Source organism: Thermobia domestica, chromosome 8 (genome assembly GCF_964235325.1).
Source record: "Thermobia domestica chromosome 8, izTheDome1.hap1.1, whole genome shotgun sequence".
NCBI classification, from domain to species: domain Eukaryota; kingdom Metazoa; phylum Arthropoda; class Insecta; order Zygentoma; family Lepismatidae; genus Thermobia; species Thermobia domestica.
In genome coordinates this window covers 201,007,433-201,151,611 of record NC_137461.1, presented here as the reverse complement: position 1 = coordinate 201,151,611, position 144,179 = coordinate 201,007,433, and positions in this window count along the sequence as shown.

Below are 144,179 nucleotides of genomic sequence, written 5' to 3'. Positions count from 1 at the left end.
AGCTTTATTTCATTAAAATATGTTCAGAAGTTTCGGAGATACAGCTTGAAATATATAGCAGTTAGGAAGAGTGCTCAACAATATAATATATATAAAAATGACATATGTTATATTGTTGAGATGTTGCCTAACAACATATTTATACCAACTAGTATAGTTTTGAAGAAAATTGAAGAAATTTGTGGTTAAAGACGTACGTTTTCTACTTAGGATGAGTGATACGTGGGCTCATCAATACTGCAAGGGTTCCATTGCTCCATATATAACAACAGGTACTAACTTCATTTTTTAAACCTTTTTCTTGTAATGTATAGGTTTTCTTTCTCCTTTATGATGTTTGCAACACTTAGTTAGTATATTTGGTTGTTGTATGAAAAAAAAATATACAGGGTGAAGCAAAATTCAAAACCGTAGTATAACAATTATTATTTTTTTCAAAAAATGAAGAAATTGCACCAATTAGCGAGTGCCCTGTATGCAAATCTGAACGGTACATGTTCTTTTTCCTCGGTTGTCATTCGGCAGCCATATTGTTCTGAGGCAATGAGACATATCATGGAATGAAATGTGTTATGTTCTGTAAAAAGAATAAAACAGAGCAAGATATGATATACACAAGATAACTTTCCATTTACGGTAGGGGGCTCTGCTTGCATTCATATCAGAAAGAGTGTACTACTCTTCAATTTGAGCTTTATTTCATTAAAATATGTTAAGAAGTTTCGGAGATATAGCCTGAAATATATAGCAGTTAGGAAGAGTGCTCAACAATATAATATATATAAAAATGACATATGTTATATTGTTGAGATGTTGCCTAACAACATATTTATACCAACTAGTATAGTTACGAAGAAAATTGAAGAAATTTGTGGTTAAAGACGTACGTTTTCTACTTAGGATGAGTGATACGTGGTCTCATCAATACTGCAAGGGTTCCATTACTCCATATATAACAACAGGTACAAACTTCATTTTTTAAACCTTTATCTTGTAATGTATAGGTTTTCTTTCTCCTTTATAATGTTTGCAACACTTAGTTAGTATATTTGGTTGTTGTATGAAAAAAAAATATACATGGTGAAGCAAAATTCAAAACCATAGTATAACAATTATTATTTTTTTTCAAAAAATGAAGAAATTGTACCAATTAGCGAGTGCCCTGTATGCAAATCTGAACGGTACATGTTCTTTTTCCTCGGTTGTCATTCGTCAGCCATATTGTTATGAGGCAAAGAGACATATCATGGAATGAAATGTGTTATGTTCTGTAAAAAAAATAAAACAGTGCAAGATTTCCATTTACGGTAGGGGGCTCTGCTTGCATTCATATCAGAAAGAATGTACTGTTCTTCAATTTGAGCTTTATTGCATTAAAATATGTTCAGAAGTTTCGGAGATATAGCCTGAAATATATAGCAGTTAGGAAGAGTGCTCAACAATATAATATATATAAAAATGACATATGTTATATTGTTGAGATGTTGCCTAACAACATATTTATACCAACTAGTATAGTTTTGAAGAAAATTGAAGAAATTTGTGGTTAAAGACGTACGTTTTCTACTTAGGATGAGTGATACGTGGGCTCATCAATACTGCAAGGGTTCCATTGCTCCATATATAACAACAGGTACTAACTTCATTTTTTAAACCTTTTTCTTGTAATGTATAGGTTTTCTTTCTCCTTTATGATGTTTGCAACACTTAGTTAGTATATTTGGTTGTTGTATGAAAAAAATATACAGGGTGAAGCAAAATTCAAAACCGTAGTATAACAATTATTATTTTTTCAAAAAATGAAGAAATTGCACCAATTAGCGAGTGCCCTGTATGTAAATCTGAACGGTACATGTTCTTTTTCCTCGGTTGTCATTCGTCAGCCATATTGTTATGAGGCAATGAGACATATCATGGAATGAAATGTGTTATGTTCTGTAAAAAGAATAAAACAGTGCAAGATATGATATACACAACATAACTTTCCATTTACGGTAGGGGGCTCTGCTTGCATTCATGTCAGAAAGAGTGTACTGTTCTTCAATTTGAGCTTTATTTCATTAAAATATGTTCAGAAGTTTCGGAGATACAGCTTGAAATATATAGCAGTTAGGAAGAGTGCTCAACAATATAATATATATAAAAATGACATATGTTATATTGTTGAGATGTTGCCTAACAACATATTTATACCAACTAGTATAGTTTTGAAGAAAATTGAAGAAATTTGTGGTTAAAGACGTACGTTTTCTACTTAGGATGAGTGATACGTGGGCTCATCAATACTGCAAGGGTTCCATTGCTCCATATATAACAACAGGTACTAACTTCATTTTTTAAACCTTTTTCTTGTAATGTATAGGTTTTCTTTCTCCTTTATGATGTTTGCAACACTTAGTTAGTATATTTGGTTGTTGTATGAAAAAAAAATATACAGGGTGAAGCAAAATTCAAAACCGTAGTATAACAATTATTATTTTTTTCAAAAAATGAAGAAATTGCACCAATTAGCGAGTGCCCTGTATGCAAATCTGAACGGTACATGTTCTTTTTCCTCGGTTGTCATTCGGCAGCCATATTGTTCTGAGGCAATGAGACATATCATGGAATGAAATGTGTTATGTTCTGTAAAAAGAATAAAACAGAGCAAGATATGATATACACAAGATAACTTTCCATTTACGGTAGGGGGCTCTGCTTGCATTCATATCAGAAAGAGTGTACTACTCTTCAATTTGAGCTTTATTTCATTAAAATATGTTCAGAAGTTTCGGAGATATAGCCTGAAATATATAGCAGTTAGGAAGAGTGCTCAACAATATAATATATATAAAAATGACATATGTTATATTGTTGAGATGTTGCCTAACAACATATTTATACCAACTAGTATAGTTACGAAGAAAATTGAAGAAATTTGTGGTTAAAGACGTACGTTTTCTACTTAGGATGAGTGATACGTGGTCTCATCAATACTGCAAGGGTTCCATTACTCCATATATAACAACAGGTACAAACTTCATTTTTTAAACCTTTATCTTGTAATGTATAGGTTTTCTTTCTCCTTTATAATGTTTGCAACACTTAGTTAGTATATTTGGTTGTTGTATGAAAAAAAAATATACATGGTGAAGCAAAATTCAAAACCATAGTATAACAATTATTATTTTTTTTCAAAAAATGAAGAAATTGTACCAATTAGCGAGTGCCCTGTATGCAAATCTGAACGGTACATGTTCTTTTTCCTCGGTTGTCATTCGTCAGCCATATTGTTATGAGGCAAAGAGACATATCATGGAATGAAATGTGTTATGTTCTGTAAAAAAAATAAAACAGTGCAAGATTTCCATTTACGGTAGGGGGCTCTGCTTGCATTCATATCAGAAAGAATGTACTGTTCTTCAATTTGAGCTTTATTGCATTAAAATATGTTCAGAAGTTTCGGAGATATAGCCTGAAATATATAGCAGTTAGGAAGAGTGCTCAACAATATAATATATATAAAAATGACATATGTTATATTGTTGAGATGTTGCCTAACAACATATTTATACCAACTAGTATAGTTTTGAAGAAAATTGAAGAAATTTGTGGTTAAAGACGTACGTTTTCTACTTAGGATGAGTGATACGTGGGCTCATCAATACTGCAAGGGTTCCATTGCTCCATATATAACAACAGGTACTAACTTCATTTTTTAAACCTTTTTCTTGTAATGTATAGGTTTTCTTTCTCCTTTATGATGTTTGCAACACTTAGTTAGTATATTTGGTTGTTGTATGAAAAAAATATACAGGGTGAAGCAAAATTCAAAACCGTAGTATAACAATTATTATTTTTTCAAAAAATGAAGAAATTGCACCAATTAGCGAGTGCCCTGTATGCAAATCTGAACGGTACATGTTCTTTTTCCTCGGTTGTCATTCGTCAGCCATATTGTTATGAGGCAATGAGACATATCATGGAATGAAATGTGTTATGTTCTGTAAAAAGAATAAAACAGTGCAAGATATGATATACACAACATAACTTTCCATTTACGGTAGGGGGCTCTGCTTGCATTCATGTCAGAAAGAGTGTACTGTTCTTCAATTTGAGCTTTATTTCATTAAAATATGTTCAGAAGTTTCGGAGATACAGCTTGAAATATATAGCAGTTAGGAAGAGTGCTCAACAATATAATATATATAAAAATGACATATGTTATATTGTTGAGATGTTGCCTAACAACATATTTATACCAACTAGTATAGTTTTGAAGAAAATTGAAGAAATTTGTGGTTAAAGACGTACGTTTTCTACTTAGGATGAGTGATACGTGGGCTCATCAATACTGCAAGGGTTCCATTGCTCCATATATAACAACAGGTACTAACTTCATTTTTTAAACCTTTTTCTTGTAATGTATAGGTTTTCTTTCTCCTTTATGATGTTTGCAACACTTAGTTAGTATATTTGGTTGTTGTATGAAAAAAAAATATACAGGGTGAAGCAAAATTCAAAACCGTAGTATAACAATTATTATTTTTTTCAAAAAATGAAGAAATTGCACCAATTAGCGAGTGCCCTGTATGCAAATCTGAACGGTACATGTTCTTTTTCCTCGGTTGTCATTCGGCAGCCATATTGTTCTGAGGCAATGAGACATATCATGGAATGAAATGTGTTATGTTCTGTAAAAAGAATAAAACAGAGCAAGATATGATATACACAAGATAACTTTCCATTTACGGTAGGGGGCTCTGCTTGCATTCATATCAGAAAGAGTGTACTACTCTTCAATTTGAGCTTTATTTCATTAAAATATGTTCAGAAGTTTCGGAGATATAGCCTGAAATATATAGCAGTTAGGAAGAGTGCTCAACAATATAATATATATAAAAATGACATATGTTATATTGTTGAGATGTTGCCTAACAACATATTTATACCAACTAGTATAGTTACGAAGAAAATTGAAGAAATTTGTGGTTAAAGACGTACGTTTTCTACTTAGGATGAGTGATACGTGGTCTCATCAATACTGCAAGGGTTCCATTACTCCATATATAACAACAGGTACAAACTTCATTTTTTAAACCTTTATCTTGTAATGTATAGGTTTTCTTTCTCCTTTATAATGTTTGCAACACGTAGTTAGTATATTTGGTTGTTGTATGAAAAAAAAATATACATGGTGAAGCAAAATTCAAAACCATAGTATAACAATTATTATTTTTTTTCAAAAAATGAAGAAATTGTACCAATTAGCGAGTGCCCTGTATGCAAATCTGAACGGTACATGTTCTTTTTCCTCGGTTGTCATTCGTCAGCCATATTGTTATGAGGCAAAGAGACATATCATGGAATGAAATGTGTTATGTTCTGTAAAAAAAATAAAACAGTGCAAGATTTCCATTTACGGTAGGGGGCTCTGCTTGCATTCATATCAGAAAGAATGTACTGTTCTTCAATTTGAGCTTTATTGCATTAAAATATGTTCAGAAGTTTCGGAGATATAGCCTGAAATATATAGCAGTTAGGAAGAGTGCTCAACAATATAATATATATAAAAATGACATATGTTATATTGTTGAGATGTTGCCTAACAACATATTTATACCAACTAGTATAGTTTTGAAGAAAATTGAAGAAATTTGTGGTTAAAGACGTACGTTTTCTACTTAGGATGAGTGATACGTGCTCTCATCAATACTGCAAGGGTTCCATTCCTCCATATATAACTACAGGTACTAACTTCATTTTTTAAACATTTTTCTTGTAATGTATATTTTTTCTTTCTCCTTTATGATGTTTGCAACACTTAGTTAGTATATTTGGTTGTTGTATGAAAAAAATATACAGGGTGAAGCAAAATTCAAAACCGTAGTATAACAATTATTATTTTTTCAAAAAATGAAGAAATTGCACCAATTAGCGAGTGCCCTGTATGCAAATCTGAACGGTACATGTTCTTTTTCCTCGGTTGTCATTCGTCAGCCATATTGTTATGAGGCAATGAGACATATCATGGAATGAAATGTGTTATGTTCTGTAAAAAGAATAAAACAGTGCAAGATATGATATACACAACATAACTTTCCATTTACGGTAGGGGGCTCTGCTTGCATTCATGTCAGAAAGAGTGTACTGTTCTTCAATTTGAGCTTTATTTCATTAAAATATGTTCAGAAGTTTCGGAGATACAGCTTGAAATATATAGCAGTTAGGAAGAGTGCTCAACAATATAATATATATAAAAATGACATATGTTATATTGTTGAGATGTTGCCTAACAACATATTTATACCAACTAGTATAGTTTTGAAGAAAATTGAAGAAATTTGTGGTTAAAGACGTACGTTTTCTACTTAGGATGAGTGATACGTGGTCTCATCAATACTGCAAGGGTTCCATTCCTCCATATATAACTACAGGTACTAACTTCATTTTTTAAACATTTTTCTTGTAATGTATAGGTTTTCTTTCTCCTTTATGATGTTTGCAACACTTAGTTAGTATATTTGGTTGTTGTATGAAAAAAATATACAGGGTGAAGCAAAATTCAAAACCGTAGTATAACAATTATTATTTTTTTTTCAAAAAATGAAGAAATTGCACCAATTAGCGAGTGCCCTGTATGCAAATCTGAACGGTACATGTTCTTTTTCCTCGGTTGTCATTCGGCAGCCATATTGTTCTGAGGCAATGAGACATATCATGGAATGAAATGTGTTATGTTCTGTAAAAAGAATAAAACAGAGCAAGATATGATATACACAAGATAACTTTCCATTTACGGTAGGGGGCTCTGCTTGCATTCATATCAGAAAGAGTGTACTACTCTTCAATTTGAGCTTTATTTCATTAAAATATGTTCAGAAGTTTCGGAGATATAGCCTGAAATATATAGCAGTTAGGAAGAGTGCTCAACAATATAATATATATAAAAATGACATATGTTATATTGTTGAGATGTTGCCTAACAACATATTTATACCAACTAGTATAGTTACGAAGAAAATTGAAGAAATTTGTGGTTAAAGACGTACGTTTTCTACTTAGGATGAGTGATACGTGGTCTCATCAATACTGCAAGGGTTCCATTACTCCATATATAACAACAGGTACAAACTTCATTTTTTAAACCTTTATCTTGTAATGTATAGGTTTTCTTTCTCCTTTATAATGTTTGCAACACTTAGTTAGTATATTTGGTTGTTGTATGAAAAAAAAAATATACATGGTGAAGCAAAATTCAAAACCATAGTATAACAATTATTATTTTTTTTTCAAAAAATGAAGAAATTGTACCAATTAGCGAGTGCCCTGTATGCAAATCTGAACGGTACATGTTCTTTTTCCTCGGTTGTCATTCGTCAGCCATATTGTTATGAGGCAAAGAGACATATCATGGAATGAAATGTGTTATGTTCTGTAAAAAAAATAAAACAGTGCAAGATTTCCATTTACGGTAGGGGGCTCTGCTTGCATTCATATCAGAAAGAATGTACTGTTCTTCAATTTGAGCTTTATTGCATTAAAATATGTTCAGAAGTTTCGGAGATATAGCCTGAAATATATAGCAGTTAGGAAGAGTGCTCAACAATATAATATATATAAAAATGACATATGTTATATTGTTGAGATGTTGCCTAACAACATATTTATACCAACTAGTATAGTTTTGAAGAAAATTGAAGAAATTTGTGGTTAAAGACGTACGTTTTCTACTTAGGATGAGTGATACGTGCTCTCATCAATACTGCAAGGGTTCCATTCCTCCATATATAACTACAGGTACTAACTTCATTTTTTAAACATTTTTCTTGTAATGTATATTTTTTCTTTCTCCTTTATGATGTTTGCAACACTTAGTTAGTATATTTGGTTGTTGTATGAAAAAAATATACAGGGTGAAGCAAAATTCAAAACCGTAGTATAACAATTATTATTTTTTCAAAAAATGAAGAAATTGCACCAATTAGCGAGTGCCCTGTATGCAAATCTGAACGGTACATGTTCTTTTTCCTCGGTTGTCATTCGTCAGCCATATTGTTATGAGGCAATGAGACATATCATGGAATGAAATGTGTTATGTTCTGTAAAAAGAATAAAACAGTGCAAGATATGATATACACAACATAACTTTCCATTTACGGTAGGGGGCTCTGCTTGCATTCATGTCAGAAAGAGTGTACTGTTCTTCAATTTGAGCTTTATTTCATTAAAATATGTTCAGAAGTTTCGGAGATACAGCTTGAAATATATAGCAGTTAGGAAGAGTGCTCAACAATATAATATATATAAAAATGACATATGTTATATTGTTGAGATGTTGCCTAACAACATATTTATACCAACTAGTATAGTTTTGAAGAAAATTGAAGAAATTTGTGGTTAAAGACGTACGTTTTCTACTTAGGATGAGTGATACGTGGTCTCATCAATACTGCAAGGGTTCCATTCCTCCATATATAACTACAGGTACTAACTTCATTTTTTAAACATTTTTCTTGTAATGTATAGGTTTTCTTTCTCCTTTATGATGTTTGCAACACTTAGTTAGTATATTTGGTTGTTGTATGAAAAAAATATACAGGGTGAAGCAAAATTCAAAACCGTAGTATAACAATTATTATTTTTTTTTTTCAAAAAATGAAGAAATTGCACCAATTAGCGAGTGCCCTGTATGCAAATCTGAACGGTACATGTTCTTTTTCCTCGGTTGTCATTCGGCAGCCATATTGTTCTGAGGCAATGAGACATATCATGGAATGAAATGTGTTATGTTCTGTAAAAAGAATAAAACAGAGCAAGATATGATATACACAAGATAACTTTCCATTTACGGTAGGGAGCTCTGCTTGCATTCATATCAGAAAGAGTGTACTACTCTTCAATTTGAGCTTTATTTCATTAAAATATGTTCAGAAGTTTCGGAGATATAGCCTGAAATATATAGCAGTTAGGAAGAGTGCTCAACAATATAATATATATAAAAATGACATATGTTATATTGTTGAGATGTTGCCTAACAACATATTTATACCAACTAGTATAGTTACGAAGAAAATTGAAGAAATTTGTGGTTAAAGACGTACGTTTTCTACTTAGGATGAGTGATACGTGGTCTCATCAATACTGCAAGGGTTCCATTACTCCATATATAACAACAGGTACAAACTTCATTTTTTAAACCTTTATCTTGTAATGTATAGGTTTTCTTTCTCCTTTATAATGTTTGCAACACTTAGTTAGTATATTTGGTTGTTGTATGAAAAAAAAATATACATGGTGAAGCAAAATTCAAAACCATAGTATAACAATTATTATTTTTTTTTCAAAAAATGAAGAAATTGTACCAATTAGCGAGTGCCCTGTATGCAAATCTGAACGGTACATGTTCTTTTTCCTCGGTTGTCATTCGTCAGCCATATTGTTATGAGGCAAAGAGACATATCATGGAATGAAATGTGTTATGTTCTGTAAAAAAAATAAAACAGTGCAAGATTTCCATTTACGGTAGGGGGCTCTGCTTGCATTCATGTCAGAAAGAGTGTAGTGTTCTTCAATTTGAGCTTTATTTCATTAAAATATGTTCAGAAGTTTCGGAGATATAGCCTGAAATATATAGCAGTTAGGAAGAGTGCTCAACAATATAATATATATAAAAATGACATATGTTATATTGTTGAGATGTTGCCTAACAACATATTTATACCAACTAGTATAGTTACGAAGAAAATTGAAGAAATTTGTGGTTAAAGACGTACGTTTTCTACTTAGGATGAGTGATACGTGGTCTCATCAATACTGCAAGGGTTCCATTACTCCATATATAACAACAGGTACAAACTTCATTTTTTAAACCTTTATCTTGTAATGTATAGGTTTTCTTTCTCCTTTATAATGTTTGCAACACTTAGTTAGTATATTTGGTTGTTGTATGAAAAAAAAATATACAGGGTGAAGCAAAATTCAAAACCGTAGTATAACAATTATTATTTTTTTTCAAAAAATGAAGAAATTGTACCAATTACCGAGTGCCCTGTATGCAAATCTGAACGGTACATGTTCTTTTCACTCGGTTGTCATTCGTCTGCCATATTGTTATGAGGCAATGAGACATATCATGGAATGAAATGTGTTATGTTCTGTAAAAAAAATAAAACAGTGCAAGATATGATATACACAAGATAACTTTCCATTTACGGTAGGGGGCTCTGCTTGCATTCATATCAGAAGGAATGTACTGTTCTTCAATTTGAGCTTTATTTCATTAAAATATGTTCAGAAGTTTCGGAGATATAGCCTGAAATATATAGCAGTTAGGAAGAGTGCTCAACAATATAATATATATAAAAATGACATATGTTATATTGTTGAGATGTTGCCTAACAACATATTTATACCAACTAGTATAGTTTTGAAGAAAATTGAAGAAATTTGTGGTTAAAGACGTACGTTTTCTACTTAGGATGAGTGATACGTGGTCTCATCAATACTGCAAGGGTTCCATTCCTCCATATATAACTACAGGTACTAACTTCATTTTTTAAACATTTTTCTTGTAATGTATATTTTTTCTTTCTCCTTTATGATGTTTGCAACACTTAGTTAGTATATTTGGTTGTTGTATGAAAAAAATATACAGGGTGAAGCAAAATTCAAAACCGTAGTATAACAATTATTATTTTTTTCAAAAAATGAAGAAATTGCACCAATTAGCGAGTGCCCTGTATGCAAATCTGAACGGTACATGTTCTTTTTCCTCGGTTGTCATTCGTCAGCCATATTGTTATGAGGCAATGAGACATATCATGGAATGAAATGTGTTATGTTCTGTAAAAAGAATAAAACAGTGCAAGATATGATATACACAACATAACTTTCCATTTACGGTAGGGGGCTCTGCTTGCATTCATATCAGAAAGAGTGTATTGTTCTTCAATTTGAGCTTTATTTCATTAAAATATGTTCAGAAGTTTCGGAGATACAGCTTGAAATATATAGCAGTTAGGAAGAGTGCTCAACAATATAATATATATAAAAATGACATATGTTATATTGTTGAGATGTTGCCTAACAACATATTTATACGAACTAGTATAGTTTTGAAGAAAATTGAAGAAATTTGTGGTTAAAGACGTACGTTTTCTACTTAGGATGAGTGATACGTGGTCTCATCAATACTGCAAGGGTTCCATTCCTCCATATATAACTACAAATACTAACTTCATTTTTTAAACATTTTTCTTGTAATGTATATTTTTTCTTTCTCCTTTATGATGTTTGCAACACTTAGTTAGTATATTTGGTTGTTGTATGAAAAAAATATACAGGGTGAAGCAAAATTCAAAACCGTAGTATAACAATTATTTTTTTTTTCAAAAAATGAAGAAATTGCACCAATTAGCGAGTGCCCTGTATGCAAATCTGAACGGTACATGTTCTTTTTCCTCGGTTGTCATTCGTCAGCCATATTGTTATGAGGCAATGAGACATATCATGGAATGAAATGTGTTATGTTCTGTAAAAAGAATAAAACAGTGCAAGATATGATATACACAACATAACTTTCCATTTACGGTAGGGGGCTCTGCTTCCATTCATGTCAGAAAGAGTGTACTGTTCTTCAATTTGAGCTTTATTTCATTAAAATATGTTCAGAAGTTTCGGAGATACAGCTTGAAATATATAGCAGTTAGGAAGAGTGCTCAACAATATAATATATATAAAAATGACATATGTTATATTGTTGAGATGTTGCCTAACAACATATTTATACCAACTAGTATAGTTACGAAGAAAATTGAAGAAATTTGTGGTTAAAGACGTACGTTTTCTACTTAGGATGAGTGATACGTGGTCTTATCAATACTGCAAGGGTTCCATTGCTCCATATATAACAACAGGTACAAACTTCATTTTTTAAACCTTTTTCTTGTAATGTATAGGTTTTCTTTCTCCTTTATGATGTTTGCAACACTTAGTTAGTATATTTGGTTGTTGTATGAAAAACAAATATACAGGGTGAAGCAAAATTCAAAACCGTAGTATAACAATTATTCTTTTTTCAAAAAATGAAGAAATTGCACCAATTAGCGAGTGCCCTGTATGCAAATCTGAACGGTACATGTTCTTTTTCCTCGGTTGTCATTCGTCAGCCATATTGTTCTGAGGCAATGAGACATATCATGGAATGAAATGTGTTATGTTCTGTAAAAAGAATAAAACAGAGCAAGATATGATATACACAAGATAACTTTCCATTTACGGTAGGGGGCTCTGCTTGCATTCATATCAGAAAGAGTGTACTACTCTTCAATTTGAGCTTTATTTCATTAAAATATGTTCAGAAGTTTCGGAGATATAGCCTGAAATATATAGCAGTTAGGAAGAGTGCTCAACAATATAATATATATAAAAATGACATATGTTATATTGTTGAGATGTTGCCTAACAACATATTTATACCAACTAGTATAGTTACGAAGAAATTTGAAGAAATTTGTTTTTAAAGACGTACGTTTTCTACTTAGGATGAGTGATACGTGGTCTCATCAATACTGCAAGGGTTCCATTCCTCCATATATAAGTACAGGTACTAACTTCATTTTTTAAACATTTTTCTTGTAATGTATAGGTTTTCTTTCTCCTTTATGATGTTTGCAACACTTAGTTAGTATATTTGGTTGTTGTATGAAAAAAATATACAGGGTGAAGCAAAATTCAAAACCGTAGTATAACAATTATTATTTTTTTTTCAAAAAATGAAGAAATTGCACCAATTAGCGAGTGCCCTGTATGCAAATCTGAACGGTACATGTTCTTTTTCCTCGGTTGTCATTCGTCAGCCATATTGTTATGAGGCAATGAGAGATATCATGGAATGAAATGTGTTATGTTCTGTAAAAAGAATAAAACAGTGCAAGACATGATATACACGACATATCTTTCCATTTACGGTAGGGGGCTCTGCTTGCATTCATGTCAGAAAGAGTGTACTGTTCTTCAATTTGAGCTTTATTTCATTAAAATATGTTCAGAAGTTTCGGAGATATAGCCTGAAATATATAGCAGTTAGGAAGGGTGCTCAACAATATAATATATATAAAAATGACATATGTTATATTGTTGAGATGTTGCCTAACAACATATTTATACCAACTAGTATAGTTTTGAAGAAAATTGAAGAAATTTGTGGTTAAAGACGTACGTTTTCTACTTAGGATGAGTGATACGTGGTCTTATCAATACTGCAAGGGTTCCATTGCTCCATATATAACAACAGGTACAAACTTCATTTTTTAAACCTTTTTCTTGTAATGTATAGGTTTTCTTTCTCCTTTATGATGTTTGCAACACTTAGTTAGTATATTTGGTTGTTGTATGAAAAAAAATATACAGGGTGAAGCAAAATTCAAAACCGTAGTATAACAATTATTTTTTTTTAAAAAAAATGAAGAAATTGCACCAATTAGCGAGTGCCCTGTATGCAAATCTGAACGGTACATGTTCTTTTTCCTCGGTTGTCATTCGTCAGCCATATTGTTATGAGGCAATGAGACATATCATGGAATGAAATGTGTTATGTTCTGTAAAAAGAATAAAACAGTGCAAGACATGATATACACGACATATCTTTCCATTTACGGTAGGGGGCTCTGCTTGCATTCATGTCAGAAAGAGTGTAGTGTTCTTCAATTTGAGCTTTATTTCATTAAAATATGTTCAGAAGTTTCGGAGATATAGCCTGAAATATATAGCAGTTAGGAAGAGTGCTCAACAATATAATATATATAAAAATGACATATGTTATATTGTTGAGATGTTGCCTAACAACATATTTATACCAACTAGTATAGTTACGAAGAAAATTGAAGAAATTTGTGGTTAAAGACGTACGTTTTCTACTTAGGATGAGTGATACGTGGTCTCATCAATACTGCAAGGGTTCCATTACTCCATATATAACAACAGGTACAAACTTCATTTTTTAAACCTTTATCTTGTAATGTATAGGTTTTCTTTCTCCTTTATAATGTTTGCAACACTTAGTTAGTATATTTGGTTGTTGTATGAAAAAAAAATATACAGGGTGAACAAAATTCAAAACCGTAGTATAACAATTATTATTTTTTTTCAAAAAATGAAGAAATTGTACCAATTACCGAGTGCCCTGTATGCAAATCTGAACGGTACATGTTCTTTTCACTCGGTTGTCATTCGTCTGCCATATTGTTATGAGGCAATGAGACATATCATGGAATGAAATGTGTTATGTTCTGTAAAAAAAAATAAAACAGTGCAAGATATGATATACACAAGATAACTTTCCATTTACGGTAGGGGGCTCTGCTTGCATTCATATCAGAAGGAATGTACTGTTCTTCAATTTGAGCTTTATTTCATTAAAATATGTTCAGAAGTTTCGGAGATATAGCCTGAAATATATAGCAGTTAGGAAGAGTGCTCAACAATATAATATATATAAAAATGACATATGTTATATTGTTGAGATGTTGCCTAACAACATATTTATACCAACTAGTATAGTTTTGAAGAAAATTGAAGAAATTTGTGGTTAAAGACGTACGTTTTCTACTTAGGATGAGTGATACGTGGTCTCATCAATACTGCAAGGGTTCCATTCCTCCATATATAACTACAGGTACTAACTTCATTTTTTAAACATTTTTCTTGTAATGTATATTTTTTCTTTCTCCTTTATGATGTTTGCAACACTTAGTTAGTATATTTGGTTGTTGTATGAAAAAAATATACAGGGTGAAGCAAAATTCAAAACCGTAGTATAACAATTATTTTTTTTTTCAAAAAATGAAGAAATTGCACCAATTAGCGAGTGCCCTGTATGCAAATCTGAACGGTACATGTTCTTTTTCCTCGGTTGTCATTCGTCAGCCATATTGTTATGAGGCAATGAGACATATCATGGAATGAAATGTGTTATGTTCTGTAAAAAGAATAAAACAGTGCAAGATATGATATACACAACATAACTTTCCATTTACGGTAGGGGGCTCTGCTTCCATTCATGTCAGAAAGAGTGTACTGTTCTTCAATTTGAGCTTTATTTCATTAAAATATGTTCAGAAGTTTCGGAGATACAGCTTGAAATATATAGCAGTTAGGAAGAGTGCTCAACAATATAATATATATAAAAATGACATATGTTATATTGTTGAGATGTTGCCTAACAACATATTTATACCAACTAGTATAGTTACGAAGAAAATTGAAGAAATTTGTGGTTAAAGACGTACGTTTTCTACTTAGGATGAGTGATACGTGGTCTTATCAATACTGCAAGGGTTCCATTGCTCCATATATAACAACAGGTACAAACTTCATTTTTTAAACCTTTTTCTTGTAATGTATAGGTTTTCTTTCTCCTTTATGATGTTTGCAACACTTAGTTAGTATATTTGGTTGTTGTATGAAAAACAAATATACAGGGTGAAGCAAAATTCAAAACCGTAGTATAACAATTATTCTTTTTTCAAAAAATGAAGAAATTGCACCAATTAGCGAGTGCCCTGTATGCAAATCTGAACGGTACATGTTCTTTTTCCTCGGTTGTCATTCGTCAGCCATATTGTTCTGAGGCAATGAGACATATCATGGAATGAAATGTGTTATGTTCTGTAAAAAGAATAAAACAGAGCAAGATATGATATACACAAGATAACTTTCCATTTACGGTAGGGGGCTCTGCTTGCATTCATATCAGAAAGAGTGTACTACTCTTCAATTTGAGCTTTATTTCATTAAAATATGTTCAGAAGTTTCGGAGATATAGCCTGAAATATATAGCAGTTAGGAAGAGTGCTCAACAATATAATATATATAAAAATGACATATGTTATATTGTTGAGATGTTGCCTAACAACATATTTATACCAACTAGTATAGTTTTGAAGAAAATTGAAGAAATTTGTGGTTAAAGACGTACGTTTTCTACTTAGGATGAGTGATACGTGGTCTCATCAATACTGCAAGGGTTCCATTCCTCCATATATAACTACAGGTACTAACTTCATTTTTTAAACATTTTTCTTGTAATGTATATTTTTTCTTTCTCCTTTATGATGTTTGCAACACTTAGTTAGTATATTTGGTTGTTGTATGAAAAAAATATACAGGGTGAAGCAAAATTCAAAACCGTAGTATAACAATTATTATTTTTTTCAAAAAATGAAGAAATTGCACCAATTAGCGAGTGCCCTGTATGCAAATCTGAACGGTACATGTTCTTTTTCCTCGGTTGTCATTCGTCAGCCATATTGTTATGAGGCAATGAGACATATCATGGAATGAAATGTGTTATGTTCTGTAAAAAGAATAAAACAGTGCAAGATATGATATACACAACATAACTTTCCATTTACGGTAGGGGGCTCTGCTTGCATTCATATCAGAAAGAGTGTACTGTTCTTCAATTTGAGCTTTATTTCATTAAAATATGTTCAGAAGTTTCGGAGATACAGCTTGAAATATATAGCAGTTAGGAAGAGTGCTCAACAATATAATATATATAAAAATGACATATGTTATATTGTTGAGATGTTGCCTAACAACATATTTATACGAACTAGTATAGTTTTGAAGAAAATTGAAGAAATTTGTGGTTAAAGACGTACGTTTTCTACTTAGGATGAGTGATACGTGGTCTCATCAATACTGCAAGGGTTCCATTCCTCCATATATAACTACAAATACTAACTTCATTTTTTAAACATTTTTCTTGTAATGTATATTTTTTCTTTCTCCTTTATGATGTTTGCAACACTTAGTTAGTATATTTGGTTGTTGTATGAAAAAAATATACAGGGTGAAGCAAAATTCAAAACCGTAGTATAACAATTATTTTTTTTTTCAAAAAATGAAGAAATTGCACCAATTAGCGAGTGCCCTGTATGCAAATCTGAACGGTACATGTTCTTTTTCCTCGGTTGTCATTCGTCAGCCATATTGTTATGAGGCAATGAGACATATCATGGAATGAAATGTGTTATGTTCTGTAAAAAGAATAAAACAGTGCAAGATATGATATACACAACATAACTTTCCATTTACGGTAGGGGGCTCTGCTTCCATTCATGTCAGAAAGAGTGTACTGTTCTTCAATTTGAGCTTTATTTCATTAAAATATGTTCAGAAGTTTCGGAGATACAGCTTGAAATATATAGCAGTTAGGAAGAGTGCTCAACAATATAATATATATAAAAATGACATATGTTATATTGTTGAGATGTTGCCTAACAACATATTTATACCAACTAGTATAGTTACGAAGAAAATTGAAGAAATTTGTGGTTAAAGACGTACGTTTTCTACTTAGGATGAGTGATACGTGGTCTTATCAATACTGCAAGGGTTCCATTGCTCCATATATAACAACAGGTACAAACTTCATTTTTTAAACCTTTTTCTTGTAATGTATAGGTTTTCTTTCTCCTTTATGATGTTTGCAACACTTAGTTAGTATATTTGGTTGTTGTATGAAAAAAAAATATACAGGGTGAAGCAAAATTCAAAACCGTAGTATAACAATTATAATTTTTTTTTCAAAAAATGAAGAAATTGTACCAATTAGCGAGTGCCATGTATGCAAATCTGAACGGTACATGTTCTTTTTCCTCGGTTGTCATTCGTCAGCCATATTGTTATGAGGCAATGAGACATATCATGGAATGAAATGTGTTATGTTCTGTAAAAAGAATAAAACAGTGCAAGATATGATATACACAAGATAACTTTCCATTTACGGTAGGGGGCTCTGCTTGCATTCATGTCAGAAAGAGTGTACTGTTCTTCAATTTGAGCTTTATTTCATTAAAATATGTTCAGAAGTTTCGGAGATACAGCTTGAAATATATAGCAGTTAGGAAGAGTGCTCAACAATATAATATATATAAAACTGACATGTGTTATATTGTTGAGATGTTGCCTAGCAACATATTTATACCAACTAGTATAGTTTTGAAGAAAATTGAAGAAATTTGTTGTTAAAGACGTACGTTTTCTACTTAGGATGAGTGATACGTGGTCTCATCAATACTACAAGGGTTCCATTCCTCCATATATAACTACAGGTACTAACTTCATTTTTTAAACATTTTTCTTGTAATGTATAGGTTTTCTTTCTCCTTTATGATGTTTGCAACACTTAGTTAGTATATTTGGTTGTTGTATGAAAAAAATATACAGGGTGAAGCAAAATTCAAAACCGTAGTATAACAATTATTACTTTTTTTACAAAAAATGAAGAAATTGCACCAATTAGCGAGTGCCCTGTATGCAAATCTGAACGGTACATGTTCTTTTTCCTCGGTTGTCATTCGTCAGCCATATTGTTATGAGGCAATGAGACATATCATGGAATGAAATGTGTTATGTTCTGTAAAAAGAATAAAACAGTGCAAGATATGGTATACACAACATAACTTTCCAGTTACGGTAGGGGGCTCTGCTTGCATTCATATCAGAAAGAGTGTACTGCCATTCAATTTGAGCATTATTGCATTAAAATATGTTCAGAAGTTTCGGAGATATAGCCTGAAATATATAGCGGTTAGGAAGAGTGCTCAACAATATAATATATATAAAAATGACATATGTTATATTGTTGAGATGTTGCCTAACAACATATTTATACCAACTAGTATAGTTTTGAAGAAAATTGAAGAAATTTGTGGTTAAAGACGTACGTTTTCTTTTTAGGATGAGTGATACGTGGTCTCATCAATACTGCAAGGGTTCCATTGCTCCATATATAACTACAGGTACTAACTTCATTTTTTAAACCTTTTTCTTGTAATGTATAGGTTTTCTTTCTCCTTTATGATGTTTCCAACACTTAGTTAGTATATTTGGTTGCTGTATGAAAAAAAATATACAGGGTGAAGCAAAATTCAAAACCGTAGTATAACAATTATTATTTTTTTTTCAAAAAATGAAGAAATTGCACCAATTAGCAAGTGCCCTGTATGCAAATCTGAACGGTACATGTTCTTTTTCCTCGGTTGTCATTCGTCAGCCATATTGTTATGAGGCAATGAGACATATCATGGAATGAAATGTGTTATGTTCTGTAAAAAGAATAAAACAGTGCAAGACATGATATACACGACATATCTTTCCGTTTACGGTAGGGGGCTCTGCTTGCATTCATGTCAGAAAGAGTGTACTGTTCTTCAATTTGAGCTTTATTTCATTAAAATATGTTCAGAAGTTTCGGAGATATAGCCTGAAATATATAGCAGTTAGGAAGAGTGCTCAACAATATAATATATATAAAAATGACATATGTTATATTGTTGAGATGTTGCCTAACAACATATTTATACCAACTAGTATAGTTTTGAAGAAAATTGAAGAAATTTGTGGTTAAAGACGTACGTTTTCTACTTAGGATGAGTGATACGTGGTCTCATCAATACTGCAAGGGTTCCATTGCTCCATATATAACTACAGGTACTAACTTCATTTTTTAAACCTTTTTCTTGTAATGTATAGGTTTTCTTTCTCCTTTATGATGTTTGCAACACTTAGTTAGTATATTTGGTTGTTGTATGAAAAAAAAATATACAGGGTGAAGCAAAATTCAAAACCGTAGTATAACAATTATTTTTTTTTTCAAAAAATGAAGAAATTGCACCAATTAGCGAGTGCCCTGTATGCAAATGTGAACGGTACATGTTCTTTTTCCTCGGTTGTCATTCGTCAGCCATATTGTTATGAGGCAATGAGACATATCATGGAATGAAATGTGTTATGTTCTGTAAAAAGAATAAAACAGTGCAAGATATGATATACACAAGATAACTTTCCATTTACGGTAGGGGGCTCTGCTTGCATTCATATCAGAAAGAATGTACTGTTCTTGAATTTGAGCTTTATTGCATTAAAATATGTTCAGAAGTTTCGGAGATATAGCCTGAAATATATAGCAGTTAGGAAGAGTGCTCAACAATATAATATATATAAAAATGACATATGTTATATTGTTGAGATGTTGCCTAACAACATATTTATACCAACTAGTATAGTTACGAAGAAAATTGAAGAAATTTGTGGTTAAAGACGTACGTTTTCTACTTAGGATGAGTGATACGTCTTCTCATCAATACTGCAAGGGTTCCATTACTCCATATATAACAACAGGTAAAAACTTCATTTTTTAAACCTTTATCTTGTAATGTATAGGTTTTCTTTCTCCTTTATAATGTCTGCAACACTTAGTTAGTATATTTGGTTGTTGTATGAAAAAAAAATATACAGGGTGAAACAAAATTCAAAACCGTAGTATAACAATTATTAATTTTTTTTCAAAAAATTAAGAAATTGTACCAATTAGCGAGTGCCCTGTATGCAAATCTGAACGGTACATGTTCTTTTTCCTCGGTTGTCATTCGTCAGCCATATTGTTATGAGGCAATGAGACATATCATGGAATGAAATGTGTTATGTTCTGTAAAAAGAATAAAACAGTGCAAGATATGATATACACAAGATAACTTTCCATTTACGGTAGGGGGCTCTGCTTGCATTCATATCAGAAAGAATGTACTGTTCTTCAATTTGAGCTTTATTGCATTAAAATATGTTCAGAAGTTTCGGAGATATAGCCTGAAATATATAGCAGTTAGGAAGAGTGCTCAACAATATAATATATATAAAAATGACATATGTTATATTGTTGAGATGTTGCCTAACAACATATTTATACCAACTAGTATAGTTTTGAAGAAAATTGAAGAAATTTGTGGTTAAAGACGTACGTTTTCTACTTAGGATGAGTGATACGTGGTCTCATCAATACTGCAAGGGTTCCATTCCTCCATATATAACTACAGGTACTAACTTCATTTTTTAAACATTTTTCTTGTAATGTATATTTTTTCTTTCTCCTTTATGATGTTTGCAACACTTAGTTAGTATATTTGGTTGTTGTATGAAAAAAATATACAGGGTGAAGCAAAATTCAAAACCGTAGTATAACAATTATTATTTTTTTCAAAAAATGAAGAAATTGCACCAATTAGCGAGTGCCCTGTATGCAAATCTGAACGGTACATGTTCTTTTTCCTCGGTTGTCATTCGTCAGCCATATTGTTATGAGGCAATGAGACATATCATGGAATGAAATGTGTTATGTTCTGTAAAAAGAATAAAACAGTGCAAGATATGATATACACAACATAACTTTCCATTTACGGTAGGGGGCTCTGCTTGCATTCATGTCAGAAAGAGTGTACTGTTCTTCAATTTGAGCTTTATTTCATTAAAATATGTTCAGAAGTTTCGGAGATACAGCTTGAAATATATAGCAGTTAGGAAGAGTGCTCAACAATATAATATATATAAAAATGACATATGTTATATTGTTGAGATGTTGCCTAACAACATATTTATACCAACTAGTATAGTTTTGAAGAAAATTGAAGAAATTTGTGGTTAAAGACGTACGTTTTCTACTTAGGATGAGTGATACGTGGTCTCATCAATACTGCAAGGATTCCATTGCTCCATATATAACTACAGGTACTAACTTCATTTTTTAAACCTTTTTCTTGTAATGTATAGGTTTTCTTTCTCCTTTATGATGTTTGCAACACTTAGTTAGTATATTTGGTTGTTGTATGAAAAAAAAATATACAGGGTGAAGCAAAATTCAAAACCGTAGTATAACAATTATTTTTTTTTTCAAAAAATGAAGAAATTGCACCAATTAGCGAGTGCCCTGTATGCAAATGTGAACGGTACATGTTCTTTTTCCTCGGTTGTCATTCGTCAGCCATATTGTTCTGAGGCAATGAGACATATCATGGAATGAAATGTGTTATGTTCTGTAAAAAGAATAAAACAGAGCAAAATATGATATACACAAGATAACTTTCCATTTACGGTAGGGGGCTCTGCTTGCATTCATATCAGAAAGAGTGTACTACTCTTCAATTTGAGCTTTATTTCATTAAAATATGTTCAGAAGTTTCGGAGATATAGCCTGAAATATATAGCAGTTAGGAAGAGTGCTCAACAATATAATATATATAAAAATGACATATGTTATATTGTTGAGATGTTGCCTAACAACATATTTATACCAACTAGTATAGTTACGAAGAAAATTGATGAAATTTGTGGTTAAAGACGTACGTTTTCTACTTAGGATGAGTGATACGTGGTCTCATCAATACTGCAAGGGTCCATTACTCCATATATAACAACAGGTACAAACTTCATTTTTTAAACCTTTATCTTGTAATGTATAGGTTTTCTTTCTCTTTTATAATGTTTGCAACACTTAGTTAGTATATTTGGTTGTTGTATGAAAAAAAAATATACAGGGTGAAGCAAAATTCAAAACCGTAGTATAACAATTATTATTTTTTTTTCAAAAAATGAAGAAATTGTACCAATTAGCGAGTGCCCTGTATGCAAATCTGAACGGTACATGTTCTTTTTCCTCGGTTGTCATTCGTCAGCCATATTGTTATGAGGCAATGAGACATATCATGGAATGAAATGTGTTATGTTCTGTAAAAAAAATTAAAACAGTGCAAGATATGATATACACAAGATAACTTTCCATTTACGGTAGGGGGCTCTGCTTGCATTCATATCAGAAAGAATGTACTGTTCTTCAATTTGAGCTTTATTGCATTAAAATATGTTCAGAAGTTTCGGAGATATAGCCTGAAATATATAGCAGTTAGGAAGAGTGCTCAACAATATAATATATATAAAAATGACATATGTTATATTGTTGAGATGTTGCCTAACAACATATTTATACCAACTAGTATAGTTTTGAAGAAAATTGAAGAAATTTGTGGTTAAAGACGTACGTTTTTTACTTAGGATGAGTGATACGTGGTCTCATCAATACTGCAAGGGTTCCATTCCTCCATATATAACTACAGGTACTAACTTCATTTTTTAAACATTTTTCTTGTAATGTATATTTTTTCTTTCTCCTTTATGATGTTTGCAACACTTAGTTAGTATATTTGGTTGTTGTATGAAAAAAATATACAGGGTGAAGCAAAATTCCAAACCGTAGTATAACAATTATTATTTTTTTCAAAAAATGAAGAAATTGCACCAATTAGCGAGTGCCCTGTATGCAAATCTGAACGGTACATGTTCTTTTTCCTCGGTTGTCATTCGTCAGCCATATTGTTATGAGGCAATGAGACATATCATGGAATGAAATGTGTTATGTTCTGTAAAAAGAATAAAACAGTGCAAGATATGATATACACAACATAACTTTCCATTTACGGTAGGGGGCTCTGCTTGCATTCATGTCAGAAAGAGTGTACTGTTCTTCAATTTGAGCTTTATTTCATTAAAATATGTTCAGAAGTTTCGGAGATACAGCTTGAAATATATAGCAGTTAGGAAGAGTGCTCAACAATATAATATATATAAAAATGACATATGTTATATTGTTGAGATGTTGCCTAACAACATATTTATACCAACTAGTATAGTTTTGAAGAAAATTGAAGAAATTTGTGGTTAAAGACGTACGTTTTCTACTTAGGATGAGTGATACGTGGTCTCATCAATACTGCAAGGGTTCCATTCCTCCATATATAACTACAGGTACTAACTTCATTTTTTAAACATTTTTCTTGTAATGTATAGGTTTTCTTTCTCCTTTATGATGTTTGCAACACTTAGTTAGTATATTTGGTTGCTGTATGAAAAAAAATATACAGGGTGAAGCAAAATTCAAAACCGTAGTATAACAATTATTATTTTTTTTTCAAAAAATGAAGAAATTGCACCAATTAGCAAGTGCCCTGTATGCAAATCTGAACGGTACATGTTCTTTTTCCTCGGTTGTCATTCGTCAGCCATATTGTTATGAGGCAATGAGACATATCATGGAATGAAATGTGTTATGTTCTGTAAAAAGAATAAAACAGTGCAAGACATGATATACACGACTTATCTTTCCATTTACGGTAGGGGGCTCTGCTTGCATTCATGTCAGAAAGAGTGTACTGTTCTTCAATTTGAGCTTTATTTCATTAAAATATGTTCAGAAGTTTCGGAGATACAGCTTGAAGTATATAGCAGTTAGGAAGAGTGCTCAACAATATAATATATATAAAAATGACATATGTTATATTGTTGAGATGTTGCCTAACAACATATTTATACCAACTAGTATAGTTTTGAAGAAAATTGAAGAAATTTGTGGTTAAAGACGTACGTTTTCTACTTAGGATGAGTGATAGGTGGTCTCATCAATACTGCAAGGGTTCCATTGCTCCATATATAACTACAGGTACTAACTTCATTTTTTAAACCTTTTTCTTGTAATGTATAGGTTTTCTTTCTCCTTTATGATGTTTGCAACACTTTGTTAGTATATTTGGTTGTTGTATGAAAAAAAAATATACAGGGTGAAGCAAAATTCAAAACCGTAGTATAACAATTATTTTTTTTTCAAAAAATGAAGAAATTGCACCAATTAGCGAGTGCCCTGTATGCAAATCTGAACGGTACATGTTCTTTTTCCTCGGTTGTCATTCGTCAGCCATATTGTTCTGAGGCAATGAGACATATCATGGAATGAAATGTGTTATGTTCTGTAAAAAGAATAAAACAGAGCAAAATATGATATACACAAGATAACTTTCCATTTACGGTAGGGGGCTCTGCTTGCATTCATATCAGAAAGAGTGTACTACTCTTCAATTTGAGCTTTATTTCTTTAAAATATGTTCAGAAGTTTCGGAGATATAGCCTGAAATATATAGCAGTTAGGAAGAGTGCTCAACAATATAATATATATAAAAATGACATATGTTATATTGTTGAGATGTTGCCTAACAACATATTTGTACCAACTAGTATAGTTACGAAGAAAATTGAAGAAATTTGTGGTTAAAGACGTACGTTTTCTACTTAGGATGAGTGATACGTGGTCTCATCAATACTGCAAGGGTCCATTACTCCATATATAACAACAGGTACAAACTTCATTTTTTAAACCTTTATCTTGTAATGTATAGGTTTTCTTTCTCTTTTATAATGTTTGCAACACTTAGTTAGTATATTTGGTTGTTGTATGAAAAAAAAATATACAGGGTGAAGCAAAATTCAAAACCGTAGTATAACAATTATTATTTTTTTTTTCAAAAAATGAAGAAATTGTACCAATTAGCGAGTGCCCTGTATGCAAATCTGAACGGTACATGTTCTTTTTCCTCGGTTGTCATTCGTCAGCCATATTGTTATGAGGCAATGAGACATATCATGGAATGAAATGTGTTATGTTCTGTAAAAAAAAATAAAACAGTGCAAGATATGATATACACAAGATAACTTTCCATTTACGGTAGGGGGCTCTGCTTGCATTCATGTCAGAAAGAATGTACTGTTCTTCAATTTGAGCTTTATTGCATTAAAATATGTTCAGAAGTTTCGGAGATATAGCCTGAAATATATAGCAGTTAGGAAGAGTGCTCAACAATATAATATATATAAAAATGACATATGTTATATTGTTGAGATGTTGCCTAACAACATATTTATACCAACTAGTATAGTTTTGAAGAAAATTGAAGAAATTTGTGGTTAAAGACGTACGTTTTTTACTTAGGATGAGTGATACGTGGTCTCATCAATACTGCAAGGGTTCCATTCCTCCATATATAACTACAGGTACTAAGTTCATTTTTTAAACATTTTTCTTGTAATGTATATTTTTTCTTTCTCCTTTATGATGTTTGCAACACTTAGTTAGTATATTTGGTTGTTGTATGAAAAAAATATACAGGGTGAAGCAAAATTCCAAACCGTAGTATAACAATTATTATTTTTTTCAAAAAATGAAGAAATTGCACCAATTAGCGAGTGCCCTGTATGCAAATCTGAACGGTACATGTTCTTTTTCCTCGGTTGTCATTCGTCAGCCATATTGTTATGAGGCAATGAGACATATCATGGAATGAAATGTGTTATGTTCTGTAAAAAGAATAAAACAGTGCAAGATATGATATACACAACATAACTTTCCATTTACGGTAGGGGGCTCTGCTTGCATTCATGTCAGAAAGAGTGTACTGTTCTTCAATTTGAGCTTTATTTCATTAAAATATGTTCAGAAGTTTCGGAGATACAGCTTGAAATATATAGCAGTTAGGAAGAGTGCTCAACAATATAATATATATAAAAATGACATATGTTATATTGTTGAGATGTTGCCTAACAACATATTTATACCAACTAGTATAGTTTTGAAGAAAATTGAAGAAATTTGTGGTTAAAGACGTACGTTTTCTACTTAGGATGAGTGATACGTGGTCTCATCAATACTGCAAGGGTTCCATTCCTCCATATATAACTACAGGTACTAACTTCATTTTTTAAACATTTTTCTTGTAATGTATAGGTTTTCTTTCTCCTTTATGATGTTTGCAACACTTAGTTAGTATATTTGGTTGCTGTATGAAAAAAAATATACAGGGTGAAGCAAAATTCAAAACCGTAGTATAACAATTATTATTTTTTTTTCAAAAAATGAAGAAATTGCACCAATTAGCAAGTGCCCTGTATGCAAATCTGAACGGTACATGTTCTTTTTCCTCGGTTGTCATTCGTCAGCCATATTGTTATGAGGCAATGAGACATATCATGGAATGAAATGTGTTATGTTCTGTAAAAAGAATAAAACAGTGCAAGACATGATATACACGACTTATCTTTCCATTTACGGTAGGGGGCTCTGCTTGCATTCATGTCAGAAAGAGTGTACTGTTCTTCAATTTGAGCTTTATTTCATTAAAATATGTTCAGAAGTTTCGGAGATACAGCTTGAAGTATATAGCAGTTAGGAAGAGTGCTCAACAATATAATATATATAAAAATGACATATGTTATATTGTTGAGATGTTGCCTAACAACATATTTATACCAACTAGTATAGTTTTGAAGAAAATTGAAGAAATTTGTGGTTAAAGACGTACGTTTTCTACTTAGGATGAGTGATAGGTGGTCTCATCAATACTGCAAGGGTTCCATTGCTCCATATATAACTACAGGTACTAACTTCATTTTTTAAACCTTTTTCTTGTAATGTATAGGTTTTCTTTCTCCTTTATGATGTTTGCAACACTTAGTTAGTATATTTGGTTGTTGTATGAAAAAAAATATACAGGGTGAAGCAAAATTCAAAACCGTAGTATAACAATTATTTTTTTTTCAAAAAATGAAGAAATTGCACCAATTAGCGAGTGCCCTGTATGCAAATCTGAACGGTACATGTTCTTTTTCCTCGGTTGTCATTCGTCAGCCATATTGCTCTGAGGCAATGAGACATATCATGGAATGAAATGTGTTATGTTCTGTAAAAAGAATAAAACAGAGCAAAATATGATATACACAAGATAACTTTCCATTTACGGTAGGGGGCTCTGCTTGCATTCATATCAGAAAGAGTGTACTACTCTTCAATTTGAGCTTTATTTCATTAAAATATGTTCAGAAGTTTCGGAGATATAGCCTGAAATATATAGCAGTTAGGAAGAGTGCTCAACAATATAATATATATAAAAATGACATATGTTATATTGTTGAGATGTTGCCTAACAACATATTTATACCAACTAGTATAGTTACGAAGAAAATTGAAGAAATTTGTGGTTAAAGACGTACGTTTTCTACTTAGGATGAGTGATACGTGGTCTCATCAATACTGCAAGGGTCCATTACTCCATATATAACAACAGGTACAAACTTCATTTTTTAAACCTTTATCTTGTAATGTATAGGTTTTCTTTCTCTTTTATAATGTTTGCAACACTTAGTTAGTATATTTGGTTGTTGTATGAAAAAAAAAATATACAGGGTGAAGCAAAATTCAAAACCGTAGTATAACAATTATTATTTTTTTTTCAAAAAATGAAGAAATTGTACCAATTAGCGAGTGCCCTGTATGCAAATCTGAACGGTACATGTTCTTTTTCCTCGGTTGTCATTCGTCAGCCATATTGTTATGAGGCAATGAGACATATCATGGAATGAAATGTGTTATGTTCTGTAAAAAGAATAAAACAGTGCAAGACATGATATACACGACTTATCTTTCCATTTACGGTAGGGGGCTCTGCTTGCATTCATGTCAGAAAGAGTGTACTGTTCTTCAATTTGAGCTTTATTTCATTAAAATATGTTCAGAACTTTCGGAGATACAGCTTGAAGTATATAGCAGTTAGGAAGAGTGCTCAACAATATAATATATATAAAAATGACATATGTTATATTGTTGAGATGTTGCCTAACAACATATTTATACCAACTAGTATAGTTTTGAAGAAAATTGAAGAAATTTGTGGTTAAAGACGTACGTTTTCTACTTAGGATGAGTGATAGGTGGTCTCATCAATACTGCAAGGGTTCCATTGCTCCATATATAACTACAGGTACTAACTTCATTTTTTAAACCTTTTTCTTGTAATGTATAGGTTTTCTTTCTCCTTTATGATGTTTGCAACACTTAGTTAGTATATTTGGTTGTTGTATGAAAAAAAAATATACAGGGTGAAGCAAAATTCAAAACCGTAGTATAACAATTATTTTTTTTTCAAAAAATGAAGAAATTGCACCAATTAGCGAGTGCCCTGTATGCAAATCTGAACGGTACATGTTCTTTTTCCTCGGTTGTCATTCGTCAGCCATATTGTTCTGAGGCAATGAGACATATCATGGAATGAAATGTGTTATGTTCTGTAAAAAGAATAAAACAGAGCAAAATATGATATACACAAGATAACTTTCCATTTACGGTAGGGGGCTCTGCTTGCATTCATATCAGAAAGAGTGTACTACTCTTCAATTTGAGCTTTATTTCATTAAAATATGTTCAGAAGTTTCGGAGATATAGCCTGAAATATATAGCAGTTAGGAAGAGTGCTCAACAATATAATATATATAAAAATGACATATGTTATATTGTTGAGATGTTGCCTAACAACATATTTATACCAACTAGTATAGTTACGAAGAAAATTGAAGAAATTTGTGGTTAAAGACGTACGTTTTCTACTTAGGATGAGTGATACGTGGTCTCATCAATACTGCAAGGGTCCATTACTCCATATGTAACAACAGGTACAAACTTCATTTTTTAAACCTTTATCTTGTAATGTATAGGTTTTCTTTCTCTTTTATAATGTTTGCAACACTTAGTTAGTATATTTGGTTGTTGTATGAAAAAAATATACAGGGTGAAGCAAAATTCAAAACCGTAGTATAACAATTATTATTTTTTTCAAAAAATGAAGAAATTGCACCAATTAGCGAGTGCCCTGTATGCAAATCTGAACGGTACATGTTCTTTTTCCTCGGTTGTCATTCGTCAGCCATATTGTTATGAGGCAATGAGACATATCATGGAATGAAATGTGTTATGTTCTGTAAAAAGAATAAAACAGTGCAAGATATGATATACACAACATAACTTTCCATTTACGGTAGGGGGCTCTGCTTGCATTCATGTCAGAAAGAGTGTATTGTTCTTCAATTTGAGCTTGATTTCATTAAAATATGTTCAGAAGTTTCGGAGATACAGCTTGAAATATATAGCAGTTAGGAAGAGTGCTCAACAATATAATATATATAAAAATGACATATGTTATATTGTTGAGATGTTGCCTAACAACATATTTATACCAACTAGTATAGTTTTGAAGAAAATTGAAGAAATTTGTGGTTAAAGACGTACGTTTTCTACTTAGGATGAGTGATACGTGGTCTCATCAATACTGCAAGGGTTCCATTCCTCCATATATAACTACAGGTACTAACTTCATTTTTTAAACATTTTTCTTGTAATGTATAGGTTTTCTTTCTCCTTTATGATGTTTGCAACACTTAGTTAGTATATTTGGTTGCTGTATGAAAAAAAATATACAGGGTGAAGCAAAATTCAAAACCGTAGTATAACAATTATTATTTTTTTTTCAAAAAATGAAGAAATTGCACCAATTAGCAAGTGCCCTGTATGCAAATCTGAACGGTACATGTTCTTTTTCCTCGGTTGTCATTCGTCAGCCATATTGTTATGAGGCAATGAGACATATCATGGAATGAAATGTGTTATGTTCTGTAAAAAGAATAAAACAGTGCAAGACATGATAAACACGACTTATCTTTCCATTTACGGTAGGGGGCTCTGCTTGCATTCATGTCAGAAAGAGTGTACTGTTCTTCAATTTGAGCTTTATTTCATTAAAATATGTTCAGAAGATTCGGAGATACAGCTTGAAGTATATAGCAGTTAGGAAGAGTGCTCAACAATTAAATATATATAAAAATGACATATGTTATATTGTTGAGATGTTGCCTAACAACATATTTATACCAACTAGTATAGTTTTGAAGAAAATTGAAGAAATTTGTGGTTAAAGACGTACGTTTTCTACTTAGGATGAGTGATAGGTGGTCTCATCAATACTGCAAGGGTTCCATTGCTCCATATATAACTACAGGTACTAACTTCATTTTTTAAACCTTTTTCTTGTAATGTATAGGTTTTCTTTCTCCTTTATGATGTTTGCAACACTTAGTTAGTATATTTGGTTGTTGTATGAAAAAAAAATATACAGGGTGAAGCAAAATTCAAAACCGTAGTATAACAATTATTTTTTTTTCAAAAAATGAAGAAATTGCACCAATTAGCGAGTGCCCTGTATGCAAATCTGAACGGTACATGTTCTTTTTCCTCGGTTGTCATTCGTCAGCCATATTGTTATGAGGCAATGAGACATATCATGGAATGAAATGTGTTATGTTCTGTAAAAAGAATAAAACAGAGCAAAATATGATATACACAAGATAACTTTCCATTTACGGTAGGGGGCTCTGCTTGCATTCATATCAGAAAGAGTGTACTACTCTTCAATTTGAGCTTTATTTCATTAAAATATGTTCAGAAGTTTCGGAGATATAGCCTGAAATATATAGCAGTTAGGAAGAGTGCTCAACAATATAATATATATAAAAATGACATATGTTATATTGTTGAGATGTTGCCTAACAACATATTTATACCAACTAGTATAGTTACGAAGAAAATTGAAGAAATTTGTGGTTAAAGACGTACGTTTTCTACTTAGGATGAGTGATACGTGGTCTCATCAATACTGCAAGGGTTCCATTCCTCCATATATAACTACAGGTACTAACTTCATTTTTTAAACATTTTTCTTGTAATGTATAGGTTTTCTTTCTCCTTTATGATGTTTGCAACACTTAGTTAGTATATTTGGTTGCTGTATGAAAAAAAATATACAGGGTGAAGCAAAATTCAAAACCGTAGTATAACAATTATTATTTTTTTTTTCAAAAAATGAAGAAATTGCACCAATTAGCAAGTGCCCTGTATGCAAATCTGAACGGTACATGTTCTTTTTCCTCGGTTGTCATTCGTCAGCCATATTGTTATGAGGCAATGAGACATATCATGGAATGAAATGTGTTATGTTCTGTAAAAAGAATAAAACAGTGCAAGACATGATATACACGACTTATCTTTCCATTTACGGTAGGGGGCTCTGCTTGCATTCATGTCAGAAAGAGTGTACTGTTCTTCAATTTGAGCTTTATTTCATTAAAATATGTTCAGAAGTTTCGGAGATACAGCTTGAAGTATATAGCAGTTAGGAAGAGTGCTCAACAATATAATATATATAAAAATGACATATGTTATATTGTTGAGATGTTGCCTAACAACATATTTATACCAACTAGTATAGTTTTGAAGAAAATTGAAGAAATTTGTGGTTAAAGACGTACGTTTTCTACTTAGGATGAGTGATAGGTGGTCTCATCAATACTGCAAGGGTTCCATTGCTCCATATATAACTACAGGTACTAACTTCATTTTTTAAACCTTTTTCTTGTAATGTATAGGTTTTCTTTCTCCTTTATGATGTTTGCAACACTTAGTTAGTATATTTGGTTGTTGTATGAAAAAAAAATATACAGGGTGAAGCAAAATTCAAAACCGTAGTATAACAATTATTTTTTTTTCAAAAAATGAAGAAATTGCACCAATTAGCGAGTGCCCTGTATGCAAATCTGAACGGTACATGTTCTTTTTCCTCGGTTGTCATTCGTCAGCCATATTGTTCTGAGGCAATGAGACATATCATGGAATGAAATGTGTTATGTTCTGTAAAAATAATAAAACAGAGCAAAATATGATATACACAAGATAACTTTCCATTTACGGTAGGGGGCTCTGCTTGCATTCATATCAGAAAGAGTGTACTACTCTTCAATTTGAGCTTTATTTCATTAAAATATGTTCAGAAGTTTCGGAGATATAGCCTGAAATATATAGCAGTTAGGAAGAGTGCTCAACAATATAATATATATAAAAATGACATATGTTATATTGTTGAGATGTTGCCTAACAACATATTTATACCAACTAGTATAGTTACGAAGAAAATTGAAGAAATTTGTGGTTAAAGACGTACGTTTTCTACTTAGGATGAGTGATACGTGGTCTCATCAATACTGCAAGGGTCCATTACTCCATATATAACAACAGGTACAAACTTCATTTTTTAAACCTTTATCTTGTAATGTATAGGTTTTCTTTCTCTTTTATAATGTTTGCAACACTTAGTTAGTATATTTGGTTGTTGTATGAAAAAAAAAATATACAGGGTGAAGCAAAATTCAAAACCGTAGTATAACAATTATTATTTTTTTTCAAAAAATGAAGAAATTGTACCAATTAGCGAGTGCCCTGTATGCAAATCTGAACGGTACATGTTCTTTTTCCTCGGTTGTCATTCGTCAGCCATATTGTTATGAGGCAATGAGACATATCATGGAATGAAATGTGTTATGTTCTGTAAAAAGAATAAAACAGTGCAAGACATGATATACACGACTTATCTTTCCATTTACGGTAGGGGGCTCTGCTTGCATTCATGTCAGAAAGAGTGTACTGTTCTTCAATTTGAGCTTTATTTCATTAAAATATGTTCAGAACTTTCGGAGATACAGCTTGAAGTATATAGCAGTTAGGAAGAGTGCTCAACAATATAATATATATAAAAATGACATATGTTATATTGTTGAGATGTTGCCTAACAACATATTTATACCAACTAGTATAGTTTTGAAGAAAATTGAAGAAATTTGTGGTTAAAGACGTACGTTTTCTACTTAGGATGAGTGATAGGTGGTCTCATCAATACTGCAAGGGTTCCATTGCTCCATATATAACTACAGGTACTAACTTCATTTTTTAAACCTTTTTCTTGTAATGTATAGGTTTTCTTTCTCCTTTATGATGTTTGCAACACTTAGTTAGTATATTTGGTTGTTGTATGAAAAAAAAATATACAGGGTGAAGCAAAATTCAAAACCGTAGTATAACAATTATTTTTTTTTTCAAAAAATGAAGAAATTGCACCAATTAGCGAGTGCCCTGTATGCAAATCTGAACGGTACATGTTCTTTTTCCTCGGTTGTCATTCGTCAGCCATATTGTTCTGAGGCAATGAGACATATCATGGAATGAAATGTGTTATGTTCTGTAAAAAGAATAAAACAGAGCAAAATATGATATACACAAGATAACTTTCCGTTTACGGTAGGGGGCTCTGCTTGCATTCATATCAGAAAGAGTGTACTACTCTTCAATTTGAGCTTTATTTCATTAAAATATGTTCAGAAGTTTCGGAGATATAGCCTGAAATATATAGCAGTTAGGAAGAGTGCTCAACAATATAATATATATAAAAATGACATATGTTATATTGTTGAGATGTTGCCTAACAACAATTTTATATCAACTAGTATAGTTACGAAGAAAATTGAAGAAATTTGTGGTTAAAGACGTACGTTTTCTACTTAGGATGAGTGATACGTGGTCTCATCAATACTGCAAGGGTCCATTACTCCATATGTAACAACAGGTACAAACTTCATTTTTTAAACCTTTATCTTGTAATGTATAGGTTTTCTTTCTCTTTTATAATGTTTGCAACACTTAGTTAGTATATTTGGTTGTTGTATGAAAAAAAAAATATACAGGGTGAAGCAAAATTCAAAACCGTAGTATAACAATTATTATTTTTTTTTCAAAAAATGAAGAAATTGTACCAATTAGCGAGTGCCCTGTATGCAAATCTGAACGGTACATGTTCTTTTTCCTCGGTTGTCATTCGTCAGCCATATTGTTATGAGGCAATGAGACATATCATGGAATGAAATGTGTTATGTTCTGTAAAAAAAAATAAAACAGTGCAAGATATGATATACACAAGATAACTTTCCATTTACGGTAGGGGGCTCTGCTTGCATTCATATCAGAAAGAATGTACTGTTCTTCAATTTGAGCTTTATTGCATTAAAATATGTTCAGAAGTTTCGGAGATATAGCCTGAAATATATAGCACTTAGGAAGAGTGCTCAACAATATAATATATATAAAAATGACATATGTTATATTGTTGAGATGTTGCCTAACAAAATATTTATACCAACTAGTATAGTTTTGAAGAAAATTGAAGAAATTTGTGGTTAAAGACGTACGTTTTTTACTTAGGATGAGTGATACGTGGTCTCATCAATACTGCAAGGGTTCCATTCCTCCATATATAACTACAGGTACTAACTTCATTTTTTAAACATTTTTCTTGTAATGTATATTTTTTCTTTCTCCTTTATGATGTTTGCAACACTTAGTTAGTATATTTGGTTGTTGTATGAAAAAAATATACAGGGTGAAGCAAAATTCAAAACCGTAGTATAACAATTATTATTTTTTTCAAAAAATGAAGAAATTGCACCAATTAGCGAGTGCCCTGTATGCAAATCTGAACGGTACATGTTCTTTTTCCTCGGTTGTCATTCGTCAGCCATATTGTTATGAGGCAATGAGACATATCATGGAATGAAATGTGTTATGTTCTGTAAAAAGAATAAAACAGTGCAAGATATGATATACACAACATAACTTTCCATTTACGGTAGGGGGCTCTGCTTGCATTCATGTCAGAAAGAGTGTATTGTTCTTCAATTTGAGCTTGATTTCATTAAAATATGTTCAGAAGTTTCGGAGATACAGCTTGAAATATATAGCAGTTAGGAAGAGTGCTCAACAATATAATATATATAAAAATGACATATGTTATATTGTTGAGATGTTGCCTAACAACATATTTATACCAACTAGTATAGTTTTGAAGAAAATTGAAGAAATTTGTGGTTAAAGACGTACGTTTTCTACTTAGGATGAGTGATACGTGGTCTCATCAATACTGCAAGGGTTCCATTCCTCCATATATAACTACAGGTACTAACTTCATTTTTTAAACATTTTTCTTGTAATGTATAGGTTTTCTTTCTCCTTTATGATGTTTGCAACACTTAGTTAGTATATTTGGTTGCTGTATGAAAAAAAATATACAGGGTGAAGCAAAATTCAAAACCGTAGTATAACAATTATTATTTTTTTTTCAAAAAATGAAGAAATTGCACCAATTAGCAAGTGCCCTGTATGCAAATCTGAACGGTACATGTTCTTTTTCCTCGGTTGTCATTCGTCAGCCATATTGTTATGAGGCAATGAGACATATCATGGAATGAAATGTGTTATGTTCTGTAAAAAGAATAAAACAGTGCAAGACATGATATACACGACTTATCTTTCCATTTACGGTAGGGGGCTCTGCTTGCATTCATGTCAGAAAGAGTGTACTGTTCTTCAATTTGAGCTTTATTTCATTAAAATATGTTCAGAAGATTCGGAGATACAGCTTGAAGTATATAGCAGTTAGGAAGAGTGCTCAACAATTAAATATATATAAAAATGACATATGTTATATTGTTGAGATGTTGCCTAACAACATATTTATACCAACTAGTATAGTTTTGAAGAAAATTGAAGAAATTTGTGGTTAAAGACGTACGTTTTCTACTTAGGATGAGTGATACGTGGTCTCATCAATACTGCAAGGGTTCCATTGCTCCATATGTAACAACAGGTACTAACTTCATTTTTTAAACCTTTTTCTTGTAATGTATAGGATTTCTTTCTCCTTTATGATGTTTGCAACACTTAGTTAGTATATTTGGTTGCTATATGAAAAAAATATACAGGGTGATGCAAAATTCAAAACCGTAGTATAACAATTATTATTTTTTTCAAAAAATGAAGAAATTGCACCAATTAGCGAGTGCCCTGTATGCAAATCTGAACGGTACATGTTCTTTTTCCTCGGTTGTCATTCGTCAGCCATATTGTTATGAGGCAATGAGACATATCATGGAATGAAATGTGTTATCTTCTGTAAAAAAAATAAAACAGTGCAAGATATGATATACACAAGATAACTTTCCATTTACGGTAGGGGGCTCTGCTTGCATTCATATCAGAAAGAATGTACTGTTCTTCAATTTGAGCTTTATTGCATTAAAATATGTTCAGAAGTTTCGGAGATATAGCCTGAAATATATAGCAGTTAGGAAGAGTGCTCAACAATATAATATATATAAAAATGACATATGTTATATTGTTGAGATATTGCCTAACAACATATTTATACCAACTAGTATAGTTTTGAAGAAAATTGAAGAAATTTGTGGTTAAAGACGTACGTTTTTTACTTAGGATGAGTGATACGTGGTCTCATCAATACTGCAAGGGTTCCATTCCTCCATATATAACTACAGGTACTAACTTCATTTTTTAAACATTTTTCTTGTAATGTATATTTTTTCTTTCTCCTTTATGATGTTTGCAACACTTAGTTAGTATATTTGGTTGTTGTATGAAAAAAATATACAGGGTGAAGCAAAATTCAAAACCGTAGTATAACAATTATTATTTTTTTTTCAAAAAATGAAGAAATTGCACCAATTAGCAAGTGCCCTGTATGCAAATCTGAACGGTACATGTTCTTTTTCCTCGGTTGTCATTCGTCAGCCATATTGTTATGAGGCAATGAGACATATCATGGAATGAAATGTGTTATGTTCTGTAAAAAGAATAAAACAGTGCAAGACATGATATACACGACATAACTTTCAATTTACGGTAGGGGGCTCTGCTTGCATTCATGTCAGAAAGAGTTTACTGTTCTTCAATTTGAGCTTTATTGCATTAAAATATGTTCAGAAGTTTCGGAGATATAGCCTGAAATATATAGCAGTTAGGAAGAGTGCTCAACAATATAATATATATAAAAATGACATATGTTATATTGTTGAGATATTGCCTAACAACATATTTATACCAACTAGTATAGTTTTGAAGAAAATTGAAGAAATTTGTGGTTAAAGACGTACGTTTTCTACTTAGGATGAGTGATACGTGGTCTCATCAATACTGCAAGGGTTCCATTGCTCCATATATAACTACAGGTACTAACTTCATTTTTTAAACCTTTTTCTTGTAATGCATAGGTTTTCTTTCTCCTTTATGATGTTTGCAACACTTAGTTAGTATATTTGGTTGTTGTATGAAAAAAAAAATATACAGGGTGAAGCAAAATTCAAAACCGTAGTATAACAATTATTTTTTTTTCAAAAAATGAAGAAATTGCACCAATTAGCGAGTGCCCTGTATGCAAATCTGAACGGTACATGTTCTTTTTCCTCGGTTGTCATTCGTCAGCCATATTGTTCTGAGGCAATGAGACATATCATGGAATGAAATGTGTTATGTTCTGTAAAAAGAATAAAACAGAGCAAAATATGATATACACACGATAACTTTCCATTTACGGTAGGGGGCTCTGCTTGCATTCATATCAGAAAGAGTGTACTACTCTTCAATTTGAGCTTTATTTCATTAAAATATGTTCAGAAGTTTCGGAGATATAGCCTGAAATATATAGCACTTAGGAAGAGTGCTCAACAATATAATATATATAAAAATGACATATGTTATATTGTTGAGATGTTGCCTAACAAAATATTTATACCAACTAGTATAGTTTTGAAGAAAATTGAAGAAATTTGTGGTTAAAGACGTACGTTTTTTACTTAGGATGAGTGATACGTGGTCTCATCAATACTGCAAGGGTTCCATTCCTCCGTATATAACTACAGGTACTAACTTCATTTTTTAAACATTTTTCTTGTAATGTATATTTTTTCTTTCTCCTTTATGATGTTTGCAACACTTAGTTAGTATATTTGGTTGTTGTATGAAAAAAATATACAGGGTGAAGCAAAATTCAAAACCGTAGTATAACAATTATTATTTTTTTCAAAAAATGAAGAAATTGCACCAATTAGCGAGTGCCCTGTATGCAAATCTGAACGGTACATGTTCTTTTTCCTCGGTTGTCATTCGTCAGCCATATTGTTATGAGGCAATGAGACATATCATGGAATGAAATGTGTTATGTTCTGTAAAAAGAATAAAACAGTGCAAGATATGATATACACAACATAACTTTCCATTTACGGTAGGGGGCTCTGCTTGCATTCATGTCAGAAAGAGTGTATTGTTCTTCAATTTGAGCTTGATTTCATTAAAATATGTTCAGAAGTTTCGGAGATACAGCTTGAAATATATAGCAGTTAGGAAGAGTGCTCAACAATATAATATATATAAAAATGACATATGTTATATTGTTGAGATGTTGCCTAACAACATATTTATACCAACTAGTATAGTTTTGAAGAAAATTGAAGAAATTTGTGGTTAAAGACGTACGTTTTCTACTTAGGATGAGTGATACGTGGTCTCATCAATACTGCAAGGGTTCCATTCCTCCATATATAACTACAGGTACTAACTTCATTTTTTAAACATTTTTCTTGTAATGTATAGGTTTTCTTTCTCCTTTATGATGTTTGCAACACTTAGTTAGTATATTTGGTTGCTGTATGAAAAAAAATATACAGGGTGAAGCAAAATTCAAAACCGTAGTATAACAATTATTATTTTTTTTTCAAAAAATGAAGAAATTGCACCAATTAGCAAGTGCCCTGTATGCAAATCTGAACGGTACATGTTCTTTTTCCTCGGTTGTCATTCGTCAGCCATATTGTTATGAGGCAATGAGACATATCATGGAATGAAATGTGTTATGTTCTGTAAAAAAAATAAAACAGTGCAAGATATGATATACACAAGATAACTTTCCATTTACGGTAGGGGGCTCTGCTTGCATTCATATCAGAAAGAATGTACTGTTCTTCAATTTGAGCTTTATTGCATTAAAATATGTTCAGAAGTTTCGGAGATATAGCCTGAAATATATAGCAGTTAGGAAGAGTGCTCAACAATATAATATATATAAAAATGACATATGTTATATTGTTGAGATATTGCCTAACAACATATTTATACCAACTAGTATAGTTTTGAAGAAAATTGAAGAAATTTGTGGTTAAAGACGTACGTTTTTTACTTAGGATGAGTGATACGTGGTCTCATCAATACTGCAAGGGTTCCATTCCTCCATATATAACTACAGGTACTAACTTCATTTTTTAAACATTTTTCTTGTAATGTATATTTTTTCTTTCTCCTTTATGATGTTTGCAACACTTAGTTAGTATATTTGGTTGTTGTATGAAAAAAATATACAGGGTGAAGCAAAATTCAAAACCGTAGTATAACAATTATTATTTTTTTTTCAAAAAATGAAGAAATTGCACCAATTAGCAAGTGCCCTGTATGCAAATCTGAACGGTACATGTTCTTTTTCCTCGGTTGTCATTCGTCAGCCATATTGTTATGAGGCAATGAGACATATCATGGAATGAAATGTGTTATGTTCTGTAAAAAGAATAAAACAGTGCAAGACATGATATACACGACATAACTTTCAATTTACGGTAGGGGGCTCTGCTTGCATTCATGTCAGAAAGAGTTTACTGTTCTTCAATTTGAGCTTTATTTCATTAAAATATGTTCAGAAGTTTCGGAGATACAGCTTGAAGTATATAGCAGTTAGGAAGAGTGCTCAACAATATAATATATATAAAAATGACATATGTTATATTGTTGAGATGTTGCCTAACAACATATTTATACCAACTAGTATAGTTTTGAAGAAAATTGAAGAAATTTGTGGTTAAAGACGTACGTTTTCTACTTAGGATGAGTGATACGTGGTCTCATCAATACTGCAAGGGTTCCATTGCTCCATATATAACTACAGGTACTAACTTCATTTTTTAAACCTTTTTCTTGTAATGCATAGGTTTTCTTTCTCCTTTATGATGTTTGCAACACTTAGTTAGTATATTTGGTTGTTGTATGAAAAAAAAAATATACAGGGTGAAGCAAAATTCAAAACCGTAGTATAACAATTATTTTTTTTTCAAAAAATGAAGAAATTGCACCAATTAGCGAGTGCCCTGTATGCAAATCTGAACGGTACATGTTCTTTTTCCTCGGTTGTCATTCGTCAGCCATATTGTTCTGAGGCAATGAGACATATCATGGAATGAAATGTGTTATGTTCTGTAAAAAGAATAAAACAGAGCAAAATATGATATACACAAGATAACTTTCCATTTACGGTAGGGGGCTCTACTTGCATTCATATCAGAAAGAGTGTACTACTCTTCAATTTGAGCTTTATTTCATTAAAATATGTTCAGAAGTTTCGGAGATATAGCCTGAAATATATAGCACTTAGGAAGAGTGCTCAACAATATAATATATATAAAAATGACATATGTTATATTGTTGAGATGTTGCCTAACAACATATTTATACCAACTAGTATAGTTTTGAAGAAAATTGAAGAAATTTGTGGTTAAAGACGTACGTTTTCTACTTAGGATGAGTGATACGTGGTCTCATCAATACTGCAAGGGTTCCATTGCTCCATATATAACTACAGGTACTAACTTCATTTTTTAAACCTTTTTCTTGTAATGCATAGGTTTTCTTTCTCCTTTATGATGTTTGCAACACTTAGTTAGTATATTTGGTTGTTGTATGAAAAAAAAAATATACAGGGTGAAGCAAAATTCAAAACCGTAGTATAACAATTATTTTTTTTTCAAAAAATGAAGAAATTGCACCAATTAGCGAGTGCCCTGTATGCAAATCTGAACGGTACATGTTCTTTTTCCTCGGTTGTCATTCGTCAGCCATATTGTTCTGAGGCAATGAGACATATCATGGAATGAAATGTGTTATGTTCTGTAAAAAGAATAAAACAGAGCAAAATATGATATACACAAGATAACTTTCCATTTACGGTAGGGGGCTCTACTTGCATTCATATCAGAAAGAGTGTACTACTCTTCAATTTGAGCTTTATTTCATTAAAATATGTTCAGAAGTTTCGGAGATATAGCCTGAAATATATAGCACTTAGGAAGAGTGCTCAACAATATAATATATATAAAAATGACATATGTTATATTGTTGAGATGTTGCCTAACAAAATATTTATACCAACTAGTATAGTTTTGAAGAAAATTGAAGAAATTTGTGGTTAAAGACGTACGTTTTTTACTTAGGATGAGTGATACGTGGTCTCATCAATACTGCAAGGGTTCCATTCCTCCGTATATAACTACAGGTACTAACTTCATTTTTTAAACATTTTTCTTGTAATGTATATTTTTTCTTTCTCCTTTATGATGTTTGCAACACTTAGTTAGTATATTTGGTTGTTGTATGAAAAAAATATACAGGGTGAAGCAAAATTCAAAACCGTAGTATAACAATTATTATTTTTTTCAAAAAATGAAGAAATTGCACCAATTAGCGAGTGCCCTGTATGCAAATCTGAACGGTACATGTTCTTTTTCCTCGGTTGTCATTCGTCAGCCATATTGTTATGAGGCAATGAGACATATCATGGAATGAAATGTGTTATGTTCTGTAAAAAGAATAAAACAGTGCAAGATATGATATACACAACATAACTTTCCATTTACGGTAGGGGGCTCTGCTTGCATTCATGTCAGAAAGAGTGTATTGTTCTTCAATTTGAGCTTGATTTCATTAAAATATGTTCAGAAGTTTCGGAGATACAGCTTGAAATATATAGCAGTTAGGAAGAGTGCTCAACAATATAATATATATAAAAATGACATATGTTATATTGTTGAGATGTTGCCTAACAACATATTTATACCAACTAGTATAGTTTTGAAGAAAATTGAAGAAATTTGTGGTTAAAGACGTACGTTTTCTACTTAGGATGAGTGATACGTGGTCTCATCAATACTGCAAGGGTTCCATTCCTCCATATATAACTACAGGTACTAACTTCATTTTTTAAACATTTTTCTTGTAATGTATAGGTTTTCTTTCTCCTTTATGATGTTTGCAACACTTAGTTAGTATATTTGGTTGCTGTATGAAAAAAAATATACAGGGTGAAGCAAAATTCAAAACCGTAGTATAACAATTATTATTTTTTTTTCAAAAAATGAAGAAATTGCACCAATTAGCAAGTGCCCTGTATGCAAATCTGAACGGTACATGTTCTTTTTCCTCGGTTGTCATTCGTCAGCCATATTGTTATGAGGCAATGAGACATATCATGGAATGAAATGTGTTATGTTCTGTAAAAAGAATAAAACAGTGCAAGACATGATATACACGACTTATCTTTCCATTTACGGTAGGGGCTCTGCTTGCATTCATGTCAGAAAGAGTGTACTGTTCTTCAATTTGAGCTTTATTTCATTAAAATATGTTCAGAAGATTCGGAGATACAGCTTGAAGTATATAGCAGTTAGGAAGAGTGCTCAACAATTAAATATATATAAAAATGACATATGTTATATTGTTGAGATGTTGCCTAACAACATATTTATACCAACTAGTATAGTTTTGAAGAAAATTGAAGAAATTTGTGGTTAAAGACGTACGTTTTCTACTTAGGATGAGTGATAGGTGGTCTCATCAATACTGCAAGGGTTCCATTGCTCCATATATAACTACAGGTACTAACTTCATTTTTTAAACCTTTTTCTTGTAATGTATAGGTTTTCTTTCTCCTTTATGATGTTTGCAACACTTAGTTAGTATATTTGGTTGTTGTATGAAAAAAAAATATACAGGGTGAAGCAAAATTCAAAACCGTAGTATAACAATTATTTTTTTTTTCAAAAAATGAAGAAATTGCACCAATTAGCGAGTGCCCTGTATGCAAATCTGAACGGTACATGTTCTTTTTCCTCGGTTGTCATTCGTCAGCCATATTGTTATGAGGCAATGAGACATATCATGGAATGAAATGTTTTATGTTCTGTAAAAAGAATAAAACAGAGCAAAATATGATATACACAAGATAACTTTCCATTTACGGTAGGGGGCTCTGCTTGCATTCATATCAGAAAGAGTGTACTACTCTTCAATTTGAGCTTTATTTCATTAAAATATGTTCAGAAGTTTCGGAGATATAGCCTGAAATATATAGCAGTTAGGAAGAGTGCTCAACAATATAATATATATAAAAATGACATATGTTATATTGTTGAGATGTTGCCTAACAACATATTTATACCAACTAGTATAGTTACGAAGAAAATTGAAGAAATTTGTGGTTAAAGACGTACGTTTTCTACTTAGGATGAGTGATACGTGGTCTCATCAATACTGCAAGGGTTCCATTCCTCCATATATAACTACAGGTACTAACTTCATTTTTTAAACATTTTTCTTGTAATGTATAGGTTTTCTTTCTCCTTTATGATGTTTGCAACACTTAGTTAGTATATTTGGTTGCTGTATGAAAAAAAATATACAGGGTGAAGCAAAATTCAAAACCGTAGTATAACAATTATTATTTTTTTTTTCAAAAAATGAAGAAATTGCACCAATTAGCAAGTGCCCTGTATGCAAATCTGAACGGTACATGTTCTTTTTCCTCGGTTGTCATTCGTCAGCCATATTGTTATGAGGCAATGAGACATATCATGGAATGAAATGTGTTATGTTCTGTAAAAAGAATAAAACAGTGCAAGACATGATATACACGACTTATCTTTCCATTTACGGTAGGGGGCTCTGCTTGCATTCATGTCAGAAAGAGTGTACTGTTCTTCAATTTGAGCTTTATTTCATTAAAATATGTTCAGAAGTTTCGGAGATACAGCTTGAAGTATATAGCAGTTAGGAAGAGTGCTCAACAATATAATATATATAAAAATGACATATGTTATATTGTTGAGATGTTGCCTAACAACATATTTATACCAACTAGTATAGTTTTGAAGAAAATTGAAGAAATTTGTGGTTAAAGACGTACGTTTTCTACTTAGGATGAGTGATAGGTGGTCTCATCAATACTGCAAGGGTTCCATTGCTCCATATATAACTACAGGTACTAACTTCATTTTTTAAACCTTTTTCTTGTAATGTATAGGTTTTCTTTCTCCTTTATGATGTTTGCAACACTTAGTTAGTATATTTGGTTGTTGTATGAAAAAAAAATATACAGGGTGAAGCAAAATTCAAAACCGTAGTATAACAATTATTTTTTTTTTCAAAAAATGAAGAAATTGCACCAATTAGCGAGTGCCCTGTATGCAAATCTGAACGGTACATGTTCTTTTTCCTCGGTTGTCATTCGTCAGCCATATTGTTCTGAGGCAATGAGACATATCATGGAATGAAATGTGTTATGTTCTGTAAAAAGAATAAAACAGAGCAAAATATGATATACACAAGATAACTTTCCATTTACGGTAGGGGGCTCTGCTTGCATTCATATAAGAAAGAGTGTACTACTCTTCAATTTGAGCTTTATTTCATTAAAATATGTTCAGAAGTTTCGGAGATATAGCCTGAAATATATAGCAGTTAGGAAGAGTGCTCAACAATATAATATATATAAAAATGACATATGTTATATTGTTGAGATGTTGCCTAACAACATATTTATACCAACTAGTATAGTTACGAAGAAAATTGAAGAAATTTGTGGTTAAAGACGTACGTTTTCTACTTAGGATGAGTGATACGTGGTCTCATCAATACTGCAAGGGTCCATTACTCCATATATAACAACAGGTACAAACTTCATTTTTTAAACCTTTATCTTGTAATGTATAGGTTTTCTTTCTCTTTTATAATGTTTGCAACACTTAGTTAGTATATTTGGTTGTTGTATGAAAAAAAAAATATACAGGGTGAAGCAAAATTCAAAACCGTAGTATAACAATTATTATTTTTTTTCAAAAAATGAAGAAATTGTACCAATTAGCGAGTGCCCTGTATGCAAATCTGAACGGTACATGTTCTTTTTCCTCGGTTGTCATTCGTCAGCCATATTGTTATGAGGCAATGAGACATATCATGGAATGAAATGTGTTATGTTCTGTAAAAAGAATAAAACAGTGCAAGACATGATATACACGACTTATCTTTCCATTTACGGTAGGGGGCTCTGCTTGCATTCATGTCAGAAAGAGTGTACTGTTCTTCAATTTGAGCTTTATTTCATTAAAATATGTTCAGAACTTTCGGAGATACAGCTTGAAGTATATAGCAGTTAGGAAGAGTGCTCAACAATATAATATATATAAAAATGACATATGTTATATTGTTGAGATGTTGCCTAACAACATATTTATACCAACTAGTATAGTTTTGAAGAAAATTGAAGAAATTTGTGGTTAAAGACGTACGTTTTCTACTTAGGATGAGTGATAGGTGGTCTCATCAATACTGCAAGGGTTCCATTGCTCCATATATAACTACAGGTACTAACTTCATTTTTTAAACCTTTTTCTTGTAATGTATAGGTTTTCTTTCTCCTTTATGATGTTTGCAACACTTAGTTAGTATATTTGGTTGTTGTATGAAAAAAAAATATACAGGGTGAAGCAAAATTCAAAACCGTAGTATAACAATTATTTTTTTTTTCAAAAAATGAAGAAATTGCACCAATTAGCGAGTGCCCTGTATGCAAATCTGAACGGTACATGTTCTTTTTCCTCGGTTGTCATTCGTCAGCCATATTGTTCTGAGGCAATGAGACATATCATGGAATGAAATGTGTTATGTTCTGTAAAAAGAATAAAACAGAGCAAAATATGATATACACAAGATAACTTTCCATTTACGGTAGGGGGCTCTGCTTGCATTCATATCAGAAAGAGTGTACTACTCTTCAATTTGAGCTTTATTTCATTAAAATATGTTCAGAAGTTTCGGAGATATAGCCTGAAATATATAGCAGTTAGGAAGAGTGCTCAACAATATAATATATATAAAAATGACATATGTTATATTGTTGAGATGTTGCCTAACAACATATTTATACCAACTAGTATAGTTACGAAGAAAATTGAAGAAATTTGTGGTTAAAGACGTACGTTTTCTACTTAGGATGAGTGATACGTGGTCTCATCAATACTGCAAGGGTCCATTACTCCATATATAACAACAGGTACAAACTTCATTTTTTAAACCTTTATCTTGTAATGTATAGTTTTTCTTTCTCTTTTATAATGTTTGCAACACTTAGTTAGTATATTTGGTTGTTGTATGAAAAAAAAAATATACAGGGTGAAGCAAAATTCAAAACCGTAGTATAACAATTATTATTTTTTTTTCAAAAAATGAAGAAATTGTACCAATTAGCGAGTGCCCTGTATGCAAATCTGAACGGTACATGTTCTTTTTCCTCGGTTGTCATTCGTCAGCCATATTGTTATGAGGCAATGAGACATATCATGGAATGAAATGTGTTATGTTCTGTAAAAAAAAATAAAACAGTGCAAGATATGATATACACAAGATAACTTTCCATTTACGGTAGGGGGCTCTGCTTGCATTCATATCAGAAAGAATGTACTGTTCTTCAATTTGAGCTTTATTGCATTAAAATATGTTCAGAAGTTTCGGAGATATAGCCTGAAATATATAGCAGTTAGGAAGAGTGCTCAACAATATAATATATATAAAAATGACATATGTTATATTGTTGAGATGTTGCCTAACAAAATATTTATACCAACTAGTATAGTTTTGAAGAAAATTGAAGAAATTTGTGGTTAAAGACGTACGTTTTTTACTTAGGATGAGTGATACGTGGTCTCATCAATACTGCAAGGGTTCCATTCCTCCATATATAACTACAGGTACTAACTTCATTTTTTAAACATTTTTCTTGTAATGTATATTTTTTCTTTCTCCTTTATGATGTTTGCAACACTTAGTTAGTATATTTGGTTGTTGTATGAAAAAAATATACAGGGTGAAGCAAAATTCAAAACCGTAGTATAACAATTATTATTTTTTTCAAAAAATGAAGAAATTGCACCAATTAGCGAGTGCCCTGTATGCAAATCTGAACGGTACATGTTCTTTTTCCTCGGTTGTCATTCGTCAGCCATATTGTTATGAGGCAATGAGACATATCATGGAATGAAATGTGTTATGTTCTGTAAAAAGAATAAAACAGTGCAAGATATGATATACACAACATAACTTTCCATTTACGGTAGGGGGCTCTGCTTGCATTCATGTCAGAAAGAGTGTATTGTTCTTCAATTTGAGCTTGATTTCATTAAAATATGTTCAGAAGTTTCGGAGATACAGCTTGAAATATATAGCAGTTAGGAAGAGTGCTCAACAATATAATATATATAAAAATGACATATGTTATATTGTTGAGATGTTGCCTAACAACATATTTATACCAACTAGTATAGTTTTGAAGAAAATTGAAGAAATTTGTGGTTAAAGACGTACGTTTTCTACTTAGGATGAGTGATACGTGGTCTCATCAATACTGCAAGGGTTCCATTCCTCCATATATAACTACAGGTACTAACTTCATTTTTTAAACATTTTTCTTGTAATGTATAGGTTTTCTTTCTCCTTTATGATGTTTGCAACACTTAGTTAGTATATTTGGTTGCTGTATGAAAAAAAATATACAGGGTGAAGCAAAATTCAAAACCGTAGTATAACAATTATTATTTTTTTTTCAAAAAATGAAGAAATTGCACCAATTAGCAAGTGCCCTGTATGCAAATCTGAACGGTACATGTTCTTTTTCCTCGGTTGTCATTCGTCAGCCATATTGTTATGAGGCAATGAGACATATCATGGAATGAAATGTGTTATGTTCTGTAAAAAGAATAAAACAGTGCAAGACATGATATACACGACTTATCTTTCCATTTACGGTAGGGGGCTCTGCTTGCATTCATGTCAGAAAGAGTGTACTGTTCTTCAATTTGAGCTTTATTTCATTAAAATATGTTCAGAAGATTCGGAGATACAGCTTGAAGTATATAGCAGTTAGGAAGAGTGCTCAACAATTAAATATATATAAAAATGACATATGTTATATTGTTGAGATGTTGCCTAACAACATATTTATACCAACTAGTATAGTTTTGAAGAAAATTGAAGAAATTTGTGGTTAAAGACGTACGTTTTCTACTTAGGATGAGTGATACGTGGTCTCATCAATACTGCAAGGGTTCCATTGCTCCATATGTAACAACAGGTACTAACTTCATTTTTTAAACCTTTTTCTTGTAATGTATAGGATTTCTTTCTCCTTTATGATGTTTGCAACACTTAGTTAGTATATTTGGTTGCTATATGAAAAAAATATACAGGGTGATGCAAAATTCAAAACCGTAGTATAACAATTATTATTTTTTTCAAAAAATGAAGAAATTGCACCAATTAGCGAGTGCCCTGTATGCAAATCTGAACGGTACATGTTCTTTTTCCTCGGTTGTCATTCGTCAGCCATATTGTTATGAGGCAATGAGACATATCATGGAATGAAATGTGTTATGTTCTGTAAAAAAAATAAAACAGTGCAAGATATGATATACACAAGATAACTTTCCATTTACGGTAGGGGGCTCTGCTTGCATTCATATCAGAAAGAATGTACTGTTCTTCAATTTGAGCTTTATTGCATTAAAATATGTTCAGAAGTTTCGGAGATATAGCCTGAAATATATAGCAGTTAGGAAGAGTGCTCAACAATATAATATATATAAAAATGACATATGTTATATTGTTGAGATATTGCCTAACAACATATTTATACCAACTAGTATAGTTTTGAAGAAAATTGAAGAAATTTGTGGTTAAAGACGTACGTTTTTTACTTAGGATGAGTGATACGTGGTCTCATCAATACTGCAAGGGTTCCATTCCTCCATATATAACTACAGGTACTAACTTCATTTTTTAAACATTTTTCTTGTAATGTATATTTTTTCTTTCTCCTTTATGATGTTTGCAACACTTAGTTAGTATATTTGGTTGTTGTATGAAAAAAATATACAGGGTGAAGCAAAATTCAAAACCGTAGTATAACAATTATTATTTTTTTTTTCAAAAAATGAAGAAATTGCACCAATTAGCAAGTGCCCTGTATGCAAATCTGAACGGTACATGTTCTTTTTCCTCGGTTGTCATTCGTCAGCCATATTGTTATGAGGCAATGAGACATATCATGGAATGAAATGTGTTATGTTCTGTAAAAAGAATAAAACAGTGCAAGACATGATATACACGACATAACTTTCAATTTACGGTAGGGGGCTCTGCTTGCATTCATGTCAGAAAGAGTTTACTGTTCTTCAATTTGAGCTTTATTTCATTAAAATATGTTCAGAAGTTTCGGAGATACAGCTTGAAGTATATAGCAGTTAGGAAGAGTGCTCAACAATATAATATATATAAAAATGACATATGTTATATTGTTGAGATGTTGCCTAACAACATATTTATACCAACTAGTATAGTTTTGAAGAAAATTGAAGAAATTTGTGGTTAAAGACGTACGTTTTCTACTTAGGATGAGTGATACGTGGTCTCATCAATACTGCAAGGGTTCCATTGCTCCATATATAACTACAGGTACTAACTTCATTTTTTAAACCTTTTTCTTGTAATGCATAGGTTTTCTTTCTCCTTTATGATGTTTGCAACACTTAGTTAGTATATTTGGTTGTTGTATGAAAAAAAAAATATACAGGGTGAAGCAAAATTCAAAACCGTAGTATAACAATTATTTTTTTTTCAAAAAATGAAGAAATTGCACCAATTAGCGAGTGCCCTGTATGCAAATCTGAACGGTACATGTTCTTTTTCCTCGGTTGTCATTCGTCAGCCATATTGTTCTGAGGCAATGAGACATATCATGGAATGAAATGTGTTATGTTCTGTAAAAAGAATAAAACAGAGCAAAATATGATATACACAAGATAACTTTCCATTTACGGTAGGGGGCTCTGCTTGCATTCATATCAGAAAGAGTGTACTACTCTTCAATTTGAGCTTTATTTCATTAAAATATGTTCAGAAGTTTCGGAGATATAGCCTGAAATATATAGCAGTTAGGAAGAGTGCTCAACAATATAATATATATAAAAATGACATATGTTATATTGTTGAGATGTTGCCTAACAACATATTTATACCAACTAGTATAGTTACGAAGAAAATTGAAGAAATTTGTGGTTAAAGACGTACGTTTTCTACTTAGGATGAGTGATACGTGGTCTCATCAATACTGCAAGGGTCCATTACTCCATATATAACAACAGGTACAAACTTCATTTTTTAAACCTTTATCTTGTAATGTATAGGTTTTCTTTCTCTTTTATAATGTTTGCAACACTTAGTTAGTATATTTGGTTGTTGTATGAAAAAAAAATATACAGGGTGAAGCAAAATTCAAAACCGTAGTATAACAATTATTATTTTTTTTCAAAAAATGAAGAAATTGTACCAATTAGCGAGTGCCCTGTATGCAAATCTGAACGGTACATGTTCTTTTTCCTCGGTTGTCATTCGTCAGCCATATTGTTATGAGGCAATGAGACATATCATGGAATGAAATGTGTTATGTTCTGTAAAAAAAATTAAAACAGTGCAAGATATGTTATACACAAGATAACTTTCCATTTACGGTAGGGGGCTCTGCTTGCATACATATCAGAAAGAATGTACTGTTCTTCAATTTGAGCTTTATTGCATTAAAATATGTTCAGAAGTTTCGGAGATATAGCCTGAAATATATAGCAGTTAGGAAGAGTGCTCAACAATATAATATATATAAAAATGACATATGTTATATTGTTGAGATGTTGCCTAACAACATATTTATACCAACTAGTATAGTTTTGAAGAAAATTGAAGAAATTTGTGGTTAAAGACGTACGTTTTTTACTTAGGATGAGTGATACGTGGTCTCATCAATACTGCAAGGGTTCCATTCCTCCATATATAACTACAGGTACTAACTTCATTTTTTAAACATTTTTCTTGTAATGTATATTTTTTCTTTCTCCTTTATGATGTTTGCAACACTTAGTTAGTATATTTGGTTGTTGTATGAAAAAAATATACAGGGTGAAGCAAAATTCAAAACCGTAGTATAACAATTATTATTTTTTTCAAAAAATGAAGAAATTGCACCAATTAGCGAGTGCCCTGTATGCAAATCTGAACGGTACATGTTCTTTTTCCTCGGTTGTCATTCGTCAGCCATATTGTTATGAGGCAATGAGACATATCATGGAATGAAATGTTTTATGTTCTGTAAAAAGAATAAAACAGTGCAAGATATGATATACACAACATAACTTTCCATTTACGGTAGGGGGCTCTGCTTGCATTCATGTCAGAAAGAGTGTACTGTTCTTCAATTTGAGCTTTATTTCATTAAAATATGTTCAGAAGTTTCGGAGATACAGCTTGAAATATATAGCAGTTAGGAAGAGTGCTCAACAATATAATATATATAAAAATGACATATGTTATATTGTTGAGATGTTGCCTAACAACATATTTATACCAACTAGTATAGTTTTCAAGAAAATTGAAGAAATTTGTGGTTAAAGACGTACGTTTTCTACTTAGGATGAGTGATACGTGGTCTCATCAATACTGCAAGGGTTCCATTCCTCCATATATAACTACAGGTACTAACTTCATTTTTTAAACATTTTTCTTGTAATGTATAGGTTTTCTTTCTCCTTTATGATGTTTGCAACACTTAGTTAGTATATTTGGTTGCTGTATGAAAAAAAATATACAGGGTGAAGCAAAATTCAAAACCGTAGTATAACAATTATTATTTTTTTTTCAAAAAATGAAGAAATTGCACCAATTAGCAAGTGCCCTGTATGCAAATCTGAACGGTACATGTTCTTTTTCCTCGGTTGTCATTCGTCAGCCATATTGTTATGAGGCAATGAGACATATCATGGAATGAAATGTGTTATGTTCTGTAAAAAGAATAAAACAGTGCAAGACATGATATACACGACTTATCTTTCCATTTACGGTAGGGGGCTCTGCTTGCATTCATGTCAGAAAGAGTGTACTGTTCTTCAATTTGAGCTTTATTTCATTAAAATATGTTCAGAAGTTTCGGAGATACAGCTTGAAGTATATAGCAGTTAGGAAGAGTGCTCAACAATATAATATATATAAAAATGACATATGTTATATTGTTGAGATGTTGCCTAACAACATATTTATACCAACTAGTATAGTTTTGAAGAAAATTGAAGAAATTTGTGGTTAAAGACGTACGTTTTCTACTTAGGATGAGTGATAGGTGGTCTCATCAATACTGCAAGGGTTCCATTGCTCCATATATAACTACAGGTACTAACTTCATTTTTTAAACCTTTTTCTTGTAATGTATAGGTTTTCTTTCTCCTTTATGATGTTTGCAACACTTAGTTAGTATATTTGGTTGTTGTATGAAAAAAAAATATACAGGGTGAAGCAAAATTCAAAACCGTAGTATAACAATTATTTTTTTTTCAAAAAATGAAGAAATTGCACCAATTAGCGAGTGCCCTGTATGCAAATCTGAACGGTACATGTTCTTTTTCCTCGGTTGTCATTCGTCAGCCATATTGTTCTGAGGCAATGAGACATATCATGGAATGAAATGTGTTATGTTCTGTAAAAAGAATAAAACAGAGCAAAATATGATATACACAAGATAACTTTCCATTTACGGTAGGGGGCTCTGCTTGCATTCATATCAGAAAGAGTGTACTACTCTTCAATTTGAGCTTTATTTCATTAAAATATGTTCAGAAGTTTCGGAGATATAGCCTGAAATATATAGCAGTTAGGAAGAGTGCTCAACAATATAATATATATAAAAATGACATATGTTATATTGTTGAGATGTTGCCTAACAACATATTTATACCAACTAGTATAGTTACGAAGAAAATTGAAGAAATTTGTGGTTAAAGACGTACGTTTTCTACTTAGGATGAGTGATACGTGGTCTCATCAATACTGCAAGGGTCCATTACTCCATATATAACAACAGGTACAAACTTCATTTTTTAAACCTTTATCTTGTAATGTATAGGTTTTCTTTCTCTTTTATAATGTTTGCAACACTTAGTTAGTATATTTGGTTGTTGTATGAAAAAAAAAATATACAGGGTGAAGCAAAATTCAAAACCGTAGTATAACAATTATTATTTTTTTTTTCAAAAAATGAAGAAATTGCTCGAATTAGTGAGTGCCATGTATGCAAATCTGAACGGTACATGTTCTTTTTCCTCGGTTGTCATTCGTCAGCCATATTGTTATGAGGCAATGAGACATATCATGGAATGAAATGTGTTATGTTCTGTAAAAAGAATAAAACAGTGCAAGACATGATATACACGACTTATCTTTCCATTTACGGTAGGGGGCTCTGCTTGCATTCATGTCAGAAAGAGTGTACTGTTCTTCAATTTGAGCTTTATTTCATTAAAATATGTTCAGAACTTTCGGAGATACAGCTTGAAGTATATAGCAGTTAGGAAGAGTGCTCAACAATATAATATATATAAAAATGACATATGTTATATTGTTGAGATGTTGCCTAACAACATATTTATACCAACTAGTATAGTTTTGAAGAAAATTGAAGAAATTTGTGGTTAAAGACGTACGTTTTCTACTTAGGATGAGTGATAGGTGGTCTCATCAATACTGCAAGGGTTCCATTGCTCCATATATAACTACAGGTACTAACTTCATTTTTTAAACCTTTTTCTTGTAATGTATAGGTTTTCTTTCTCCTTTATGATGTTTGCAACACTTAGTTAGTATATTTGGTTGTTGTATGAAAAAAAAATATACAGGGTGAAGCAAAATTCAAAACCGTAGTATAACAATTATTATTTTTTTTTTCAAAAAATGAAGAAATTGCACCAATTAGCGAGTGCCCTGTATGCAAATCTGAACGGTACATGTTCTTTTTCCTCGGTTGTCATTCGTCAGCCATATTGTTCTGAGGCAATGAGACATATCATGGAATGAAATGTGTTATGTTCTGTAAAAAGAATAAAACAGAGCAAAATATGATATACACAAGATAACTTTCCATTTACGGTAGGGGGCTCTGCTTGCATTCATATCAGAAAGAGTGTACTACTCTTCAATTTGAGCTTTATTTCATTAAAATATGTTCAGAAGTTTCGGAGATATAGCCTGAAATATATAGCAGTTAGGAAGAGTGCTCAACAATATAATATATATAAAAATGACATATGTTATATTGTTGAGATGTTGCCTAACAACATATTTATACCAACTAGTATAGTTACGAAGAAAATTGAAGAAATTTGTGGTTAAAGACGTACGTTTTCTACTTAGGATGAGTGATACGTGGTCTCATCAATACTGCAAGGGTCCATTACTCCATATATAACAACAGGTACAAACTTCATTTTTTAAACCTTTATCTTGTAATGTATAGGTTTTCTTTCTCTTTTATAATGTTTGCAACACTTAGTTAGTATATTTGGTTGTTGTATGAAAAAAAAAATATACAGGGTGAAGCAAAATTCAAAACCGTAGTATAACAATTATTATTTTTTTTTCAAAAAATGAAGAAATTGTACCAATTAGCGAGTGCCCTGTATGCAAATCTGAACGGTACATGTTCTTTTTCCTCGGTTGTCATTCGTCAGCCATATTGTTATGAGGCAATGAGACATATCATGGAATGAAATGTGTTATGTTCTGTAAAAAAAAATAAAACAGTGCAAGATATGATATACACAAGATAACTTTCCATTTACGGTAGGGGGCTCTGCTTGCATTCATATCAGAAAGAATGTACTGTTCTTCAATTTGAGCTTTATTGCATTAAAATATGTTCAGAAGTTTCGGAGATATAGCCTGAAATATATAGCACTTAGGAAGAGTGCTCAACAATATAATATATATAAAAATGACATATGTTATATTGTTGAGATGTTGCCTAACAAAATATTTATACCAACTAGTATAGTTTTGAAGAAAATTGAAGAAATTTGTGGTTAAAGACGTACGTTTTTTACTTAGGATGAGTGATACGTGGTCTCATCAATACTGCAAGGGTTCCATTCCTCCATATATAACTACAGGTACTAACTTCATTTTTTAAACATTTTTCTTGTAATGTATATTTTTTCTTTCTCCTTTATGATGTTTGCAACACTTAGTTAGTATATTTGGTTGTTGTATGAAAAAAATATACAGGGTGAAGCAAAATTCAAAACCGTAGTATAACAATTATTATTTTTTTCAAAAAATGAAGAAATTGCACCAATTAGCGAGTGCCCTGTATGCAAATCTGAACGGTACATGTTCTTTTTCCTCGGTTGTCATTCGTCAGCCATATTGTTATGAGGCAATGAGACATATCATGGAATGAAATGTGTTATGTTCTGTAAAAAGAATAAAACAGTGCAAGATATGATATACACAACATAACTTTCCATTTACGGTAGGGGGCTCTGCTTGCATTCATGTCAGAAAGAGTGTATTGTTCTTCAATTTGAGCTTGATTTCATTAAAATATGTTCAGAAGTTTCGGAGATACAGCTTGAAATATATAGCAGTTAGGAAGAGTGCTCAACAATATAATATATATAAAAATGACATATGTTATATTGTTGAGATGTTGCCTAACAACATATTTATACCAACTAGTATAGTTTTGAAGAAAATTGAAGAAATTTGTGGTTAAAGACGTACGTTTTCTACTTAGGATGAGTGATACGTGGTCTCATCAATACTGCAAGGGTTCCATTCCTCCATATATAACTACAGGTACTAACTTCATTTTTTAAACATTTTTCTTGTAATGTATAGGTTTTCTTTCTCCTTTATGATGTTTGCAACACTTAGTTAGTATATTTGGTTGCTGTATGAAAAAAAATATACAGGGTGAAGCAAAATTCAAAACCGTAGTATAACAATTATTATTTTTTTTTCAAAAAATGAAGAAATTGCACCAATTAGCAAGTGCCCTGTATGCAAATCTGAACGGTACATGTTCTTTTTCCTCGGTTGTCATTCGTCAGCCATATTGTTATGAGGCAATGAGACATATCATGGAATGAAATGTGTTATGTTCTGTAAAAAGAATAAAACAGTGCAAGACATGATATACACGACTTATCTTTCCATTTACGGTAGGGGGCTCTGCTTGCATTCATGTCAGAAAGAGTGTACTGTTCTTCAATTTGAGCTTTATTTCATTAAAATATGTTCAGAAGATTCGGAGATACAGCTTGAAGTATATAGCAGTTAGGAAGAGTGCTCAACAATTAAATATATATAAAAATGACATATGTTATATTGTTGAGATGTTGCCTAACAACATATTTATACCAACTAGTATAGTTTTGAAGAAAATTGAAGAAATTTGTGGTTAAAGACGTACGTTTTCTACTTAGGATGAGTGATACGTGGTCTCATCAATACTGCAAGGGTTCCATTGCTCCATATGTAACAACAGGTACTAACTTCATTTTTTAAACCTTTTTCTTGTAATGTATAGGATTTCTTTCTCCTTTATGATGTTTGCAACACTTAGTTAGTATATTTGGTTGCTATATGAAAAAAATATACAGGGTGATGCAAAATTCAAAACCGTAGTATAACAATTATTATTTTTTTCAAAAAATGAAGAAATTGCACCAATTAGCGAGTGCCCTGTATGCAAATCTGAACGGTACATGTTCTTTTTCCTCGGTTGTCATTCGTCAGCCATATTGTTATGAGGCAATGAGACATATCATGGAATGAAATGTGTTATGTTCTGTAAAAAAAATAAAACAGTGCAAGATATGATATACACAAGATAACTTTCCATTTACGGTAGGGGGCTCTGCTTGCATTCATATCAGAAAGAATGTACTGTTCTTCAATTTGAGCTTTATTGCATTAAAATATGTTCAGAAGTTTCGGAGATATAGCCTGAAATATATAGCAGTTAGGAAGAGTGCTCAACAATATAATATATATAAAAATGACATATGTTATATTGTTGAGATATTGCCTAACAACATATTTATACCAACTAGTATAGTTTTGAAGAAAATTGAAGAAATTTGTGGTTAAAGACGTACGTTTTTTACTTAGGATGAGTGATACGTGGTCTCATCAATACTGCAAGGGTTCCATTCCTCCATATATAACTACAGGTACTAACTTCATTTTTTAAACATTTTTCTTGTAATGTATATTTTTTCTTTCTCCTTTATGATGTTTGCAACACTTAGTTAGTATATTTGGTTGTTGTATGAAAAAAATATACAGGGTGAAGCAAAATTCAAAACCGTAGTATAACAATTATTATTTTTTTTTCAAAAAATGAAGAAATTGCACCAATTAGCAAGTGCCCTGTATGCAAATCTGAACGGTACATGTTCTTTTTCCTCGGTTGTCATTCGTCAGCCATATTGTTATGAGGCAATGAGACATATCATGGAATGAAATGTGTTATGTTCTGTAAAAAGAATAAAACAGTGCAAGACATGATATACACGACATAACTTTCAATTTACGGTAGGGGGCTCTGCTTGCATTCATGTCAGAAAGAGTTTACTGTTCTTCAATTTGAGCTTTATTTCATTAAAATATGTTCAGAAGTTTCGGAGATACAGCTTGAAGTATATAGCAGTTAGGAAGAGTGCTCAACAATATAATATATATAAAAATGACATATGTTATATTGTTGAGATGTTGCCTAACAACATATTTATACCAACTAGTATAGTTACGAAGAAAATTGAAGAAATTTGTGGTTAAAGACGTACGTTTTCTACTTAGGATGAGTGATACGTGGTCTCATCAATACTGCAAGGGTCCATTACTCCATATATAACAACAGGTACAAACTTCATTTTTTAAACCTTTATCTTGTAATGTATAGGTTTTCTTTCTCTTTTATAATGTTTGCAACACTTAGTTAGTATATTTGGTTGTTGTATGAAAAAAAAATATACAGGGTGAAGCAAAATTCAAAACCGTAGTATAACAATTATTATTTTTTTTTCAAAAAATGAAGAAATTGTACCAATTAGCGAGTGCCCTGTATGCAAATCTGAACGGTACATGTTCTTTTTCCTCGGTTGTCATTCGTCAGCCATATTGTTATGAGGCAATGAGACATATCATGGAATGAAATGTGTTATGTTCTGTAAAAAAAATTAAAACAGTGCAAGATATGTTATACACAAGATAACTTTCCATTTACGGTAGGGGGCTCTGCTTGCATTCATATCAGAAAGAATGTACTGTTCTTCAATTTGAGCTTTATTGCATTAAAATATGTTCAGAAGTTTCGGAGATATAGCCTGAAATATATAGCAGTTAGGAAGAGTGCTCAACAATATAATATATATAAAAATGACATATGTTATATTGTTGAGATGTTGCCTAACAACATATTTATACCAACTAGTATAGTTTTGAAGAAAATTGAAGAAATTTGTGGTTAAAGACGTACGTTTTTTACTTAGGATGAGTGATACGTGGTCTCATCAATACTGCAAGGGTTCCATTCCTCCATATATAACTACAGGTACTAACTTCATTTTTTAAACATTTTTCTTGTAATGTATATTTTTTCTTTCTCCTTTATGATGTTTGCAACACTTAGTTAGTATATTTGGTTGTTGTATGAAAAAAATATACAGGGTGAAGCAAAATTCAAAACCGTAGTATAACAATTATTATTTTTTTCAAAAAATGAAGAAATTGCACCAATTAGCGAGTGCCCTGTATGCAAATCTGAACGGTACATGTTCTTTTTCCTCGGTTGTCATTCGTCAGCCATATTGTTATGAGGCAATGAGACATATCATGGAATGAAATGTTTTATGTTCTGTAAAAAGAATAAAACAGTGCAAGATATGATATACACAACATAACTTTCCATTTACGGTAGGGGGCTCTGCTTGCATTCATGTCAGAAAGAGTGTACTGTTCTTCAATTTGAGCTTTATTTCATTAAAATATGTTCAGAAGTTTCGGAGATACAGCTTGAAATATATAGCAGTTAGGAAGAGTGCTCAACAATATAATATATATAAAAATGACATATGTTATATTGTTGAGATGTTGCCTAACAACATATTTATACCAACTAGTATAGTTTTCAAGAAAATTGAAGAAATTTGTGGTTAAAGACGTACGTTTTCTACTTAGGATGAGTGATACGTGGTCTCATCAATACTGCAAGGGTTCCATTCCTCCATATATAACTACAGGTACTAACTTCATTTTTTAAACATTTTTCTTGTAATGTATAGGTTTTCTTTCTCCTTTATGATGTTTGCAACACTTAGTTAGTATATTTGGTTGCTGTATGAAAAAAAATATACAGGGTGAAGCAAAATTCAAAACCGTAGTATAACAATTATTATTTTTTTTCCAAAAAATGAAGAAATTGCACCAATTAGCAAGTGCCCTGTATGCAAATCTGAACGGTACATGTTCTTTTTCCTCGGTTGTCATTCGTCAGCCATATTGTTATGAGGCAATGAGACATATCATGGAATGAAATGTGTTATGTTCTGTAAAAAGAATAAAACAGTGCAAGACATGATATACACGACTTATCTTTCCATTTACGGTAGGGGGCTCTGCTTGCATTCATGTCAGAAAGAGTGTACTGTTCTTCAATTTGAGCTTTATTTCATTAAAATATGTTCAGAAGTTTCGGAGATACAGCTTGAAGTATATAGCAGTTAGGAAGAGTGCTCAACAATATAATATATATAAAAATGACATATGTTATATTGTTGAGATGTTGCCTAACAACATATTTATACCAACTAGTATAGTTTTGAAGAAAATTGAAGAAATTTGTGGTTAAAGACGTACGTTTTCTACTTAGGATGAGTGATAGGTGGTCTCATCAATACTGCAAGGGTTCCATTGCTCCATATATAACTACAGGTACTAACTTCATTTTTTAAACCTTTTTCTTGTAATGTATAGGTTTTCTTTCTCCTTTATGATGTTTGCAACACTTAGTTAGTATATTTGGTTGTTGTATGAAAAAAAAATATACAGGGTGAAGCAAAATTCAAAACCATAGTATAACAATTATTTTTTTTTCAAAAAATGAAGAAATTGCACCAATTAGCGAGTGCCCTGTATGCAAATCTGAACGGTACATGTTCTTTTTCCTCGGTTGTCATTCGTCAGCCATATTGTTCTGAGGCAATGAGACATATCATGGAATGAAATGTGTTATGTTCTGTAAAAAGAATAAAACAGAGCAAAATATGATATACACAAGATAACTTTCCATTTACGGTAGGGGGCTCTGCTTGCATTCATATCAGAAAGAATGTACTGTTCTTCAATTTGAGCTTTATTGCATTAAAATATGTTCAGAAGTTTCGGAGATATAGCCTGAAATATATAGCAGTTAGGAAGAGTGCTCAACAATATAATATATATAAAAATGACATATGTTATATTGTTGAGATGTTGCCTAACAACATATTTATACCAACTAGTATAGTTACGAAGAAAATTGAAGAAATTTGTGGTTAAAGACGTACGTTTTCTACTTAGGATGAGTGATACGTGGTCTCATCAATACTGCAAGGGTCCATTACTCCATATATAACAACAGGTACAAACTTCATTTTTTAAACCTTTATCTTGTAATGTATAGGTTTTCTTTCTCTTTTATAATGTTTGCAACACTTAGTTAGTATATTTGGTTGTTGTATGAAAAAAAAATATACAGGGTGAAGCAAAATTCAAAACCGTAGTATAACAATTATTATTTTTTTTTCAAAAAATGAAGAAATTGTACCAATTAGCGAGTGCCCTGTATGCAAATCTGAACGGTACATGTTCTTTTTCCTCGGTTGTCATTCGTCAGCCATATTGTTATGAGGCAATGAGACATATCATGGAATGAAATGTGTTATGTTCTGTAAAAAAAATTAAAACAGTGCAAGATATGATATACACAAGATAACTTTCCATTTACGGTAGGGGGCTCTGCTTGCATTCATATCAGAAAGAATGTACTGTTCTTCAATTTGAGCTTTATTGCATTAAAATATGTTCAGAAGTTTCGGAGATATAGCCTGAAATATATAGCAGTTAGGAAGAGTGCTCAACAATATAATATATATAAAAATGACATATGTTATATTGTTGAGATGTTGCCTAACAACATATTTATACCAACTAGTATAGTTTTGAAGAAAATTGAAGAAATTTGTGGTTAAAGACGTACGTTTTTTACTTAGGATGAGTGATACGTGGTCTCATCAATACTGCAAGGGTTCCATTCCTCCATATATAACTACAGGTACTAACTTCATTTTTTAAACATTTTTCTTGTAATGTATATTTTTTCTTTCTCCTTTATGATGTTTGCAACACTTAGTTAGTATATTTGGTTGTTGTATGAAAAAAATATACAGGGTGAAGCAAAATTCAAAACCGTAGTATAACAATTATTATTTTTTTCAAAAAATGAAGAAATTGCACCAATTAGCGAGTGCCCTGTATGCAAATCTGAACGGTACATGTTCTTTTTCCTCGGTTGTCATTCGTCAGCCATATTGTTATGAGGCAATGAGACATATCATGGAATGAAATGTTTTATGTTCTGTAAAAAGAATAAAACAGTGCAAGATATGATATACACAACATAACTTTCCATTTACGGTAGGGGGCTCTGCTTGCATTCATGTCAGAAATAGTGTACTGTTCTTCAATTTGAGCTTTATTTCATTAAAATATGTTCAGAAGTTTCGGAGATACAGCTTGAAATATATAGCAGTTAGGAAGAGTGCTCAACAATATAATATATATAAAAATGACATATGTTATATTGTTGAGATGTTGCCTAACAACATATTTATACCAACTAGTATAGTTTTGAAGAAAATTGAAGAAATTTGTGGTTAAAGACGTACGTTTTCTACTTAGGATGAGTGATACGTGGTCTCATCAATACTGCAAGGGTTCCATTCCTCCATATATAACTACAGGTACTAACTTCATTTTTTAAACATTTTTCTTGTAATGTATAGGTTTTCTTTCTCCTTTATGATGTTTGCAACACTTAGTTAGTATATTTGGTTGCTGTATGAAAAAAAATATACAGGGTGAAGCAAAATTCAAAACCGTAGTATAACAATTATTATTTTTTTTTCAAAAAATGAAGAAATTGCACCAATTAGCAAGTGCCCTGTATGCAAATCTGAACGGTACATGTTCTTTTTCCTCGGTTGTCATTCGTCAGCCATATTGTTATGAGGCAATGAGACATATCATGGAATGAAATGTGTTATGTTCTGTAAAAAGAATAAAACAGTGCAAGACATGATATACACGACTTATCTTTCCATTTACGGTAGGGGGCTCTGCTTGCATTCATGTCAGAAAGAGTGTACTGTTCTTCAATTTGAGCTTTATTTCATTAAAATATGTTCAGAAGTTTCGGAGATACAGCTTGAAGTATATAGCAGTTAGGAAGAGTGCTCAACAATATAATATATATAAAAATGACATATGTTATATTGTTGAGATGTTGCCTAACAACATATTTATACCAACTAGTATAGTTTTGAAGAAAATTGAAGAAATTTGTGGTTAAAGACGTACGTTTTCTACTTAGGATGAGTGATAGGTGGTCTCATCAATACTGCAAGGGTTCCATTGCTCCATATATAACTACAGGTACTAACTTCATTTTTTAAACCTTTTTCTTGTAATGTATAGGTTTTCTTTCTCCTTTATGATGTTTGAAACACTTAGTTAGTATATTTGGTTGTTGTATGAAAAAAAAATATACAGGGTGAAGCAAAATTCAAAACCGTAGTATAACAATTATTTTTTTTTCAAAAAATGAAGAAATTGCACCAATTAGCGAGTGCCCTGTATGCAAATCTGAACGGTACATGTTCTTTTTCCTCGGTTGTCATTCGTCAGCCATATTGTTCTGAGGCAATGAGACATATCATGGAATGAAATGTGTTATGTTCTGTAAAAAGAATAAAACAGAGCAAAATATGATATACACAAGATAACTTTCCATTTACGGTAGGGGGCTCTGCTTGCATTCATATCAGAAAGAATGTACTGTTCTTCAATTTGAGCTTTATTGCATTAAAATATGTTCAGAAGTTTCGGAGATATAGCCTGAAATATATAGCAGTTAGGAAGAGTGCTCAACAATATAATATATATAAAAATGACATATGTTATATTGTTGAGATGTTGCCTAACAACATATTTATACCAACTAGTATAGTTTTGAAGAAAATTGAAGAAATTTGTGGTTAAAGACGTACGTTTTTTACTTAGGATGAGTGATACGTGGTCTCATCAATACTGCAAGGGTTCCATTCCTCCATATATAACTACAGGTACTAACTTCATTTTTTAAACATTTTTCTTGTAATGTATATTTTTTCTTTCTCCTTTATGATGTTTGCAACACTTAGTTAGTATATTTGGTTGTTGTATGAAAAAAATATACAGGGTGAAGCAAAATTCAAAACCGTAGTATAACAATTATTATTTTTTTCAAAAAATGAAGAAATTGCACCAATTAGCGAGTGCCCTGTATGCAAATCTGAACGGTACATGTTCTTTTTCCTCGGTTGTCATTCGTCAGCCATATTGTTATGAGGCAATGAGACATATCATGGAATGAAATGTGTTATGTTCTGTAAAAAGAATAAAACAGTGCAAGATATGATATACACAACATAACTTTCCATTTACGGTAGGGGGCTCTGCTTGCATTCATGTCAGAAAGAGTGTACTGTTCTTCAATTTGAGCTTTATTTCATTAAAATATGTTCAGAAGTTTCGGAGATACAGCTTGAAATATATAGCAGTTAGGAAGAGTGCTCAACAATATAATATATATAAAAATGACATATGTTATATTGTTGAGATGTTGCCTAACAACATATTTATACCAACTAGTATAGTTTTGAAGAAAATTGAAGAAATTTGTGGTTAAAGACGTACGTTTTCTACTTAGGATGAGTGATACGTGGTCTCATCAATACTGCAAGGGTTCCATTCCTCCATATATAACTACAGGTACTAACTTCATTTTTTAAACATTTTTCTTGTAATGTATAGGTTTTCTTTCTCCTTTATGATGTTTGCAACACTTAGTTAGTATATTTGGTTGCTGTATGAAAAAAAATATACAGGGTGAAGCAAAATTAAAAACCGTAGTATAACAATTATTATTTTTTTTTCAAAAAATGAAGAAATTGCACCAATTAGCAAGTGCCCTGTATGCAAATCTGAACGGTACATGTTCTTTTTCCTCGGTTGTCATTCGTCAGCCATATTGTTATGAGGCAATGAGACATATCATGGAATGAAATGTGTTATGTTCTGTAAAAAGAATAAAACAGTGCAAGACATGATATACACGACTTATCTTTCCATTTACGGTAGGGGGCTCTGCTTGCATTCATGTCAGAAAGAGTGTACTGTTCTTCAATTTGAGCTTTATTTCATTAAAATATGTTCAGAAGTTTCGGAGATACAGCTTGAAGTATATAGCAGTTAGGAAGAGTGCTCAACAATATAATATATATAAAAATGACATATGTTATATTGTTGAGATGTTGCCTAACAACATATATATACCAACTAGTATAGTTTTGAAGAAAATTGAAGAAATTTGTGGTTAAAGACGTACGTTTTCTACTTAGGATGAGTGATAGGTGGTCTCATCAATACTGCAAGGGTTCCATTGCTCCATATATAACTACAGGTACTAACTTCATTTTTTAAACCTTTTTCTTGTAATGTATAGGTTTTCTTTCTCCTTTATGATGTTTGCAACACTTAGTTAGTATATTTGGTTGTTGTATGAAAAAAAAATATACAGGGTGAAGCAAAATTCAAAACCGTAGTATAACAATTATTTTTTTTTCAAAAAATGAAGAAATTGCACCAATTAGCGAGTGCCCTGTATGCAAATCTGAACGGTACATGTTCTTTTTCCTCGGTTGTCATTCGTCAGCCATATTGTTCTGAGGCAATGAGACATATCATGGAATGAAATGTGTTATGTTCTGTAAAAAGAATAAAACAGAGCAAAATATGATATACACAAGATAACTTTCCATTTACGGTAGGGGGCTCTGCTTGCATTCATATCAGAAAGAGTGTACTACTCTTCAATTTGAGCTTTATTTCATTAAAATATGTTCAGAAGTTTCGGAGATATAGCCTGAAATATATAGCAGTTAGGAAGAGTGCTCAACAATATAATATATATAAAAATGACATATGTTATATTGTTGAGATGTTGCCTAACAACATATTTATACCAACTAGTATAGTTACGAAGAAAATTGAAGAAATTTGTGGTTAAAGACGTACGTTTTCTACTTAGGATGAGTGATACGTGGTCTCATCAATACTGCAAGGGTCCATTACTCCATATATAACAACAGGTACAAACTTCATTTTTTAAACCTTTATCTTGTAATGTATAGGTTTTCTTTCTCTTTTATAATGTTTGCAACACTTAGTTAGTATATTTGGTTGTTGTATGAAAAAAAAATATACAGGGTGAAGCAAAATTCAAAACCGTAGTATAACAATTATTATTTTTTTTTCAAAAAATGAAGAAATTGTACCAATTAGCGAGTGCCCTGTATGCAAATCTGAACGGTACATGTTCTTTTTCCTCGGTTGTCATTCGTCAGCCATATTGTTATGAGGCAATGAGACATATCATGGAATGAAATGTGTTATGTTCTGTAAAAAAAAATAAAACAGTGCAAGATATGATATACACAAGATAACTTTCCATTTACGGTAGGGGGCTCTGCTTGCATTCATATCAGAAAGAATGTACTGTTCTTCAATTTGAGCTTTATTGCATTAAAATATGTTCAGAAGTTTCGGAGATATAGCCTGAAATATATAGCACTTAGGAAGAGTGCTCAACAATATAATATATATAAAAATGACATATGTTATATTGTTGAGATGTTGCCTAACAACATATTTATACCAACTAGTATAGTTTTGAAGAAAATTGAAGAAATTTGTGGTTAAAGACGTACGTTTTTTACTTAGGATGAGTGATACGTGGTCTCATCAATACTGCAAGGGTTCCATTCCTCCATATATAACTACAGGTACTAACTTCATTTTTTAAACATTTTTCTTGTAATGTATATTTTTTCTTTCTCCTTTATGATGTTTGCAACACTTAGTTAGTATATTTGGTTGTTGTATGAAAAAAATATACAGGGTGAAGCAAAATTCAAAAGCGTAGTATAACAATTATTATTTTTTTCAAAAAATGAAGAAATTGCACCAATTAGCGAGTGCCCTGTATGCAAATCTGAACGGTACATGTTCTTTTTCCTCGGTTGTCATTCGTCAGCCATATTGTTATGAGGCAATGAGACATATCATGGAATGAAATGTGTTATGTTCTGTAAAAAGAATAAAACAGTGCAAGATATGATATACACAACATAACTTTCCGTTTACGGTAGGGGGCTCTGCTTGCATTCATATCAGAAAGAGTGTACTGCCATTCAATTTGAGCATTATTGCATTAAAATATGTTCAGAAGTTTCGGAGATATATCCTGAAATATATAGCAGTTAGGAAGAGTGCTCAACAATATAATATATATAAAAATGACATATGTTATATTGTTGAGATGTTGCCTAACAACATATTTATACCAACTAGTATAGTTTTGAAGAAAATTGAAGAAATTTGTGGTTAAAGACGTACGTTTTTTACTTAGGATGAGTGATAGGTGGTCTCATCAATACTGCAAGGGTTCCATTGCTCCATATATAACTACAGGTACTAACTTCAATTTTTAAACCTTTTTCTTGTAATGTATAGGTTTTCTTTCTCCTTTATGATGTTTGCAACACTTAGTTAGTATATTTGGTTGCTGTATGAAAAAAAATATACAGGGTGAAGCAAAATTCAAAACCGTAGTATAACAATTATTATTTTTTTTTCAAAAAATGAAGAAATTGCACCAATTAGCAAGTGCCCTGTATGCAAATCTGAACGGTACATGTTCTTTTTCCTCGGTTGTCATTCGTCAGCCATATTGTTCTGAGGCAATGAGACATATCATGGAATGAAATGTGTTATGTTCTGTAAAAAGAATAAAACAGAGCAAAATATGATATACACAAGATAACTTTCCATTTACGGTAGGGGGCTCTGCTTGCATTCATATCAGAAAGAGTGTACTACTCTTCAATTTGAGCTTTATTTCATTAAAATATGTTCAGAAGTTTCGGAGATATAGCCTGAAATATATAGCAGTTAGGAAGAGTGCTCAACAATATAATATATATAAAAATGACATATGTTATATTGTTGAGATGTTGCCTAACAACATATTTATACCAACTAGTATAGTTACGAAGAAAATTGAAGAAATTTGTGGTTAAAGACGTACGTTTTCTACTTAGGATGAGTGATACGTGGTCTCATCAATACTGCAAGGGTCCATTACTCCATATATAACAACAGGTACAAACTTCATTTTTTAAACCTTTATCTTGTAATGTATAGGTTTTCTTTCTCTTTTATAATGTTTGCAACACTTAGTTAGTATATTTGGTTGTTGTATGAAAAAAAAATATACAGGGTGAAGCAAAATTCAAAACCGTAGTATAACAATTATTATTTTTTTTTCAAAAAATGAAGAAATTGTACCAATTAGCGAGTGCCCTGTATGCAAATCTGAACGGTACATGTTCTTTTTCCTCGGTTGTCATTCGTCAGCCATATTGTTATGAGGCAATGAGACATATCATGGAATGAAATGTGTTATGTTCTGTAAAAAAAAATAAAACAGTGCAAGATATGATATACACAAGATAACTTTCCATTTACGGTAGGGGGCTCTGCTTGCATTCATATCAGAAAGAATGTACTGTTCTTCAATTTGAGCTTTATTGCATTAAAATATGTTCAGAAGTTTCGGAGATATAGCCTGAAATATATAGCACTTAGGAAGAGTGCTCAACAATATAATATATATAAAAATGACATATGTTATATTGTTGAGATGTTGCCTAACAACATATTTATACCAACTAGTATAGTTTTGAAGAAAATTGAAGAAATTTGTGGTTAAAGACGTACGTTTTTTACTTAGGATGAGTGATACGTGGTCTCATCAATACTGCAAGGGTTCCATTCCTCCATATATAACTACAGGTACTAACTTCATTTTTTAAACATTTTTCTTGTAATGTATATTTTTTCTTTCTCCTTTATGATGTTTGCAACACTTAGTTAGTATATTTGGTTGTTGTATGAAAAAAATATACAGGGTGAAGCAAAATTCAAAAGCGTAGTATAACAATTATTATTTTTTTCAAAAAATGAAGAAATTGCACCAATTAGCGAGTGCCCTGTATGCAAATCTGAACGGTACATGTTCTTTTTCCTCGGTTGTCATTCGTCAGCCATATTGTTATGAGGCAATGAGACATATCATGGAATGAAATGTGTTATGTTCTGTAAAAAGAATAAAACAGTGCAAGATATGATATACACAACATAACTTTCCGTTTACGGTAGGGGGCTCTGCTTGCATTCATATCAGAAAGAGTGTACTGCCATTCAATTTGAGCATTATTGCATTAAAATATGTTCAGAAGTTTCGGAGATATATCCTGAAATATATAGCAGTTAGGAAGAGTGCTCAACAATATAATATATATAAAAATGACATATGTTATATTGTTGAGATGTTGCCTAACAACATATTTATACCAACTAGTATAGTTTTGAAGAAAATTGAAGAAATTTGTGGTTAAAGACGTACGTTTTTTACTTAGGATGAGTGATAGGTGGTCTCATCAATACTGCAAGGGTTCCATTGCTCCATATATAACTACAGGTACTAACTTCAATTTTTAAACCTTTTTCTTGTAATGTATAGGTTTTCTTTCTCCTTTATGATGTTTGCAACACTTAGTTAGTATATTTGGTTGCTGTATGAAAAAAATTATACAGGGTGAAGCAAAATTCAAAACCGTAGTATAACAATTATTATTTTTTTTTCAAAAAATGAAGAAATTGCACCAATTAGCAAGTGCCCTGTATGCAAATCTGAACGGTACATGTTCTTTTTCCTCGGTTGTCATTCGTCAGCCATATTGTTATGAGGCAATGAGACATATCATGGAATGAAATGTGTTATGTTCTGTAAAAAGAATAAAACAGTGCAAGACATGATATACACGACTTATCTTTCCATTTACGGTAGGGGGCTCTGCTTGCATTCATGTCAGAAAGAGTGTATTGTTCTTCAATTTGAGCTTTATTTCATTAAAATATGTTCAGAAGATTCGGAGATACAGCTTGAAGTATATAGCAGTTAGGAAGAGTGCTCAACAATTAAATATATATAAAAATGACATATGTTATATTGTTGAGATGTTGCCTAACAACATATTTATACCAACTAGTATAGTTTTGAAGAAAATTGAAGAAATTTGTGGTTAAAGACGTACGTTTTCTACTTAGGATGAGTGATAGGTGGTCTCATCAATACTGCAAGGGTTCCATTGCTCCATATATAACTACAGGTACTAACTTCAATTTTTAAACCTTTTTCTTGTAATGTATAGGTTTTCTTTCTCCTTTATGATGTTTGCAACACTTAGTTAGTATATTTGGTTGTTGTATGAAAAAAAATATACAGGGTGAAGCAAAATTCAAAACCGTAGTATAACAATTATTATTTTTTTTCAAAAAATGAAGAAATTGCACCAATTAGCGAGTGCCCTGTATGCAAATCTGAACGGTACATGTTCTTTTTCCTCGGTTGTCATTCGTCAGCCATATTGTTATGAGGCAATGAGACATATCATGGAATGAAATGTGTTATGTTCTGTAAAAAGAATAAAACAGTGCAAGATATGATATACACAAGATAACTTTCCTTTTACGGTAGGGGGCTCTGCTTGCTTTCATATCAGAAAGAGTGTACTGCTCTTCAATTTGAGCTTTATTTCATTAAAATATGTTCAGAAGTTTCGGAGATATAGCCTGAAATATATAGCAGTTAGGAAGAGTGCTCAACAATAAAATATATATAAAAATGACATATGTTATATTGTTGAGATGTTGCCTAACAACATATTTATACCAACTAGTATAGTTTTGAAGAAAATTGAAGAAATTTGTGGTTAAAGACGTACGTTTTCTACTTAGGATGAGTGATACGTGGTCTCATCAATACTGCAAGGGTTCCATTCCTCCATATATAACAACAGGTACTAACTTCATTTTTTAAACCTTTTTCTTGTAATGTATAGGTTTTCTTTCTCCTTTATGATGTTTGCAACACTTAGTTAGTATATTTGGTTTTTGTATGAAAAAAATATACAGGGTGAAGCAAAATTCAAAACCGTAGTATAACAATTAATATTTTTTTTCAAAAAATGAAGAAATTGCACCAATTAGCGAGTGCCCTGTATGCAAATCTGAACGGTACATGTTCTTTTTCCTCGGTTGTCATTCGTCAGCCATATTGTTATGAGGCAATGAGACATATCATGGAATGAAATGTGTTATGTTCTGTAAAAAGAATAAAACAGTGCAAGATATGATATACACAACATAACTTTCCGTTTACGGCAGGGGGCTCTGCTTGCATTCATATCAGAAAGAGTGTACTGCCATTCAATTTGAGCATTATTGCATTAAAATATGTTCAGAAGTTTCGGAGATATATCCTGAAATATATAGCAGTTAGGAAGAGTGCTCAACAATATAATATATATAAAAATGACATATGTTATATTGTTGAGATGTTGCCTAACAACATATTTATACCAACTAGTATAGTTTTGAAGAAAATTGAAGAAATTTGTGGTTAAAGACGTACGTTTTTTACTTAGGATGAGTGATAGGTGGTCTCATCAATACTGCAAGGGTTCCATTGCTCCATATATAACTACAGGTACTAACTTCAATTTTTAAACCTTTTTCTTGTAATGTATAGGTTTTCTTTCTCCTTTATGATGTTTGCAACACTTAGTTAGTATATTTGGTTGTTGTATGAAAAAAAATATACAGGGTGAAGCAAAATTCAAAACCGTAGTATAACAATTATTACTTTTTTTTTCAAAAAATGAAGAAATTGCACCAATTAGCGAGTGCCCTGTATGCAAATCTGAACGGTACATGTTCTTTTTCCTCGGTTGTCATTCGTCAGCCATATTGTTATGAGGCAATGAGACATATCATGGAATGAAATGTGTTATGTTCTGTAAAAAGAATAAAACAGTGCAAGATATGATATACACAAGATAACTTTCCATTTACGGTAGGGGGCTCTGCTTGCATTCATATCAGAAAGAGTGTACTGCTCTTCAATTTGAGCTTTATTTCATTAAAATATGTTCAGAAGTTTCGGAGATATAGCCTGAAATATATAGCAGTTAGGAAGAGTGCTCAACAATATAATATATATAAAAATGACATATGTTATATTGTTGAGATGTTGCCTAACAACATATTTATACCAACTAGTATAGTTTTGAAGAAAATTGAAGAAATTTGTGGTTAAAGACGTACGTTTTTTACTTAGGATGAGTGATACGTGGTCTCATCAATACTGCAAGGGTTCCATTCCTCCATATATAACTACAGGTACTAACTTCATTTTTTAAACATTTTTCTTGTAATGTATATTTTTTCTTTCTCCTTTATGATGTTTGCAACACTTAGTTAGTATATTTGGTTGTTGTATGAAAAAAATATACAGGGTGAAGCAAAATTCAAAACCGTAGTATAACAATTATTATTTTTTTCAAAAAATGAAGAAATTGCACCAATTAGCGAGTGCCCTGTATGCAAATCTGAACGGTACATGTTCTTTTTCCTCGGTTGTCATTCGTCAGCCATATTGTTATGAGGCAATGAGACATATCATGGAATGAAATGTGTTATGTTCTGTAAAAAGAATAAAACAGTGCAAGATATGATATACACAACATAACTTTCCATTTACGGTAGGGGGCTCTGCTTGCATTCATGTCAGAAAGAGTGTACTGTTCTTCAATTTGAGCTTTATTTCATTAAAATATGTTCAGAAGTTTCGGAGATACAGCTTGAAATATATAGCAGTTAGGAAGAGTGCTCAACAATATAATATATATAAAAATGACATATGTTATATTGTTGAGATGTTGCCTAACAACATATTTATACCAACTAGTATAGTTTTGAAGAAAATTGAAGAAATTTGTGGTTAAAGACGTACGTTTTCTACTTAGGATGAGTGATACGTGGTCTCATCAATACTGCAAGGGTTCCATTCCTCCATATATAACTACAGGTACTAACTTCATTTTTTAAACATTTTTCTTGTAATGTATAGGTTTTCTTTCTCCTTTATGATGTTTGCAACACTTAGTTAGTATATTTGGTTGCTGTATGAAAAAAAATATACAGGGTGAAGCAAAATTAAAAACCGTAGTATAACAATTATTATTTTTTTTTCAAAAAATGAAGAAATTGCACCAATTAGCAAGTGCCCTGTATGCAAATCTGAACGGTACATGTTCTTTTTCCTCGGTTGTCATTCGTCAGCCATATTGTTATGAGGCAATGAGACATATCATGGAATGAAATGTGTTATGTTCTGTAAAAAGAATAAAACAGTGCAAGACATGATATACACGACTTATCTTTCCATTTACGGTAGGGGGCTCTGCTTGCATTCATGTCAGAAAGAGTGTACTGTTCTTCAATTTGAGCTTTATTTCATTAAAATATGTTCAGAAGTTTCGGAGATACAGCTTGAAGTATATAGCAGTTAGGAAGAGTGCTCAACAATATAATATATATAAAAATGACATATGTTATATTGTTGAGATGTTGCCTAACAACATATATATACCAACTAGTATAGTTTTGAAGAAAATTGAAGAAATTTGTGGTTAAAGACGTACGTTTTCTACTTAGGATGAGTGATAGGTGGTCTCATCAATACTGCAAGGGTTCCATTGCTCCATATATAACTACAGGTACTAACTTCATTTTTTAAAACTTTTTCTTGTAATGTATAGGTTTTCTTTCTCCTTTATGATGTTTGCAACACTTAGTTAGTATATTTGGTTGTTGTATGAAAAAAAAATATACAGGGTGAAGCAAAATTCAAAACCGTAGTATAACAATTATTTTTTTTTCAAAAAATGAAGAAATTGCACCAATTAGCGAGTGCCCTGTATGCAAATCTGAACGGTACATGTTCTTTTTCCTCGGTTGTCATTCGTCAGCCATATTGTTCTGAGGCAATGAGACATATCATGGAATGAAATGTGTTATGTTCTGTAAAAAGAATAAAACAGAGCAAAATATGATATACACAAGATAACTTTCCATTTACGGTAGGGGGCTCTGCTTGCATTCATATCAGAAAGAGTGTACTACTCTTCAATTTGAGCTTTATTTCATTAAAATATGTTCAGAAGTTTCGGAGATATAGCCTGAAATATATAGCAGTTAGGAAGAGTGCTCAACAATATAATATATATAAAAATGACATATGTTATATTGTTGAGATGTTGCCTAACAACATATTTATACCAACTAGTATAGTTACGAAGAAAATTGAAGAAATTTGTGGTTAAAGACGTACGTTTTCTACTTAGGATGAGTGATACGTGGTCTCATCAATACTGCAAGGGTCCATTACTCCATATATAACAACAGGTACAAACTTCATTTTTTAAACCTTTATCTTGTAATGTATAGGTTTTCTTTCTCTTTTATAATGTTTGCAACACTTAGTTAGTATATTTGGTTGTTGTATGAAAAAAAAATATACAGGGTGAAGCAAAATTCAAAACCGTAGTATAACAATTATTATTTTTTTTTCAAAAAATGAAGAAATTGTACCAATTAGCGAGTGCCCTGTATGCAAATCTGAACGGTACATGTTCTTTTTCCTCGGTTGTCATTCGTCAGCCATATTGTTATGAGGCAATGAGACATATCATGGAATGAAATGTGTTATGTTCTGTAAAAAAAAATAAAACAGTGCAAGATATGATATACACAAGATAACTTTCCATTTACGGTAGGGGGCTCTGCTTGCATTCATATCAGAAAGAATGTACTGTTCTTCAATTTGAGCTTTATTGCATTAAAATATGTTCAGAAGTTTCGGAGATATAGCCTGAAATATATAGCACTTAGGAAGAGTGCTCAACAATATAATATATATAAAAATGACATATGTTATATTGTTGAGATGTTGCCTAACAACATATTTATACCAACTAGTATAGTTTTGAAGAAAATTGAAGAAATTTGTGGTTAAAGACGTACGTTTTTTACTTAGGATGAGTGATACGTGGTCTCATCAATACTGCAAGGGTTCCATTCCTCCATATATAACTACAGGTACTAACTTCATTTTTTAAACATTTTTCTTGTAATGTATATTTTTTCTTTCTCCTTTATGATGTTTGCAACACTTAGTTAGTATATTTGGTTGTTGTATGAAAAAAATATACAGGGTGAAGCAAAATTCAAAAGCGTAGTATAACAATTATTATTTTTTTCAAAAAATGAAGAAATTGCACCAATTAGCGAGTGCCCTGTATGCAAATCTGAACGGTACATGTTCTTTTTCCTCGGTTGTCATTCGTCAGCCATATTGTTATGAGGCAATGAGACATATCATGGAATGAAATGTGTTATGTTCTGTAAAAAGAATAAAACAGTGCAAGATATGATATACACAACATAACTTTCCGTTTACGGTAGGGGGCTCTGCTTGCATTCATATCAGAAAGAGTGTACTGCCATTCAATTTGAGCATTATTGCATTAAAATATGTTCAGAAGTTTCGGAGATATATCCTGAAATATATAGCAGTTAGGAAGAGTGCTCAACAATATAATATATATAAAAATGACATATGTTATATTGTTGAGATGTTGCCTAACAACATATTTATACCAACTAGTATAGTTTTGAAGAAAATTGAAGAAATTTGTGGTTAAAGACGTACGTTTTTTACTTAGGATGAGTGATAGGTGGTCTCATCAATACTGCAAGGGTTCCATTGCTCCATATATAACTACAGGTACTAACTTCAATTTTTAAACCTTTTTCTTGTAATGTATAGGTTTTCTTTCTCCTTTATGATGTTTGCAACACTTAGTTAGTATATTTGGTTGCTGTATGAAAAAAAATATACAGGGTGAAGCAAAATTCAAAACCGTAGTATAACAATTATTATTTTTTTTTCAAAAAATGAAGAAATTGCACCAATTAGCAAGTGCCCTGTATGCAAATCTGAACGGTACATGTTCTTTTTCCTCGGTTGTCATTCGTCAGCCATATTGTTATGAGGCAATGAGACATATCATGGAATGAAATGTGTTATGTTCTGTAAAAAGAATAAAACAGTGCAAGACATGATATACACGACTTATCTTTCCATTTACGGTAGGGGGCTCTGCTTGCATTCATGTCAGAAAGAGTGTATTGTTCTTCAATTTGAGCTTTATTTCATTAAAATATGTTCAGAAGATTCGGAGATACAGCTTGAAGTATATAGCAGTTAGGAAGAGTGCTCAACAATTAAATATATATAAAAATGACATATGTTATATTGTTGAGATGTTGCCTAACAACATATTTATACCAACTAGTATAGTTTTGAAGAAAATTGAAGAAATTTGTGGTTAAAGACGTACGTTTTCTACTTAGGATGAGTGATAGGTGGTCTCATCAATACTGCAAGGGTTCCATTGCTCCATATATAACTACAGGTACTAACTTCAATTTTTAAACCTTTTTCTTGTAATGTATAGGTTTTCTTTCTCCTTTATGATGTTTGCAACACTTAGTTAGTATATTTGGTTGTTGTATGAAAAAAAATATACAGGGTGAAGCAAAATTCAAAACCGTAGTATAACAATTATTATTTTTTTTCAAAAAATGAAGAAATTGCACCAATTAGCGAGTGCCCTGTATGCAAATCTGAACGGTACATGTTCTTTTTCCTCGGTTGTCATTCGTCAGCCATATTGTTATGAGGCAATGAGACATATCATGGAATGAAATGTGTTATGTTCTGTAAAAAGAATAAAACAGTGCAAGATATGATATACACAAGATAACTTTCCTTTTACGGTAGGGGGCTCTGCTTGCTTTCATATCAGAAAGAGTGTACTGCTCTTCAATTTGAGCTTTATTTCATTAAAATATGTTCAGAAGTTTCGGAGATATAGCCTGAAATATATAGCAGTTAGGAAGAGTGCTCAACAATAAAATATATATAAAAATGACATATGTTATATTGTTGAGATGTTGCCTAACAACATATTTATACCAACTAGTATAGTTTTGAAGAAAATTGAAGAAATTTGTGGTTAAAGACGTACGTTTTCTACTTAGGATGAGTGATACGTGGTCTCATCAATACTGCAAGGGTTCCATTCCTCCATATATAACAACAGGTACTAACTTCATTTTTTAAACCTTTTTCTTGTAATGTATAGGTTTTCTTTCTCCTTTATGATGTTTGCAACACTTAGTTAGTATATTTGGTTTTTGTATGAAAAAAATATACAGGGTGAAGCAAAATTCAAAACCGTAGTATAACAATTAATATTTTTTTTCAAAAAATGAAGAAATTGCACCAATTAGCGAGTGCCCTGTATGCAAATCTGAACGGTACATGTTCTTTTTCCTCGGTTGTCATTCGTCAGCCATATTGTTATGAGGCAATGAGACATATCATGGAATGAAATGTGTTATGTTCTGTAAAAAGAATAAAACAGTGCAAGATATGATATACACAACATAACTTTCCGTTTACGGCAGGGGGCTCTGCTTGCATTCATATCAGAAAGAGTGTACTGCCATTCAATTTGAGCATTATTGCATTAAAATATGTTCAGAAGTTTCGGAGATATATCCTGAAATATATAGCAGTTAGGAAGAGTGCTCAACAATATAATATATATAAAAATGACATATGTTATATTGTTGAGATGTTGCCTAACAACATATTTATACCAACTAGTATAGTTTTGAAGAAAATTGAAGAAATTTGCGGTTAAAGACGTACGTTTTTTACTTAGGATGAGTGATAGGTGGTCTCATCAATACTGCAAGGGTTCCATTGCTCCATATATAACTACAGGTACTAACTTCAATTTTTAAACCTTTTTCTTGTAATGTATAGGTTTTCTTTCTCCTTTATGATGTTTGCAACACTTAGTTAGTATATTTGGTTGTTGTATGAAAAAAAATATACAGGGTGAAGCAAAATTCAAAACCGTAGTATAACAATTATTACTTTTTTTTCAAAAAATGAAGAAATTGCACCAATTAGCGAGTGCCCTGTATGCAAATCTGAACGGTACATGTTCTTTTTCCTCGGTTGTCATTCGTCAGCCATATTGTTATGAGGCAATGAGACATATCATGGAATGAAATGTGTTATGTTCTGTAAAAAGAATAAAACAGTGCAAGATATGATATACACAAGATAACTTTCCATTTACGGTAGGGGGCTCTGCTTGCATTCATATCAGAAAGAGTGTACTGCTCTTCAATTTGAGCTTTATTTCATTAAAATATGTTCAGAAGTTTCGGAGATATAGCCTGAAATATATAGCAGTTAGGAAGAGTGCTCAACAATAAAATATATATAAAAATGACATATGTTATATTGTTGAGATGTTGCCTAACAACATATTTATACCAACTAGTATAGTTTTGAAGAAAATTGAAGAAATTTGTGGTTAAAGACGTACGTTTTCTACTTAGGATGAGTGATACGTGGTCTCATCAATACTGCAAGGGTTCCATTGCTCCATATATAACAACAGGTACAAACTTCATTTTTTAAACCTTTTTCTTGTAATGTATAGGTTTTCTTTCTCCTTTATGATGTTTGCAACACTTAGTTAGTATATTTGGTTGTTGTATGAAAAAAATATACAGGGTGAAGCAAAATTCAAAACCGTAGTATAACAATTATTATTTTTTTTCAAAAAATGAAGAAATTGCACCAATTAGCGAGTGCCCTGTATGCAAATCTGAACGGTACATGTTCTTTTTCCTCGGTTGTCATTCGTCAGCCATATTGTTATGAGGCAATGAGACATATGGAATGAAATGTGTTATGTTCTGTAAAAAGAATACAACAGAGCAAGATATGATATACACAAGATAACTTTCCATTTACGGTAGGGGGCTCTGCTTGCATTCATATCAGAAAGAGTGTACTGCTCTTCAATTTGAGCTTTATTTCATTAAAATATGTTCAGAAGTTTCGGAGACACAGCCTGAAATATATAGCAGTTAGGAAGAGTGCTCAACAATATAATATATATAAAAATGACATATGTTATATTGTTGAGATGTTGCCTAACAACATATTTATACCAACTAGTATAGTTTTGAAGAAAATTGAAGAAATTTGTGGTTAAAGACGTACGTTTTCTACTTAGGATGAGTGATACGTGGTCTCATCAATACTGCAAGGGTTCCATTCCTCCATATATAACTACAGGTACTAACTTCATTTTTTAAACATTTTTCTTGTAATGTATATTTTTTCTTTCTCCTTTATGATGTTTGCAACACTTAGTTAGTATATTTGGTTGTTGTATGAAAAAAATATACAGGGTGAAGCAAAATTCAAAACCGTAGTATAACAATTATTATTTTTTTCAAAAAATGAAGAAATTGCACCAATTAGCGAGTGCCCTGTATGCAAATCTGAACGGTACATGTTCTTTTTCCTCGGTTGTCATTCGTCAGCCATATTGTTATGAGGCAATGAGACATATCATGGAATGAAATGTGTTATGTTCTGTAAAAAGAATAAAACAGTGCAAGATATGATATACACAACATAACTTTCCATTTACGGTAGGGGGCTCTGCTTGCATTCATGTCAGAAAGAGTGTACTGTTCTTCAATTTGAGCTTTATTTCATTAAAATATGTTCAGAAGTTTCGGAGATACAGCTTGAAATATATAGCAGTTAGGAAGAGTGCTCAACAATATAATATATATAAAAATGACATATGTTATATTGTTGAGATGTTGCCTAACAACATATTTATACCAACTAGTATAGTTTTGAAGAAAATTGAAGAAATTTGTGGTTAAAGACGTACGTTTTCTACTTAGGATGAGTGATACGTGGTCTCATCAATACTGCAAGGGTTCCATTCCTCCATATATAACTACAGGTACTAACTTCATTTTTTAAACATTTTTCTTGTAATGTATAGGTTTTCTTTCTCCTTTATGATGTTTGCAACACTTAGTTAGTATATTTGGTTGCTGTATGAAAAAAAATATACAGGGTGAAGCAAAATTAAAAACCGTAGTATAACAATTATTATTTTTTTTTCAAAAAATGAAGAAATTGCACCAATTAGCAAGTGCCCTGTATGCAAATCTGAACGGTACATGTTCTTTTTCCTCGGTTGTCATTCGTCAGCCATATTGTTATGAGGCAATGAGACATATCATGGAATGAAATGTGTTATGTTCTGTAAAAAGAATAAAACAGTGCAAGACATGATATACACGACTTATCTTTCCATTTACGGTAGGGGGCTCTGCTTGCATTCATGTCAGAAAGAGTGTACTGTTCTTCAATTTGAGCTTTATTTCATTAAAATATGTTCAGAAGTTTCGGAGATACAGCTTGAAGTATATAGCAGTTAGGAAGAGTGCTCAACAATATAATATATATAAAAATGACATATGTTATATTGTTGAGATGTTGCCTAACAACATATATATACCAACTAGTATAGTTTTGAAGAAAATTGAAGAAATTTGTGGTTAAAGACGTACGTTTTCTACTTAGGATGAGTGATAGGTGGTCTCATCAATACTGCAAGGGTTCCATTGCTCCATATATAACTACAGGTACTAACTTCATTTTTTAAAACTTTTTCTTGTAATGTATAGGTTTTCTTTCTCCTTTATGATGTTTGCAACACTTAGTTAGTATATTTGGTTGTTGTATGAAAAAAAAATATACAGGGTGAAGCAAAATTCAAAACCGTAGTATAACAATTATTTTTTTTTCAAAAAATGAAGAAATTGCACCAATTAGCGAGTGCCCTGTATGCAAATCTGAACGGTACATGTTCTTTTTCCTCGGTTGTCATTCGTCAGCCATATTGTTCTGAGGCAATGAGACATATCATGGAATGAAATGTGTTATGTTCTGTAAAAAGAATAAAACAGAGCAAAATATGATATACACAAGATAACTTTCCATTTACGGTAGGGGGCTCTGCTTGCATTCATATCAGAAAGAGTGTACTACTCTTCAATTTGAGCTTTATTTCATTAAAATATGTTCAGAAGTTTCGGAGATATAGCCTGAAATATATAGCAGTTAGGAAGAGTGCTCAACAATATAATATATATAAAAATGACATATGTTATATTGTTGAGATGTTGCCTAACAACATATTTATACCAACTAGTATAGTTACGAAGAAAATTGAAGAAATTTGTGGTTAAAGACGTACGTTTTCTACTTAGGATGAGTGATACGTGGTCTCATCAATACTGCAAGGGTCCATTACTCCATATATAACAACAGGTACAAACTTCATTTTTTAAACCTTTATCTTGTAATGTATAGGTTTTCTTTCTCTTTTATAATGTTTGCAACACTTAGTTAGTATATTTGGTTGTTGTATGAAAAAAAAATATACAGGGTGAAGCAAAATTCAAAACCGTAGTATAACAATTATTATTTTTTTTTCAAAAAATGAAGAAATTGTACCAATTAGCGAGTGCCCTGTATGCAAATCTGAACGGTACATGTTCTTTTTCCTCGGTTGTCATTCGTCAGCCATATTGTTATGAGGCAATGAGACATATCATGGAATGAAATGTGTTATGTTCTGTAAAAAAAAATAAAACAGTGCAAGATATGATATACACAAGATAACTTTCCATTTACGGTAGGGGGCTCTGCTTGCATTCATATCAGAAAGAATGTACTGTTCTTCAATTTGAGCTTTATTGCATTAAAATATGTTCAGAAGTTTCGGAGATATAGCCTGAAATATATAGCACTTAGGAAGAGTGCTCAACAATATAATATATATAAAAATGACATATGTTATATTGTTGAGATGTTGCCTAACAACATATTTATACCAACTAGTATAGTTTTGAAGAAAATTGAAGAAATTTGTGGTTAAAGACGTACGTTTTTTACTTAGGATGAGTGATACGTGGTCTCATCAATACTGCAAGGGTTCCATTCCTCCATATATAACTACAGGTACTAACTTCATTTTTTAAACATTTTTCTTGTAATGTATATTTTTTCTTTCTCCTTTATGATGTTTGCAACACTTAGTTAGTATATTTGGTTGTTGTATGAAAAAAATATACAGGGTGAAGCAAAATTCAAAAGCGTAGTATAACAATTATTATTTTTTTCAAAAAATGAAGAAATTGCACCAATTAGCGAGTGCCCTGTATGCAAATCTGAACGGTACATGTTCTTTTTCCTCGGTTGTCATTCGTCAGCCATATTGTTATGAGGCAATGAGACATATCATGGAATGAAATGTGTTATGTTCTGTAAAAAGAATAAAACAGTGCAAGATATGATATACACAACATAACTTTCCGTTTACGGTAGGGGGCTCTGCTTGCATTCATATCAGAAAGAGTGTACTGCCATTCAATTTGAGCATTATTGCATTAAAATATGTTCAGAAGTTTCGGAGATATATCCTGAAATATATAGCAGTTAGGAAGAGTGCTCAACAATATAATATATATAAAAATGACATATGTTATATTGTTGAGATGTTGCCTAACAACATATTTATACCAACTAGTATAGTTTTGAAGAAAATTGAAGAAATTTGTGGTTAAAGACGTACGTTTTTTACTTAGGATGAGTGATAGGTGGTCTCATCAATACTGCAAGGGTTCCATTGCTCCATATATAACTACAGGTACTAACTTCAATTTTTAAACCTTTTTCTTGTAATGTATAGGTTTTCTTTCTCCTTTATGATGTTTGCAACACTTAGTTAGTATATTTGGTTGCTGTATGAAAAAAAATATACAGGGTGAAGCAAAATTCAAAACCGTAGTATAACAATTATTATTTTTTTTTCAAAAAATGAAGAAATTGCACCAATTAGCAAGTGCCCTGTATGCAAATCTGAACGGTACATGTTCTTTTTCCTCGGTTGTCATTCGTCAGCCATATTGTTATGAGGCAATGAGACATATCATGGAATGAAATGTGTTATGTTCTGTAAAAAGAATAAAACAGTGCAAGACATGATATACAGGACTTATCTTTCCATTTACGGTAGGGGGCTCTGCTTGCATTCATGTCAGAAAGAGTGTATTGTTCTTCAATTTGAGCTTTATTTCATTAAAATATGTTCAGAAGATTCGGAGATACAGCTTGAAGTATATAGCAGTTAGGAAGAGTGCTCAACAATTAAATATATATAAAAATGACATATGTTATATTGTTGAGATGTTGCCTAACAACATATTTATACCAACTAGTATAGTTTTGAAGAAAATTGAAGAAATTTGTGGTTAAAGACGTACGTTTTCTACTTAGGATGAGTGATAGGTGGTCTCATCAATACTGCAAGGGTTCCATTGCTCCATATATAACTACAGGTACTAACTTCAATTTTTAAACCTTTTTCTTGTAATGTATAGGTTTTCTTTCTCCTTTATGATGTTTGCAACACTTAGTTAGTATATTTGGTTGTTGTATGAAAAAAAATATACAGGGTGAAGCAAAATTCAAAACCGTAGTATAACAATTATTATTTTTTTTCAAAAAATGAAGAAATTGCACCAATTAGCGAGTGCCCTGTATGCAAATCTGAACGGTACATGTTCTTTTTCCTCGGTTGTCATTCGTCAGCCATATTGTTATGAGGCAATGAGACATATCATGGAATGAAATGTGTTATGTTCTGTAAAAAGAATAAAACAGTGCAAGATATGATATACACAAGATAACTTTCCTTTTACGGTAGGGGGCTCTGCTTGCTTTCATATCAGAAAGAGTGTACTGCTCTTCAATTTGAGCTTTATTTCATTAAAATATGTTCAGAAGTTTCGGAGATATAGCCTGAAATATATAGCAGTTAGGAAGAGTGCTCAACAATAAAATATATATAAAAATGACATATGTTATATTGTTGAGATGTTGCCTAACAACATATTTATACCAACTAGTATAGTTTTGAAGAAAATTGAAGAAATTTGTGGTTAAAGACGTACGTTTTCTACTTAGGATGAGTGATACGTGGTCTCATCAATACTGCAAGGGTTCCATTCCTCCATATATAACAACAGGTACTAACTTCATTTTTTAAACCTTTTTCTTGTAATGTATAGGTTTTCTTTCTCCTTTATGATGTTTGCAACACTTAGTTAGTATATTTGGTTTTTGTATGAAAAAAATATACAGGGTGAAGCAAAATTCAAAACCGTAGTATAACAATTATTATTTTTTTTTCAAAAAATGAAGAAATTGTACCAATTAGCGAGTGCCCTGTATGCAAATCTGAACGGTACATGTTCTTTTTCCTCGGTTGTCATTCGTCAGCCATATTGTTATGAGGCAATGAGACATATCATGGAATGAAATGTGTTATGTTCTGTAAAAAAAAATAAAACAGTGCAAGATATGATATACACAAGATAACTTTCCATTTACGGTAGGGGGCTCTGCTTGCATTCATATCAGAAAGAATGTACTGTTCTTCAATTTGAGCTTTATTGCATTAAAATATGTTCAGAAGTTTCGGAGATATAGCCTGAAATATATAGCACTTAGGAAGAGTGCTCAACAATATAATATATATAAAAATGACATATGTTATATTGTTGAGATGTTGCCTAACAACATATTTATACCAACTAGTATAGTTTTGAAGAAAATTGAAGAAATTTGTGGTTAAAGACGTACGTTTTTTACTTAGGATGAGTGATACGTGGTCTCATCAATACTGCAAGGGTTCCATTCCTCCATATATAACTACAGGTACTAACTTCATTTTTTAAACCTTTTTCTTGTAATGTATAGGTTTTCTTTCTCCTTTATGATGTTTGCAACACTTAGTTAGTATATTTGGTTGTTGTATGAAAAAAATATACAGGGTGAAGCAAAATTCAAAAGCGTAGTATAACAATTATTATTTTTTTCAAAAAATGAAGAAATTGCACCAATTAGCGAGTGCCCTGTATGCAAATCTGAACGGTACATGTTCTTTTTCCTCGGTTGTCATTCGTCAGCCATATTGTTATGAGGCAATGAGACATATCATGGAATGAAATGTGTTATGTTCTGTAAAAAGAATAAAACAGTGCAAGATATGATATACACAACATAACTTTCCGTTTACGGTAGGGGGCTCTGCTTGCATTCATATCAGAAAGAGTGTACTGCCATTCAATTTGAGCATTATTGCATTAAAATATGTTCAGAAGTTTCGGAGATATATCCTGAAATATATAGCAGTTAGGAAGAGTGCTCAACAATATAATATATATAAAAATGACATATGTTATATTGTTGAGATGTTGCCTAACAACATATTTATACCAACTAGTATAGTTTTGAAGAAAATTGAAGAAATTTGTGGTTAAAGACGTACGTTTTTTACTTAGGATGAGTGATAGGTGGTCTCATCAATACTGCAAGGGTTCCATTGCTCCATATATAACTACAGGTACTAACTTCAATTTTTAAACCTTTTTCTTGTAATGTATAGGTTTTCTTTCTCCTTTATGATGTTTGCAACACTTAGTTAGTATATTTGGTTGCTGTATGAAAAAAAATATACAGGGTGAAGCAAAATTCAAAACCGTAGTATAACAATTATTATTTTTTTTTCAAAAAATGAAGAAATTGCACCAATTAGCAAGTGCCCTGTATGCAAATCTGAACGGTACATGTTCTTTTTCCTCGGTTGTCATTCGTCAGCCATATTGTTATGAGGCAATGAGACATATCATGGAATGAAATGTGTTATGTTCTGTAAAAAGAATAAAACAGTGCAAGACATGATATACACGACTTATCTTTCCATTTACGGTAGGGGGCTCTGCTTGCATTCATGTCAGAAAGAGTGTATTGTTCTTCAATTTGAGCTTTATTTCATTAAAATATGTTCAGAAGATTCGGAGATACAGCTTGAAGTATATAGCAGTTAGGAAGAGTGCTCAACAATTAAATATATATAAAAATGACATATGTTATATTGTTGAGATGTTGCCTAACAACATATTTATACCAACTAGTATAGTTTTGAAGAAAATTGAAGAAATTTGTGGTTAAAGACGTACGTTTTCTACTTAGGATGAGTGATAGGTGGTCTCATCAATACTGCAAGGGTTCCATTGCTCCATATATAACTACAGGTACTAACTTCAATTTTTAAACCTTTTTCTTGTAATGTATAGGTTTTCTTTCTCCTTTATGATGTTTGCAACACTTAGTTAGTATATTTGGTTGTTGTATGAAAAAAAATATACAGGGTGAAGCAAAATTCAAAACCGTAGTATAACAATTATTATTTTTTTTCAAAAAATGAAGAAATTGCACCAATTAGCGAGTGCCCTGTATGCAAATCTGAACGGTACATGTTCTTTTTCCTCGGTTGTCATTCGTCAGCCATATTGTTATGAGGCAATGAGACATATCATGGAATGAAATGTGTTATGTTCTGTAAAAAGAATAAAACAGTGCAAGATATGATATACACAAGATAACTTTCCTTTTACGGTAGGGGGCTCTGCTTGCTTTCATATCAGAAAGAGTGTACTGCTCTTCAATTTGAGCTTGATTTCATTAAAATATGTTCAGAAGTTTCGGAGATATAGCCTGAAATATATAGCAGTTAGGAAGAGTGCTCAACAATAAAATATATATAAAAATGACATATGTTATATTGTTGAGATGTTGCCTAACAACATATTTATACCAACTAGTATAGTTTTGAAGAAAATTGAAGAAATTTGTGGTTAAAGACGTACGTTTTCTACTTAGGATGAGTGATACGTGGTCTCATCAATACTGCAAGGGTTCCATTCCTCCATATATAACAACAGGTACTAACTTCATTTTTTAAACCTTTTTCTTGTAATGTATAGGTTTTCTTTCTCCTTTATGATGTTTGCAACACTTAGTTAGTATATTTGGTTTTTGTATGAAAAAAATATACAGGGTGAAGCAAAATTCAAAACCGTAGTATAACAATTAATATTTTTTTTCAAAAAATGAAGAAATTGCACCAATTAGCGAGTGCCCTGTATGCAAATCTGAACGGTACATGTTCTTTTTCCTCGGTTGTCATTCGTCAGCCATATTGTTATGAGGCAATGAGACATATCATGGAATGAAATGTGTTATGTTCTGTAAAAAGAATAAAACAGTGCAAGATATGATATACACAACATAACTTTCCGTTTACGGCAGGGGGCTCTGCTTGCATTCATATCAGAAAGAGTGTACTGCCATTCAATTTGAGCATTATTGCATTAAAATATGTTCAGAAGTTTCGGAGATATATCCTGAAATATATAGCAGTTAGGAAGAGTGCTCAACAATATAATATATATAAAAATGACATATGTTATATTGTTGAGATGTTGCCTAACAACATATTTATACCAACTAGTATAGTTTTGAAGAAAATTGAAGAAATTTGTGGTTAAAGACGTACGTTTTTTACTTAGGATGAGTGATAGGTGGTCTCATCAATACTGCAAGGGTTCCATTGCTCCATATATAACTACAGGTACTAACTTCAATTTTTAAACCTTTTTCTTGTAATGTATAGGTTTTCTTTCTCCTTTATGATGTTTGCAACACTTAGTTAGTATATTTGGTTGTTGTATGAAAAAAAATATACAGGGTGAAGCAAAATTCAAAACCGTAGTATAACAATTATTACTTTTTTTTCAAAAAATGAAGAAATTGCACCAATTAGCGAGTGCCCTGTATGCAAATCTGAACGGTACATGTTCTTTTTCCTCGGTTGTCATTCGTCAGCCATATTGTTATGAGGCAATGAGACATATGGAATGAAATGTGTTATGTTCTGTAAAAAGAATACAACAGAGCAAGATATGATATACACAAGATAACTTTCCATTTACGGTAGGGGGCTCTGCTTGCATTCATATCAGAAAGAGTGTACTGCTCTTCAATTTGAGCTTTATTTCATTAAAATATGTTCAGAAGTTTCGGAGACACAGCCTGAAATATATAGCAGTTAGGAAGAGTGCTCAACAATATAATATATATAAAAATGACATATGTTATATTGTTGAGATGTTGCCTAACAACATATTTATACCAACTAGTATAGTTTTGAAGAAAATTGAAGAAATTTGTGGTTAAAGACGTACGTTTTCTACTTAGGATGAGTGATACGTGGTCTCATCAATACTGCAAGGTTTCCATTACTCCATATATAACTACAGGTACTAACTTCATTTTTTAAACCTTTTTCTTGTAATGTATAGGTTTTCTTTCTCCTTTATGATGTTTGCAACACTTAGTTAGTATATTTGGTTGTTGTATGAAAAAAATATACAGGGTGAAGTAAAATTCAAAACCGTAGTATAACAATTATTTTTTTTTCAAAAAATGAAGAAATTGCACCAATTAGCGAGTGCCCTGTATGCAAATCTGAACGGTACATGTTCTTTTTCCTCGGTTGTCATTCGTCAGCCATATTGTTATGAGGCAATGAGACATATCATGGAATGAAATGTGTTATGTTCTGTAAAAAAAATAAAACAGTGAAAGATATGATATACACAAGATAACTTTCCATTTACGGTAGGGGGCTCTGCTTGCATTCATATCAGAAAGAGTGTACTGCTCTTCAATTTGAGCTTTATTTCATTAAAATATGTTCAGAAGTTTCGGAGATATAGCCTGAAATATATAGCACTTAGGAAGAGTGCTCAACAATATAATATATATAAAAATGACATATGTTATATTGTTGAGATGTTGCCTAACAACATATTTATACCAACTAGTATAGTTTTGAAGAAAATTGAAGAAATTTGTGGTTAAAGACGTACGTTTTCTACTTAGGATGAGTGATACGTGGTCTCATCAATACTGCAAGGGTTCCATTCCTCCATATATAACTACAGGTACTAACTTCATTTTTTAAACCTTTTTCTTGTAATGTATAGGTTTTCTTTCTCCTTTATGATGTTTGCAACACTTAGTTAGTATATTTGGTTGTTGTATGAAAAAAATATACAGGGTGAAGCAAAATTCAAAACCGTAGTATAACAATTATTATTTTTTTTCAAAAAATGAAGAAATTGCACCAATTAGCGAGTGCCCTGTATGCAAATCTGAACGGTACATGTTCTTTTTCCTCGGTTGTCATTCGTCAGCTATATTGTTATGAGGCAATGAGACATATCATGGAATGAAATGTGTTATGTTCTGTAAAAAGAATAAAACAGTGCAAGATATGATATACACAACATAACTTTCCGTTTACGGTAGGGGGCTCTGCTTGCATTCATATCAGAAAGAGTGTACTGCCATTCAATTTGAGCATTATTGCATTAAAATATGTTCAGAAGTTTCGGAGATATAGCCTGAAATATATAGCAGTTAGGAAGAGTGCTCAACAATATAATATATATAAAAATGACATATGTTATATTGTTGAGATGTTGCCTAACAACATATTTATACCAACTAGTATAGTTTTGAAGAAAATTGAAGAAATTTGTGGTTAAAGACGTACGTTTTCTACTTAGGATGAGTGATACGTGGTCTCATCAATACTGCAAGGGTTCCATTGCTCCATATATAACAACAGGTACAAACTTCATTTTTTAAACCTTTTTCTTGTAATGTATAGGTTTTCTTTCTCCTTTATGATGTTTGCAACACTTAGTTAGTATATTTGGTTGTTGTATGAAAAAAATATACAGGGTGAAGCAAAATTCAAAACCGTAGTATAACAATTATTATTTTTTTTCAAAAAATGAAGAAATTGCACCAATTAGCGAGTGCCCTGTATGCAAATCTGAACGGTACATGTTCTTTTTCCTCGGTTGTCATTCGTCAGCCATATTGTTATGAGGCAATGAGACATATGGAATGAAATGTGTTATGTTCTGTAAAAAGAATACAACAGAGCAAGATATGATATACACAAGATAACTTTCCATTTACGGTAGGGGGCTCTGCTTGCATTCATATCAGAAAGAGTGTACTGCTCTTCAATTTGAGCTTTATTTCATTAAAATATCTTCAGAAGTTTCGGAGACACAGCCTGAAATATATAGCAGTTAGGAAGAGTGCTCAACAATATAATATATATAAAAATGACATATGTTATATTGTTGAGATGTTGCCTAACAACATATTTATACCAACTAGTATAGTTTTGAAGAAAATTGAAGAAATTTGTGGTTAAAGACGTACGTTTTCTACTTAGGATGAGTGATACGTGGTCTCATCAATACTGCAAGGTTTCCATTACTCCATATATAACTACAGGTACTAACTTCATTTTTTAAACCTTTTTCTTGTAATGTATAGGTTTTCTTTCTCCTTTATGATGTTTGCAACACTTAGTTAGTATATTTGGTTGTTGTATGAAAAAAATATACAGGGTGAAGCAAAATTCAAAACCGTAGTATAACAATTATTTTTTTTTCAAAAAATGAAGAAATTGCACCAATTAGCGAGTGCCCTGTATGCAAATCTGAACGGTACATGTTCTTTTTCCTCGGTTGTCATTCGTCAGCCATATTGTTATGAGGCAATGAGACATATCATGGAATGAAATGTGTTATGTTCTGTAAAAAAAATAAAACAGTGAAAGATATGATATACACAAGATAACTTTCGATTTACGGTAGGGGGCTCTGCTTGCATTCATATCAGAAAGAGTGTACTGCTCTTCAATTTGAGCTTTATTTCATTAAAATATGTTCAGAAGTTTCGGAGATATAGCCTGAAATATATAGCACTTAGGAAGAGTGCTCAACAATATAATATATATAAAAATGACATTTGTTATATTGTTGAGATGTTGCCTAACAACATATTTATACCAACTAGTATAGTTTTGAAGAAAATTGAAGAAATTTGTGGTTAAAGACGTACGTTTTCTACTTAGGATGAGTGATACGTGGTCTCATCAATACTGCAAGGGTTCCATTCCTCCATATATAACTACAGGTACTAACTTCATTTTTTAAACCTTTTTCTTGTAATGTATAGGTTTTCTTTCTCCTTTATGATGTTTGCAACACTTAGTTAGTATATTTGGTTGTTGTATGAAAAAAATATACAGGGTGAAGCAAAATTCAAAACCGTAGTATAACAATTATTATTTTTTTTCAAAAAATGAAGAAATTGCACCAATTAGCGAGTGCCCTGTATGCAAATCTGAACAGTACATGTTCTTTTTCCTCGGTTGTCATTCGTCAGCCATATTGTTATGAGGCAATGAGACATATCATGGAATGAAATGTGTTATGTTCTGTAAAAAGAATAAAACAGTGCAAGATATGATATACACAACATAACTTTCCGTTTACGGTAGGGGGCTCTGCTTGCATTCATGTCAGAAAGAGTGTACTGCCGTTCAATTTGAGCATTATTGCATTAAAATATGTTCAGAAGTTTCGGAGATATAGCCTGAAATATATAGCAGTTAGGAAGAGTGCTCAACAATATAATATATATAAAAATGACATATGTTATATTGTTGAGATGTTGCCTAACAACATATTTATACCAACTAGTATAGTTTTGAAGAAAATTGAAGAAATTTGTGGTTAAAGACGTACGTTTTCTACTTAGGATGAGTGATACGTGGTCTCATCAATACTGCAAGGGTTCCATTGCTCCATATATAACAACAGGTACTAACTTCATTTTTTAAATCCTTTTCTTGTAATGTATAGGTTTTCTTTCTCCTTTATGATGTTTGCAACACTTAGTTAGTATATTTGGTTGCTGTATGAAAAAAAATATACAGGGTGAAGCAAAATTCAAAACCGTAGTATAACAATTATTATTTTTTTTTCAAAAAATGAAGAAATTGCACCAATTAGCGAGTGCCCTGTATGCAAATCTGAACGGTACATGTTCTTTTTCCTCGGTTGTCATTCGTCAGCCATATTGTTATGAGGCAATGAGACATATGGAATGAAATGTGTTATGTTCTGTAAAAAGAATAAAACAGTGCAAGATATGATATACACAAGATATCTTTTCATTTACGGTAGGGGGCTCTGCTTGCATTCATGTCAGAAAGAGTGTAAACTCTTCAATTTGAGCTTTATTGCATTAAAATATGTTAAGAAGTTTCGGAGATACAGCTTGAAATATATAGCAGTTAGGAAGAGTGCTCAACAATATAATATATATAAAAATGACATATGTTATATTGTTGAGATGTTGCCTAACAACATATTTATACCAACTAGTATAGTTTTGAAGAAAATTGAAGAAATTTGTGGTTAAAGACGTACGTTTTCTACTTAGGATGAGTGATACGTGGTCTCATCAATACTGCAAGGGTTCCATTGCTCCATATATAACAACAGGTACTAACTTCATTTTTTAAAACTTTTTCTTGTAATGTATAGGATTTCTTTCTCCTTTATGATGTTTCCAACACTTAGTTAGTATATTTGGTTGCTGTATGAAAAAAAATATACAGGGTGATGCAAAATTCAAAACCGTAGTATAACAATTATTATTTTTTTTTCAAAAAATGAAGAAATTTCACCAATTAGCAAGTGCCCTGTATGCAAATCTGAACGGTACATGTTCTTTTTCCTCGGTTTTCATTCGTCAGCCATATTGTTATGAGGCAATGAGACATATCATGGAATGAAATGTGTTATGTTCTGTAAAAAAAATAAAACAGTGCAAGACATGATATACACGACATAACTTTCCATTTACGGTAGGGGGTTCTGCTTGCATTCATGTCAGAAAGAGTGTACTGTTCTTCAATTTGAGCTTTATTTCATTGAAATATGTTCAGAAGTTTCGGAGATACAGCTTGAAGTATATAGCAGTTAGGAAGAGTGCTCAACAATATAATATATATAAAAATGACATATGTTATATTGTTGAGATGTTGCCTAACAACATATTTATACCAACTAGTATAGTTTTGAAGAAAATTGAAGAAATTTGTGGTTAAAGACGTACGTTTTCTACTTAGGATGAGTGATACGTGGTCTCATCAATACTGCAAGGGTTCCATTCCTCCATATATAACTACAGGTACTAACTTCATTTTTTAAACCTTTTTCTTGTAATGTATAGGTTTTCTTTCTCCTTTATGATGTTTGCAACACTTAGTTAGTATATTTGGTTGTTGTATGAAAAAAATATACAGGGTGAAGCAAAATTCAAAACCGTAGTATAACAATTATTATTTTTTTTCAAAAAATGAAGAAATTGCACCAATTAGCGAGTGCCCTGTATGCAAATCTGAACGGTACATGTTCTTTTTCCTCGGTTGTCATTCGTCAGCCATATTGTTATGAGGCAATGAGACATATCATGGAATGAAATGTGTTATTTTCTGTAAAAAGAATAAAACAGTGCAAGATATGATATACACAACATAACTTTCCGTTTACGGTAGGGGGCTCTGCTTGCATTCATATCAGAAAGAGTGTACTGCCATTCAATTTGAGCATTATTGCATTAAAATATGTTCAGAAGTTTCGGAGATATAGCCTGAAATATATAGCAGTTAGGAAGAGTGCTCAACAATATAATATATATAAAAATGACATATGTTATATTGTTGAGATGTTGCCTAACAACATATTTATACCAACTAGTATAGTTTTGAAGAAAATTGAAGAAATTTGTGGTTAAAGACGTACGTTTTCTACTTAGGATGAGTGATACGTGGTCTCATCAATACTGCAAGGGTTCCATTGCTCCATATATAACAACAGGTACAAACTTCATTTTTTAAACCTTTTTCTTGTAATGTATAGGTTTTCTTTCTCCTTTATGATGTTTGCAACACTTAGTTAGTATATTTGGTTGTTGTATGAAAAAAATATACAGGGTGAAGCAAAATTCAAAACCGTAGTATAACAATTATTATTTTTTTTCAAAAAATGAAGAAATTGCACCAATTAGCGAGTGCCCTGTATGCAAATCTGAACGGTACATGTTCTTTTTCCTCGGTTGTCATTCGTCAGCCATATTGTTATGAGGCAATGAGACATATGGAATGAAATGTGTTATGTTCTGTAAAAAGAATACAACAGAGCAAGATATGATATACACAAGATAACTTTCCATTTACAGTAGGGGGCTCTGCTTGCATTCATATCAGAAAGAGTGTACTGCTCTTTAATTTGAGCTTTATTTCATTAAAATATGTTCAGAAGTTTCGGAGACACAGCCTGAAATATATAGCAGTTAGGAAGAGTGCTCAACAATATAATATATATAAAAATGACATATGTTATATTGTTGAGATGTTGCCTAACAACATATTTATACCAACTAGTATAGTTTTGAAGAAAATTGAAGAAATTTGTGGTTAAAGACGTGCGTTTTCTACTTAGGATGAGTGATACGTGGTCTCATCAATACTGCAAGGTTTCCATTACTCCATATATAACTACAGGTACTAACTTCATTTTTTAAACCTTTTTCTTGTAATGTATAGGTTTTCTTTCTCCTTTATGATGTTTGCAACACTTAGTTAGTATATTTGGTTGTTGTATGAAAAAAATATACAGGGTGAAGCAAAATTCAAAACCGTAGTATAACAATTATTTTTTTTTCAAAAAATGAAGAAATTGCACCAATTAGCGAGTGCCCTGTATGCAAATCTGAACGGTACATGTTCTTTTTCCTCGGTTGTCATTCGTCAGCCATATTGTTATGAGGCAATGAGACATATCATGGAATGAAATGTGTTATGTTCTGTAAAAAGAATAAAACAGTGCAAGACATGATATACACGACATAACTTTCCATTTACGGTAGGGGGCTCTGCTTGCATTCATGTCAGAAAGAGTGTACTGTTCTTCAATTTGAGCTTTATTTCATTGAAATATGTTCAGAAGTTTCGGAGATACAGCTTGAAGTATATAGCAGTTAGGAAGAGTGCTCAACAATATAATATATATAAAAATGACATATGTTATATTGTTGAGATGTTGCCTAACAACATATTTATACCAACTAGTATAGTTTTGAAGAAAATTGAAGAAATTTGTGGTTAAAGACGTACGTTTTCTACTTAGGATGAGTGATACGTGGTCTCATCAATACTGCAAGGGTTCCATTGCTCCATATATAACTACAGGTACTAACTTCATTTTTTAAACCTTTTTCTTGTAATGTATAGGTTTTATTTCTCCTTTATGATGTTTGCAACACTTAGTTAGTATATTTGGTTGTTGTATGAAAAAAATATACAGGGTGAAGCAAAATTCAAAACCGTAGTATAACAATTATTTTTTTTTCAAAAAATGAAGAAATTGCACCAATTAGCGAGTGCCCTGTATGCAAATCTGAACGGTACATGTTCTTTTCCCTCGGTTGTCATTCGTCAGCCATATTGTTATGAGGCAATGAGACATATGGAATGAAATGTGTTATGTTCTGTAAAAAGAATAAAACAGTGCAAGATATGATATACACAAGATATCTTTTCATTTACGGTAGGGGGCTCTGCTTGCATTCATGTCAGAAAGAGTGTACTGTTCTTCAATTTGAGCTTTATTTCATTGAAATATGTTCAGAAGTTTCGGAGATACAGCTTGAAGTATATAGCAGTTAGGAAGAGTGCTCAACAATATAATATATATAAAAATGACATATGTTATATTGTTGAGATGTTGCCTAACAACATATTTATACCAACTAGTATAGTTTTGAAGAAAATTGAAGAAATTTGTGGTTAAAGACGTACGTTTTCTACTTAGGATGAGTGATACGTGGTCTCATCAATACTGCAAGGGTTCCATTGCTCCATATATAACTACAGGTACTACTTCATTTTTTAAACCTTTTTCTTGTAATGTATAGGTTTTCTTTCTCCTTTATGATGTTTCCAACACTTAGTTAGTATATTTGGTTGCTGTATGAAAAAAAATATACAGGGTGAAGCAAAATTCAAAACCGTAGTATAACAATTATTATTTTTTTTTCAAAAAATGAAGAAATTGCACCAATTAGCGAGTGCCCTGTATGCAAATCTGAACGGTACATGTTCTTTTTCCTCGGTTGTCATTCGTCAGCCATATTGTTATGAGGCAATGAGACATATGGAATGAAATGTGTTATGTTCTGTAAAAAGAATACAACAGAGCAAGATATGATATACACAAGATAACTTTCCATTTACGGTAGGGGGCTCTGCTTGCATTCATATCAGAAAGAGTGTACTGCTCTTCAATTTGAGCTTTATTTCATTAAAATATGTTCAGAAGTTTCGGAGACACAGCCTGAAATATATAGCAGTTAGGAAGAGTGCTCAACAATATAATATATATAAAAATGACATATGTTATATTGTTGAGATGTTGCCTAACAACATATTTATACCAACTAGTATAGTTTTGAAGAAAATTGAAGAAATTTGTGGTTAAAGACGTACGTTTTCTACTTAGGATGAGTGATACGTGGTCTCATCAATACTGCAAGGTTTCCATTACTCCATATATAACTACAGGTACTAACTTAATTTTTTAAACCTTTTTCTTGTAATGTATAGGTTTTCTTTCTCCTTTATGATGTTTGCAACACATAGTTAGTATATTTGGTTGTTGTATGAAAAAAAATATACAGGGTGAAGCAAAATTCAAAACCGTAGTATAACAATTATTTTTTTTTTTTCAAAAAATGAAGAAATTGCACCAATTAGCGAGTGCCCTGTATGCAAATCTGAACGGTACATGTTCTTTTTCCTCGGTTGTCATTCGTCAGCCATATTGTTATGAGGCAATGAGACATATCATGGAATGAAATGTGTTATGTTCTGTAAAAAAAATAAAACAATGCAAGATATGATATACACAAGATAACTTTCCATTTACGGTAGGGGGCTCTGCTTGCATTCATATCAGAAAGAGTGTACTGCTCTTCAATTTGAGCTTTATTTCATTAAAATATGTTCAGAAGTTTCGGAGATATAGCCTGAAATATATAGCACTTAGGAAGAGTGCTCAACAATATAATATATATAAAAATGACATATGTTATATTGTTGAGATGTTGCCTAACAACATATTTATACCAACTAGTATAGTTTTGAAGAAAATTGAAGAAATTTGTGGTTAAAGACGTACGTTTTCTACTTAGGATGAGTGATACGTGGTCTCATCAATACTGCAAGGGTTCCATTGCTCCATATATAACAACAGGTACTAACTTCATTTTTTAAAACTTTTTCTTGTAATGTATAGGATTTCTTTCTCCTTTATGATGTTTCCAACACTTAGTTAGTATATTTGGTTGCTGTATGAAAAAAAATATACAGGGTGATGCAAAATTCAAAACCGTAGTATAACAATTATTATTTTTTTTTCAAAAAATGAAGAAATTTCACCAATTAGCAAGTGCCCTGTATGCAAATCTGAACGGTACATGTTCTTTTTCCTCGGTTTTCATTCGTCAGCCATATTGTTATGAGGCAATGAGACATATCGTGGAATGAAATGTGTTATGTTCTGTAAAAAGAATAAAACAGTGCAAGACATGATATACACGACATAACTTTCCATTTACGGTAGGGGGCTCTGCTTGCATTCATGTCAGAAAGAGTGTACTGTTCTTCAATTTGAGCTTTATTTCATTGAAATATGTTCAGAAGTTTCGGAGATACAGCTTGAAGTATATAGCAGTTAGGAAGAGTGCTCAACAATATAATATATATAAAATGACATATGTTATATTGTTGAGATGTTGCCTAACAACATATTTATACCAACTAGTATAGTTTTGAAGAAAATTGAAGAAATTTGTGGTTAAAGACGTACGTTTTCTACTTAGGATGAGTGATACGTGGTCTCATCAATACTGCAAGGGTTCCATTGCTCCATATATAACTACAGGTACTACTTCATTTTTTAAACCTTTTTCTTGTAATGTATAGGTTTTCTTTCTCCTTTATGATGTTTCCAACACTTAGTTAGTATATTTGGTTGCTGTATGAAAAAAAATATACAGGGTGAAGCAAAATTCAAAACCGTAGTATAACAATTATTATTTTTTTTTCAAAAAATGAAGAAATTGCACCAATTAGCGAGTGCCCTGTATGCAAATCTGAACGGTACATGTTCTTTTTCCTCGGTTGTCATTCGTCAGCCATATTGTTATGAGGCAATGAGACATATGGAATGAAATGTGTTATGTTCTGTAAAAAGAATACAACAGAGCAAGATATGATATACACAAGATAACTTTCCATTTACGGTAGGGGGCTCTGCTTGCATTCATATCAGAAAGAGTGTACTGCTCTTCAATTTGAGCTTTATTTCATTAAAATATGTTCAGAAGTTTCGGAGACACAGCCTGAAATATATAGCAGTTAGGAAGAGTGCTCAACAATATAATATATATAAAAATGACATATGTTATATTGTTGAGATGTTGCCTAACAACATATTTATACCAACTAGTATAGTTTTGAAGAAAATTGAAGAAATTTGTGGTTAAAGACGTACGTTTTCTACTTAGGATGAGTGATACGTGGTCTCATCAATACTGCAAGGTTTCCATTACTCCATATATAACTACAGGTACTAACTTAATTTTTTAAACCTTTTTCTTGTAATGTATAGGTTTTCTTTCTCCTTTATGATGTTTGCAACACATAGTTAGTATATTTGGTTGTTGTATGAAAAAAAATATACAGGGTGAAGCAAAATTCAAAACCGTAGTATAACAATTATTTTTTTTCAAAAAATGAAGAAATTGCACCAATTAGCGAGTGCCCTGTATGCAAATCTGAACGGTACATGTTCTTTTTCCTCGGTTGTCATTCGTCAGCCATATTGTTATGAGGCAATGAGACATATCATGGAATGAAATGTGTTATGTTCTGTAAAAAAAATAAAACAGTGCAAGATATGATATACACAAGATAACTTTCCATTTACGGTAGGGGGCTCTGCTTGCATTCATATCAGAAAGAGTGTACTGCTCTTCAATTTGAGCTTTATTTCATTAAAATATGTTCAGAAGTTTCGGAGATATAGCCTGAAATATATAGCACTTAGGAAGAGTGCTCAACAATATAATATATATAAAAATGACATATGTTATATTGTTGAGATGTTGCCTAACAACATATTTATACCAACTAGTATAGTTTTGAAGAAAATTGAAGAAATTTGTGGTTAAAGACGTACGTTTTCTACTTAGGATGAGTGATACGTGGTCTCATCAATACTGCAAGGGTTCCATTCCTCCATATATAACTACAGGTACTAACTTCATTTTTTAAAACTTTTTCTTGTAATGTATAGGTTTTCTTTCTCCTTTATGATGTTTGCAACACTTAGTTAGTATATTTGGTTGCTGTATGAAAAAATATATACAGGGTGAAGCAAAATTCAAAACCGTAGTATAACAATTATTATTTTTTTTTTCAAAAAATGAAGAAATTGCACCAATTAGCGAGTGCCCTGTATGCAAATCTGAACGGTACATGTTCTTTTTCCTCGGTTGTCATTCGTCAGCCATATTGTTATGAGGCAATGAGACATATGGAACGAAATGTGTTATGTTCTGTAAAAAGAATAAAACAGTGCAAGATATGATATACACAAGATATCTTTTCATTTACGGTAGGGGGCTCTGCTTGCATTCATGTCAGAAAGAGTGTAAACTCTTCAATTTGAGCTTTATTGCATTAAAATATGTTAAGAAGTTTCGGAGATACAGCTTGAAATATATAGCAGTTAGGAAGAGTGCTCAACAATATAATATATATAAAAATGACATATGTTATATTGTTGAGATGTTGCCTAACAACATATTTATACCAACTAGTATAGTTTTGAAGAAAATTGAAGAAATTTGTGGTTAAAGACGTACGTTTTCTACTTAGGATGAGTGATACGTGGTCTCATCAATACTGCAAGGGTTCCATTGCTCCATATATAACAACAGGTACTAACTTCATTTTTTAAAACTTTTTCTTGTAATGTATAGGATTTCTTTCTCCTTTATGATGTTTCCAACACTTAGTTAGTATATTTGGTTGCTGTATGAAAAAAAATATACAGGGTGATGCAAAATTCAAAACCGTAGTATAACAATTATTATTTTTTTTTCAAAAAATGAAGAAATTTCACCAATTAGCAAGTGCCCTGTATGCAAATCTGAACGGTACATGTTCTTTTTCCTCGGTTTTCATTCGTCAGCCATATTGTTATGAGGCAATGAGACATATCATGGAATGAAATGTGTTATGTTCTGTAAAAAAAATAAAACAGTGCAAGGCATGATATACACGACATAACTTTCCATTTACGGTAGGGGGCTCTGCTTGCATTCATGTCAGAAAGAGTGTACTGTTCTTCAATTTGAGCTTTATTTCATTGAAATATGTTCAGAAGTTTCGGAGATACAGCTTGAAGTATATAGCGGTTAGGAAGAGTGCTCAACAATATAATATATATAAAAATGACATATGTTATATTGTTGAGATGTTGCCTAACAACATATTTATACCAACTAGTATAGTTTTGAAGAAAATTGAAGAAATTTGTGGTTAAAGACGTACGTTTTCTACTTAGGATGAGTGATACGTGGTCTCATCAATACTGCAAGGGTTCCATTGCTCCATATATAACTACAGGTACTACTTCATTTTTTAAACCTTTTTCTTGTAATGTATAGGTTTTCTTTCTCCTTTATGATGTTTCCAACACTTAGTTAGTATATTTGGTTGCTGTATGAAAAAAAATATACAGGGTGAAGCAAAATTCAAAACCGTAGTATAACAATTATTATTTTTTTTTCAAAAAATGAAGAAATTGCACCAATTAGCGAGTGCCCTGTATGCAAATCTGAACGGTACATGTTCTTTTTCCTCGGTTGTCATTCGTCAGCCATATTGTTATGAGGCAATGAGACATATGGAATGAAATGTGTTATGTTCTGTAAAAAGAATACAACAGAGCAAGATATGATATACACAAGATAACTTTCCATTTACGGTAGGGGGCTCTGCTTGCATTCATATCAGAAAGAGTGTACTGCTCTTCAATTTGAGCTTTATTTCATTAAAATATGTTCAGAAGTTTCGGAGACACAGCCTGAAATATATAGCAGTTAGGAAGAGTGCTCAACAATATAATATATATAAAAATGACATATGTTATATTGTTGAGATGTTGCCTAACAACATATTTATACCAACTAGTATAGTTTTGAAGAAAATTGAAGAAATTTGTGGTTAAAGACGTACGTTTTCTACTTAGGATGAGTGATACGTGGTCTCATCAATACTGCAAGGTTTCCATTACTCCATATATAACTACAGGTACTAACTTAATTTTTTAAACCTTTTTCTTGTAATGTATAGGTTTTCTTTCTCCTTTATGATGTTTGCAACACATAGTTAGTATATTTGGTTGTTGTATGAAAAAAAATATACAGGGTGAAGCAAAATTCAAAACCGTAGTATAACAATTATTTTTTTTTCAAAAAATGAAGAAATTGCACCAATTAGCGAGTGCCCTGTATGCAAATCTGAACGGTACATGTTCTTTTTCCTCGGTTGTCATTCGTCAGCCATATTGTTATGAGGCAATGAGACATATCATGGAATGAAATGTGTTATGTTCTGTAAAAAAAATAAAACAATGCAAGATATGATATACACAAGATAACTTTCCATTTACGGTAGGGGGCTCTGCTTGCATTCATATCAGAAAGAGTGTACTGCCATTCAATTTGAGCATTATTGCATTAAAATATGTTCAGAAGTTTCGGAGATATAGCCTGAAATATATAGCAGTTAGGAAGAGTGCTCAACAATATAATATATATAAAAATGACATATGTTATATTGTTGAGATGTTGCCTAACAACATATTTATACCAACTAGTATAGTTTTGAAGAAAATTGAAGAAATTTGTGGTTAAAGACGTACGTTTTCTACTTAGGATGAGTGATACGTGGTCTCATCAATACTGCAAGGGTTCCATTGCTCCATATATAACAACAGGTACAAACTTCATTTTTTAAACCTTTTTCTTGTAATGTATAGGTTTTCTTTCTCCTTTATGATGTTTGCAACACTTAGTTAGTATATTTGGTTGTTGTATGAAAAAAATATACAGGGTGAAGCAAAATTCAAAACCGTAGTATAACAATTATTATTTTTTTTCAAAAAATGAAGAAATTGCACCAATTAGCGAGTGCCCTGTATGCAAATCTGAACGGTACATGTTCTTTTTCCTCGGTTGTCATTCGTCAGCCATATTGTTATGAGGCAATGAGACATATGGAATGAAATGTGTTATGTTCTGTAAAAAGAATACAACAGAGCAAGATATGATATACACAAGATAACTTTCCATTTACAGTAGGGGGCTCTGCTTGCATTCATATCAGAAAGAGTGTACTGCTCTTTAATTTGAGCTTTATTTCATTAAAATATGTTCAGAAGTTTCGGAGACACAGCCTGAAATATATAGCAGTTAGGAAGAGTGCTCAACAATATAATATATATAAAAATGACATATGTTATATTGTTGAGATGTTGCCTAACAACATATTTATACCAACTAGTATAGTTTTGAAGAAAATTGAAGAAATTTGTGGTTAAAGACGTGCGTTTTCTACTTAGGATGAGTGATACGTGGTCTCATCAATACTGCAAGGTTTCCATTACTCCATATATAACTACAGGTACTAACTTCATTTTTTAAACCTTTTTCTTGTAATGTATAGGTTTTCTTTCTCCTTTATGATGTTTGCAACACTTAGTTAGTATATTTGGTTGTTGTATGAAAAAAATATACAGGGTGAAGCAAAATTCAAAACCGTAGTATAACAATTATTTTTTTTTTCAAAAAATGAAGAAATTGCACCAATTAGCGAGTGCCCTGTATGCAAATCTGAACGGTACATGTTCTTTTTCCTCGGTTGTCATTCGTCAGCCATATTGTTATGAGGCAATGAGACATATCATGGAATGAAATGTGTTATGTTCTGTAAAAAGAATAAAACAGTGAAAGATATGATATACACAAGATAACTTTCCATTTACGGTAGGGGGCTCTGCTTGCATTCATATCAGAAATAGTGTACTGCTCTTCAATTTGAGCTTTATTTCATTAAAATATGTTCAGAAGTTTCGGAGATATAGCCTGAAATATATAGCACTTAGGAAGAGTGCTCAACAATATAATATATATAAAAATGACATTTGTTATATTGTTGAGATGTTGCCTAACAACATATTTATACCAACTAGTATAGTTTTGAAGAAAATTGAAGAAATTTGTGGTTAAAGACGTACGTTTTCTACTTAGGATGAGTGATACGTGGTCTCATCAATACTGCAAGGGTTCCATTCCTCCATATATAACTACAGGTACTAACTTCATTTTTTAAACCTTTTTCTTGTAATGTATAGGTTTTCTTTCTCCTTTATGATGTTTGCAACACTTAGTTAGTATATTTGGTTGTTGTATGAAAAAAATATACAGGGTGAAGCAAAATTCAAAACCGTAGTATAACAATTATTATTTTTTTTCAAAAAATGAAGAAATTGCACCAATTAGCGAGTGCCCTGTATGCAAATCTGAACAGTACATGTTCTTTTTCCTCGGTTGTCATTCGTCAGCCATATTGTTATGAGGCAATGAGACATATCATGGAATGAAATGTGTTATGTTCTGTAAAAACAATAAAACAGTGCAAGATATGATATACACAACATAACTTTCCGTTTACGGTAGGGGGCTCTGCTTGCATTCATGTCAGAAAGAGTGTACTGCCATTCAATTTGAGCATTATTGCATTAAAATATGTTCAGAAGTTTCGGAGATATAGCCTGAAATATATAGCAGTTAGGAAGAGTGCTCAACAATATAATATATATAAAAATGACATATGTTATATTGTTGAGATGTTGCCTAACAACATATTTATACCAACTAGTATAGTTTTGAAGAAAATTGAAGAAATTTGTGGTTAAAGACGTACGTTTTCTACTTAGGATGAGTGATACGTGGTCTCATCAATACTGCAAGGGTTCCATTGCTCCATATATAACAACAGGTACTAACTTCATTTTTTAAATCCTTTTCTTGTAATGTATAGGTTTTCTTTCTCCTTTATGATGTTTGCAACACTTAGTTAGTATATTTGGTTGCTGTATGAAAAAAAATATACAGGGTGAAGCAAAATTCAAAACCGTAGTATAACAATTATTATTTTTTTTTTCAAAAAATGAAGAAATTGCACCAATTAGCGAGTGCCCTGTATGCAAATCTGAACGGTACATGTTCTTTTTCCTCGGTTGTCATTCGTCAGCCATATTGTTATGAGGCAATGAGACATATGGAATGAAATGTGTTATGTTCTGTAAAAAGAATAAAACAGTGCAAGATATGATATACACAAGATATCTTTTCATTTACGGTAGGGGGCTCTGCTTGCATTCATGTCAGAAAGAGTGTAAACTCTTCAATTTGAGCTTTATTGCATTAAAATATGTTAAGAAGTTTCGGAGATACAGCTTGAAATATATAGCAGTTAGGAAGAGTGCTCAACAATATAATATATATAAAAATGACATATGTTATATTGTTGAGATGTTGCCTAACAACATATTTATACCAACTAGTATAGTTTTGAAGAAAATTGAAGAAATTTGTGGTTAAAGACGTACGTTTTCTACTTAGGATGAGTGATACGTGGTCTCATCAATACTGCAAGGGTTCCATTGCTCCATATATAACAACAGGTACTAACTTCATTTTTTAAAACTTTTTCTTGTAATGTATAGGATTTCTTTCTCCTTTATGATGTTTCCAACACTTAGTTAGTATATTTGGTTGCTGTATGAAAAAAAATATACAGGGTGATGCAAAATTCAAAACCGTAGTATAACAATTATTATTTTTTTTTCAAAAAATGAAGAAATTTCACCAATTAGCAAGTGCCCTGTATGCAAATCTGAACGGTACATGTTCTTTTTCCTCGGTTTTCATTCGTCAGCCATATTGTTATGAGGCAATGAGACATATCATGGAATGAAATGTGTTATGTTCTGTAAAAAGAATAAAACAGTGCAAGACATGATATACACGACATAACTTTCCATTTACGGTAGGGGGCTCTGCTTGCATTCATGTCAGAAAGAGTGTACTGTTCTTCAATTTGAGCTTTATTTCATTGAAATATGTTCAGAAGTTTCGGAGATACAGCTTGAAGTATATAGCAGTTAGGAAGAGTGCTCAACAATATAATATATATAAAAATGACATATGTTATATTGTTGAGATGTTGCCTAACAACATATTTATACCAACTAGTATAGTTTTGAAGAAAATTGAAGAAATTTGTGGTTAAAGACGTACGTTTTCTACTTAGGATGAGTGATACGTGGTCTCATCAATACTGCAAGGGTTCCATTGCTCCATATATAACTACAGGTACTAACTTCATTTTTTAAACCTTTTTCTTGTAATGTATAGGTTTTATTTCTCCTTTATGATGTTTGCAACACTTAGTTAGTATATTTGGTTGTTGTATGAAAAAAATATACAGGGTGAAGCAAAATTCAAAACCGTAGTATAACAATTATTTTTTTTTCAAAAAATGAAGAAATTGCACCAATTAGCGAGTGCCCTGTATGCAAATCTGAACGGTACATGTTCTTTTCCCTCGGTTGTCATTCGTCAGCCATATTGTTATGAGGCAATGAGACATATGGAATGAAATGTGTTATGTTCTGTAAAAAGAATAAAACAGTGCAAGATATGATATACACAAGATATCTTTTCATTTACGGTAGGGGGCTCTGCTTGCATTCATGTCAGAAAGAGTGTACTGTTCTTCAATTTGAGCTTTATTTCATTGAAATATGTTCAGAAGTTTCGGAGATACAGCTTGAAGTATATAGCAGTTAGGAAGAGTGCTCAACAATATAATATATATAAAAATGACATATGTTATATTGTTGAGATGTTGCCTAACAACATATTTATACCAACTAGTATAGTTTTGAAGAAAATTGAAGAAATTTGTGGTTAAAGACGTACGTTTTCTACTTAGGATGAGTGATACGTGGTCTCATCAATACTGCAAGGGTTCCATTGCTCCATATATAACTACAGGTACTACTTCATTTTTTAAACCTTTTTCTTGTAATGTATAGGTTTTCTTTCTCCTTTATGATGTTTCCAACACTTAGTTAGTATATTTGGTTGCTGTATGAAAAAAAATATACAGGGTGAAGCAAAATTCAAAACCGTAGTATAACAATTATTATTTTTTTTTCAAAAAATGAAGAAATTGCACCAATTAGCGAGTGCCCTGTATGCAAATCTGAACGGTACATGTTCTTTTTCCTCGGTTGTCATTCGTCAGCCATATTGTTATGAGGCAATGAGACATATGGAATGAAATGTGTTATGTTCTGTAAAAAGAATACAACAGAGCAAGATATGATATACACAAGATAACTTTCCATTTACGGTAGGTGGCTCTGCTTGCATTCATATCAGAAAGAGTGTACTGCTCTTCAATTTGAGCTTTATTTCATTAAAATATGTTCAGAAGTTTCGGAGACACAGCCTGAAATATATAGCAGTTAGGAAGAGTGCTCAACAATATAATATATATAAAAATGACATATGTTATATTGTTGAGATGTTGCCTAACAACATATTTATACCAACTAGTATAGTTTTGAAGAAAATTGAAGAAATTTGTGGTTAAAGACGTACGTTTTCTACTTAGGATGAGTGATACGTGGTCTCATCAATACTGCAAGGTTTCCATTACTCCATATATAACTACAGGTACTAACTTAATTTTTTAAACCTTTTTCTTGTAATGTATAGGTTTTCTTTCTCCTTTATGATGTTTGCAACACATAGTTAGTATATTTGGTTGTTGTATGAAAAAAAATATACAGGGTGAAGCAAAATTCAAAACCGTAGTATAACAATTATTTTTTTTTTCAAAAAATGAAGAAATTGCACCAATTAGCGAGTGCCCTGTATGCAAATCTGAACGGTACATGTTCTTTTTCCTCGGTTGTCATTCGTCAGCCATATTGTTATGAGGCAATGAGACATATCATGGAATGAAATGTGTTATGTTCTATAAAAAAAATAAAACAATGCAAGATATGATATACACAAGATAACTTTCCATTTACGGTAGGGGGCTCTGCTTGCATTCATATCAGAAAGAGTGTACTGCTCTTCAATTTGAGCTTTATTTCATTAAAATATGTTCAGAAGTTTCGGAGATATAGCCTGTAATATATAGCACTTAGGAAGAGTGCTCAACAATATAATATATATAAAAATGACATATGTTATATTGTTGAGATGTTGCCTAACAACATATTTATACCAACTAGTATAGTTTTGAAGAAAATTGAAGAAATTTGTGGTTAAAGACGTACGTTTTCTACTTAGGATGAGTGATACGTGGTCTCATCAATACTGCAAGGGTTCCATTGCTCCATATATAACAACAGGTACTAACTTCATTTTTTAAAACTTTTTCTTGTAATGTATAGGATTTCTTTCTCCTTTATGATGTTTCCAACACTTAGTTAGTATATTTGGTTGCTGTATGAAAAAAAATATACAGGGTGATGCAAAATTCAAAACCGTAGTATAACAATTATTATTTTTTTTTCAAAAAATGAAGAAATTTCACCAATTAGCAAGTGCCCTGTATGCAAATCTGAACGGTACATGTTCTTTTTCCTCGGTTTTCATTCGTCAGCCATATTGTTATGAGGCAATGAGACATATCGTGGAATGAAATGTGTTATGTTCTGTAAAAAGAATAAAACAGTGCAAGACATGATATACACGACATAACTTTCCATTTACGGTAGGGGGCTCTGCTTGCATTCATGTCAGAAAGAGTGTACTGTTCTTCAATTTGAGCTTTATTTCATTGAAATATGTTCAGAAGTTTCGGAGATACAGCTTGAAGTATATAGCAGTTAGGAAGAGTGCTCAACAATATAATATATATAAAATGACATATGTTATATTGTTGAGATGTTGCCTAACAACATATTTATACCAACTAGTATAGTTTTGAAGAAAATTGAAGAAATTTGTGGTTAAAGACGTACGTTTTCTACTTAGGATGAGTGATACGTGGTCTCATCAATACTGCAAGGGTTCCATTGCTCCATATATAACTACAGGTACTACTTCATTTTTTAAACCTTTTTCTTGTAATGTATAGGTTTTCTTTCTCCTTTATGATGTTTCCAACACTTAGTTAGTATATTTGGTTGCTGTATGAAAAAAATATACAGGGTGAAGCAAAATTCAAAACCGTAGTATAACAATTATTATTTTTTTTTCAAAAAATGAAGAAATTGCACCAATTAGCGAGTGCCCTGTATGCAAATCTGAACGGTACATGTTCTTTTTCCTCGGTTGTCATTCGTCAGCCATATTGTTATGAGGCAATGAGACATATGGAATGAAATGTGTTATGTTCTGTAAAAAGAATACAACAGAGCAAGATATGATATACACAAGATAACTTTCCATTTACGGTAGGGGGCTCTGCTTGCATTCATATCAGAAAGAGTGTACTGCTCTTCAATTTGAGCTTTATTTCATTAAAATATGTTCAGAAGTTTCGGAGACACAGCCTGAAATATATAGCAGTTAGGAAGAGTGCTCAACAATATAATATATATAAAAATGACATATGTTATATTGTTGAGATGTTGCCTAACAACATATTTATACCAACTAGTATAGTTTTGAAGAAAATTGAAGAAATTTGTGGTTAAAGACGTACGTTTTCTACTTAGGATGAGTGATACGTGGTCTCATCAATACTGCAAGGTTTCCATTACTCCATATATAACTACAGGTACTAACTTAATTTTTTAAACCTTTTTCTTGTAATGTATAGGTTTTCTTTCTCCTTTATGATGTTTGCAACACATAGTTAGTATATTTGGTTGTTGTATGAAAAAAAATATACAGGGTGAAGCAAAATTCAAAACCGTAGTATAACAATTATTTTTTTTTCAAAAAATGAAGAAATTGCACCAATTAGCGAGTGCCCTGTATGCAAATCTGAACGGTACATGTTCTTTTTCCTCGGTTGTCATTCGTCAGCCATATTGTTATGAGGCAATGAGACATATCATGGAATGAAATGTGTTATGTTCTGTAAAAAAAATAAAACAGTGCAAGATATGATATACACAAGATAACTTTCCATTTACGGTAGGGGGCTCTGCTTGCATTCATATCAGAAAGAGTGTACTGCTCTTCAATTTGAGCTTTATTTCATTAAAATATGTTCAGAAGTTTCGGAGATATAGCCTGAAATATATAGCACTTAGGAAGAGTGCTCAACAATATAATATATATAAAAATGACATATGTTATATTGTTGAGATGTTGCCTAACAACATATTTATACCAACTAGTATAGTTTTGAAGAAAATTGAAGAAATTTGTGGTTAAAGACGTACGTTTTCTACTTAGGATGAGTGATACGTGGTCTCATCAATACTGCAAGGGTTCCATTCCTCCATATATAACTACAGGTACTAACTTCATTTTTTAAAACTTTTTCTTGTAATGTATAGGTTTTCTTTCTCCTTTATGATGTTTGCAACACTTAGTTAGTATATTTGGTTGCTGTATGAAAAAATATATACAGGGTGAAGCAAAATTCAAAACCGTAGTATAACAATTATTATTTTTTTTTTCAAAAAATGAAGAAATTGCACCAATTAGCGAGTGCCCTGTATGCAAATCTGAACGGTACATGTTCTTTTTCCTCGGTTGTCATTCGTCAGCCATATTGTTATGAGGCAATGAGACATATGGAACGAAATGTGTTATGTTCTGTAAAAAGAATAAAACAGTGCAAGATATGATATACACAAGATATCTTTTCATTTACGGTAGGGGGCTCTGCTTGCATTCATGTCAGAAAGAGTGTAAACTCTTCAATTTGAGCTTTATTGCATTAAAATATGTTAAGAAGTTTCGGAGATACAGCTTGAAATATATAGCAGTTAGGAAGAGTGCTCAACAATATAATATATATAAAAATGACATATGTTATATTGTTGAGATGTTGCCTAACAACATATTTATACCAACTAGTATAGTTTTGAAGAAAATTGAAGAAATTTGTGGTTAAAGACGTACGTTTTCTACTTAGGATGAGTGATACGTGGTCTCATCAATACTGCAAGGGTTCCATTGCTCCATATATAACAACAGGTACTAACTTCATTTTTTAAAACTTTTTCTTGTAATGTATAGGATTTCTTTCTCCTTTATGATGTTTCCAACACTTAGTTAGTATATTTGGTTGCTGTATGAAAAAAAAATATACAGGGTGATGCAAAATTCAAAACCGTAGTATAACAATTATTATTTTTTTTTCAAAAAATGAAGAAATTTCACCAATTAGCAAGTGCCCTGTATGCAAATCTGAACGGTACATGTTCTTTTTCCTCGGTTTTCATTCGTCAGCCATATTGTTATGAGGCAATGAGACATATCATGGAATGAAATGTGTTATGTTCTGTAAAAAAAATAAAACAGTGCAAGGCATGATATACACGACATAACTTTCCATTTACGGTAGGGGGCTCTGCTTGCATTCATGTCAGAAAGAGTGTACTGTTCTTCAATTTGAGCTTTATTTCATTGAAATATGTTCAGAAGTTTCGGAGATACAGCTTGAAGTATATAGCAGTTAGGAAGAGTGCTCAACAATATAATATATATAAAAATGACATATGTTATATTGTTGAGATGTTGCCTAACAACATATTTATACCAACTAGTATAGTTTTGAAGAAAATTGAAGAAATTTGTGGTTAAAGACGTACGTTTTCTACTTAGGATGAGTGATACGTGGTCTCATCAATACTGCAAGGGTTCCATTGCTCCATATATAACTACAGGTACTACTTCATTTTTTAAACCTTTTTCTTGTAATGTATAGGTTTTCTTTCTCCTTTATGATGTTTCCAACACTTAGTTAGTATATTTGGTTGCTGTATGAAAAAAAATATACAGGGTGAAGCAAAATTCAAAACCGTAGTATAACAATTATTATTTTTTTTTCAAAAAATGAAGAAATTGCACCAATTAGCGAGTGCCCTGTATGCAAATCTGAACGGTACATGTTCTTTTTCCTCGGTTGTCATTCGTCAGCCATATTGTTATGAGGCAATGAGACATATGGAATGAAATGTGTTATGTTCTGTAAAAAGAATACAACAGAGCAAGATATGATATACACAAGATAACTTTCCATTTACGGTAGGGGGCTCTGCTTGCATTCATATCAGAAAGAGTGTACTGCTCTTCAATTTGAGCTTTATTTCATTAAAATATGTTCAGAAGTTTCGGAGACACAGCCTGAAATATATAGCAGTTAGGAAGAGTGCTCAACAATATAATATATATAAAAATGACATATGTTATATTGTTGAGATGTTGCCTAACAACATATTTATACCAACTAGTATAGTTTTGAAGAAAATTGAAGAAATTTGTGGTTAAAGACGTACGTTTTCTACTTAGGATGAGTGATACGTGGTCTCATCAATACTGCAAGGTTTCCATTACTCCATATATAACTACAGGTACTAACTTAATTTTTTAAACCTTTTTCTTGTAATGTATAGGTTTTCTTTCTCCTTTATGATGTTTGCAACACATAGTTAGTATATTTGGTTGTTGTATGAAAAAAAATATACAGGGTGAAGCAAAATTCAAAACCGTAGTATAACAATTATTTTTTTTTCAAAAAATGAAGAAATTGCACCAATTAGCGAGTGCCCTGTATGCAAATCTGAACGGTACATGTTCTTTTTCCTCGGTTGTCATTCGTCAGCCATATTGTTATGAGGCAATGAGACATATCATGGAATGAAATGTGTTATGTTCTGTAAAAAAAATAAAACAATGCAAGATATGATATACACAAGATAACTTTCCATTTACGGTAGGGGGCTCTGCTTGCATTCATATCAGAAAGAGTGTACTGCTCTTCAATTTGAGCTTTATTTCATTAAAATATGTTCAGAAGTTTCGGAGATATAGCCTGAAATATATAGCACTTAGGAAGAGTGCTCAACAATATAATATATATAAAAATGACATATGTTATATTGTTGAGATGTTGCCTAACAACATATTTATACCAACTAGTATAGTTTTGAAGAAAATTGAAGAAATTTGTGGTTAAAGACGTACGTTTTCTACTTAGGATGAGTGATACGTGGTCTCATCAATACTGCAAGGGTTCCATTGCTCCATATATAACAACAGGTACTAACTTCATTTTTTAAAACTTTTTCTTGTAATGTATAGGATTTCTTTCTCCTTTATGATGTTTCCAACACTTAGTTAGTATATTTGGTTGCTGTATGAAAAAAAATATACAGGGTGATGCAAAATTCAAAACCGTAGTATAACAATTATTATTTTTTTTTCAAAAAATGAAGAAATTTCACCAATTAGCAAGTGCCCTGTATGCAAATCTGAACGGTACATGTTCTTTTTCCTCGGTTTTCATTCGTCAGCCATATTGTTATGAGGCAATGAGACATATCATGGAATGAAATGTGTTATGTTCTGTAAAAAGAATAAAACAGTGCAAGACATGATATACACGACATAACTTTCCATTTACGGTAGGGGGCTCTGCTTGCATTCATGTCAGAAAGAGTGTACTGTTCTTCAATTTGAGCTTTATTTCATTGAAATATGTTCAGAAGTTTCGGAGATACAGCTTGAAGTATATAGCAGTTAGGAAGAGTGCTCAACAATATAATATATATAAAAATGACATATGTTATATTGTTGAGATGTTGCCTAACAACATATTTATACCAACTAGTATAGTTTTGAAGAAAATTGAAGAAATTTGTGGTTAAAGACGTACGTTTTCTACTTAGGATGAGTGATACGTGGTCTCATCAATACTGCAAGGGTTCCATTGCTCCATATATAACTACAGGTACTACTTCATTTTTTAAACCTTTTTCTTGTAATGTATAGGTTTTCTTTCTCCTTTATGATGTTTCCAACACTTAGTTAGTATATTTGGTTGCTGTATGAAAAAAAATATACAGGGTGAAGCAAAATTCAAAACCGTAGTATAACAATTATTATTTTTTTTTCAAAAAATGAAGAAATTGCACCAATTAGCGAGTGCCCTGTATGCAAATCTGAACGGTACATGTTCTTTTTCCTCGGTTTTCATTCGTCAGCCATATTGTTATGAGGCAATGAGACATATGGAATGAAATGTGTTATGTTCTGTAAAAAGAATACAACAGAGCAAGATATGATATACACAAGATAACTTTCCATTTACGGTAGGGGGCTCTGCTTGCATTCATATCAGAAAGAGTGTACTGCTCTTCAATTTGAGCTTTATTTCATTAAAATATGTTCAGAAGTTTCGGAGACACAGCCTGAAATATATAGCAGTTAGGAAGAGTGCTCAACAATATAATATATATAAAAATGACATATGTTATATTGTTGAGATGTTGCCTAACAACATATTTATACCAACTAGTATAGTTTTGAAGAAAATTGAAGAAATTTGTGGTTAAAGACGTACGTTTTCTACTTAGGATGAGTGATACGTGGTCTCATCAATACTGCAAGGTTTCCATTACTCCATATATAACTACAGGTACTAACTTAATTTTTTAAACCTTTTTCTTGTAATGTATAGGTTTTCTTTCTCCTTTATGATGTTTGCAACACATAGTTAGTATATTTGGTTGTTGTATGAAAAAAAATATACAGGGTGAAGCAAAATTCAAAACCGTAGTATAACAATTATTTTTTTTTCAAAAAATGAAGAAATTGCACCAATTAGCGAGTGCCCTGTATGCAAATCTGAACGGTACATGTTCTTTTTCCTCGGTTGTCATTCGTCAGCCATATTGTTATGAGGCAATGAGACATATCATGGAATGAAATGTGTTATGTTCTGTAAAAAAAATAAAACAGTGCAAGATATGATATACACAAGATAACTTTCCATTTATGGTAGGGGGCTCTGCTTGCATTCATATCAGAAAGAGTGTACTGCTCTTCAATTTGAGCTTTATTTCATTAAAATATGTTCAGAAGTTTCGGAGATATAGCCTGAAATATATAGCAGTTAGGAAGAGTGCTCAACAATATAATATATATAAAAATGACATATGTTATATTGTTGAGATGTTGCCTAACAACATATTTATACCAACTAGTATAGTTTTGAAGAAAATTGAAGAAATTTGTGGTTAAAGACGTACGTTTTCTACTTAGGATGAGTGATACGTGGTCTCATCAATACTGCAAGGGTTCCATTCCTCCATATATAACTACAGGTACTAACTTCATTTTTTAAAACTTTTTCTTGTAATGTATAGGTTTTCTTTCTCCTTTATGATGTTTGCAACACTTAGTTAGTATATTTGGTTGTTGTATGAAAAAAATATACAGGGTGAAGCAAAATTCAAAACCGTAGTATAACAATTATTATTTTTTTTCAAAAAATGAAGAAATTGCACCAATTAGCGAGTGCCCTGTATGCAAATCTGAACGGTACATGTTCTTTTTCCTCGGTTGTCATTCGTCAGCCATATTGTTATGAGGCAATGAGACATATCATGGAATGAAATGTGTTATGTTCTGTAAAAAGAATAAAACAGTGCAAGATATGATATACACAACATAACTTTCCGTTTACGGTAGGGGGCTCTGCTTGCATTCATATCAGAAAGAGTGTACTGCCATTCAATTTGAGCATTATTGCATTAAAATATGTTCAGAAGTTTCGGAGATATAGCCTGAAATATATAGCAGTTAGGAAGAGTGCTCAACAATATAATATATATAAAAATGACATATGTTATATTGTTGAGATGTTGCCTAACAACATATTTATACCAACTAGTATAGTTTTGAAGAAAATTGAAGAAATTTGTGGTTAAAGACGTACGTTTTCTACTTAGGATGAGTGATACGTGGTCTCATCAATACTGCAAGGTTTCCATTACTCCATATATAACTACAGGTACTAACTTAATTTTTTAAACCTTTTTCTTGTAATGTATAGGTTTTCTTTCTCCTTTATGATGTTTGCAACACATAGTTAGTATATTTGGTTGTTGTATGAAAAAAAATATACAGGGTGAAGCAAAATTCAAAACCGTAGTATAACAATTATTTTTTTTTCAAAAAATGAAGAAATTGCACCAATTAGCGAGTGCCCTGTATGCAAATCTGAACGGTACATGTTCTTTTTCCTCGGTTGTCATTCGTCAGCCATATTGTTATGAGGCAATGAGACATATCATGGAATGAAATGTGTTATGTTCTGTAAAAAAAATAAAACAGTGCAAAATATGATATACACAAGATAACTTTCCATTTATGGTAGGGGGCTCTGCTTGCATTCATATCAGAAAGAGTGTACTGCTCTTCAATTTGAGCTTTATTTCATTAAAATATGTTCAGAAGTTTCGGAGATATAGCCTGAAATATATAGCACTTAGGAAGAGTGCTCAACAATATAATATATATAAAAATGACATATGTTATATTGTTGAGATGTTGCCTAACAACATATTTATACCAACTAGTATAGTTTTGAAGAAAATTGAAGAAATTTGTGGTTAAAGACGTACGTTTTCTACTTAGGATGAGTGATACGTGGTCTCATCAATACTGCAAGGGTTCCATTCCTCCATATATAACTACAGGTATTAACTTCATTTTTTAAACCTTTTTCTTGTAATGTATAGGTTTTCTTTCTCCTTTATGATGTTTGCAACACTTAGTTAGTATATTTGGTTGTTGTATGAAAAAAATATACAGGGTGAAGCAAAATTCAAAACCGTAGTATAACAATTATTATTTTTTTTCAAAAAATGAAGAAATTGCACCAATTAGCGAGTGCCCTGTATGCAAATCTGAACAGTACATGTTCTTTTTCCTCGGTTGTCATTCGTCAGCCATATTGTTATGAGGCAATGAGACATATCATGGAATGAAATGTGTTATGTTCTGTAAAAAGAATAAAACAGTGCAAGATATGATATACACAACCTAACTTTCCGTTTACGGTAGGGGGCTCTGCTTGCATTCATGTCAGAAAGAGTGTACTGCCATTCAATTTGAGCATTATTGCATTAAAATATGTTCTGAAGTTTCGGAGGTATAGCCTGAAATATATAGCAGTTAGGAAGAGTGCTCAACAATATAATATATATAAAAATGACATATGTTATATTGTTGAGATGTTGCCTAACAACATATTTATACCAACTAGTATAGTTTTGAAGAAAATTGAAGAAATTTGTGGTTAAAGACGTACGTTTTCTACTTAGGATGAGTGATACGTGGTCTCATCAATACTGCAAGGGTTCCATTGCTCCATATATAACAACAGGTACTAACTTCATTTTTTAAACCTTTTTCTTGTAATGTATAGGTTTTCTTTCTCCTTTATGATGTTTCCAACACTTAGTTAGTATATTTGGTTGCTGTATGAAAAAAAATATACAGGGTGAAGCAAAATTCAAAACCGTAGTATAACAATTATTATTTTTTTTTTTTCAAAAAATGAAGAAATTGCACCAATTAGCGAGTGCCCTGTATGCAAATCTGAACGGTACATGTTCTTTTTCCTCGGTTGTCATTCGTCAGCCATATTGTTATGAGGCAATGAGACATATGGAATGAAATGTGTTATGTTCTGTAAAAAGAATAAAACAGTGCAAGATATGATATACACAAAATATCTTTTCATTTACGGTAGGGGGCTCTGCTTGCATTCATGTCAGAAAGAGTGTAAACTCTTCAATTTGAGCTTTATTGCATTAAAATATGTTAAGAAGTTTCGGAGATACAGCTTGAAATATATAGCAGTTAGGAAGAGTGCTCAACAATATAATATATATAAAAATGACATATGTTATATTGTTGAGATGTTGCCTAACAACATATTTATACCAACTAGTATAGTTTTGAAGAAAATTGAAGAAATTTGTGGTTAAAGACGTACGTTTTCTACTTAGGATGAGTGATACGTGGTCTCATCAATACTGCAAGGGTTCCATTGCTCCATATATAACAACAGGTACTAACTTCATTTTTTAAAACTTTTTCTTGTAATGTATAGGATTTCTTTCTCCTTTATGATGTTTCCAACACTTAGTTAGTATATTTGGTTGCTGTATGAAAAAAAATATACAGGGTGATGCAAAATTCAAAACCGTAGTATAACAATTATTATTTTTTTTTCAAAAAATGAAGAAATTTCACCAATTAGCAAGTGCCCTGTATGCAAATCTGAACGGTACATGTTCTTTTTCCTCGGTTTTCATTCGTCAGCCATATTGTTATGAGGCAATGAGACATATCATGGAATGAAATGTGTTATGTTCTGTAAAAAGAATAAAACAGTGCAAGACATGATATACACGACATAACTTTCCATTTACGGTAGGGGGCTCTGCTTGCATTCATGTCAGAAAGAGTGTACTGTTCTTCAATTTGAGCTTTATTTCATTGAAATATGTTCAGAAGTTTCGGAGATACAGCTTGAAGTATATAGCAGTTAGGAAGAGTGCTCAACAATATAATATATATAAAAATGACATATGTTATATTGTTGAGATGTTGCCTAACAACATATTTATACCAACTAGTATAGTTTTGAAGAAAATTGAAGAAATTTGTGGTTAAAGACGTACGTTTTCTACTTAGGATGAGTGATACGTGGTCTCATCAATACTGCAAGGGTTCCATTGCTCCATATATAACTACAGGTACTACTTCATTTTTTAAACCTTTTTCTTGTAATGTATAGGTTTTCTTTCTCCTTTATGATGTTTCCAACACTTAGTTAGTATATTTGGTTGCTGTATGAAAAAAAATATACAGGGTGAAGCAAAATTCAAAACCGTAGTATAACAATTATTATTTTTTTTTCAAAAAATGAAGAAATTGCACCAATTAGCGAGTGCCCTGTATGCAAATCTGAACGGTACATGTTCTTTTTCCTCGGTTTTCATTCGTCAGCCATATTGTTATGAGGCAATGAGACATATGGAATGAAATGTGTTATGTTCTGTAAAAAGAATACAACAGAGCAAGATATGATATACACAAGATAACTTTCCATTTACGGTAGGGGGCTCTGCTTGCATTCATATCAGAAAGAGTGTACTGCTCTTCAATTTGAGCTTTATTTCATTAAAATATGTTCAGAAGTTTCGGAGACACAGCCTGAAATATATAGCAGTTAGGAAGAGTGCTCAACAATATAATATATATAAAAATGACATATGTTATATTGTTGAGATGTTGCCTAACAACATATTTATACCAACTAGTATAGTTTTGAAGAAAATTGAAGAAATTTGTGGTTAAAGACGTACGTTTTCTACTTTAAGATGAGTGATACGTGGTCTCATCAATACTGCAAGGTTTCCATTACTCCATATATAACTACAGGTACTAACTTAATTTTTTAAACCTTTTTCTTGTAATGTATAGGTTTTCTTTCTCCTTTATGATGTTTGCAACACATAGTTAGTATATTTGGTTGTTGTATGAAAAAAAATATACAGGGTGAAGCAAAATTCAAAACCGTAGTATAACAATTATTTTTTTTTCAAAAAATGAAGAAATTGCACCAATTAGCGAGTGCCCTGTATGCAAATCTGAACGGTACATGTTCTTTTTCCTCGGTTGTCATTCGTCAGCCATATTGTTATGAGGCAATGAGACATATCATGGAATGAAATGTGTTATGTTCTGTAAAAAAAATAAAACAGTGCAAGATATGATATACACAAGATAACTTTCCATTTATGGTAGGGGCTCTGCTTGCATTCATATCAGAAAGAGTGTACTGCTCTTCAATTTGAGCTTTATTTCATTAAAATATGTTCAGAAGTTTCGGAGATATAGCCTGAAATATATAGCACTTAGGAAGAGTGCTCAACAATATAATATATATAAAAATGACATATGTTATATTGTTGAGATGTTGCCTAACAACATATTTATACTAACTAGTATAGTTTTGAAGAAAATTGAAGAAATTTGTGGTTAAAGACGTACGTTTTCTACTTAGGATGAGTGATACGTGGTCTCATCAATACTGCAAGGGTTCCATTCCTCCATATATAACTACAGGTACTAACTTCATTTTTTAAAACTTTTTCTTGTAATGTATAGGTTTTCTTTCTCCTTTATGATGTTTGCAACACTTAGTTAGTATATTTGGTTGTTGTATGAAAAAAATATACAGGGTGAAGCAAAATTCAAAACCGTAGTATAACAATTATTATTTTTTTTCAAAAAATGAAGAAATTGCACCAATTAGCGAGTGCCCTGTATGCAAATCTGAACGGTACATGTTCTTTTTCCTCGGTTGTCATTCGTCAGCCATATTGTTATGAGGCAATGAGACATATCATGGAATGAAATGTGTTATGTTCTGTAAAAAGAATAAAACAGTGCAAGATATGATATACACAACATAACTTTCCGTTTACGGTAGGGGGCTCTGCTTGCATTCATATCAGAAAGAGTGTACTGCCATTCAATTTGAGCATTATTGCATTAAAATATGTTCAGAAGTTTCGGAGATATAGCCTGAAATATATAGCAGTTAGGAAGAGTGCTCAACAATATAATATATATAAAAATGACATATGTTATATTGTTGAGATGTTGCCTAACAACATATTTATACCAACTAGTATAGTTTTGAAGAAAATTGAAGAAATTTGTGGTTAAAGACGTACGTTTTCTACTTAGGATGAGTGATACGTGGTCTCATCAATACTGCAAGGGTTCCATTCCTCCATATATAACTACAGGTACTAACTTCATTTTTTAAACCTTTTTCTTGTAATGTATAGGTTTTCTTTCTCCTTTATGATGTTTGCAACACTTAGTTAGTATATTTGGTTGTTGTATGAAAAAAATATACAGGGTGAAGCAAAATTCAAAACCGTAGTATAACAATTATTATTTTTTTTCAAAAAATGAAGAAATTGCACCAATTAGCGAGTGCCCTGTATGCAAATCTGAACGGTACATGTTCTTTTTCCTCGGTTGTCATTCGTCAGCCATATTGTTATGAGGCAATGAGACATATCATGGAATGAAATGTGTTATTTTCTGTAAAAAGAATAAAACAGTGCAAGATATGATATACACAACATAACTTTCCGTTTACGGTAGGGGGCTCTGCTTGCATTCATATCAGAAAGAGTGCACTGCCATTCAATTTGAGCTTTATTTCATTAAAATATGTTCAGAAGTTTCGGAGATATAGCCTGAAATATATAGCACTTAGGAAGAGTGCTCAACAATATAATATATATAAAAATGACATATGTTATATTGTTGAGATGTTGCCTAACAACATATTTATACCAACTAGTATAGTTTTGAAGAAAATTGAAGAAATTTGTGGTTAAAGACGTACGTTTTCTACTTAGGATGAGTGATACGTGGTCTCATCAATACTGCAAGGGTTCCATTCCTCCATATATAACTACAGGTATTAACTTCATTTTTTAAACCTTTTTCTTGTAATGTATAGGTTTTCTTTCTCCTTTATGATGTTTGCAACACTTAGTTAGTATATTTGGTTGTTGTATGAAAAAAATATACAGGGTGAAGCAAAATTCAAAACCGTAGTATAACAATTATTATTTTTTTTCAAAAAATGAAGAAATTGCACCAATTAGCGAGTGCCCTGTATGCAAATCTGAACAGTACATGTTCTTTTTCCTCGGTTGTCATTCGTCAGCCATATTGTTATGAGGCAATGAGACATATCATGGAATGAAATGTGTTATGTTCTGTAAAAAGAATAAAACAGTGCAAGATATGATATACACAACCTAACTTTCCGTTTACGGTAGGGGGCTCTGCTTGCATTCATGTCAGAAAGAGTGTACTGCCATTCAATTTGAGCATTATTGCATTAAAATATGTTCTGAAGTTTCGGAGGTATAGCCTGAAATATATAGCAGTTAGGAAGAGTGCTCAACAATATAATATATATAAAAATGACATATGTTATATTGTTGAGATGTTGCCTAACAACATATTTATACCAACTAGTATAGTTTTGAAGAAAATTGAAGAAATTTGTGGTTAAAGACGTACGTTTTCTACTTAGGATGAGTGATACGTGGTCTCATCAATACTGCAAGGGTTCCATTGCTCCATATATAACAACAGGTACTAACTTCATTTTTTAAACCTTTTTCTTGTAATGTATAGGTTTTCTTTCTCCTTTATGATGTTTCCAACACTTAGTTAGTATATTTGGTTGCTGTATGAAAAAAAATATACAGGGTGAAGCAAAATTCAAAACCGTAGTATAACAATTATTATTTTTTTTTTTCAAAAAATGAAGAAATTGCACCAATTAGCGAGTGCCCTGTATGCAAATCTGAACGGTACATGTTCTTTTTCCTCGGTTGTCATTCGTCAGCCATATTGTTATGAGGCAATGAGACATATGGAATGAAATGTGTTATGTTCTGTAAAAAGAATAAAACAGTGCAAGATATGATATACACAAAATATCTTTTCATTTACGGTAGGGGGCTCTGCTTGCATTCATGTCAGAAAGAGTGTAAACTCTTCAATTTGAGCTTTATTGCATTAAAATATGTTAAGAAGTTTCGGAGATACAGCTTGAAATATATAGCAGTTAGGAAGAGTGCTCAACAATATAATATATATAAAAATGACATATGTTATATTGTTGAGATGTTGCCTAACAACATATTTATACCAACTAGTATAGTTTTGAAGAAAATTGAAGAAATTTGTGGTTAAAGACGTACGTTTTCTACTTAGGATGAGTGATACGTGGTCTCATCAATACTGCAAGGGTTCCATTCCTCCATATATAACTACAGGTACTAACTTCATTTTTTAAACATTTTTCTTGTAATGTATAGGTTTTCTTTCTCCTTTATGATGTTTGCAACACTTAGTTAGTATATTTGGTTGTTGTATGAAAAAAATATACAGGGTGAAGCAAAATTCAAAACCGTAGTAAAACAATTATTATTTTTTTTCAAAAAATGAAGAAATTGCACCAATTAGCGAGTGCCCTGTATGCAAAATCTGAACGGTACATGTTCTTTTTCCTCGGTTGTCATTCGTCAGCCATATTGTTATGAGGCAATGAGACATATCATGGAATGAAATGTGTTATGTTCTGTAAAAAGAATAAAACAGTGCAAGATATGATATACACAATATAATTTTCCGTTTACGGTAGGGGGCTCTGCTTGCATTCATATCAGAAAGAGTGTACTGCCATTCAATTTGAGCATTATTGCATTAAAATATGTTCAGAAGTTTCGGAGATATAGCCTAAAATATATAGCAGTTAGGAAGAGTGCTCAACAATATAATATATATAAAAATGACATATGTTATATTGTTGAGATGTTGCCTAACAACATATTTATACCAACTAGTATAGTTTTGAAGAAAATTGAAGAAATTTGTGGTTAAAGACGTACGTTTTCTACTTAGGATGAGTGATACGTGGTCTCATCAATACTGCAAGGGTTCCATTCCTCCATATATAACTACAGGTACTAACTTCATTTTTTAAACCTTTTTCTTGTAATGTATAGGTTTTCTTTCTCCTTTATGATGTTTGCAACACTTAGTTAGTTTATTTGGTTGTTGTATGAAAAAAATATACAGGGTGAAGCAAAATTCAAAACCGTAGTATAACAATTATTATTTTTTTTCAAAAAATGAAGAAATTGCACCAATTTGCGAGTGCCCTGTATGCAAATCTGAACGGTACATGTTCTTTTTCCTCGGTTGTCATTCGTCAGCCATATTGTTATGAGGCAATGAGACATATCATGGAATGAAATGTGTAATGTTCTGTAAAAAGAATAAAACAGTGCAAGATATGATATACACAACATAACTTTCCGTTTACGGTAGGGGGCTCTGCTTGCATTCATATCAGAAAGAGTGTACTGCCATTCAATTTGAGCTTTATTTCATTAAAATATGTTCAGAAGTTTCGGAGATATAGCCTGAAATATATAGCACTTAGGAAGAGTGCTCAAATATATTATATTTATAAAAATGACATATGTTATATTGTTGAGATGTTGCCTAACAACATATTTATACCAACTAGTATAGTTTTGAAGAAAATTGAAGAAATTTGTGGTTAAAGACGTACGTTTTCTACTTAGGATGAGTGATACGTGGTCTCATCAATACTGCAAGGGTTCCATTCCTCCATATATAACTACAGGTACTAACTTCATTTTTTAAACCTTTTTCTTGTAATGTATAGGTTTTCTTTCTCCTTTATGATGTTTGCAACACTTAGTTAGTATATTTGGTTGTTGTATGAAAAAAATATACAGGGTGAAGCAAAATTCAAAACCGTAGTATAACAATTATTATTTTTTTTCAAAAAATGAAGAAATTGCACCAATTAGCGAGTGCCCTGTATGCAAATCTGAACGGTACATGTTCTTTTTCCTCGGTTGTCATGCGTCAGCCATATTGTTATGAGGCAATGAGACATATCATGGAATGAAATGTGTTATGTTCTGTAAAAAGAATAAAACAGTGCAAGATATGATATACACAAGATATCTTTTCGTTTACGGTAGGGGGCTCTGCTTGCATTCATGTCAGAAAGAGTGTAAACTCTTCAATTTGAGCTTTATTGCATTAAAATATGTTAAGAAGTTTCGGAGATACAGCTTGAAATATATAGCAGTTAGGAAGAGTGCTCAACAATATAATATATATAAAAATGACATATGTTATATTGTTGAGATGTTGCCTAACAACATATTTATACCAACTAGTATAGTTTTGAAGAAAATTGAAGAAATTTGTGGTTAAAGACGTACGTTTTCTACTTAGGATGAGTGATACGTGGTCTCATCAATACTGCAAGGGTTCCATTGCTCCATATATAACAACAGGTACTAACTTCATTTTTTAAAGCTTTTTCTTGTAATGTATAGGATTTCTTTCTCCTTTATGATGTTTCCAACACTTAGTTAGTATATTTGGTTGCTGTATGAAAAAAAATATACAGGGTGATGCAAAATTCAAAACCGTAGTATAACAATTATTTTTTTTTCAAAAAATGAAGAAATTGCACCAATTAGCAAGTGCCCTGTATGCAAATCTGAACGGTACATGTTCTTTTTCCTCGGTTTTCATTCGTCAGCCATATTGTTATGAGGCAATGAGACATATCATGGAATGAAATGTGTTATGTTCTGTAAAAAGAATAAAACAGTGCAAGACATGATATACACGACATAACTTTCCATTTACGGTAGGGGGCTCTGCTTGCATTCATGTCAGAAAGAGTGTACTGTTCTTCAATTTGAGCTTTATTTCATTAAAATATGTTCAGAAGTTTCGGAGATACAGCTTGAAGTATATAGCAGTTAGGAAGAGTGCTCAACAATATAATATATATAAAAATGACATATGTTATATTGTTGAGATGTTGCCTAACAACATATTTATACCAACTAGTATAGTTTTGAAGAAAATTGAAGAAATTTGTGGTTAAAGACGTACGTTTTCTACTTAGGATGAGTGATACGTGGTCTCATCAATACTGCAAGGGTTCCATTGCTCCATATATAACAACAGGTACTAACTTCAATTTTTAAACATTTTTTCTTGTAATGTATAGGTTTTCTTTCTCCTTTATGATGTTTGCAACACTTAGTTAGTATATTTGGTTGTTGTATGAAAAAAAATATACAGGGTGAAGCAAAATTCAAAACCGTAGTATAACAATTATTATTTTTTTTTCAAAAATGAAGAAATTGCACCAATTAGCGAGTGCCCTGTATGCAAATCTGAACGGTACATGTTCTTTTTCCTCGGTTGTCATTCGTCAGCCATATTGTTATGAGGCAATGAGACATATCATGGAATGAAATGTGTTATGTTCTGTAAAAAGAATAAAACAGTGCAAGACATGATATACACTACATAACTTTCCATTTACGGTAGGGAGCTCTGCTTGCATTCATGTCAGAAAGAGTGTACTGCTCTTCAATTTGAGCTTTATTTCACTAAAATATGTTCGGAAGTTTCGGAGATATAGCCTGAAATATATAGCACTTAGGAAGAGTGCTCAACAATATAATATATATAAAAATGACATATGTTATATTGTTGAGATGTTGCCTAACAACATATTTATACCAACTAGTATAGTTTTGAAGAAAATTGAAGAAATTTGTGGTTAAAGACGTACGTTTTCTACTTAGGATGAGTGATACGTGGTCTCATCAATACTGCAAGGGTTCCATTCCTCCATATATAACTACAGGTACTAACTTCATTTTTTAAACCTTTTTCTTGTAATGTATAGGTTTTCTTTCTCCTTTATGATGTTTCCAACACTTAGTTAGTATATTTGGTTGTTGTATGAAAAAAATATACAGGGTGAGCAAAATTCAAAACCGTAGTATAAAAATTATTATTTTTTTTCAAAAAATGAGGAAATTGCACCAATTAGCGACTGCCCTGTATGCAAATCTGAACGGTACATGTTCTTTTTCCTCGGTTGTCATTCGTCAGCCATATTGTTATGAGGCAATGAGACATATCATGGAATGAAATGTGTTATGTTCTGTAAAAAGAATAAAACAGTGCAAGATATGATATACACAACATAACTTTCCGTTTACGGTAGGGGGCTCTGCTTGCATTCATATCAGAAAGAGTGTACTGCCATTCAATTTGAGCATTATTGCATTAAAATATGTTCAGAAGTTTCGGAGATATAGCCTGAAATATATAGCAGTTAGGAAGAGTGCTCAACAATATAATATATATAAAAATGACATATGTTATATTGTTGAGATGTTGCCTAACAACATATTTATACCAACTAGTATAGTTTTGAAGAAAATTGAAGAAATTTGTGGTTAAAGACTTACGTTTTCTACTTACGATGAGTGATACGTGGTCTCATCAATACTGCAAGGGTTCCATTGCTCCATATATAACAACAGGTACTAACTTCATTTTTTAAACCTTTTTCTTGTAATGTATAGGTTTTCTTTCTCCTTTATGATGTTTCCAACACTTAGTTAGTATATTTGGTTGCTGTATGAAAAAAAATATACAGGGTGAAGCAAAATTCAAAACCGTAGTATAAAAATTATTATTTTTTTTTCAAAAAATGAAGAAATTGCACCAATTAGCGAGTGCCCTGTATGCAAATCTGAACGGTACATGTTCTTTTTCCTCGGTTGTCATTCGTCACCCATATTGTTATGAGGCAATGAGACATATGGAATGAAATGTGTTATGTTCTGTAAAAAGAATAAAACAGTGCAAGATATGATATACACAAGATATCTTTTCATTTACGGTAGGGGGCTCTGCTTGCACTCATGTCAGAAAGAGTGTAAACTCTTCAATTTGAGCTTTATTGCATTAAAATATGTTAAGAAGTTTCGGAGATACAGCTTGAAATATATAGCAGTTAGGAAGAGTGCTCAACAATATAATATATATAAAAATGACATATGTTATATTGTTGAGATGTTGCCTAACAACATATTTATACCAACTAGTATAGTTTTGAAGAAAATTGAAGAAATTTGTGGTTAAAGACGTACGTTTTCTAATTAGGATGAGTGATACGTGGTCTCATCAATACTGCAAGGGTTCCATTGCTCCATATATAACAACAGGTACTAACTTCATTTTTTAAACCTTTTTCTTGTAATGTATAGGATTTCTTTCTCCTTTATGATGTTTCCAACACTTAGTTAGTATATTTGGTTGCTGTATGAAAAAAAATATACAGGGTGAAGCAAAATTCAAAACCGTAGTATAACAATTATTATTTTTTTTTCAAAAAATGAAGAAATTGCACCAATTAGCAAGTGCCCTGTATGCAAATCTGAACGGTACATGTTCTTTTTCCTCGGTTGTCATTCGTCAGCCATATTGTTATGAGGCAATGAGACATATCATGGAATGAAATGTGTTATGTTCTGTAAAAAGAATAAAACAGTGCAAGACATGATATACACGACATAACTTTCCATTTACGGTAGGGGGCTCTGCTTGCATTCATGTCAGAAAGAGTGTACTGTTCTTCAATTTGAGCTTTATTTCATTAAAATATGTTCAGAAGTTTCGGAGATACAGCTTGAAGTATATAGCAGTTAGGAAGAGTGCTCAACAATATAATATATATAAAAATGACATATGTTATATTGTTGAGATGTTGCCTAACAACATATTTATACCAACTAGTATAGTTTTGAAGAAAATTGAAGAAATTTGTGGTTAAAGACGTACGTTTTCTACTTAGGATGAGTGATACGTGGTCTCATCAATACTGCAAGGGTTCCATTCCTCCATATATAACTACAGGTACTAACTTCATTTTTTAAACCTTTTTCTTGTAATGTATAGGTTTTCTTTCTCCTTTATGATGTTTGCAACACTTAGTTAGTTTATTTGGTTGTTGTATGAAAAAAATACACAGGGTGAAGCAAAATTCAAAACCGTAGTATAACAATTATTATTTTTTTTCAAAAAATGAAGAAATTGCACCAATTAGCGAGTGCCCTGTATGCAAATCTGAACGGTACATGTTCTTTTTCCTCGGTTGTCATTCGTCAGCCATATTGTTATGAGGCAATGAGACATATCATGGAATGAAATGTGTTATGTTCTGTAAAAAGAATAAAACAGTGCAAGATATGATATACACAACATAACTTTCCGTTTACGGTAGGGGGCTCTGCTTGCATTCATATCAGAAAGAGTGTACTGCCATTCAATTTGAGCTTTATTTCATTAAAATATGTTCAGAAGTTTCGGAGATATAGCCTGAAATATATAGCACTTAGGAAGAGTGCTCAAATATATTATATTTATAAAAATGACATATGTTATATTGTTGAGATGTTGCCTAACAACATATTTATACCAACTAGTATAGTTTTGAAGAAAATTGAAGAAATTTGTGGTTAAAGACGTACGTTTTCTACTTAGGATGAGTGATACGTGGTCTCATCAATACTGCAAGGGTTCCATTCCTCCATATATAACTACAGGTACTAACTTCATTTTTTAAACCTTTTTCTTGTAATGTATAGGTTTTCTTTCTCCTTTATGATGTTTGCAACACTTAGTTAGTATATTTGGTTGTTGTATGAAAAAAATATACAGGGTGAAGCAAAATTCAAAACCGTAGTATAACAATTATTATTTTTTTTCAAAAAATGAAGAAATTGCACCAATTAGCGAGTGCCCTGTATGCAAATCTGAACGGTACATGTTCTTTTTCCTCGGTTGTCATGCGTCAGCCATATTGTTATGAGGCAATGAGACATATCATGGAATGAAATGTGTTATGTTCTGTAAAAAGAATAAAACAGTGCAAGATATGATATACACAAGATATCTTTTCGTTTACGGTAGGGGGCTCTGCTTGCATTCATGTCAGAAAGAGTGTAAACTCTTCAATTTGAGCTTTATTGCATTAAAATATGTTAAGAAGTTTCGGAGATACAGCTTGAAATATATAGCAGTTAGGAAGAGTGCTCAACAATATAATATATATAAAAATGACATATGTTATATTGTTGAGATGTTGCCTAACAACATATTTATACCAACTAGTATAGTTTTGAAGAAAATTGAAGAAATTTGTGGTTAAAGACGTACGTTTTCTACTTAGGATGAGTGATACGTGGTCTCATCAATACTGCAAGGGTTCCATTGCTCCATATATAACAACAGGTACTAACTTCATTTTTTAAAGCTTTTTCTTGTAATGTATAGGATTTCTTTCTCCTTTATGATGTTTCCAACACTTAGTTAGTATATTTGGTTGCTGTATGAAAAAAAATATACAGGGTGATGCAAAATTCAAAACCGTAGTATAACAATTATTTTTTTTTCAAAAAATGAAGAAATTGCACCAATTAGCAAGTGCCCTGTATGCAAATCTGAACGGTACATGTTCTTTTTCCTCGGTTTTCATTCGTCAGCCATATTGTTATGAGGCAATGAGACATATCATGGAATGAAATGTGTTATGTTCTGTAAAAAGAATAAAACAGTGCAAGACATGATATACACGACATAACTTTCCATTTACGGTAGGGGGCTCTGCTTGCATTCATGTCAGAAAGAGTGTACTGTTCTTCAATTTGAGCTTTATTTCATTAAAATATGTTCAGAAGTTTCGGAGATACAGCTTGAAGTATATAGCAGTTAGGAAGAGTGCTCAACAATATAATATATATAAAAATGACATATGTTATATTGTTGAGATGTTGCCTAACAACATATTTATACCAACTAGTATAGTTTTGAAGAAAATTGAAGAAATTTGTGGTTAAAGACGTACGTTTTCTACTTAGGATGAGTGATACGTGGTCTCATCAATACTGCAAGGGTTCCATTGCTCCATATATAACAACAGGTACTAACTTCAATTTTTAAACATTTTTTCTTGTAATGTATAGGTTTTCTTTCTCCTTTATGATGTTTGCAACACTTAGTTAGTATATTTGGTTGTTGTATGAAAAAAAATATACAGGGTGAAGCAAAATTCAAAACCGTAGTATAACAATTATTATTTTTTTTTCAAAAATGAAGAAATTGCACCAATTAGCGAGTGCCCTGTATGCAAATCTGAACGGTACATGTTCTTTTTCCTCGGTTGTCATTCGTCAGCCATATTGTTATGAGACAATGAGACATATCATGGAATGAAATGTGTTATGTTCTGTAAAAAGAATAAAACAGTGCAAGACATGATATACACGACATAACTTTCCATTTACGGTAGGGAGCTCTGCTTGCATTCATGTCAGAAAGAGTGTACTGCTCTTCAATTTGAGCTTTATTTCACTAAAATAGGTTCAGAAGTTTCGGAGATATAGCCTGAAATATATAGCAGTTAGGAAGAGTGCTCAACAATATAATATATATAAAAATGACATATGTTATATTGTTGAGATGTTGCCTAACAACATATTTATACCAACTAGTATAGTTTTGAAGAAAATTGAAGAAATTTGTGGTTAAAGACGTACGTTTTCTACTTAGGATGAGTGATACGTGGTCTCATCAATACTGCAAGGGTTCCATTCCTCCATATATAACTACAGGTACTAACTTCATTTTTTAAACCTTTTTCTTGTAATGTATAGGTTTTCTTTCTCCTTTATGATGTTTCCAACACTTAGTTAGTATATTTGGTTGTTGTATGAAAAAAATATACAGGGTGAGCAAAATTCAAAACCGTAGTATAAAAATTATTATTTTTTTTCAAAAAATGAGGAAATTGCACCAATTAGCGAGTGCCCTGTATGCAAATCTGAACGGTACATGTTCTTTTTCCTCGGTTGTCATTCGTCAGCCATATTGTTATGAGGCAATGAGACATATCATGGAATGAAATGTGTTATGTTCTGTAAAAAGAATAAAACAGTGCAAGATATGATATACACAACATAACTTTCCGTTTACGGTAGGGGGCTCTGCTTGCATTCATATCAGAAAGAGTGTACTGCCATTCAATTTGAGCATTATTGCATTAAAATATGTTCAGAAGTTTCGGAGATATAGCCTGAAATATATAGCAGTTAGGAAGAGTGCTCAACAATATAATATATATAAAAATGACATATGTTATATTGTTGAGATGTTGCCTAACAACATATTTATACCAACTAGTATAGTTTTGAAGAAAATTGAAGAAATTTGTGGTTAAAGACGTACGTTTTCTACTTACGATGAGTGATACGTGGTCTCATCAATACTGCAAGGGTTCCATTGCTCCATATATAACAACAGGTACTAACTTCATTTTTTAAACCTTTTTCTTGTAATGTATAGGTTTTCTTTCTCCTTTATGATGTTACTAACACTTAGTTAGTATATTTGGTTGCTGTATGAAAAAAAAATATACAGGGTGAAGCAAAATTCAAAACCGTAGTATAAAAATTATTATTTTTTTTTCAAAAAATGAAGAAATTGCACCAATTAGCGAGTGCCCTGTATGCAAATCTGAACGGTACATGTTCTTTTTCCTCGGTTGTCATTCGTCAGCCATATTGTTATGAGGCAATGAGACATATGGAATGAAATGTGTTATGTTCTGTAAAAAGAATAAAACAGTGCAAGATATGATATACACAAGATATCTTTTCATTTACGGTAGGGGGCTCTGCTTGCACTCATGTCAGAAAGAGTGTAAACTCTTCAATTTGAGCTTTATTGCATTAAAATATGTTAAGAAGTTTCGGAGATACAGCTTGAAATATATAGCAGTTAGGAAGAGTGCTCAACAATATAATATATATAAAAATGACATATGTTATATTGTTGAGATGTTGCCTAACAACATATTTATACCAACTAGTATAGTTTTGAAGAAAATTGAAGAAATTTGTGGTTAAAGACGTACGTTTTCTAATTAGGATGAGTGATACGTGGTCTCATCAATACTGCAAGGGTTCCATTCCTCCATATATAACTACAGGTACTAACTTCATTTTTTAAACCTTTTTCTTGTAATGTATAGGTTTTCTTTCTCCTTTATGATGTTTCCAACACTTAGTTAGTATATTTGGTTGTTGTATGAAAAAAATATACAGGGTGAAGCAAAATTCAAAACCGTAGTATAACAATTATTATTTTTTTTCAAAAAATGAAGAAATTGCACCAATTAGCGAGTGCCCTGTATGCAAATCTGAACGGTACATGTTCTTTTTCCTCGGTTGTCATTCGTCAGCCATATTGTTATGAGGCAATGAGACATATCATGGAATGAAATGTGTTATGTTCTGTAAAAAGAATAAAACAGTGCAAGATATGATATACACAACATAACTTTTCGTTAACGGTAGGGGGCTCTGCTTGCATTCATATCAGAAAGAGTGTACTGCCATTCAATTTGAGCATTATTGCATTAAAATATGTTCAGAAGTTTCGGAGATATAGCCTGAAATATATAGCAGTTAGGAAGAGTGCTCAACAATATAATATATATAAAAATGACATATGTTATATTGTTGAGATGTTGCCTAACAACATATTTATACCAACTAGTATAGTTTTGAAGAAAATTGAAGAAATTTGTGGTTAAAGACGTACGTTTTCTACTTAGGATGAGTGATACGTGGTCTCATCAATACTGCAAGGGTTCCATTGCTCCATATATAACAACAGGTACTAACTTCATTTTTTAAACCTTTTTCTTGTAATGTATAGGTTTTCTTTCTCCTTTATGATGTTTCCAACACTTAGTTAGTATATTTGGTTGCTGTATGAAAAAAAATATACAGGGTGAAGCAAAATTCAAAACCGTAGTATAACAATTATTATTTTTTTTTTCAAAAAATGAAGAAATTGCACCAATTAGCGAGTGCCCTGTATGCAAATCTGAACGGTACATGTTCTTTTTCCTCGGTTGTCATTCGTCAGCCATATTGTTATGAGGCAATGAGACATATGGAATGAAATGTGTTATGTTCTGTAAAAAGAATAAAACAGTGCAAGATATGATATACACAAGATATCTTTTCATTTACGGTAGGGGGCTCTGCTTGCATTCATGTCAGAAAGAGTGTACTGTTCTTCAATTTGAGCTTTATTGCATTAAAATATGTTAAGAAGTTTCGGAGATACAGCTTGAAATATATAGCAGTTAGGAAGAGTGCTCAACAATATAATATATATAAAAATGACATATGTTATATTGTTGAGATGTTGCCTAACAACATATTTATACCAACTAGTATAGTTTTGAAGAAAATTGAAGAAATTTGTGGTTAAAGACGTACGTTTTCTACTTAGGATGAGTGATACGTGGTCTCATCAATACTGCAAGGGTTCCATTGCTAGATATAAAACAACAGGTACTAACTTCATTTTTTAAACCTTTTTCTTGTAATGTATAGGATTTCTTTCTCCTTTATGATGTTTCCAACACTTAGTTAGTATATTTGGTTGCTGTATGAAAAAAAATATACAGGGTGAAGCAAAATTCAAAACCGTAGTATAACAATTATTATTTTTTTTTCAAAACATGAAGAAATTGCACCAATTAGCAAGTGCCCTGTATGCAAATCTGAACGGTACATGTTCTTTTTCCTCGGTTGTCATTCGTCAGCCATATTGTTATGAGGCAATGAGACATACCATGGAATGAAATGTGTTATGTTCTGTAAAAAGAATACAACAGAGCAAGATATGATATACACAAGATAACTTTCCATTTACGGTAGGGGGCTCTGCTTGCATTCATATCAGAAAGAGTGTACTGCTCTTCAATTTGAGCTTTATTTCATTAAAATATGTTCAGAAGTTTCGGAGATACAGCCTGAAATATATAGCAGTTAGGAAGAGTGCTCAACAATATAATATATATAAAAATGACATATGTTATATTGTTGAGATGTTGCCTAACAACATATTTATACCAACTAGTATAGTTTTGAAGAAAATTGAAGAAATTTGTGGTTAAAGACGTACGTTTTCTACTTAGGATGAGTGATACGTGGTCTCATCAATACTGCAAGGGTTCCATTACTCCATATATAACCTCAGGTACTAACTTAATTTTTTAAACCTTTTTCTTTTAATGTATAGGTTTTCTTTCTCCTTTATGATGTTTGAAACACTTAGTTAGTATATTTGGTTGTTGTATGAAAAAAATATACAGGGTGAAGCAAAATTCAAAACCGTAGTATAACAATTATTATTTTTTTTTCAAAAAATGAAGAAATTGCACCAATTAGCGAGTGCCCTGTATGCAAATCTGAACGGTACATGTTCTTTTTCTTCGGTTGTCATTCGTCAGCCATATTGTTATGAGGCAATGAGACATATCATGGAATGAAATGTGTTATGTTCTGTAAAAAAAATAAAACAGTGCAAGATATGATATACACAACATAACTTTCCATTTACGGTAGGGGGCTCTGCTTGCATTCATATCAGAAAGAGTGTACTGCTCTTCAATTTGAGCTTTATTTCATTAAAATATGTTCAGAAGTTTCGGAGATATAGCCTGAAATATATAGCACTTAGGAAGAGTGCTCAATAATATAATATATATAAAAATGACATATGTTATATTGTTGAGATGTTGCCTAACAACATATTTATACCAACTAGTATAGTTTTGAAGAAAATTGAAGAAGATTGTGGTTAAAGACGTACGTTTTCTACTTAGGATGAGTGATACGTGGTTTCATCAATACTGCAAGGGTTCCATTCCTCCATATATAACTACAGGTACTAACTTCATTTTTTAAACCTTTTTCTTGTAATGTATAGGTTTTCTTTCTCCTTTATGATGTTTGCAACACTTAGTTAGTATATTTGGTTGTTGTATGAAAAAAATATACAGGGTGAAGCAAAATTCAAAACCGTAGTATAACAATTATTATTTTTTTTCAAAAAATGAAGAAATTGCACCAATTAGCGAGTGCCCTGTATGCAAATCTGAACGGTACATGTTCTTTTTCCTCGGTTGTCATTCGTCAGCCATATTGTTATGAGGCAATGAGACATATCATGGAATGAAATGTGTTATGTTCTTTAAAAAGAATAAAACAGTGCAAGATATGATATACACAACATAACTTTTCGTTAACGGTAGGGGGCTCTGCTTGCATTCATATCAGAAAGAGTGTACTGCCATTCAATTTGAGCATTATTGCATTAAAATATGTTCAGAAGTTTCGGAGATATAGCCTGAAATATATAGCAGTTAGGAAGAGTGCTCAACAATATAATATATATAAAAATGACATATGTTATATTGTTGAGATGTTGCCTAACAACATATTTAAACCAACTAGTATAGTTTTGAAGAAAATTGAAGAAATTTGTGGTTAAAGACGTACGTTTTCTACTTAGGATGAGTGATACGTGGTCTCATCAATACTGCAAGGGTTCCATTCCTCCATATATAACTACAGGTACTAACTTCATTTTTTAAACCTTTTTCTTGTAATGTATAGGATTTCTTTCTCCTTTATGATGTTTCCAACACTTAGTTAGTATATTTGGTTGTTGTATGAAAAAAAATATACAGGGTGAAGCAAAATTCAAAACCGTAGTATAACAATTATTATTTTTTTTTCAAAAATGAAGAAATTGCACCAATTAGCAAGTGCCCTGTATGCAAATCTGAACGGTACATGTTCTTTTTCCTCGGTTGTCATTCGTCAGCCATATTGTTATGAGGCAATGAGACATATCATGAAATGAAATGTGTTATGTTCTGTAAAAAGAATAAAACAGTGCAAGACATGATATACACGACATAACTTTCCGTTTACGGTAGGGGGCTCTAGTTGCATTCATGTCAGAAAGAGTGTACTGTTCTTCAATTTGAGCTTTATTTCATTAAAATATGTTCAGAAGTTTCGGAGATACAGCTTGAAGTATATAGCAGTTAGGAAGAGTGCTCAACAATATAATATATATAAAAATGACATATGTTATATTGTTGAGATGTTGCCTAACAACATATTTATACCAACTAGTATAGTTTTGAAGAAAATTGAAGAAATTTGTGGTTAAAGACGTACGTTTTCTACTTAGGATGAGTGATACGTGGTCTCATCAATACTGCAAGGGTTCCATTCCTCCATATATAACTACAGGTACTAACTTCATTTTTTAAACCTTTTTCTTGTAATGTATAGGTTTTCTTTCTCCTTTATGATGTTTGCAACATTTAGTTAGTATATTTGGTTGTTGTATGAAAAAAAATATACAGGGTGAAGCAAAATTCAAAACCGTAGTATAACAATTATTATTTTTTTTTCAAAAAATGAAAAAATTGCACCAATTAGCGAGTGCCCTGTATGCAAATCTGAACGGTACATGTTCTTTTTCCTCGGTTGTCATTCGTCAGCCATATTGTTATGAGGCAATGAGACATACCATGGAATGAAATGTGTTATGTTCTGTAAAAAGAATACAACAGAGCAAGATATGATATACACAAGATAACTTTCCATTTACGGTAGGGGGCTCTGCTTGCATTCATATCAGAAAGAGTGTACTGCTCTTCAATTTGAGCATTATTGCATTAAAATATGTTCAGAAGTTTCGGAGATACAGCCTGAAATATATAGCAGTTAGGAAGAGTGCTCAACAATATAATATATATAAAAATGACATATGTTATATTGTTGAGATGTTGCCTAACAACATATTTATACCAACTAGTATAGTTTTGACGAAAATTGAAGAAATTTGTGGTTAAAGACGTACGTTTTCTACTTAGGATGAGTGATACGTGGTCTCATCAATACTGCAAGGGTTCCATTACTCCATATATAACTACAGGTACTAACTTAATTTTTTAAACCTTTTTCTTGTAATGTATAGGTTTTCTTTCTCCTTTATGATGTTTGAAACACTTAGTTAGTATATTTGGTTGTTGTATGAAAAAAAATATACAGGGTGAAGCAAAATTCAAAACCGTAGTATAACAATTATTATTTTTTTTTCAAAAAATGAAGAAATTGCACCAATTAGCGAGTGCCCTGTATGCAAATCTGAACGGTACATGTTCTTTTTCCTCGGTTGTCATTCGTCAGCCATATTGTTATGAGGCAATGAGACATATCATGGAATGAAATGTGTTATGTTCTGTAAAAAGAATAAAACAGTGCAAGATATGATATACACAAGATAACTTTCCATTTACGGTAGGGGGCTCTGCTTGCATTCATATCAGAAAGAGTGTACTGCTCTTCAATTTGAGCTTTATTTCATTAAAATATGTTCAGAAGTTACGGAGATATAGCCTGAAATATATAGCAGTTACGAAGAGTGCTCAACAATATAATATATATAAAAATGACATATATTATATTGTTGAGATGTTGCCTAACAACATGTTTATACCAACTAGTATAGTTTTGAAGAAAATTGAAGAAATTTGTGGTTAAAGACGTACGTTTTCTACTTAGGATGAGTGATACGTGGTCTCATCAATACTGCAAGGGTTCCATTGCTCCATATATAACTACAGGTACTAACTTCAATTTTTAAACCTTTTTCTTGTAATGTATAGGTTTTCTTTCTCCTTTATGATGTTTGCAACACTTAGTTAGTATATTTGGTTGTTGTATGAAAAAAATATACAGGGTGAAGCAAAATTCAAAACCGTAGTATAACAATTATTATTTTTTTTCAAAAAATGAAGAAATTGCACCAATTAGCGAGTGCCCTGTATGCAAATCTGAACGGTACATGTTCTTTTTCCTCGGTTGTCATTCGTCAGCCATATTGTTATGAGGCAATGAGACATATCATGGAATGAAATGTGTTATGTTCTGTAAAAAGAATAAAACAGTGCAAGATATGATATACACAACATAACTTTCCGTTTACGGTAGGGGGCTCTGCTTGCATTCATATCAGAAAGAGTGTACTGCCATTCAATTTGAGCATTATTGCATTAAAATATGTTCAGAAGTTTCGGAGATATAGCCTGAAATATATAGCAGTTAGGAAGAGTGCTCAACAATATAATATATATAAAAATGACTTATGTTATATTGTTGAGATGTTGCCTAACAACATATTTAAACCAACTAGTATAGTTTTGAAGAAAATTGAAGAAATTTGTGGTTAAAGACGTACGTTTTCTACTTAGGATGAGTGATACGTGGTCTCATCAATACTGCAAGGGTTCCATTACTCCATATATAACTACAGGTACTAACTTAATTTTTTAAACCTTTTTCTTGTAATGTATAGGTTTTCTTTCTCCTTTATGATGTTTGAAACACTTAGTTAGTATATTTGGTTGTTGTATGAAAAAAATATACAGGGTGAAGCAAAATTCAAAACCGTAGTATAACAATTATTATTTTTTTTTCAAAAAATGAAGAAATTGCACCAATTAGCGAGTGCCCTGTATGCAAATCTGAACGGTACATGTTCTTTTTCTTCGGTTGTCATTCGTCAGCCATATTGTTATGAGGCAATGAGACATATCATGGAATGAAATGTGTTATGTTCTGTAAAAAAAATAAAACAGTGCAAGATATGATATACACAACATAACTTTCCATTTACGGTAGGGGGCTCTGCTTGCATTCATATCAGAAAGAGTGTACTGCTCTTCAATTTGAGCTTTATTTCATTAAAATATGTTCAGAAGTTTCGGAGATATAGCCTGAAATATATAGCAGTTAGGAAGAGTGCTCAATAATATAATATATATAAAAATGACATATGTTATATTGTTGAGATGTTGCCTAACAACATATTTATACCAACTAGTATAGTTTTGAAGAAAATTGAAGAAGATTGTGGTTAAAGACGTACGTTTTCTACTTAGGATGAGTGATACGTGGTTTCATCAATACTGCAAGGGTTCCATTCCTCCATATATAACTACAGGTACTAACTTCATTTTTTAAACCTTTTTCTTGTAATGTATAGGTTTTCTTTCTCCTTTATGATGTTTGCAACACTTAGTTAGTATATTTGGTTGTTGTATGAAAAAAATATACAGGGTGAAGCAAAATTCAAAACCGTAGTATAACAATTATTATTTTTTTTCAAAAAATGAAGAAATTGCACCAATTAGCGAGTGCCCTGTATGCAAATCTGAACGGTACATGTTCTTTTTCCTCGGTTGTCATTCGTCAGCCATATTGTTATGAGGCAATGAGACATATCATGGAATGAAATGTGTTATGTTCTTTAAAAAGAATAAAACAGTGCAAGATATGATATACACAACATAACTTTTCGTTAACGGTAGGGGGCTCTGCTTGCATTCATATCAGAAAGAGTGTACTGCCATTCAATTTGAGCATTATTGCATTAAAATATGTTCAGAAGTTTCGGAGATATAGCCTGAAATATATAGCAGTTAGGAAGAGTGCTCAACAATATAATATATATAAAAATGACATATGTTATATTGTTGAGATGTTGCCTAACAACATATTTAAACCAACTAGTATAGTTTTGAAGAAAATTGAAGAAATTTGTGGTTAAAGACGTACGTTTTCTACTTAGGATGAGTGATACGTGGTCTCATCAATACTGCAAGGGTTCCATTCCTCCATATATAACTACAGGTACTAACTTCATTTTTTAAACCTTTTTCTTGTAATGTATAGGATTTCTTTCTCCTTTATGATGTTTCCAACACTTAGTTAGTATATTTGGTTGTTGTATGAAAAAAAATATACAGGGTGAAGCAAAATTCAAAACCGTAGTATAACAATTATTATTTTTTTTTCAAAAATGAAGAAATTGCACCAATTAGCAAGTGCCCTGTATGCAAATCTGAACGGTACATGTTCTTTTTCCTCGGTTGTCATTCGTCAGCCATATTGTTATGAGGCAATGAGACATATCATGAAATGAAATGTGTTATGTTCTGTAAAAAGAATAAAACAGTGCAAGACATGATATACACGACATAACTTTCCGTTTACGGTAGGTGGCTCTAGTTGCATTCATGTCAGAAAGAGTGTACTGTTCTTCAATTTGAGCTTTATTTCATTAAAATATGTTCAGAAGTTTCGGAGATACAGCTTGAAGTATATAGCAGTTAGGAAGAGTGCTCAACAATATAATATATATAAAAATGACATATGTTATATTGTTGAGATGTTGCCTAACAACATATTTATACCAACTAGTATAGTTTTGAAGAAAATTGAAGAAATTTGTGGTTAAAGACGTACGTTTTCTACTTAGGATGAGTGATACGTGGTCTCATCAATACTGCAAGGGTTCCATTCCTCCATATATAACTACAGGTACTAACTTCATTTTTTAAACCTTTTTCTTGTAATGTATAGGTTTTCTTTCTCCTTTATGATGTTTGCAACATTTAGTTAGTATATTTGGTTGTTGTATGAAAAAAAATATACAGGGTGAAGCAAAATTCAAAACCGTAGTATAACAATTATTATTTTTTTTTTCAAAAAATGAAAAAATTGCACCAATTAGCGAGTGCCCTGTATGCAAATCTGAACGGTACATGTTCTTTTTCCTCGGTTGTCATTCGTCAGCCATATTGTTATGAGGCAATGAGACATACCATGGAATGAAATGTGTTATGTTCTGTAAAAAGAATACAACAGAGCAAGATATGATATACACAAGATAACTTTCCATTTACGGTAGGGGGCTCTGCTTGCATTCATATCAGAAAGAGTGTACTGCTCTTCAATTTGAGCATTATTGCATTAAAATATGTTCAGAAGTTTCGGAGATACAGCCTGAAATATATAGCAGTTAGGAAGAGTGCTCAACAATATAATATATATAAAAATGACATATGTTATATTGTTGAGATGTTGCCTAACAACATATTTATACCAACTAGTATAGTTTTGAAGAAAATTGAAGAAATTTGTGGTTAAAGACGTACGTTTTCTACTTAGGATGAGTGATACGTGGTCTCATCAATACTGCAAGGGTTCCATTACTCCATATATAACTACAGGTACTAACTTAATTTTTTAAACCTTTTTCTTGTAATGTATAGGTTTTCTTTCTCCTTTATGATGTTTGAAACACTTAGTTAGTATATTTGGTTGTTGTATGAAAAAAAATATACAGGGTGAAGCAAAATTCAAAACCGTAGTATAACAATTATTATTTTTTTTTCAAAAAATGAAGAAATTGCACCAATTAGCGAGTGCCCTGTATGCAAATCTGAACGGTACATGTTCTTTTTCCTCGGTTGTCATTCGTCAGCCATATTGTTATGAGGCAATGAGACATATCATGGAATGAAATGTGTTATGTTCTGTAAAAAGAATAAAACAGTGCAAGATATGATATACACAAGATAACTTTCCATTTACGGTAGGGGGCTCTGCTTGCATTCATATCAGAAAGAGTGTACTGCTCTTCAATTTGAGCTTTATTTCATTAAAATATGTTCAGAAGTTACGGAGATATAGCCTGAAATATATAGCAGTTACGAAGAGTGCTCAACAATATAATATATATAAAAATGACATATATTATATTGTTGAGATGTTGCCTAACAACATGTTTATACCAACTAGTATAGTTTTGAAGAAAATTGAAGAAATTTGTGGTTAAAGACGTACGTTTTCTACTTAGGATGAGTGATACGTGGTCTCATCAATACTGCAAGGGTTCCATTGCTCCATATATAACTACAGGTACTAACTTCAATTTTTAAACCTTTTTCTTGTAATGTATAGGTTTTCTTTCTCCTTTATGATGTTTGCAACACTTAGTTAGTATATTTGGTTGTTGTATGAAAAAAATATACAGGGTGAAGCAAAATTCAAAACCGTAGTATAACAATTATTATTTTTTTTCAAAAAATGAAGAAATTGCACCAATTAGCGAGTGCCCTGTATGCAAATCTGAACGGTACATGTTCTTTTTCCTCGGTTGTCATTCGTCAGCCATATTGTTATGAGGCAATGAGACATATCATGGAATGAAATGTGTTATGTTCTGTAAAAAGAATAAAACAGTGCAAGATATGATATACACAACATAACTTTCCGTTTACGGTAGGGGGCTCTGCTTGCATTCATATCAGAAAGAGTGTACTGCCATTCAATTTGAGCATTATTGCATTAAAATATGTTCAGAAGTTTCGGAGATATAGCCTGAAATATATAGCAGTTAGGAAGAGTGCTCAACAATATAATATATATAAAAATGACTTATGTTATATTGTTGAGATGTTGCCTAACAACATATTTAAACCAACTAGTATAGTTTTGAAGAAAATTGAAGAAATTTGTGGTTAAAGACGTACGTTTTCTACTTAGGATGAGTGATACGTGGTCTCATCAATACTGCAAGGGTTCCATTACTCCATATATAACTACAGGTACTAACTTAATTTTTTAAACCTTTTTCTTGTAATGTATAGGTTTTCTTTCTCCTTTATGATGTTTGCAACACTTAGTTAGTATATTTGGTTGTTGTATGAAAAAAAATATACAGGGTGAAGCAAAATTCAAAACCGTAGTATAACAATTATTATTTTTTTTCAAAAAATGAAGAAATTGCACCAATTAGCGAGTGCCCTGTATGCAAATCTGAACATTACATGTTCTTTTTCCTCGGTTGTCATTCGTCAGCCATATTGTTATGAGGCAATGAGACATATCATGGAATGAAATGTGTTATGTTCTGTAAAAAAAATAAAACAGTGCAAGATATGATATACACAAGATAACTTTCCATTTACGGTAGGGGGCTCTGCTTGCATTCATATCAGAAAGAGTGTACTGCTCTTCAATTTGAGCTTTATTTCATTAAAATATGTTCAGAAGTTACGGAGATATAGCCTGAAATATATAGCAGTTACGAAGAGTGCTCAACAATATAATATATATAAAAATGACATATATTATATTGTTGAGATGTTGCCTAACAACATGTTTATACCAACTAGTATAGTTTTGAAGAAAATTGAAGAAATTTGTGGTTAAAGACGTACGTTTTCTACTTAGGATGAGTGATACGTGGTCTCATCAATACTGCAAGGGTTCCATTGCTCCATATATAACTACAGGTACTAACTTCAATTTTTAAACCTTTTTCTTGTAATGTATAGGTTTTCTTTCTCCTTTATGATGTTTGCAACACTTAGTTAGTATATTTGGTTGTTGTATGAAAAAAATATACAGGGTGAAGCAAAATTCAAAACCGTAGTATAACAATTATTATTTTTTTTCAAAAAATGAAGAAATTGCACCAATTAGCGAGTGCCCTGTATGCAAATCTGAACGGTACATGTTCTTTTTCCTCGGTTGTCATTCGTCAGCCATATTGTTATGAGGCAATGAGACATATCATGGAATGAAATGTGTTATGTTCTGTAAAAAGAATAAAACAGTGCAAGATATGATATACACAACATAACTTTCCGTTTACGGTAGGGGGTTCTGCTTGCATTCATATCAGAAAGAGTGTACTGCCATTCAATTTGAGCATTATTGCATTAAAATATGTTCAGAAGTTTCGGAGATATAGCCTGAAATATATAGCAGTTAGGAAGAGTGCTCAACAATATAATATATATAAAAATGACATATGTTATATTGTTGAGATGTTGCCTAACAACATATTTATACCAACTAGTATAGTTTTGAAGAAAATTGAAGAAATTTGTGGTTAAAGACGTACGTTTTCTACTTAGGATGAGTGATACGTGGTCTCATCAATACTGCAAGGGTTCCATTGCTCCATATATAACAACAGGTACTAACTTCATTTTTTAAACCTTTTTCTTGTAATGTATAGGTTTTCTTTCTCCTTTATGATGTTTCCAACACTTAGTTAGTATAATTGGTTGCTGTATGAAAAAAAATATACAGGGTGAAGCAAAATTCAAAACCGTAGTATAACAATTATTATTTTTTTTTTCAAAAAATGAAGAAATTGCACCAATTAGCGAGTGCCCTGTATGCAAATCTGAACGGTACATGTTCTTTTTCCTCGGTTGTCATTCGTCAGCCATATTGTTATGAGGCAATGAGACATATGGAATGAAATGTGTTATGTTCTGTAAAAAGAATAAAACAGTGCAAGATATGATATACACAAGATATCTTTTCATTTACGGTAGTGGGCTCTGCTTGCATTCATGTCAGAAAGAGTGTAAACTCTTCAATTTGAGCTTTATTGCATTAAAATATGTTCAGAAGTTTCGGAGATACAGCTTGAAATATATAGCAGTTAGGAAGAGTGCTCAACAATATAATATATATAAAAATGACATATGTTATATTGTTGAGATGTTGCCTAACAACATATTTATACCAACTAGTATAGTTTTGAAGAAAATTGAAGAAATTTGTGGTTAAAGACGTACGTTTTCTACTTAGGATGAGTGATACGTGGTCTCATCAATACTGCAAGGGTTCCATTGCTCCATATATAACAACAGGTACTAACTTCATTTTTTAAACCTTTTTCTTGTAATGTATAGGATTTCTTTCTCCTTTATGATGTTTCCAACACTTAGTTAGTATATTTGGTTGCTGTATGAAAAAAATATACAGGGTGAAGCAAAATTCAAAACCGTAGTATAACAATTATTATTTTTTTTCAAAAAATGAAGAAATTGCACCAATTAGCAAGTGCCCTGTATGCAAATCTGAACGGTACATGTTCTTTTTCCTCGGTTGTCATTCGTCAGCCATATTGTTATGAGGCAATGAGACATATCATGAAATGAAATGTGTTATGTTCTGTAAAAAGAATAAAACAGTGCAAGACATGATATACACGACATAACTTTCCGTTTACGGTAGGGGGCTCTGCTTGCATTCATATCAGAAAGAGTGTACTGTTCTTCAATTTGAGCTTTATTTCATTAAAATATGTTCAGAAGTTTCGGAGATACAGCTTGAAGTATATAGCAGTTAGGAAGAGTGCTCAACAATATAATATATATAAAAATGACATATGTTATATTGTTGAGATGTTGCCTAACAACATATTTATACCAACTAGTATAGTTTTGAAGAAAATTGAAGAAATTTGTGGTTA